Source organism: Dicentrarchus labrax, unplaced genomic scaffold, assembly GCF_905237075.1.
Source record: "Dicentrarchus labrax unplaced genomic scaffold, dlabrax2021, whole genome shotgun sequence".
NCBI lineage: Eukaryota > Metazoa > Chordata > Actinopteri > Moronidae > Dicentrarchus > Dicentrarchus labrax.
The window spans coordinates 12,366,092-12,490,384 of NW_026136708.1; the positions used below are offsets into that span (position 1 = coordinate 12,366,092).

Below are 124,293 nucleotides of genomic sequence, written 5' to 3' on the forward strand. Positions count from 1 at the left end.
TTATCTCTTTAATGTCCACTCTCTAATAAACCAACAGAAATATGGATGGGAATTGAGAAGCGGTTCCAAAATGTCCAATCTGTTGGATTGGTATCATATGCCTCCAGGCTTATCAATTCCTTTTATCGATCCAGGTATGTTTTTCTGACAGTCTGCATTGCGTGGCTTCAATTCACAAAGAAACTCAAACTATAACCGAACCCTTCTCTTCCTGGGCTGGGTTACTACAAATCACATCAAGATGCACAACTTACACACTGTTTGTTGCGTATCTTCTTAACATAAAGAAGATATATAGTATTCAAGTACAAAGCTTATACTTGAAACAGGTTCACATACCACCACACACCATCAACAGGTGACTGGACAACCAATAAATGCAGAATTAGGGAAAAATAATTCACAGCCCCTGCAACTGTGTCTATTTTACCATCATTAAAACACAACAGCTTTGCTAAACAAGGCTATGGTATTTAACATAACCTCATAACACAGAAAGTAGTTAAATACACACAGACAGCCAGAGACACAGTTCACCAAAAGCAGCAAGCAAAGGGGACAGACATATAGAAGTAGGTAGAAAGCAGGTGGATTTATCAGACTCACATTATTTGATGCTGAAGCCCATCCTTTCAGTGGAGATGAGGTGGTGAATATCCATGTCTTATAGTCCCATTTCACTTGTTTGCTGTGATTGTTTGTTGATAGAAATCCTCATCTGCTCTCTCTCCATCCATCACTGCCAGCTAACGTTGGCTGACAAGTATCTGATGTTGTTAGGAATAGCAACAATAGAAAACAAGCTTGATTTAAATTGAACTAACTTAGCTAGCTTTTTAATGTTTGTTATGAGTCCAGATTATAATTTAGTTACGAGTTTCTAATCCAGTAGTAGAGTATTTATAGTATAAAGTATGGTAATTTACTTTGAGATTTACCGCCGGCCGCTGGGGGCGCTGGAAAGACAATAAAATAAGAATTGCTTGCTATGAGACAAAAGTAATATATGTTTTGCACAAAATGACAGTGGTAGGTATTTTAGTGAGTAAGTCATGGTTTTATTTGGTTACTGAAAAGGGGGGGCTGCTGCATTTTTGGGGGTCGACAAGGGGGTCTTGTTGCCATAGCAGCCAATGAACCACCACACATGTATTTTAGGTTAAGAGTTGTAAAATCACCCTAAATATTGAGTGCTATAACGAAAGTGGAGGTTTTGTCTGTCACAAGTTTTATAATGTTTTCTTAGAGCAGCTTGTGTGCTCATTCTGTGTCAGGCTGCCATTATGAACTATTATTGGGGGAGGGTGACGACGCCCCATCACTTGGAGCCGGGGTGCCACTTCCCACTTCTCTCCCGGGTCCTTGCGAGTAAAGAGTCTTTTTGGAGGAAGAAGCACAATGACGGGCAGCATCGAGGGACTTGAGAGGTTTGACAGTCCGGGGAAAGGGCGAGGTCTCCGTGTTACCAGACCCTTTAAAGTTGGAGAGCTGCTGTTTTCCAGCCAGGCATACTCTTATGTGCTGTCAGTAAAGGAGAGAGGCTACTACTGTGAGTTCTGCTTCACCAGGTAAATGACTGGTTATCTCTATCTAAGCGTTAGTGATACAGTTCATAAAGAGTCTCCTCTGAGCACCTCTGCCTGTATCAGATGCTGTACAACCTTTGTGATGATACCTCACATCCTATGGCTGCAAGACCCCATTGCATATGATTGATTTCTTATTAGATCTGAGTAAGTTTAATATGCAAACTCCATTAATTGCGGATTAATTGGTGATTAGTCTTAATATGCATTGATCACCATACAGTACCACTTAGGTGACCTGGGAATCAGATGGATCTGTATGTCTTTGCTCTGCTGGTGATGCCAGACTACCAAAGGCTCTTTGTCACTCCAAAATCTATTTTGGTTATGTGGCTCAGCTTTCTGAATGGTGGTTCATGCTTTCCCACATGTCCTCTCTGGCCCCTATATGGATGCTGAACATGAGAAATTTGTTACCTGAATAGCATCATGATTAGCCTACATAATGCAGTGTCTTTCAGCTCTTTAGTGGTGATTATTGAGGGGGTTATATATTACAAATAATATCTCTGATGATGTATTTTGCAGAAACATACCATTTTTTTATCATTGGTTTATGAAGGGATCATGGCAGTTGTAAATCTAAGTGCATATAGTGAGATTATTTCAAAATGACACATGTAATAGTTTAGTTATAAATCACACTGTCTAACATTTCCTTTTTCTCCAGCTAGGCAGTCATGCAGCTCTTGGCTGTATTGGCATGCCTGAATGTAATGATAACAGTCAGTTAAATTCTAATCTAATATCAATGTGTAATCATTTTCTTTGCCATGTAGTCTACAGGTTGGTATGGATGCAACTGGTTGCACTGCATACATACAGCTTTAAGAGTTCTGTGATTTAAAACATCACCACTTGCAGCAGCAGCAGGTTATATATTTGTTCAGCTTAACATTAAGAAATTATTTTTTGTCCAAATGTCTTTATTTGGGAAGGTTCTGTGAGGTTCATTATGGATGATTTACACTGAAACTACCATAATTTGTCCTCTTTGACTCCTTAAATGATGCTGAGAGATTACGTAAAAAGTTGCAGAACTCTAGATATGTGCACAGTTTGGGTTCTGTGCAGACATTTTTATGTTATGTCCAATGCTGATCCTCAATTATCAGATCAGCTATCATCAGTTGTAAGCCACTGTAAGCCAACCTTAAATGTAACCTTAGTCTCGGATAAATAGAAAACAAATTTCTCAAAATTCAAATTGAAACTGCATTTCTAAAGTGTAGATGAAGCCTCAAGCTTAGAAGACTTTTGCAGATACCGTTATAGACATCGTTCTACCATAGAGGATCAGAGATGTTTAATACAGCTCACTTTGATGGGTCAGTGTGTGTAGAGTTGAGTGCAGACTGTATGACTCAGGTTGGACTACCAACAGTGGACTTTTGGACTGCTTTACTGTTTCAGTGCAGTAGAGGGACAGCTGGCCATCATAAGGTCAACTCTATTAATATCACAGAATGTTTTAAAGCCCTTCATTGCTATCAGTTACGACGGGCCACCAGCAACTGCTGCTTCTTGTCTCAGAGCAATGGAGCAGGGTGTTTAAATGCACTTACACGCTCAAGAAGCTAAATACTCACATACAGCTAGATATAGAGATACAACAAGATAATCCACTATCCACTGAGCTCTGGTGTCTGAGTGTTGTGTGTCTGGGGAAAGAAGATTATACAAGGATGTGTGAGGATCTTTCAGTAACTATGCTGCTTGCTATAACCTAATAGACCCTGTTCCTGTCATTTATAGGAAAGAAGGCTTGGCAAGATGTGGGAAGTGCAAGAAAGCCCTCTACTGCAATGCAAAATGCCAGGTAGGAAGCAGTTGTCGGAGGGATAGAATGACTCTGTAATGTAATGATTCCTGTGTAAGTGGTTAATGGACAACGATGTGGTGTAAGATAATGGGTCCTATCATGTAGTTCACAGTACCACACTATTACTGTGTATTTCCTTAACAACAGCTATTGTATGTTGGAACAGAAGCAGATCCACCTGAGGAATGATTGTATCTGCAGGTGGACCTTCCTGACACTTTTCTCAGGAGTATATTTCAAATTATATTTCAACAAGCAACTACTGGATGGATTAACATGAAATGATGTACACATTACATGTGCACAGTGGTAAATATTTGTCCCAGGGGCCCCCGGATTGCTCACCTGGTAGAGCTGATCTCCCACATACTAAGGCTGAGTTGGCTGCAGCGGCCATAGGTTTGACTCCAACCTGCTGTGTTTCACCCCCTCTCTCTCGCTCCCCCCCTTTCCTGTCACTCTTCAGCTGTGACTGTCAATTAAAGGCAATAAAAGCCTGAAAAATGTTTAGGGCTCTAACTTAAGGGCCTCCCTCCAACCCGGGGATGGAAGATAATTGATTATGGAGGATAAAAAATACATTTTGGGGTGTTTGTGGGATGGAAGGTAGACTTAGCCTTGAGCAAAATCCAACTGCAATTAAACCATAACATTACTCTCTGACAAAGTTGTCAGTGAAGAATTGTGAGAGAAAAGAAAACCGTGCCTAATGAAAGAAGTATAACTATTGACAATGGTCTTTTATTTATGCCACACAGCACTTTTAAAGATTTTAAATAATTTTATTGTAGAAAAACAGCCATTTTATAACTGGGCGGCCAGCAGTTTAGAAGTTAGAGCGCTGATGTCCATAAGAGTTCATGATGGTACAGCTCTAAAGGAAATGACTGAAGTCTTATCACTCATTTCTTTAGTAATAGAAAATACAATTGTACTCTCAAGTACAGCTGAGGCTGTGTAACAATGAGCTGAGATGACCCACAGTAGTCACTGTAGAGAGGATAAACACTGTGTTTCTGGTGACTGCATGTCCTGTCCTCTTATGCCAACCTCAAGACCAAAGTTAACATTTTTCCCCACTAGTAACAGTGTTTTTAATAACGCCATTTTTCAGCATAACACGACAATGGGTGCAGTGGTATATTCTGATATATATTGTATATATAGTGTCACTTTAAGGGTTGTTATTTCAATTAAAGTCACGTGTAAAAGGGAAGTTTCATCTAAGCCTTCCTAACCCCACTCAAAAAACATACAGCTGAAGACTGCAAATCCCCCACTGGCTGGTGTCTGTTAATGTAGATCAGAATATAGATGCCATGTATACCAGCATATTATGAGGTATATAAAGCGATGTGAGTGGTAAACTTGCACTAATGTGATTATAATGAACTAAATCAGAGTGGGACCAAGCAAAAAATGAATGTGTCAGTTTGCATATGGAGAGGTAAATGGGTGAGGGTAGCGTTAGCTTAACACAGTGTGGAGTCACATTCCACCATGCTGCTTAATGCTTCAGCTGGCAGTGTAGTTCAGGGGCCATATATGACAACTGTTAGGCCCTTTGTTGTGGTGGGACCTAAACTGTAAATAGTTAAATAGGCCTTAAACTACAGGGTTGCAATTTTGCATGCTATCATAAGATTTATATGTGTTTGTGTGTAGAAAGGGGACTGGGCCATGCACAAGCTGGAGTGCTCTGCAATGACTGCATTCGGAGAGAACTGGTACCCGTCAGAGATATCCCGCCTGGTGGCCCGGATCCTCGCCAAGAAGGTTGGAGAGTTAATAAAAGACACAGTGTCCTTCTGGAGTGCTATCTGGCATGTACTCTGGTTAATTGAGGTCATTTTTGTGCCTGTTTTCTACAGAAAACACAGAAAGGAAGATGTGTATCTGAGAAGATCTTACTCATAGAAGAGATGCAATCACGTGAGTAATTGCTCCTTTAACACACAAGCATAAAAGCACACATGAATTTTGTTTGTGTTTGCACTCTGTTTGCTCTTTAGGGACAACCGCTGGAAAGCGATTGTGCAGATTTAGTGTAAAGTGTCTGTACTTCAGTACTAAGTGTCCCTAGATATCCCGCTTAAAAAAGCACAACCCATTCAGATTAGACTGAGAGAAACCTCCATGGCCACATCTATATATATCCTATAGATGTTGGTCGAATGGCATTAGACAACATAACAAGTGTAACAGCTTGAATGGGAAGCAGGAGCACTTCAGACTAACACACACAGTGCATGAGTGTCTGTAAGTCAAATGGTGTCTGATCAAGTTAATCGTATAAAGGTAATTCATAGTTGAGATTTAGTTCAAAATCACTTAAAAGTATCGTAACTAAAATTTTGTAGCATTAAAAAGTGGGGCATAAAAAACAGACTGTTTATGATGCTGCGGAGAGCTGGATGTGGTAAAAATGACTCCAGAAGGAGCTGCGTGAAGTCTGATAAATTGCCTCAAGTGATGTCATTTGAGTAAAGCTTAAGGTTGGAAAACTGATATGACTTTAAAAATACAAAAAAAACTTGGATGTGGAGTTAGAAAGAAGTAAGCTTACCTGACCTCGGTCCATCTCTGTTTGAGGTTAGCAGCTTCATGCTATATTAGCCACGTTGGCCACTACTAGCACACACCCAAATCTCTGACTGAACTCTCACTGGTCGACTTGCATTCTGGGTAATGTAGGTAGCAGGTTTTGATAAGGAAGAAGAAAGGGTGGATTTAAAAAAAGATATCTCTGGGTCTGCTGTATCAACTTTAACTGTCCATCGAGAGTCTGACAATGTCAGACAGAACACTTACTTTACACATACTTACTCTTTTTTTGGGCAATGTATACTATTAGTCATCATGGCTCTTCTTATTTTCTTCAGTAATAGAAAATAATTTTTTGGGGCATTTTGCTTATTGACTGGAGAGTAGAGAGGGAGAGGAAAGAGAGTGAGGTTGTTATGCAGCAAATGTTCTTGGGCCAACTCAAACCCGGATAAGGACTCAAGCCCAGTTCTACCCGGTGAACTTCCGGGCACTTGTAATAGACCTGAAATTTTCTGTGCACAGATTTCTGCTCAAATATTTTCATGAGCTTCAGCATCATCAGCTTTCCTTTGAAATGCTGAGTCAGTGTCTGATGTGTGAGCATGAATTGACTCTAGTGTTACTGGTCAGGGACAAGATGCAGACACAAACACAAACACACAGTTTGGCAGCTTGTATATGGATGACGTGGTGATAATGCGTTCCTGCCTTGGCATAGTGAGAGTGACGGAAGGAGAGCTGTTTATCTCCATCTATTTACAGTTGTTAAAGATTAACAGACTGGACCTGATGAAAACAAACCTGCAAAGATCATCAACTGAACGCAATCTACCTGTCTATATGTCTGTTGTTTTGGACTGAATGTTCAATGATCACTTCAAAATCAGATTTGAAACAGGTTCACGGTGTAATTACAAGTCAGTGTTATTTGAACATCCAGTTGCAATGTCCAAACATACAATGTAAAGATATTGAGGGTGAGAAATAGTAAATTATACACAGATTTAAAGACCAACTGTGCGCGTTTTGCTTAAAGGATGCTTAAAATAGCAGCAAGACATTGCAAGTTACTAGACTGGTCACTTGCTTTGTGCGGATAATATTTCCTACAAATGACCATAGTGTTTCATCTGGGAAAAGAGGGTACGTCCACATTAGGATGGTATGTTCTACTCTGTCGCTATCTTAATTTTAGCCTGGCACACACTAAGCAGTGTTCACCTAGTTTTATATTAGGACATCGGAGTCTGAAATAGATACTGGCCTAAAGAGTAGGCATGCTACCCTTGGTAAATAGTAAATACAAGTTGGAAAAAATATACATTTGATCAATCAAATCAGAATGTCTTCCCCTCTTCCTGGAACAGATGTGGAGGACGTAGACAATGAGAAAAGAGAGATGAATGAGGCAGATGTTGCCGGACTCCATCGTTATTTCTCCAAACATTTGGAGTTACCCGGCCACAAAGACCTGCTCACACTCTTCTCCCAGGTACCACACACACACACACACACACACACACACACACACACACAAATAATGGCAATATGTATATTCTTACTATCTTTTTTGCCACATCCTTGTCAAGTAAGCATAGATTCTGTAATGCTAACAATTTGCTTGTTGGTGATTTCCATGTCAACCGCTGGAGTTTAAGAGGAAAGAAGACATAGTGATTTACATATAATTTGATTGAGTGTTTGAATTGTTTTCTTTTTCTCCTGTGTTTCCTTTATTCAACAGGTTGCCTGTAATGGTTTCACTATAGAGGATGATGAACTGTCCCACATAGGTACTGCAGTCTACCCAGAGTAAGAAGGAGTACTCACATGCATTCATACAAGCACATTTTCCTTCTGTACACATGTAGGTACAGTATATGAGTACATTCTCTCCTCCTTACACAGCTCCTTCTGAGGTGCTCAGTGTCATAGGGACAATACAATTACACATTACATTTTTTTGTTTTACTTTGTTACATGTAAAAGATATGCCAAAATGGGCCAGATTGTCAATTCCTAGCAAGACAACTGTTCTTCTCCAGTTGGTCATTTGGTGGTAAAATCCTCTCCCTGCTGTGGCAGAGGCTGTTCAGTGTTGAAACTGCCTGCGTGAAGGTGAATTTGCCCTCTCAGCTCCTTTTTGAGCTATTTCCAGCCTGCTACTCCTGTAATAGCAAGGTCGCGGACATATTTCAGGGACACTCAAGACCTAAGACGAGTGCAGTTGTAGCGTAGTCCTAATACCACTTAAAATAGGTGCTTATGTCACTGTTATGTCATTACTATGAGCAATAAGAAGTTGGCACTTTTCTCACTGCTCCTACATCACCTATTGTAAGAAAGTACAGAGCAGGATTTGTATTCTTATCTTTCTTTCCCTCTCTGTCTATCTCTCCGCAGTGTGGCATTGATAAACCACAGCTGTCTTCCCAGTGTCATAGTCACATATGACGGGACGTCGGCTGATGTTCGGGCAGTGAAGGACATGAAGCCTGGAGATGAAGTGAGGAAGGGCAACAGCTGCCATTAGAGGGGATTGGGTCTTGTTCAGTTTTTTTCCTCAAGTGTGTGTGTGTGTGTGTGTGTGTGTGTGTGTGTGTGTGTGTGTGTGTGTGTGTGTGTGTTTGGTGTGTGGAGAAGGGAGCTGTACTTATTACAAAAATGCAGAGTGTGTGAAACATTTATCCGTGAGCTTGATATGGTGGATCAGCTTGCACCAAATTCAAAGTTTTACTATTAAACTAGTAAAGAACAGTTAATTAAATCAGAGTAATATATAGCAATTGATCAGCTCTAAATTATCTGTAAGCCAAGTATTGTTTTTTGATTGTGTTATCTGCCACCTTGAGCTTAAAGGAATAGTTCAACATTTTGGCAATACACTTATTTGCTTTCTTGCCAAGTGTTAGATGACAGGATAGACACCACTCTCTTGTCTGTCCATAAAAATATGTAGCTACAGCCGAGAGATGATTAAGAGCCAAGTTAACTGTTGCCCCGTTTCCAGTCTTTGTGCTAAGCTAAGCTAAAAGGCTGCCAGAGGTAGCTTCGTATTTACCATACATACTAACTATTCCTTTCAAAACTTGAAACAAACTTGACAGGTTCTGGTTCTGGTCTCAGCAGAGGTGGAGAATATGGATGAGACAGTAGCTCAAAAATGGAAAAGCCTTGGAGACTTGACATTAGGATTGTGAGACTGAAAGGCACTGCTCATGCCAAAGCCTTCACATGTCTTTGGCATGAGCAGAGTGCGTTATCACCTGTGTGTGTGTGTGTGTGTGTGTGTGTGTGTGTGTGTGTGTGTGTGTGTGTGTGTGTGTGTTTTCGGGGCCAGCAGCTGATTCAAGAAGCTGGTGGAGTTATTTTCAGACTGACCTTGTAACCTGCAGTTTAGGAGCTATCTCGTATTAAATACAAGACAAGAGGATTAAAAACAAGAGGGAAAAAGGATGGAGAGAGTGCATTATTTAGCATTTGCTGTGTGTTATTTTAATCTCTAGGTGCTCATCAGCTACATAGACGTCCTCTATCCAACAGACGACCGCAACAACAGGCTGAGAGAGTCCTATTACTTTACTTGTGAGTGCAAGGAATGTAAAAGCAAGTCCAAGGTAAGACACCACAATTAGTGCTGACAAAAAAGAGGCTAAATGAAGTGATTTTGTGAGCCCTAACTCATTAACACTGTATATCCCTCAAGTAATAAAACTGCCATTCTAAATCATTAGTAAAATTTTAAAAAACTGCATGTGATATATTGATATGTTGGTTGTGTGCTGTCTTCACCTCCAGGACAAGGCAAAGTTGAAAGTACGTAAGCGCAGTGACCCCATCGAGCCAGAGGTCATTAACAACATGGTGCGCTACGCTAAGAAAACCATCAGAGAGTTCCGGGCCCTGAAATACACAAAAAATATCCTTTAATGTCACTAAATAACACAAGCTGTTGTGTTGCACAAAAGTTATGATTCTTGATTCTGAGAGAACAGAACTAACTTATTCATTGCAGATGTCATTCTTTAGTGAAGTGGTTTCCCAGATACTAAAACATCTGATTATATGATCATATGGTGTATGTATGGTGTTTCAGTCACTTGTGCTGTTGCAGCCTTGACTCTGTAGCACCCCCTAGTGAGTTGCTGGAGATGTGTGAACAGAGCCTGGAGGAGATGGGCGCTGTCTTCGATGACTCCAATGTCTACATGCTCCACATGATGTACCAGGCCATGGGGGTTTGTCTCTACATGCAAGACACAGTTGGAGCCATCAGATATGGCGAGAACATCATCAAACCTTACAGGTGCTAAGAAAAACAATACAACTGTTTACACACATTCTAACTAAGAAGGTCAGAAATTACAGATTGTAGCAGCTCAAACGCGTAGGCTTTTAATTTATTTCTAATTGATTTTATTGGTTTCTAAAATGGGTAATTCTTTCATTTCAAATTAATTTTTGATTAAATCATCTTATATAAATTAGTAGAGGTATGAATTACGAATCAATGCAATTTCATTGCATTATGGGACTAAAAGTCTTGAAATCTCTGCCTCTGTTGGTTCAATTGTACTTCTTTTTAATCTGTGTCTTGCAAGTAAGATATTCTATTACTCTTCACTCCCCTGGCTGGGAAATATGTGTCAATTTGAAAAGTTATGAATGTGATTAAAAATATCAAAAGGTTTAATTAAAATCACTTGTTTCACCGTCTACTTTCTTTATGATTACGGTGAGCAGTACAGGAAGATTAGGGGCCTTCTTGTCATAAATCACATTTTATCTTCATGTCTAGAAAGCAGTAATTTACCTGTTTTAATCAGTATGTGTGATCTATTTCCAATGCAGCAAACTGTATCCAGCCTACTCTTTGAACGTGTCCTCCATGTACCTGAAGTTGGGCAGACTGTACATGGGGCTAGAGAAGCATTCAGCGGGCATCAGCGCTCTCAAGAAGGTAATATGACCCGCTGAGATTTTCTACGCTCATACAAAACAACAAAAAGTCATTAGTCCTTAAATTTCAGTATAACACCAACATGTTTTTTCCAGTACCTCACTTAGAAGAATAAAAAGATGTTTTTTGACAAAACCTATGTTGTAATGTTTAAACGGAAGGCTTTCTCTCAGATTTAAAATTTTGTCTAAACTCAATTTAGGTTCAATCTACACAGACCAAGAACTCATGTACGTACTTGCATGCTGTAAAATGTTGTAAGATGATATTTGTTTGTGTGTTTTCACAGGCAATGGCCATAATGGAGGTGGCTCATGGGAAGGATCACTTCTACTTGACAGAGCTGCGCAAAGAGATACTAAAAAAATGAAGAAAAATGAAAGCAATGATGTAACACGGCTGACTGCATACACTCCTTTGGCTAGGAGACCTACAGAACTGAAGGCACTTTCTACTCTTTTTGGCACTGAAGCAAAGATAGAGCGCATTCATGTTTTTATGGAAAAAAAATTTTTTTTTTTCAAGATTCAACTTTTTAAATCAGTGTTTTGTATGCAAGAACCTTTTACTGTAGTTTGTTAAATGGAGGATAATTTAGCAAGCAGGCATTTAATGTTCATTTCTGACATTGTGAAAGCTGCTTTTTACTCATGTTGACCATAATGAGTTTGAGAATTCCTAATTCGTAATGAGTTTGTGTTTGTTTTGGATTTTGACTGACATGTCAGCTGGACCCTGTCATCCATCAGAGTGGAGTTGTTTACATATGTGTGTAGGGGGTCAATGCAACAAAATGCCTGTCAGCCTATCAGGACAGCTACCTCACCACAGGAGGCCTGTTAAAGCTGCAGAATGTGCCCCAGTCAGGATGGTGGGCTGGGCTACAGCGCTGTGTTTGCATTAACACCTTGTGTGAGTATTCTGCATTAATTGTGACTAATGTCTCCTTGACACTGTCTTACCAACAAAAAGAGAATGATTTAAAAATTCAGAAATAAATGAATTTGTGGCCACAGTCTTAAAGAAAATAAGGCTTTATTGCATAATAAGCAAGTACGACAGCTTCATACATGTCTGGGGAAAGAAAAACAAAAGACTTGATGTACTGAAAACGCATATACAAAACATATGTACACATACTTTGAAAGGTATTTGGAAGTTTTGCCAAAAAAAATGAAGGGGAAAAATTAAATATAAACAAACAGTGGAATGCCGTGTGAGAAAATACTGTCACAAAGAGAACAGAAGTGCAACAAAACACTTATATGTCAAGAGAGCATAAAGCTTATACTTACTTAAGAATATATACATTGAAATATAAAAACGCATGCATAGTTTATTATGTTGCGGTATTTTTAGGGTACCAAGTCAAAAAGAGAAACTATATAAAACATTTGTAGAAAATTTTTCTCACATGCCCATTATGTACAAAGTTACTTTGGACATGGCTGGCTTTGCATTACGATTCATAAAAATAAAAAAGTTTATTTAATGTAAAGTGTAAAAGGAAATTCTTCAGAATGTAATTTTATAAACAGGATCAAGGAACGTGGGAACGTAGTGTTCTGTTGGGTTTGGATCAGATTATTACAAACGATCCTTCAAAAATAAACCTCAGCATTCTCCTACTGCCAAATCCTTACATAAAGAGTAAGGTAAACCTATTTGAAATGTTTAAGTTGTTCTTATAACAAAACAAAAACTATTAAATACTGAGTTAAAGATTTCATCTTTGGGGGTAAAAAAAAAAATTAATTTAGTTTATTAAACCCATACAGAACCCTAAAACAAGGCTAGGGATGTCTACCAGGCGGCTTCTCCTAGTTTCATGTTTCAATAAGGCACAATGTTACAGTATATACATTATTTACTGTATAAGGACACAGTTCTCTATTGACTGCATATGCAAACAATAAACCTTAATTTATAAACCATCTCCAAGGAATTAGACAAACACCTTTTAGGCTTTTGAAATGTTTTTAGGTAAGAAATGTGATGAGACACATTTGATCGCAAGAAGCTGTGATTCAAGAAACCGTGAAAATGTAGTGTGTGTGTGTGTGTGTGTGTGTGTGTGTGTGTGTGTGTGTGTGTGTGTGTGTGTGTGTGTGTGTGTGTGTGTTGCATGTGAAGGAGGGATCTCAATGTATCAAATGAGGAAACTCCAGGAGGAAAATGGGCGCAATCATTTTCACACTGACAAGGAAAGATTTTTGTAAAACATAGCAAAAAAGAAAAAAAAATTGACAGAGGAAGGAACGACATGTCAATGCTCCTCCGTTCAATGCAAAGGTGACCACAATCTTGATAGAAATAAATAAAAACATTTGTTACAATGTTGAAGTAAATATTTGCTGTATTAATCAATACTCTGTTAAAAATAAAAGAAACATTTTAGAACTGTGATTCAAAGAATACTTTTGTTTGGCAAACTCTTTCAGAGTACAGGAAATAGTAATAATACTGCTGCCACCTACTGTTCATGCAGCATAGTGCCGTTTTTAATAATGGCTGAATAGTAAATGAGAAATTTACAGCCGCATTTGAGCAAATGGAACACAATTTGTGTTATCTGCCATCCCTGACTATAACCTGCCTAACTAAGAACAACCCCATTGTAACACAGTCCTTGAAAATATGGTCCACTATTAGGAAAAAAAAACTATAGATGTCTCTCTGCTTGCCCCTGTTTGTCCCAGTCACCTCTTCTCCCCGTCCACCATGGATGACTATTTCAGGTTTTAGGAAATGGAATGGCATGAAGACCCTTTTTATAGATAAACTGCAAAATAAATGTAATTTATCACAATCCCACTTTTTCAGATTGCTGCAGGTTGGTAATTATATTAAAGCCAACACACCTTCCTTTCCTGGTTTGCCCAATGAGTCACCTATGGAATCTCTGTTTTCCTTTGAGCCCTTAAAACACTTTTATTTTATCTTTTATTTGGGGAGAGGATTTAGGGGATGCCTGTGACAGTGGAGCAGTAGAGAAACGCCCTGGAAGAGGTGCATATGGCCTCAATCTGTGTCCGGCATGGCCTCATTCAATTCAAGGTGCAGCACTGGCTCAAGTTAAACTCACTAAAAGGTTCCCAGATGTAGATTCTACCTGTGACAGATGCAGACTCTCATCTGCCTCTCTAGCACACTCATTCTCACAGTGTCTTAATTGGTCAACTTACTGGAGTGAAATCTTCAAAACGCTGTAAGATATTTTCAAAATGGTAATTCAGTCAGATGTTATCATTGATATTTTTGCCACAGCAGGAGAGACCAATAAGAACCTTTCTGGAACCAAACTTTGTTAGCATGTATATTGGTCCTTCTCCACTGGAAGAAGCCACAGAGTTGGACTTAGTGGCTGAGGAAGGTGATGCAGCATCTTAAACTTAAAAAAACTGAGACTTTTTTGTATTGTTGTATGGCTGTATGTTCCAAAAAAAAAAGCCAATACCAATCTGTTTGAAAAGGAAAAACAAGCTGCTTATTCACCTGACCTGCATTGAGAAAACACACAAACATACAGTCTCCATACAGACGGACCAGGTCCAAGAATAACATATGAATACACAGATTAGGAGAATTGGTTGTCAGTTTCTATACAGGCCTACACAAATCCCATCCTCCCTTGAGGTGAGTTTGTATGACAATGCCATATAGAAAACATGAATCTCTATCTGCTCCCAACCAGCTATCAGTTATACTGTATCAGTTGTACTGTCCTCGTGCTAATCTGAAGTACCGTTGTCGTTATCTGGTGCCATTCTGCCACGCCGTGTAAGGTCAAAGGTCAGTATCCCGGGCTCAGATGAGGCGGGAGTTCTTGAGGAACTGGATGAGGACTTGGTAGACAAATTTGTACTGGGAGATGGTCTGCACCATCAGCATCCTCTGCTGCCTCAGCCCTGACAACATGGTGGGAACCTCCACTTGCTGAAGGGGGTGGGGAGAAGAATCAAATGAAGAGAAAAATGAGAGCAAATCCTTTAGGGGTGTAAACTGTAAAATGAATTGTGTTGAGCTACATTACTACCTGCCTGCTCTCCTGTCACATGTATTTACATTCTCTCACAAAGAAGGATTCACTGAGTAAAATAATGTAAGGACAATACCTGGATTTACCTGGTCTGCCTACTTGGATGAGAAATGTACATAAAGTGTTTTGCAAATTTGTCTTATCTTTCAAACAACCCCATGTTGCTGCATGTTTTAACTCACACAGCCTGCCTTACAAAATAAAAGACCTAAATCTATGTTTTTCATCCAAACAATTAAGCTGTGTATTAATCCATGTGGTACTTGTGATACAAATATCCTGTCACAGAAAAGCTAAAAATGACAAAAAAAAGAAATTAGAACTCAATCTGACCCTTAAATTTGCAACCCTCATTGTACCCCACTGTGCACCCACCTCATTGTGCTCCAGGCAGCTGATCATGAGCTCAGTGAGGATGACCACTCCGGTGCGACCCACCCCGGCGCTACAGTGCACCACCACAGGTGGATTGAGGCTCTTTGAGGTGTCCAGCATGGAGTTAGTGTGTCTCCTCACAGACTGGATCTCCTCTAGATAGGCTGCGGGAGAGTAGAAGGAGACAAAGGTCAGATGTGGGCATTATGTCTGCCAGTTTGTTGAATGTGGTTAACTGCTTTTGTTGCATAATAACATATTTCACAGTCATGCTTATTGGCTTTCTTGCCAGGAGTTATATTAATACTTTTCTCATATCGGCTGGATAAATATGAAGCTAGATCCAGGAGGCGCTTAGCTTAGCTTAAAGACTGGAAGTAAGTAGGTAGTCTAAACTAACTGCCTGCTGACTCTAGCTTCATATTTACCACATAGACATAAGAGTGATATCAATATTCTTGTCTGACTCACTAAGAAAGTGAATAAGCATAATTCACAAAGTGTCAAATTATTCCTTTAATTAGACATTAAATAATGAAGGTACAGTAAATTTCATATCTTTAAATGTATAATGATGATAACGACGACACAATCCCACTCACCAAGGAAACCCTGGACATATTCGGGACAGCCCTGCTCAGGCCAGTCAGTGTACTGCAGGTGCCAGACCGTCCTCTCCTGGCCAGACAGCAGGTGTTTGACCTTTAACCCCGTGGTGGCGTAGCAGCCTGAGTCGGTGCGGAATTTGGTGGTCACCTTGAACTTGCCGTGAGTGGCTGAGTTGTGTTTGGAGCCCAGTTTGGGCCAGTAGCGGTGGCTCTTGGACCTGCCACCCTCCTAATTAGAAGATGAGGATGGATGGGTGATTTTAAGGAAGAAAAAAAGAAAAGATTGGGATGAGGGAAAGTAGATGTACACCATGAGCTCTGACGCCTATACATGAATATAAACACACAGCAACACACACACACACACACACACACTCTTGCTTTCATCCTATTTCTCCCACACAGACAGACGCCAGCTGTCGGGCGCTGAAAAATAGCCACATCTGCGTGTGCCGTGTGTGTGCATATGTGTGTGTGTGGGTACCTCCTCTGCAGTAACCATGGCAATGACGTTGACCCCTTGCTCCCAAACCATCTGCCAGAAGTCGGCACAGGTGTTGGCTAGCGGGCCCTGGGTGGCGATGTAGTGCCACTCCTCCCCTCTGATCATCACCTGGGAAAACGCACACACACACACACACATAAAGAATCAATTAGCGCATATTGAGATTATAGTGACTGTAGCGCAAGAATCAGCCTACACATTTGTAAACAAAGCTGCTTACTGACTAAATCAAGGAAAAATTCACACGTAAGCCAGAAATGAATTAATTTAGACTTTAAAATATATGTGAATAACTAATTCACACACATTGACAATCTCATTGATTATTCTCATCCACCACTGGAGGGCAGTGTAAATATAATTTTCATCCACAGGCTTTTCCCTCATTTATAAAACTATCAACCCCTCTTCTTTAAGCGTTCTTCTGCTTTACCTCATTAAAAATCAAGGCATCACACAGCACTGAAAAACTTTAACACACTCTAGCTACATAGACTTCAGAGTGCCACTACATAATGAGCATGTCCCAGCTAATTCCTCAGGCCACCTCGTGACTGTAAACACAGTATTAGGAGATGGATGTGGAATAAACAAGGCCTTTTGTTCTGTGGCAGCTACCTTAAATGACGGGGGGGAAGTAAGAGGGTTACACCGTGATAGGCAGCGATTCAGTGCTGCTTTGCTGATCGCACTCGCACACCAGACTGCAATTAGGCATACACACAAAATGCAAACTCATGCATATACACAAGCTGTGCACATACACTGTTTGCAACTGAGCATGAATACAGGGGCTGCTGTGAGAGCAGCTCAGGTTGACTTAAGAGGGTTTGGAGTTTGGACCGCATTCTTTGGGAATTCCACAAGCTCTGTGAGCTTAAAGGCCCAAACAGACTTCAACAGCTGCCTTTCATCCTATCCTCCGAGCCATTCGCTGCTTAAGAATGACCACAACAAAGACTAGCAGAGAGCTGAATGTATCAAGTTTATGCCCTTTGTTTTAAATTATTTTGTATGATGTGGGTGATGCAAAGCACTTGCTGTAACTGTGATTAAGAGCCATAAACATAAGCTTGAATCTCATAAAACACTACAAAACTTGACTGTTTTACCAGTCAATATGATTCTTTTTCTCTTTATAAGTTCACACTGAAAACTGACAGATGATTAAGTGTGACTTAGAAATGACACAGGAAACATCTATTGTTATATGATTGTATACATTTATATGTGTGCTTCCATCTATCTGTTTTTATGAGCATTTTAAATTTCCGCATAAAAACAAACATGCGGGGAAATGCTAAAAAAAAAATCGGAAAAAAAAAACAACAACTTTGAAATATTGCAAAAGCTTGCAAGATGGCCGAGATGGAAAAAGTTGTTGTATCGATAAAATCCAAATGCTTCCACAAAGCATCAGATCTATGTGGAGCGATGAAGAATTTCCATCATGTTTTTCTACATTGTTTTTCCAACGTTTGAGCTTTGACTTCTGTTTTAATTACGTCATCCTGTAGCTTCCTCTTCTTCTGCAATGGTTTAATGGCAGCAAACTAGAGAATGAGCGCCTCCAGCTGTTTGTCTCAATGAACAAACTACTTACATTTGCAGAACAGTAGGAGATGGAAATGTACATTCACTTGGATTTGCTTTTGACAATTTGCTGGAAATTCAGTTAACATTTGCGCTACATTTAGATGGAAACCTGGCTTATATATAACGAATACTGTCGCTGTCCATTGAAGTACAATCAATTACATGAAAGTCTGCCTCACAGATAGGTGGGTGCTATAATCATCCTTAAAGTTTCTTTTTCCACTTTTACCCTTGACCCCTCGAACGCACCTTGATATGCGAGGCATTGATGTAGCCCGTGTTGTTCTCCTTGTTTGGTACAAGCTCGACCCGATTCTCTTCGTACGGAACTACGTCACGGAAACGGTTGCGCTCTGTGTTTTCCGGTAGAGTTGCTGTTGTAAGAACACAGTCTGCCCTCTTCTTGGGAACCTGCTCATACTCAGTGAAGACCCGCTCCTCTTCCAGCTTCAACTCCAAGGTCTTACACTGGAGAGAAAGAAAGAGAAAAGAGGGGGTGTTAGTCATTGAATTGCAAGGAACAGATCATTCAGAGTTTTCTCTTTCAGTCCCGAGGGGCTTTTATTCGTTTACATTCCACCATACCTAAGAGACTATTCAGACCAGGGGATCCAGAAATCTCATTATAATATACGTCCACATTGCTAAACTCTCGTCATCACTCACAGCTGAATACTGACTATCAAAGAACTCAAAGTATGCATAATGAATCAACACAGCTGTAAAAGAGCAGAATATGCAGTGGTGGTATTCATCCTGGTTGGGGTTCGCGTTTATTAGGCCAGTTAAGTTGGAGAGAGCAGCGTCTCTGTCTCTCTCTCTCTCTCTCTCTCTTTCTGTCTATCACTCTTTCTGTGTGACTTGCTAGCTCTCTCGGGTCACATTCTTAACATACCAATGGGGCTGGAGGCGATAAGCACCACCATGCCACGCGTTCCACAGCCCACTTAGGGCTTGCCCCCGTTAGCTTAGCAACAGTCGGGACAAAGGCTGGGTTTCACACCTTCACACTAAAAAGGGAGCCAACACACAGTTTTTGTGAAATGAAATGCATTAAATATCAAATATTTATCAAAATAAAGATCAGAGGCTGTCTTTGAGTTTTACAGCAACAATCCTTCCTTTGTTACTGCCAACGGGTGAGGTGCCTGTAAATTAGACATTAATCCTCCAATCATTAAAGTAAAGTCAAATTTTGCCTTGGAGGTTTTTTTAATTCTCCAACTGAATGAAAACTCTCTTTGAGCAATTGCAAGTAAAAAAAAGAAGAAGCTGTACAATAGTTGCTTTGTATCTACTGTACCATATTACAAATAGGAATTGACATTAATAAACCTACCATTTTCACATTATAATACATCCCAAAAGATTTGGGCAGAGTAAGATCTAAAACAATGGAGCAGAAACAAAAAACCCTGAAATTATATCAACCATAACACCATCACTTATCCATGACACACACTGTCTGACTGAAAAACAGATAGCTCTTTACAAAATACTTCCTGATACAGTTTTCTTAATCTTATGCTCTATAAAGTAGGAGAAAACATTTTACCCGTTCATCAGTAGCAGCCTTGGCGCCTTCTTCCGCAGGACTCTCGGAGACAGGCATTCGGGCCACGTAGAGGCCATTTAGGGCGGCCATCATCAGCGGCCTCTTCATAGAGTCCACAGACATCTTTTGTCTTTCCAGCGTCTTCAAGAGAGAGGAAAATCCCGGTGTCATGGTTACAGGTACCGGCAGCATTGCAAGACTGACTGACCTGCGCTGGCCTCTAAACAGTGAGCGCGCACATGTGCATGTGTAGAAGTGGGTGGGGAGAATTTGACGTGTGTGTGCATGTGTGCGTCCTGTTTGTAGGGCAAACCTGGCCATACCAATCCCCTTGTATTCGGTCCAAAGGTGTGGACTACCAAGCCCCGTATACAAAGCCTATTAAGAGCAGACTGCAGCTTCTTATCCATCTCACTTCATCCTCAACTTATTTTTGACGCTTTCATTCTGGTTCTGTCCGTCCTCACATATTTATCATTCTTTCAGTCCTTTGTTTAGTCCCACCTACCTATTTGGCCTCCTTTTCCTCACAGGACACACACTCCCTGTGTCACCCTGTCTTTTTTCCTCTCCACCATGCTAGCCAAACTCTGACCCACATTGCACGGTCCCTCCTTCCTCCGCGGATTACCTCTCCTAATCTCCGATGCTATTAAACCTCCAAGACAGCTCCACCCTTCACCTCTCCACCTACTTCATTCTTTGTGGGACAGTCACAACAACAGACTGGGGGTCACAGGTATGAGATAAACCAGCTGGTATAAATTAGGGATAACAGTTTTGAGATGGAAGTAACACTAACACTTTGAATCAAATCACACTATAAACAGCCGGCCACACCAGGTCACTCTTGAACAGAAAGGTTTATCGCAACTAAGTGAGGCGATTATATGATATAACTTATACCTGGACTCTGGTGCTGTGTCAAATGTTTGTGCCCTAACAGAGCGCCGACCTACACAAAAACACCAAACCCAAAGAATAATCTGAGGGATTTATGAGGGCTTTAGCTGCCTGGGGGGACTCAGAGCCTAGTGCTACCCTCTCAGGTTCTGAACCCTGGATTACTGTTAATCAGGGGCTATGAAACTAGCTAGCAAACAACAGACTGAAATATTTGAAATTGTACCAGTATGGTGGGGTGTGTTTTGTACAGTACAAGATGATGTGTCGCTTTGAAGCTTCACTGGAATGAAACTTTGAACTTATGTGTCATAATTATTGTTTGCATGCATAGAAATTTTTTGACTTTGAATGACTTTGTTATTTTAATCCTATACTCTGTTTTTAGGGTGACTTTGTAACATTTGTCTAGGGAGTACAGATGAAAAATAGCCTCTTGGCTAACTCTGACACATTTACAGCAATGTTTTATTAATGTGCACAGTCTGTTGAATAAATCATAGTAATTATTAATGAAATAAAGAAACAATCAAGCCTGTTAATGATGCTATGTTTATCATGATAAATATAATGAAGGCTTATACATTGTAATAATTTCATATTATATTAGGGATGCAACTAACAGTTATTCTCATGGATTTTATCAACCATCCTGTTGGTTATTTTACTTAAAGCACCAAAAAAGAATTCTCATTTCTTTGTGGATTCTTGTGGCCCTTAAATAGTATTAAAAAGTACACAATCTAAAATACAGAAATGGTTAATCAAGTTACCATTTCAGATCTAATAAATTGCATGTATTATTAACAATATGTTGGCACTAGAATAAAATAAACTATACAATAAACTAAATGACTGTCTTACCCTCTGAGCGATTTCCCGCTCCACTATGCTGTCTTCTAAGGAAAACATCTCTGACACCGGCCTCTCTTTGACTGGCTCCTTCCTCACCCTCTCCTTCACACTGGTAAGGTCCGGTTCTGAAATGGATGGACCTAAAACCGCTCCATTAACCCCACCCTGGTCCCCTCTGGTCAGTGTCCCACCACCACCACCACTACCACCACCTCCAGGCCCGCCAACACAGGGGCTCTGCCCAATTTTGAGTGCTCGGCCCTGGGGTTGGTTTGGGTCCATTTGTCCATGGTTGCTCTGGGGTCCTTGATTATGGTTGTGGTGGTGAGTGTGGTTGTGATTGTGGGTGTGGGTGCGGATTTGAACATTGCTAGGAGGCCTAGGAGGACCAGGGTACTCTGGAGGGGGTTTGTTGGGCAGCTTAGCTAGAGCAGCCTGGAGTTGAGCACTGATGCTGATGTCCTCATTGAGACCTGGGATTTGAACATCCAGCTCAGGCCTCTCATCTTCCTCTTCCTCCTCTTCTTCACTCTCACTGCTGTGTATGAGCATGGTAGCATTGGAGAGAGTCTTTTGATGCTGGTAGGCCACCGGCCCAGGTGGAGCTGCAGATGCCTCAGGTGCTTTCTGGGCAGGTATCTGCATGGGCAACTCCTGCGGCTGCTGAGGTGGAGGTTGAGGCTGCGGCTGGGGTTGTGGTTGAGGGGTTTGGGGCTGAGGCTGAGGAATGGACTGAGGCTGAGGGGGCATCACGTGTTCTCTGAGAGTATTCCTCCGGTGAAGGGGAGCGTTCATGCCCTTCATCACAATGCCCTCCATCCCTCCTCCTCCGCCTCCTCTCATGCTGCTGATCACCTCCATGCTGTGTCTTTTGCCCAGGGTGGAGCGGTGCTTAGCAGCTGCAGTTAACGGTTCGCTAACCTCCTGCAGGGACTGGTGCACAACAGCTGAGCTGTCCGGCTGGAAGGTCTTGACCGACAGCTGCACCATGCGAGTAACCAGCTCTGGACTGCTGCCCCCGATGCAGCGGTGGCGGTGGCTGGCCAGGTCCGGGGTGCTGGTGGCCGGGCGGAAGGAGCTGGAAGGGTAAGGTGGAGGAGGGCGAGACATGTGGTTTCTCAGCATGTTAGCTGTAGCTGCATAGCTTCCCGCATTAGTCCCCTGTTGTTTGGTATTCGCCAGCTCAGGTGTGCTGACAGTATGAGAGATGGAGCTTCCTACACCTCCACCTCCAACCCCGCCACTGCCTCCACCTCCATTAACGCAGGGTGAATGACAGGGGCCCTGGCTGCTGGCCGGTCCTCCCTGATGAGGACCATGAGACACTGGCTTACTGTAGCTGATCTGCAAGATGAACATTCACAGAAAAAAAGGGTGAGATATAGAAAGGAGCAAGAAGAAAAAATCCTAACAAAGAGCATCCACCTCTACCTGTGGTGTATATGTTCCCGGGCTAGGCCCCAGGCCATGATAAGGGCCCCTCTCCCTCATCTCTGGCTGGCTGTACACCAGAGCCTCAGGCTGGCGGTAAGCACACGAATTACTGATGTTCAGACTGCGCAGCGATTGGCTGTGGAGGTCATGGTGAGCAGGGAGCATGCGCCGCTTCTGCCGCATGACAGCATCGTACTCAGGCGTGGGCCGGTAGGACGGAGCAATGATGGCGCTGTGGCGGTGGCTGGGGATGTAGTCAGTGCGCATGAGCTCACTGCCGGGGATGCTGAGGTTGGAGGACATGGGCGAGGGCGGGACGAAAGTCTGGGAATGATTGAGGGAGCTCAGGCTGGGGCTGCTGTACATGCTTCCATTGGGCACGGTACCGTTTCGGAAGGGAAAGTCCACCTGGCACCGGTCCAGACTGGTCTCTGACTTGTAGTAGGGGTCATCATGGAAGATACTGTCTAAAGATCAATGGAGGAAGAAAGGAAGAAAGGTAGTTGTGACAGAGGTTTGTATAGTGTATTTTTATACACCTCGACCAAGAGTTAAAACAGTTGGTAGAGTGGTATGCTTCAGTTTTCCATAAAATAAACCAGGTACAAAAAATACAGAACATGATGAGTACACAAGAACACAGTGTTAACATAGTGAAGAGTGCTCAAGATGACGAAACAAACAGAAAATCTAAAGAAAAGCACATAATAAATGAATGAAGGAGGGACCAAATTTTCCTGAAATGATCAAATTTGTCCTATAGAGAAAAGGGGTAGCTGATAAGTAATTTAACCAATGCTGTACTGACAGTGATTCTAGTTTTTTGGTTAAATTCTTTAAATTGTTGATGAGCAGTACCCTCAAGTTGTTTCTGATGTGGCTCATTGTTTGGGTCTGGTTACACTGCAGTATCAACCACCGTGGAAAAAAAAATATGAAAATGTCCTCCCAGTAGTAATAGTACCAACTACAACAACTTTAGATTTGGAATATTGTCTTCCCACCATAATGAAGGTGGTATGCATGCTATTCCTCTCTTTTTCGACTTACAGTGCATTCTCTCATGTGAAACTATCTCAAGCCCACAAGCATGCAGACATACATAATCTCCATCCACATAAACAGAGTGTGATGCCTGAGGTCACACTACAGAATGATCTCACACCCACACATAGTAGCACACCCAGAATGTTTTTCCACTCGCTCCAGTTTTTACTGTCGAGCCGACATGAGTGAAGCTCGTAGGATTATAAGGCGGACTGAGTGTGTGAACAAGTCAATGAAAGACGGAGGCACAAATGAGGTCACTGCTCTGCACCCCAAACGTTGGGATCTAATTGGCTGGGAGATTGTTAAAATATAAATGGGCTGTGAGTCACACGCCTTATGGGAAAGACACAATTAGCTTCATTCAAACACTGTGGTCAAAGCATTGTACTGGAGGGGCTGAAACTTTGTCTACATGTTTGTGTGTGTGTGTGTGTGTGTGTGTGTGTTTTTACCTTGAGAGCTCTGTGTGTCCTGATAATGCTCTCCATACTGGGAATGCATTGACTGGAAGTTACAGGACTGGGGCCGCGGCTGAATGAAGAAACACATTTAATGCAACACAGTTAGGAAGATGCAATTAAGTGCTAAACTCCATAAAGTTGTGCATATTATCATTAACTGCATACATTGAACCAACCTCTACATGCCGCATTGCAATCTTTCGATAGGTTTAATCATCTTTGCATTACAAAGAACTTAGATCTAACCTAAGCCCGTGGAGTAGTCAAGCGGCAATGCCTGCGGTTCTCCAGACAGACATCTGAGCACTCTGGACTGACTGAACAGCTATTGTGCCACATTTAGCCTAGCTATTGTCTGGCCAGCAGGGAGGGAGACGCACAAATCACTGCCTTCATTGTCGCACCGGAAATCAGACCAAGCAACACCCTTGCAAACTTTCCAACAACACCCACCACACCACCAACGCATGTTAAAACCAAGGCTCCATGGCACAATTAAGAGCTTCCCTGAGTAGGAGAGCAGGGTCAAATCTCTAACCACAGCCATTTCTGTCTTCCCTACCAAATTCTCCCTCTCCCTCTATAAAGGCCAGAGGCAATAATAAACAGGACTGTGTCAAACCACTGGGCAATAAGAACCATATCCAACAAATGCTTCTGATGGTACCAGAGATAGGCGGGGGGTCCAGGTGGGTCTCCTCCTGATTGGTGCAGGTGAGTGAGTGGGCCTAAAGAGAAGCAAACACATTAGCTGACAGCATAGAAGATGACTCATAAACAAGCTGAGCGATGATTAACAAACTCAAAGTACTGTGAACTCATTTTCACCAGTTCAAGAATAAAGTTATACAATTTGTTTTGGTATTACATTTTTTACATAACTTTCCAAAGTGTGGTGAACTCTATTAGAAAAGTGAAATGACATTTACAACTGGATATGTGTTAAGTAAGTGGATATGTGTTTTAATGGCCTTCAGCTGGCCTCTCTAGTGGCCTCGAGACTCACTCTGCACAGATCTTGTTTTGTTTGTAGAATTTGTGTCTGGCCGTGAAAAGACGAGCGATGTACTTGGCCATTTCCATATCCTCCTGCAGAAACAAACATAGAGAGAAAAACATTGATATTTTAAATTACCACAGCAGAAGTATTTATAGAAAATCAATTTGCCCCTGTATTTGTGTCTGAGCAGGGATATCTGAGAATGTGTGTTTTCTTTTGTTTACCTTCCCACAAGAAACCTTGTAAAAAAAAAAAACATAAAGTGTGTGTGTGTGTGCTGAGACCACCTGCAGACACAACACTCACCATGTGAAAAATGATGGTGTCGTCTCTGCTTGTTATCTCCACTGTGATGGCTGACTTGTTGTGTGCTATGGTGCCAATGTCCTTCCATCTGTCACAGAAACACAAACACAAACACACACACACACAAAATGAACAGGAGAATGGAATTTTCCCACACGTAAATCAAAATATTTTCTTGCATATTGCAGTAATTGTTTTTGTATTGAGGTCAAAATTCATACAGGCTATTAAAAAAATAGATAACGACGGTGGGAGACTTACTTGTGGAGCATGATGGATCTGCCATTTCTGTGTTTGACAAACACCCCAATGAAGGACACCCCGATGAAAATATCATTGGTGTAGTTGTCCTGTGGAAGAAGTTTTAATATCATAAGTAAAACCTTATTTTAATCAAGGGAAACTGGCTACTCTGTAGAGATGTGTGTGTCCAGGTAGCAGGATGTAATTTATCTACCTTAGCAGGAAAGCTCTCCTGGCCAAAACCGTCCAGTTTCTCCACCTCCTTGATGTACAGCAGCTCTGCTTCAGCAGCCTGCATCCGACTAGAAAGTACAGAAAGATGCAGTGCCAGCTATGTAAGGTAAGGTATCTCTGTAAAAGTATCTCCGATTCTTTTTCTCTCTCGTTTTTCCACATGTGCACACAGTATAATACAAAGCTGACCGTACCAGTGACTCTTGTGTTCCTCAGCGACTTTCTGGGTCCATTCCTCCAGCACCTCGTCTCCATTAGGCCAGTTCTGAGAGAGATAGGAGGAGAAGGAGAATCAAGCAACAAGTAATGGGAGGATTAATGACAGATGACAGATAGCAAGTTGAAGAAGAAGTGAGAAGGAGAACACACTATTAAAAAACCCTTTCTCCAACACCCTGTCAAACAGTTAGAAGGTGTAAATCTGGTATCCACTAGATCTTTATCTCAGCCCACACTGTCACTCAAATCCTTGCTTATTCTTTCTCTGTTTTCCTACTGTCAATCAGGTATGGAGAAGGAGGAGGTACACAAGAATGTGTGCCCTCAGGCAAGACACAGTGACGCATACACACACACAGACATACATACATACATACACACACATGTTTGAACAGTGAAGGTTTGAGGACTCACCACTGGAAAGAGAACGTACTCCCTGAGGAAGTCCTGAGACATGAACTGAGTGAAGTCTCCAAAGTCAGCTAGAAAATACAAATACACATATATTTATTTTATTAATGTTTTAGGTAAAAAAAAAAAAAAAACAATGTTAATGTAACATTTGCAAATCACATTGCCTACAATGTGATGTTTTATTGGTGTTAAGATTTTAGAGACTGAAAACTGTGACAACATTCACACTCCAGATGGTATGAACATTATCATTATTTTAAAAACGTTGTTGTTTTTGTTGACATTCATTTGAAAAGGCACACAGTTCCATAAGATAAGGTAAAATCTAATTAATTTCTAAGGAAATTTTGTGAGCAACATTTGTGTCCAAAGATGCTAACATGAGAAGAAAACATGCAAAGATAATTACAATATTTCCAATTAACACCAAGGTAAAGAAATATATTTTAGTTCTAAATCTCCCCTTTATTCCACCAGTAAATAATTAAATAAAACATATTTAGCTTGTTCTAAGTGATCTACTTTGATATCAAGACTGTGGTTGTTGACTATTAAATTGCTAAGTAGCTAAAACTTTGTTTTTTTTATATAGCTTAAAGCTTATTTTCCACGTTTCTGGAGTGTTATATAAAATTTCTAGGGAAGAAATTTGCACAGATCCCGTATTAGGGAGGCAAAATTTACAGTACTATATTTCAACTTTGGCTAATAGTCTTTGTTTCTCAGAAACCAGAGTAACAAGTAGCTTAACCAGCTAAATAATGAATTACTCCCTGATTTGTTCTATTCTCGTTCCTTGTAACTACAAACAGAAACTGTTGTGTGTGTGTAGTTACAACAAATAAATGTCTACAACACCTGCACACCATCTCCATAACATGCTCAGGCCTCCAGATAGGGCCTCTGAGTGCATCCTAAGTGCTGTTTTGCTGTCTGTCAGACGAAAGGATGTAGTGCAGGATCCTCGTCCCCCGACAGATAAGGGTCTTCCTCATGCTACTAAGGCTAACCTTGGAACTAGCGATAAGCTAACTGTCTGTTTACATTCCCCCTGAGACACAGACAGCACCCAGGAACAAGACCAAGGAGATGGAGTGAGGTTATGTGTGTGTGTGTGTGTGTGTGTGTGTGTGTGTGTGTGTGTGCGTGTGCGTGTGCGTGTGTGTGTGTGTGTGTGTGTGTGTTAAGACTGATACCATAGGAACTCAAGTGGACTGGGCTCTCCCCCAGTGGTATGCAGCCATATTAGGTAGTGAAGTCAAGATGACCTGAGAAAGTGTGAGTTTGTGCTCACTCTTTCTCTCTTGTGCTGCCTGTCTCCCTCTAATAGATTATTCACATGGGATGTTTGTTCAGGCGCGTGTGTGTGTGTGTGTGTGTGTGTGTGTGTGTGTGTGTGTGTGTGTGAGTGTGAATGTGAGTGTGTGTGTGTGTGTGTGTGTCTTACCTTGTACTGCTAGGCCAGCTAGTCTGATCCCCTGCTCTACCGTGCAGTGGAGACGTCCATCCAACACCTCCTTCTTCACCTGCAGGTAATACTGATACCTATGAAGACAGATGGAAGGATGGGAAAAGAGAAATAAAGTGTTAATCAGGTTAGATGCTGTAGAGTTTTATATTAATGTGACATTGGTCAGTCAGTCGATAAGTCCACCGCTTTGGTTCATTATCGGATGGATTGTGATTAAATCAGGCGTTCATGGTTCCCAGAGGATGAAGTCTAATGATTCCCTGACTTTTCCTCTTGTAGGGACTATTGTAGGGATTACTATGAAATATGAAATATGAAATCCATGCCCCCCTTAGGATGAATTGAGGTCTAAGTTGTAATTTGTCCAATACTTAGTTTTTTGCCCAAATACCTGAAAAACCTAATGGCACTCCCATTAGTTAAGTGCAACTCATCAATGATTACATGCTAACGGAGTAAGCTAAAATGTTGAACATGGTAAACATTTTACTTATTACACTCTACGCTGATGTTAGCATTTATCTGCAGCACTGTGCCTCTATACAGCCTCACAGAGCTGCTAGAATGGTTGCAGACCCTTAAGTCTGGGTTCAGACTGCATACCACCCGCCTTTCTACCAGCTAAACTGAAAAAACTGACTAAGTGGGTGGTGGCATATTAGTTTTCAAAAACTCACCAGAATTGGGTTGGTGGTTAACTAACCACACTGTCTCTGAACGCCACTTATATGAAATCAAGTTGGAAAACATGATGGGTTTCATTTCAACACGTGTATCCAAAGAAAGTAAGAAGAGCTGAGCTCACGGCGTCGAACATTAACAACTGAAGGATTGCAAACATCCACTGAGACACCACAGAGAGACGTATTCTTCTGCTTCTGGTTTGTGCAACAGAAAGTATGCGTCAAGACAGTATTGGCAACAGCATTAGCGGTTAAAACAATGTCAGAGAAACCTGTTGCAGAATCCAAGTGAGGAATGAGTGAATCACCTCTATTTGAAATACGTGTGACTCATTTCTGAGAGGAATGCCAAATGTATACCAGCAAGGGCCTAACAATATGAATTTACAAGTCTGTACGTTTTCGCTAATAAGGACTGAGTTTAATCTTAAATGGGACGAACACAAGCAGGACAAAAGAGAATTATAATTGCTTTGCGAATGTAAGGCAAACTGGCTACTCTGTGCACTGTGGTTTTGGGCAGTGGTGGTTTTGCCAAGTGTAAGCTGATATGATGACACTGTTTGTTGAGCCCACTTGCAGCCTTCACATAACGTGGTAAAAGTCCCAAAACCAAGAGGCCGAAAAATACACTGAGCTCCTTAAGTTTGAGCGCCTTTTGTCCTCTTTTAGCTGTGGTCCAACTGGATGTTTGACTTTTAAAGAATGGAGCGGCCACACAGGAGGAAAGAGAGAACTGTCAGGGTGACCGGCCTCGGCTGCATAAAAACTCGCACAACGTTTCCTGTTTGTTGCCATGGTGACAGCAGGCCCAGTCTTTCCAATGTGGGCTGTGAGACACCTTTTCTGGACGCACACACACGCTCACACTCACAGTCAGAGAGAGCTTTGAGTGGAAGCTTACATCAGGCAGTCCATGCCAGAGTACACAAACGTCTATGTGGAAACCACTGAGCTATACATGCTTACTCATTCACTCAGTCTTCCTCTGAAACACCGACAGTTTGATTCCCCAATTCCTGAATTTCCTTTCCTCCTCGTTCATTCATCACTATCTCCCTGTACTGTTAATTTACCCTCGCAGCTCCTCTACCTCCTCACATCGCTCATGTTCATATTCTTCTTCACATTCTCTCCCTGTCTCACTCACTTCTTCTTCTACTTGTTCTTTTCTTTTTTGAGCTCCACTCAGCATACTGCCGGGCCTATAATCTGACCCCGCCCTCCTCCCTCACCCTGTCATTACACTCGTTGGCCAAGCTGCCATTCCGTTCCCGTGGCAACCCTTTAATTAGCCAACCCCAACTGCCGCGGCTGTATCGAGGGGGGGGAGGAGCTTGATGCGGTCTAGAGGGGAGGAGCCTCACAGGACACAGAACCCTTCAAATGATTGTGGACTTTGTTTTTACAAACTCTCCATGTTTTCCCAGCGCTCTCTGTATGGGGTCTGGGGAAATGTTGAGGTTGACAGTGGTTGGTTCTCATTCTGAGGTTCAATGGTAACATGATGGTGTTTATACATATGCGAGGCCAGCGGTGGAGAGGCGGACGGTAAACTGTTAAAATAACTATGAACAAGTGAAAGCGTGACAGTAAAAGGCAGTAAAGGGAAGTCTTAGAGTGCTCCTCATGAGAAAACCACAAAACATCTTATAGAACAGTGGCTTTACCAGTATATATTTCATTTAAAACAAACTATTGTCTACTTGTGAACAGTACAAAAGCTACATGTGTCTACAGGCTGCAACCAGTTCAACCAAAGGGTGACTATTCCTTCTCAGTTTGTTTTATTTGAATACTTTTCAGATGCCAACAGAGATAAAAATGACCCAGTAATTCACAAGAAAAAAGGGCAAGCTTTTTGTCTGATAAGATAAACCCAATGAACACAGTTATCTGCATATCACAACTGAGCACTTAATTCTATTAAATTGACATTTATGAGGGAATATAAAGCACACCATATAGCAAGACTTTTCTGCAAGCTGTGGGATGTTGGAGTCCTGTTACTAATAAGAAATCTGGTTTACTGGCAAGATAAATTATCAAAGTTACCTTAAGAACTATGAATTAAACAATTATTTTATCGAAGGATTTCCTTTTTCATATTGTGTCACCTCCGATATGATTACAGTATAGCCACTTAAATATACAGAGCTGTTGGGTAAATGGGTATTCTTTAGGTAGATAGGAGATTATAATGTTGGCAAAAATGGTCCAGTCCTAACAATAACCCTGCATCAATACACATTTAAGTCTGAAGTTGAACGTAAAGCTGCACAAGCCTCGAGTAATGCATGAGGCTTAAGACAACATTGACAGAGTCTGGGAAATGTTTATGTTTGAAATGATCCTAACCACATATAGTCCACATGCTGGATATTGAAGGATTCAACTACAGAAAGATACACATCCTCAAATATTGAGAGAAACCACTCACTCTAAGTTCATGTCTCAGTATTTCGAAAATAAAGACATTCCTGTCCTCAAATATGTTTGTGCTTTGCAGACAATGATAATAAGATAACAGGGTTTACTGTCTTGTTAAATTAAGTTATCTAATAACAAGCCTTTGTAAATCATTATTGAAAACTACATTTAAAAAGTACATATATTTTAAGAAACAGTGTCCCTATTCCTCTGCTTGATCTACCAAACTTAATGTCAACCTTTTTTATGGGACTATTTCTTAAGCAGGAAGTAGTTCTGCCGCCACAGTGAGCTCTGTGGATTGTCCTGAGTAATGGAAACACTGTCTCTGGAAAGACATATTGCTTTTTCCGTCCTGTGAGTACCACAAATCAAATTCCATTTACCTTTATTGTATTGGAAGGGGAGCAGAAATCTCTAACACATCTTTTAAAAAAACTAAAATATCAGCATGGCTATTTACCATTGGAGGTAGATGAGAAAACTTGTGTTGTATGTAACAGAAAATAAAATAATAGAAAGAAAAATACATCAAATATATACACTATGTGAAAACAGTAAATAAAAACATACTTACTATTTGTTTCACATCTTCTAGTCTAGCCACATAGACTATTACTTATATGCTTACACATACATGTCTCCAAAAACGTCATTATGGTGGCACACACCTGGCACATATGCCAGCTTGACATCACTATGCTGTAATAACAGGTGAATATACATACAGAGACATGAGGCAGAGCTTTCCTCACTAAGGGTTACTTGTGACTTCCACCATGGCAGAGTGCTCTGCTGGCACTCCAGGCAGCCACACAGGCACAAAGAGCCCTTTATATGCCCACGCATGTTCAAGCCCCGCTCAAGACACGCTGCCAGATGTCCAAGCAGCCTGGACAACAAGCCTGCGAGCATATGTGCATGCATGCATGAATGTGTGTATGTGTGTACATATGCTTCACCCCCTCCTCCCCCCACCCACCCCCCACCACCTCTGCAGTGGTATGACCCTGACCACCCCCTCAACCCTGGATGGGTCCAGACAGCTTGTGTGGGAGGCAGGAGGATTTCACTTTGAAATGTGTTGAATCAGCAAGGGGCACAACAGAGTACAGCTGTGTGTGTCTGTGTGTGTGTGTGTGTGTGTGTGTGTGTGTGTGTGTGTGTGTGTGTGTGTGTAGTGATAACTAGCTGAACAAAGCTAGGATTTCAAGGCTGTTGGTGCTGTTAGCCTTGGGGGCTGCTGAGGCCAGCTGGCCTCGCTCTGGTCAACAGCTCTCTGTTTAGGGTTCCTCACTTTCTCTCTCTGGGCCACTTTGCCCCTCCTTCATATCAGTGAGACAGAAGGAAACAGAAGGCTTCAACCACACATACACCTTCTGCAAGATGTGTGTGGTAAAATGGGATAAATACAAGTATTTTCAGATAGGAAAAAATAAAGAGATCTAGGTACGTGTAAGTGAGTAATATATAGGAGGTAGTATGGGATTAGAAAGAGAAGCACTTCAGGGGTTGAACACAGTGCAGCCGACTCTGAATCAGAATCAGGTTTATTGCCAAGTAGGTTTTCACATACAAGGAATTTGTTTTTGTTTTGGTATTTGGTATACTGGTGCATAACAATAAACATAGAACAAGAAAAAATATAAATTAAGGTTAAAACAAGTACTGCAAGTCAAGAAGCATAAATAAAAACCTTGACAATAACATACAAGAAAATATTATAAAGACAATAATAGATCATATGCACAATATGACTGTTACTTTAAATGGAAGCTGTACAGTTTGTGCAGGAATGTGCAGAACAGGATGGTACACACACACACACACACACACACACACACACACACACACACACACAAAGAGCAGTCATTCTGTCTCTAAACAAATAAAACAAGGTAGTGCCCCACACCAATACCCTCCAAGCTATTTGTTTACAACCAGTAATGCGATTAAAGCATTACTCTGATTTATATGTTTATAAAAAAGGACCATGCTGGCTAAAAAAGGCACCTTAAAGATTTTGTTACAAGGTTAAGGGTCGTCCTTTAGTGTTCAGTTGTTTTTTTATTAGCTTCACTGCTGTAGAGCAAGATGTTTTCACACTCGGTAACTTCCAACACAGAAAGTTTGTACTTTAGAGAACACGAGAAGAAACAGAGTGAGACATCTCGTCAGCGAAGATATTTTTGACATGCAACATCAGGCAACTGGATTGAGGTGTGTGTTGCAAAACATGGTAAAAACCTAAAGTTTATTAGATTAACGTGTTTGTAGATTTTATATTATATATCTATACGTCTATATGTCTGTTTGTGTGTAAATATCTTATAGCAATGACTGCAACTATGAGCATAACTGCATTACAACATAACAGAGAACAGTGTTTACATGGGCTCCAACTTTCTTACATTAATGCCTTAATTGCTTCATAATTGGAGTGTTGGTTTGAATATGTAGCCTGTACACACACACACACACACACACACACACACACACACACACATACTTTAGCCCCCTGCTCTGGGTAATGATCACAGCTGCATGGAGGGAGGAAGAGAGGGAAGGAGAAACAGATGAATGGATGGATAGGAAGAGGGGAGCTCTAGTATCAGGTTGCACATGAGTCAAACACTGAACTTCAAAGACCTGACCACATTATAAAACTCATATTACATTCTCAGTAAATCTCATTTACTCAGACAAGACAGTCAACACTGTCTTTCCGGTTTCTGGCAACTAGTTAGGGTGAATTTCTTTATAAAACCTTGTAATGTGTTATTCTTTTCTTACAATCTAATTCCTGTCCCCAGAAAAAAAACATTTTAAACCAGTGACCTACATCCCAGCTGTCAACAAATTTAACTACCTATATTTTAAGGTCACAAAGTAGGATGTAACATTTTTATTTTAAAAGTAACTTTCCTCTAAAAAGGTTTCGTGAAACAATAAATCATAGAACCAATGTCCCAAAAACCAAATCCACTTACTCCTACTCTGTTTTTACACACAAACACAAACATACGTTTCTATGCGGACACATAAATATGAATAAGTTCCAGCAAAAACACATGCAGCCAGTAAGCTAAAACCACATAAATAACAAGGTACAAACCCAAAGCCAAGACTTGCTGCCAAACTTTTACTTTCTCTGTCCCCACTTGTCTTCCTCTTTGCCTCTGTCATTCTTTCTCTTTCGCTGAAATCCTGCCCGTCCCCCTTCATCAGACCAGGTGTGTAGAAAAAAAACTTAACCTAAACAAATCAACCATAACTCAATAAATTATCTACATTTTAAAAAAAGATGGCTGACAGTTGTAACTGTTATCATTCTCACACTGATTGATGGAGTCCTCATCCTCAAAGGTAAGTACAGAGACTTACAAGAGCAAAACATGCTTTTAAAGATTTGGTAAACCTGTGATTAGGCCTGGGTAATAAAACATTTATTTTGAACATCAGAAAAGTTGTGAAGATTGTTTTCAACTTGATGTAAAGGAAAAAAAGGGACAGGGCTTTTAGAAAAGCTTGCCTCGGGGAGCGTATATGTTCTTACAATGTGCTGTATTGTGACTAACTCTTCTGACAGGGCTGCAGCTGGCTTCTGAGAGGATTCTTTGGGGAGTGTGCGAGGGGTGTGAGGTGAGAGAGTGTGTGCATGTATGTGTGTGTGTGTGTGTGTGTGTGTGTGTGTGTGTGTTTTGTAAACCAGACATCCCCCCCCACCCCCCTTTACCCCCAGCACTTCTGCTGGGAGGAATGTGTGGTCCGCCTCCTACGCTGGACCACTGTGCCAACATTCCTGACTGAACAGAAAAGGAGAAAGAGGGAGCGAAAAAAAGGAGGACGGAGGGACCAAGAGAAAGAGATTGAAATGTGGGACTAGGGTGATGTGGAGATCTGCTTTTGATAAAAAGAGTAGGGGTGACACTATGTACAGGGATTGTTAGAGAAAGCGAGGGGGCTTGAGAAAAAGAGGAGACCATTGTTCCCTAAATTGCCCCTAAGGCCCCATCATAACCCCTTCAACCCCATAACCCCCATACACACACACACACACCCTAAAAGCCCGCAGGGGTTTCCTGGAATGCCATCCTTTACCAGGAGCAGATCCTGGCTTCTGAATAATGAACCCGCAGACACACACACACACACAGTCTAGTTTCTCGCTGTGTCACACACACGGTGAGTGAATCAGGTTGATCGCTGATACTTGATGAGTAAATTTTTTTCAATGTCTTGCGCTGCCTCGCAAAAAATCCCCAATTCAACAGAATAAATAGTTCACACACACAAATACACACACACCTCTTAAAACTAACTCTAGCGTCAAAACGTCAAGCTGTGACCTGCCATCGACCTTTCCCACATCCAGCGAAGCAGGAGCCGCAAATTCACCAGCTCAGTGCGAGGCAGACCTGCAGGGTGGGTGAGTGTGAGAAGGAATCTGAGATGGCAGACTGTCCACTACACACTGACCCCTGGATGCCCTTTTCACAGCTAGCATGCTCATTCACACTCTATCACAAACACACACACACACACACACACACACACACACACACACACACACAGGGATGGGAATCAAGAACCAGATTCAGTTGAAAACTGGTTCCAAATTGTTCGATCCATCGGAATGGTACGCCTCCAAGCTTATCGGTTCTGTTTATTGATGCAGGCATGTTTTTCTGACAGTTGTGTGTTTGCAAAACAATGACATCAAAGCCATGCATCTATGCTGCTGGAAACTTGCAACAAGGAGCGTGGCTTCATTTCACAAAGAAAGAGCACAACAGTGCTCCTTGTAATGTCTGTAAAGTGATGACTTTAAGTAAACACCAGCAATATCAAACATCTTTCTGTGCAACGTGGGCTTTAGTTTCAGGAGTGCCATGTATTTGACATTCTACGCAAGCCAAACAGCACGTCTATTACCAATAAATATTCGCTTAGCAGATTTTTACACTGACTAAGAAAACCTAAATGAAAATGAATGCTGTACAAATATTCTGTCATCTGTTTCTACATTGTGTTCAGACTTAATGACATAATAACAGTTGTACTGATGCTAAAAACCTGTGCAGGCAAACTGTTTCTCCTCACAAATTTTAAAGTTTAAGTTGTGTTCTCAACCCCACTATACCTCTTTCCTCAATGTTAACATGGACATGATATTTGACTCTGTTTACGGTCCATGTATGTTTTGGTCATTGGATTTTCCTTTCAGAAACGGGTATTAAAAAACAGAAAACGAGTGGTTATTTCATTTTCGTTTTAAAATACAAAAATTAAAATTGAAATACAAGGCGTTTTTCTTTTTCATGGTCAAAAGGGGATGAGCGAAATTAAAAAAAATATTCGATTTTCATTTTCTATTTCATATAACAAAAAATAAAATCACTAGAAAACAGAAACGGAAAAAAGGCCTGTTGTTTCATATTCTGAGACCGGATGTTGTCATTTACAGGACGGTGCTGTGTAGAAGAAACAGTAGGCTAGTAGACTGCGGTCAATCCAGCCGTGAGTCCGATCTCCGAGGTCAAATCAGCCGCACTTAAATTTCGAGAGTACGAGTATTCTCAGCATTATGGTAAATGCGGAGAAACAGCGTATTTACTTCCGGTTTTCAAAATAAAGGTATTTAGAACAGTAAGCTATAATTCGAACCTAACATTACATTTAAAATAAAATATGTTACATTAAAGTGTTTCATGTGCCCCTGATGAATAAAAAAACACTTTATATCAAGTATCTTTACTGCACCAGTGTGGAGAAATGCCAAAATAAAAGTCTCATATTTATGCCTCCAGAGATTGCATTTTGACCATATTTGAGGTACTGTAAAAACACATTGCTCAGTGTTTCCTGGCTACTGATAGTATATTTGACTTTTACACATATGAGACTACAAACATACTTAATATCAAGCATTTTTATTGTACCAATTTGGAGAAATTCAACAATAGAAGTCCATATTTGTACCTCCAAGTGGTATTTTCATATATTTGAGCTACTGTAAAAACACTTTGCTCAATAATTCCTGGCTATGGATGGTATATTTGACTTCTACACATCTAAGACTACAAGTATACTTAATATCAAGCATTTTTACTGTACCAATTTGGAGAAATTGAAGAATAAAAGTCCCATATTTATACTTCCAGATTCCATATTTTCTTATATTTTTGAGCTACTGTAAAAACATATTGCTCAATATTTCCTGGCTATGGGTGAAGCATTTTCATTATACTTCAATAATGCTGCAGTAATCATGACAAAATTTCACACAAATGTTTAATAACATCTTGATAATATAAACACTAAACACTAAACACAAAATCCTACACAATTCTAATTTGTTTACTTTTCACACAAAATGCAATGCCAGTCCACATTCTTCTTATTTTGCAGCTCTGCTGTGTCCATTTGTAGCTAAAAGGGAAAAATAATTAGTTTTAACTTCAAAACACCATTGTACCTACTGTCTCTTCCTCACATATTATTTTTTATATTATTCAGTGTGACAGCTGTTGCAGGTGGTTCCACATACAGTTTACATTTTTACAATAGCTCAAATATAAGAAAATATGGAATCTGGAAGTATAAATATGGGACTTTTATTCTTCAATTTCTCCACATTGGTACAGTAAAAATGCTTGATATTAAGTATACTTGTAGTCTTAGATGTGTAGAAGTCAAATATATCATCCATAGCCAGGAATTATTGAGCAAAGTGTTTTTACAGTAGCTTAAATATATGAAAATACCACATGGAGGTACAAATATGGACTTTTATTGTTGAATTTCTCCAAATTGGTACAATAAAAATGCTTGATATTAAGTATGTTTGTAGTCTCATATGTGTAAAAGTCAAATATACCATCGGTAGCCAGGAAACACTGAACAATATGTTTTTACAGTACCTCAAATATGGTCAAATATGCAATCTCTGGAGGCATAAATATGAGGCTTTTATTTTGGCATTTCTCCACACTGGTGCAGTAAAGATACTTGATATAAAGTGTTTTTTTATTCATCAGGGGCACACAACACTTTAATGTAACATATTTTAATTATAGCTTACGTCTCTAAATACCTTTATTTTGAAAACCGGAAGTAAATACGGCGTTTCTCCGCATTTACCATAATGCTGAGAATACTTGTACACTCTAAATTTAAGTGCGGCTGATTTGACCACGGAGATCGGACTCACGGCTGGATTGACCGCAGTGTACTGCTCTACTGTTTCTTCTACGCAGCACCGTCCTGTAAATGACAACATCCGGTCTCAGAATATGAAAAAACAGGCCTTTTTTCTGTTTCTGTTTTCTAGTGATTTTATTTTTTGTTATATGAAATAGAAAATGAAAATCGAATCATTTTTTTAATTTCGCTCATCCCTTTTTGAACATGAAAAAGAAAAACGCCTTGTATTTCAATTTTAATTTTTGTATTTTAAAACGAAAATCAAATAACCACTCGTTTTCTGTTTTTTAATACCCGTTTCTGAAAGGAAAATCCAATGACCAAAACATACACGGACCGTTTACGGAGCCAAAGGGAAATGTTTCCCTCAGTGGACACTAAAGGCCAATTCTGTTCCATTTCTGCTCTACTATTTTTAAAAGTACAGGAAATATGAAAAAAGGCATGACTGTAGTGGAGTTACCAAACTCTTCCCTTTATATTTGGGACATAGTGGCCGTGGCTACGTGTAACATGTAAGGGTGCATTTACACTATTCCTCATAGAGTCATAGTAGCTGGTTCCTTTGTACACATTTTCTAATGTTAAGCATTAACAGAGGAGCACACATGACACTGACTTTTTTTGATATACAGTAAGTCACATGGAATAAAATTAGAAGGCACCGGTGGAAAAGGTTGTTGTAGTTGTAACTGAATATAAAGTAACAGCATGAAGCACACTGGGTAAGTGAGTGTTGGACATACTGTAAGTGGAGCTTGGAGACTCTTTACCTGGTGGCTTCTTGTTCCAGCCGGGAAACATTGGGCACGTAGAACATGACTCCAAAGAAGAGCAGAGGCTCATTGCCAAACTTGTCCAGCTGCTTCTTGAGGGGTTTCTCCAGCTCCACCCAACGATGGGCCGGGGCCTGGGTCTTTCCTTGGAACCACAGCCCGAAGTAATGGGTCTGCAACCAGGGGAAAAGAGGGAAGGAGGGTCAGTGTGGCGCACAAGGTGAAGGGATGGAGATGAAGGGAAAAGAAACAGGACAAGAAAGAACATAAAGGAGAAAGTGGAGGTGTTATGAGCAAAGAATAGATCAGTTGTGTAAGCTAGAGGGAGCGAGATAAAGAGGCAGAGGAAATGACCTGGAGAGACAAGGGAGAGATGGAGGAAATGGCAGTAAATGGAAGAGACAAAGTATTGGGATGGGAAATAGGGGTTTGTAAGGATGGAGAGAAATTACTTTAGGAGGGAAATTGGAAATGAGTTGAGAAATACATTGGGGACAACTGAGCAGGGCAGAGAGGAGATTAATAAGCAGCTGAAATACAAACACATATTTCTCCTTCAAATCTGATCAAACCTTTGACGTCAGCAGCGTAACTCTATTAAACATAAATATTAGACCAGACTCATTGCCAGTAAGATTGCCCTGAGAGAGAAGAAACAGGCAATGATCCTATCTCACCAAATCAAAATGAAAACTAAGTCTCTTGCCCATTATTTTATCTAGAGATTCATATGCCATTTGAAAATAATGCAAGCTTCAGCTGTATAAACAAAAACAGCATGCTGAAATAACAGCACAAGCCATTTCAAGTGATATTATCGACCCATTTATGTTTGCCTTAACAGTTGCTAACATGCTGTATTGATTACAACACTAAACGACAAACGAAGGAGTGATTAAACAGATTAGCTCAAATGTGCTTTAACAAGTTTAGACTGCAAGAATCAGTATTTACCTCAACACTGATTAAGAATACTGATTTGGTTTCTTGACATTCAATGTTTCTGACATTGTAAGACGTAAGCCTGTTTATGTGTATCTGTGGCAGGTATCCACATGCTGTGATTTGCAACATGAGACAATTTCCTGTCGCGTTTCACTAATCAAACTAACCACCATACTCGCAACCACTGCGTGAGCATGCGAGCACCCTGCAAGACTTGTAAATTCCTCCGGATTTTGGGAGAAACAGTCATGTTTCATTGGCTTGGTGTGTGTAGAGTGTGTGTGTCATCACAAACAGGTAGCACACCTGTTCTGTTCCAGTGGTTCGACTCTACTGTAATGAAAGTTGTAAAGCTGCGAGCACACTCCTTCCTCACATACAAACAATGAGGTGTACTCAAGGCCTCGGGTAATAAAGATGAAAACAACAAATTCAGATGGACACACATATACACAGAGAGACCTGAGATAGCGTGCATGGGAGCAGACGGCGGCTGAAGCTGAGGGCGTCACACCGCCTTATTTATAACATCACTGACACCTGGCAAATACCACAACACTCTGTGAGTACGCAGAGTACACCACCCCTCTCTCTCTCACTTTGTCAGTAGCTCCAGCGGGCGCAGACACACATTTGAACACACGTATTCATCAAACTCAATCAGTCGTCAACTAAACAGACACATTCTTTCTCTGACCTGTGAACAAACTGGCCTGTCACACACAAAACAACTCCACATTGCAAACAATAGACCCCATGCAAAGCCGCATACATGGAGTTGGTAACGAGAAAGATAGTCAGAGGGAAGTGGATGTATTCTGCCTCCCAGTATGATTTTACTATGTCTACTCTGTGTGAGTACAAAGCAAGTTGCTGGTTAAGCCTTGATGCAGGGAAACGTAAACAAAATCAGGGGAAGAGAAGAAAAGGGACGAGAGAGGAGGCATGTACAGGAGGGGGGAAGTGGGGCAGGGCGATGAGCAGTATCTCTTTCTTCTGCAGTGAAAGGAGGACAGAGGTAACCATGCTTCATTAGAGGCAGACAAGGACCCTGCAGGAGAGAGACAGCAGAGGGCAGGGAGACACACACAGGGTGCGCGGAGGGACGCATGGCGATCACACACACACACAGTCCATCCATAAATGTGTGAAAGTGTCAGAGTCAATGTTTTACTTGTTTTTTCTGTGTATGATTGAAATGGATGATTACCAAGAGGTGGGTGATATGACAATAAACACTGTGAGACAATATGAATATTGTCTATTGTCAGAGATTTTGCCATGTAACAATACTGTGGTAGTGCTTGCTTTAATACATGGATTAGGGCATTATGGACAATGTTGTACATCAAAAAGCATAACTGTTTATGGCAACTTTGATTTTTACCCAGGTTTTTGCAACAATGTGATGACGAACTTTGATTTGTCAGGTGTTTCTTTTGCTAGATTAGCCAAAAACTGACATACCCATCTGTTTTTACACATTCCTCAATAGAGAGAAAAAATCCAGAAAACTGTATTAGAGTATTGATACACTGTGATATAAATGTATATATACAGTGATTATTTTCCAAAAAACCAACCCCTACTAGTACCAATAATATCTATGTGTTGGAGCTGACAATTGCTCATATAGACCTTCAATAAATGTAAAAATAGATTATATTCATATTCTCAATATAACAAGAACTGTGTCCATCAGAATTTGTTTTCTGGTACAGTGAAAACCTCTGAAACAGCACTTTGACACTAAAACTTTGATACATGAATCTGCAAGGTTAGAATTTCCCTATCTTGCTTGTATGTGTTCAAATAATTAATTGATACATAAATAAAGATAAAAAAAGAAGAAATTAACATTTACAATATGCTGACATATGAGTCCAACATGAGCATGTGCTTGGGTCACAAAGACTTCTCCTCACCTCCCGTAGCTCCAGCCTTTGGGCCACCGCCTCCAGACATTCCTGTCCCGTACTCTCCACTGACAGAGTGCATTCAATCACATTGCTGTCCAGCAGGCGAATCCGTGTCACAAAGTAGTTCTTGCTCAGGACATTGTAGCGCCGTGTGCGCCGTAGCTTCAGCCGGAAGGGCATGGCTGGCTGGAGGTCACGGCTGAGTCAAAGGTCAAAAGTCAGTTGGGAGCAAGCAAGCGGAGAGAGGGGTGGGCGGGCTCTATGACCTGGCCGCTGCCCTCCTCACTCTCGCACGACGCCAGCCACACCACCGGGTGGAGAGATGCACCCTGGCAAGGTGCTGGCCCATTCCCAAAGTTGTCCGGAGAGGAGGACGACGACGATGAGGAGGAGCAGGACGAACGGGTGCTGTAGGGAGAGATGAAAAAGAGGATTAGTGAATAACAAGAAACTCTTGAAAAATAAGAGAGTTTTGTGCCTTCTTTTTAAACTTTTGAGCCCATCGGAATGCAAAAACTACATGGTGTAAACATTCTTACTATAAAACCCTCCCACTACATATTTCCCTATATTATCATCCTGCCTACCTCCCCATAAACAAGCTGAAACAAAAAACAGACGAGGCTAGCAGAATCACCAGCGATAGCAGCAGCAGCAGCGGTGTTGGGGTTACAATGTTAGCAGAGACTGCAGCAGACGGCTTTATCCTATAGTTATGGCAGCTGCACTCTCTCTAGCCCCATGAGGCCCAGAGTCGGGCAAAGCTGGGAGACAGAGGCAGAGATGTAAGGCTATGGATGAATGGACATCAAACAGCCGAGCGCAGACATCCATCTGAACCCGGCAGCTGGCTTTGAGGAACTAATGGAGCTTCTAAGTCTCATATCTGCCTGTGTGGGAGGCCTTTTCCTTTCCTTTTTATCTCCCTTCTCCCCTCTCTCTCCGCCCCGACTGCAGCACAGTGCCAGACATTGTAGCGTACAGTGTAGACGTGTGTAAGATCACACACATGCCGTTTTGGCACATATGCTTCCACTGACACACCGTTTTATCAGCTACTGCCACAGAACAGAAAATGTGAATTCATGTTGTCAACAAGAAATTGGTAAAAGTGTCAAGTACTGCAACATAAGTGCAACATTATGAGAAAGACAAGCAAACACACAAAAACACACACACACGAGACACACAAACTGTGGTTTACGGTTGAGACAGGTCTTTGGGGAACACTTTGAACACATCTTTGGGTTAGTCATTAGTTATTAGCTTTCATGTCTGTGATGAGGAAAGAGCTTTGAAGTAGAAACACAAATATAGTTACTTTTTTTTCACGCCTGTAATATGAATTGTATGCAACTAACCTGGGTGACGAAATTTCCCCCAGGTTAAAACCCAGCTTTAATTTGGGTGATTTAGTTGACAAGCTATTTATTTTACTGAATATCTCCCTGTTGTCCACAGAAATTAATTAAAATAGCTAAAAGCAGTGTCATTTCAAGGGTGGTGGCCACTTTGTAGCCTTGTTAGACAGGAACTAGACTACAAAACCAAAAAAAAAAGGGCTCCACACCTCCTAAGCAGGGAAAGAACAGCCTCTCCTCCATACAAAGACACTGACAAAACTAGCAACCCATTACATAAACTTCAGAAAAGTGCGGGAAAACGGAGAGACAAACCAGGAAAATGCATTAAAATGAAAAGAATGGATGTAAGTAGGAGAAAAAACACACAAACAGAAGAATAAAAAGACCACAATACGGCACAACAAAGCGCCAGTTAAAAAGGGGGAGGCAGGAGGAGGTGGAGTAAAGATGGACTGGATGTGTTGCTTCTTGTCCTGGACTCTGGCAATGTGCTGTTGATAGTCAGCTTGGACCTCAGCCCAGATTCCTCTCTACCCTGACTGGAAAAACAGAGCACACCTGACACAAGTATGCACCACAAGGAAGGAAAGTGTGTGTCCATGTGTGTATGTGACAAGGCTGAGTGAGTGGGAGAAGGACACAAGGGGGGAAGGCAGTCTTGAATGAGAGAGGGTGAGAAGCTACAAACTGCTTACTTATAGCTGTGTTGTTTGATACAAATTAAATCACACTTGGTTCATGCTTGTCTTTTGTAACCAGCCGTGCCCCTTTGGGAGCTGTAACGCATTCCTTACTCCCAAATCCATGTGAGTCAGCTCATTATAGTGTGGCATCATCTTATTGATGTGTTTTTTGTTAGGTTCATGTGTCATGCTAACACACACACACAGAGCAAGAAAGCCACAGCAAGTGAATAATTGGGCTACAATGGGTCCGTAATTTAGCTTTGCTTTGGGATATGCGGCCACTGTGACCCCAGTCGTCTCCCCATCCAAACCAGAGCCCCTCAGACCCTCCCCCTCCTCTGACTCGGGCTAAGGGGAAGTGACGTCACAGGTTGACGGTAAAACCGCCCCAAAATGCCTCAAGAAATGTTCCCAAGCACACAGGCCTTACGAGATCACTGTCAACAAGTATACAGGCACAGATAAACACACAAAGCACAAATAAAGACACATACTTTCACTGTGTAGTGTACAAACATAGACATGCATGAACAAGGAACACCACAAACACACACGCAGGATCACACACACACACACACACACACAAGGTTCTTCAGAGGTTAGCCAAGGTACCAGACAGCAGTTAGTGCAACTCTAAACTAGTAATCAGTGGCATGGTTGGGAGTGTGTGGTTGAGTAAAGCCAGACAGACAGACAGACAATAGCTTGGGACGGAACCCACTCCTCGACACAAAAAACGCTGCTTCAACGCCGCTACAGCGCTGCAGCAACATTCTCTCCAGACCGTCGTGTTTATTTCCAGCGTGCAAAAACAGCGTATACGTTTATGAATTTGCACATTGTAATTTTGTGGCATGGAGAAAACGAGAGGGAAAACTGAGGGAAGAGGGTTGTTTTTCTGTTTCAGGGCAGCAAGCTTTGGCTAAATATATATGAAACCATTCCCATCTTTTGTTGTGTTTTTTTTCCTTTATCCCTCTAGACTGGTGTGGTGAGGGGCAAAAAGGTGAAAAAAAATATTTTTTCTGTGTGTTTAAAACCACATTACCGCAAGTATATCCTTTCTTAAGCACTGTTTGCAGATGCATTTTTTATGAATCAATAAAGATAAAAGATCTTTAGAGTGCAGGCGCCACCGAGTTGATTCATGAAAGGTCAACAAAGGCTACGTTCACACTACAAGCTTTAGCGCTCAATTCTGATTTATTGCTCAGATTTGATTTTTGTTAAATGTGGCCCATGTCAGATTCCAGTGTGAATGTAACCTTTAAAGACAAAATCCCAAGATAAGTCTGAACTCACAGACCTGTATACTTTATACTACTTAACTGAATACAACAGCACATTAATAAAGGTGTGTGTGCTCCCTATTGTAGTTGCAGCAGATTTTTATCAAGCATTTATGTGCTTGTGCATCACAAAGTGTCAACGTGACAAATTTAAACAAAGATGGTTAACTGATTATTCCCAGTATGTTGTAAAGATTCCCAGCAAACCCCTCCTCCAAACAGCGATTGTCCAATCATAGCTTAGCAAGTGTAGACATGGAAGGTCTGTCAAACTTCAGATTTCTGCACGTCGAAGCGGTGTGCATACCTTTGTAGTAAGACCATTATAGCGTTTCAAAAGTTTGTGTGGTCGTCTTATCTTGTGTCTAATGCATACATAGTTCTGCATACTGCATGGTTTAGGAAAATAAATCCCCCCCCCAAAAAAAAAACAAAACAAAACAAACTGGATAATTACGTGTCCCTCAGTTCTCACCATCCTAGAAAAGCCACACCAGTGTTACTCTGGTTTGACCTGTTGCTTCAGCCAAACTTTTTCTTCAGAGCCTTTTCTAATTCTGTTTCTTTCCTAGCTCAGGGGTTCCCAGGCTTTTTCATGTGAAGGAGCCCACACAGTAGATCAACATCAGACCCCGGACCCCCAATTTGAGAGGATTTTGTTTTAAGGAATCCCTGCTTAAGTAAATTTTTATATTTAGGTTTAAAGATAAAATTCTTTATTGTCAATCTCAGCTAACCCTATTTCTTCCCTTGTTGATCTAACTTCCAAAAAATGTGACACAAGTTTAAATGTACTATTCTTCCTTTTGCTGGGGACCCACTCACAGACCCCTGTTGGTCCCCGGACCCCAGTTTAAAAAAACGATCCAGCTAATCACAGTTGATAGAATCCACCAGCGACGGTTATTTCAACCAGAAAAATCAACGTACAACGGCTGGAAATGCTTTTCTACCTCTCTTTTAAATTAAAGACCCCATTGTTTGAAACATTACAAAGAACTTCAAGTGGTATCTCTTCCCCCGTTATAATTGTAAACAGCACTGCGTAGTGTGCAGGAAGGGAAAGTTTGACAGGTGTAGCAACAGTAAAGAACAGGGGAGGGGTATACCAAACAGTCAATTAACAGATGACAAAAGAAGGAGATATATATATATATATATAAAACAATATTGACACAGGTTTCCCCCTCATGGACGTGATATTTTTACTGCCGGACACCTCTCAGGTGTGGATTCAGCACACACAGGCCACCTAAGAATTACAACCAAACCAAAATAAGCTGTGACAAAAACCAATCAGCCTGGAAGTATCACACAGCTAAACCACAACCAGACTGTTACTCATCTGCACACCAAACACCACAGGCAATCACAATAAACACCTAAAATGTTTAACTTAATTACTTTTACATTATTTACACAAAGACAAGTCATAAAAAGAATTCCCGCTATTCCCAGGCATCTGTGCAGCGACAGAGCTGCTGGTGCTGCGTGTGATCCATCGCTCTCTCTCTCTCTCTCTCTCTCTCTCTCTCTCTCTCTCTCTCTCAGGGCAGACCCGTCTGTCGCTTTGCTCCATTCACATCCACACAATAGCGGGAACAAAACAGCACTTTGTCGCCTACTGCTAAGACCATTAGACGCAGGCCGCCAAGAGCTGAGGACACAAGTGTAGCGTGTGTAACTCAATCAATCTGATCTCTGTTGCTTGTCTCTGTCTGAAATACCAACATCACCCCCCTACAACCCTCCTGTTACACATGAGCGCTGTAGCAAAACAAACGGGTTAAGTGCTTCACAGCTCGTAACTGCTCTTCCTCCAGCAGACTCTTTTTACAGTTTGGTCTTCAAACAAGCAATATTCCCAAATAGTGCTATGCTTTCTCTGGATACTCCTGCTGTATGTGGAATAATCTCTCAACTATTTTCTACAATCACAGAAGGCTAAAAGAAAAAATAATGACATCTGAGAGGCTGGAAGCAGGACATTTTTGACATTAAAAAATAACTTTTGAGGATTAATCGGGTATAAAAATCGTTGGCAACAATTCAAGGTGATCTTCAACTTGCTTTATTTGTCCGGCCAACAGTCAAAAACTTAAATAAAATTTCATTTGCAATGGTGAAAGCATAAAGTCAAATTTGTTGCTGGTTATTTTCTGTCAGTTGCCAGACAGTTTAATAATTTAAGATGTGAAAATGACATTGTTAAATTGCTCTTCATGTACAAATAACAGTCAAAATCTCAAAAATGTTATATTACAATTACATAAATCAGAGAAAAACAGCAAATTCTCACACTTAAGAAGCAGAGAATGACTTAAAGATAAAGCCATCCAATCAAAATACTTCTAGTTGATCAGTCTATTAACTGACTAATAGTGTCAAATCAGAGAGTTATTTTTATGTGAGTGCGTGATGAAAAAAGCACATACAAGGACACGCATACACACACTACACAGCCATTGTTCTCCCAGCATGCCTAAGGGACAGCAGGACACACCACCAGGGCCCTCTTTGTTATCTGACCCATGTGTGTTTCTGTCTGACACAGAGGATTGTGAATGTGTGTGTGTGTGTGTGTGTGTGTGTGTGTGTGTGTGTGTGTGTGTGTGTGTGTGTGTGTACGTGTGCGCGCGCGCATTTTCATACTTAAAAAAACACATTTACGTTTCCTCACCTTAAAGGAACCTAAATATATATTCATATATTCCACATTATATCCTTATTTACTATATACTGTATGCTTGCTTACACACAGTCCTGTGCACACACACACACACACACACACACACACACAAACATACTGTCCATCACACACAAACATTAGCAGCTGCAAACAGATGGTGGAGCCAGGCGGCCAGACAGTGTTTCTAACAAGCGCATCTGCTTTTTCACTTTCCAGCTCTCTCTCTTTCTCTCTTCCTCTCTCTCTCTCAATCTCTGACACAAAGAAACACTTGCACACACACACGCATGTATGTACACATTCTCTCTACTATATGAGAGCACAGCGACGGTGACAAACACATAGAGCAGAGTGTTCGCACAGAAGTGACATCCAGACAGTGAGAGTCTTGTCTGTAGATTTACACAGTCACACACACACCCTCTCTTTCCTTCCCTCTCTTCCCCTCCATGTCTATCGCACGCGCGCGCACACACACACACACACACACACACACACACACACAAACATTTCTGCATAAATAAAGGGTTTCAACTGGGGGTGGAAATCATGAGAGCATCATAAATTTAAAAATTGTATGTATAACTCAGGCAGATTCCCTCATCCTTTTATAGCATACAGGTTCTGCTCAGGAAAGATAGGATGTTCTTTCAGCAGCTGAGTTTAAGAACATTTCATGTTTCTGTGAATAACTCCTGCTATCAGCGAGCACAACATCATGCTATTTGAAAATGCATGCATTTACGATTGCTCTGAAAAGATCAACGATATCTTCCACTAGCAGACGATAATTTAGCCTGATTCAAGGCTTTGTGTGCTGCAAATCCACTGTTCCAATAAGAGATATCTGTCCACATTTGATTATCTGTGTTTAAGTTCAGATTGAGCTCATGCATCCATATATTTTGCAACAGCAGCTAAATGCACTTTCTTACAAATGCTAATTTGTCAACTTCTGCTGCTTTGTACTTGCTGTTTGTACTAAGTTATGACTGTAGACATAAGTAGGGGACATGATAGTGAGCAAGGACAACTCTTACCACGGACAAAATCACCACAAATCTCCAAAATCTAAAAAAAGATGCTTCTTTTAATTAGAAAAAAAAATACATTTGCTTTTTTTAGCTGTAGACTATGAATTTTGGAGGACTGTCGCATTATATGTGATTATAGCAAACTCTGCTTGTGCTCCATAATATGATAAATCATGATTTTGCAGCTCCACATTGTTGACAGTGAATGTCTGATATCACACATACACCTAAATATCATAAAACCAAAGGAACTGCAGTAAGGAAGAGAAATATGTGTTCATGGGCAGCAACACTTGGCCCCAGTTGACAGTACTAGGTAGGGAATGCCCAGTGTTTCAGGCTGGCATAGCAATCTAAACACTGTCACTAGAACATGAAGAGGGGGGAGGATCAAAGAGGGATGCAAGTGAACACTGGCCAGAGACCGGTTTTCCAAACCAAAGATGACATAGTGCTGCCGACTCATCCTGTGGCAATGAAATCTGGGGATTGATGGCATGGAGCCAGGGAGAGTTTGGAGATATGATTGAGAGAAAGAGTGTGTGTATACATGCGTAGGTGTCTGAGTGTGTGTGTCTTCTAAAGGCACATGAAGCGTTGGAGATTCCCAGCACCCGAATGAGGAAAGTAAAGGTTTATGGTAAATGGCGCCATGGAGAACCGGGCACAAAGGAAAGAAGAGTTGTTTCTCAGGCTCTTATCATGTTGATACAGTTGTTCAGGAGAATAAGGAGGAGGGAGGCTGAGGGGAGGATGGAGGGAAGGAGTGAGTAAACACAGGCAGTGAGGCTGATAGCATTGACTCTCCACCTCAACAACAGAGACATGGGACCATCAGCCATCAGCCACCGTCTGTTCCAGCCAAACAACGTTGCTGTTCACATTTTCCATGCCCACCCCCTCCTCCTGGAAACCACCTCACACTCATACACCACACACACACACAAACACACGCACACACACTTAATCACCAGAAAGCCACTGAGTGTTTTCTCACAGCAGAACCCTAAGGCAGGGGACCTCAATAACAGTGAGTTTACAGGCCTATGAAAGCAGCAACACTTTGGGTTTGCTACTGCTTACATCCGGCTGCATCTAACACATAATGGCTGCAAGGAAAGGAAAAACACACACATTTTAAACTTCAGATCAAATGGAAAATGTCTCCGCTTGATGCTCTATTGGAAGTGGGCTAAATCGCATACACACTTCCTCACAAAATGCACCAAACAATATGTGTGTTACACCTGTACAGTTGGACCGCATCTTGGAAAAAAGTCAACTGTTTCTAAACTTTTGGGCTGATCAGCAGAAGGCTTGTTGTGCGAGGAAAGGGGACGGGGACGGGGGGCAGCAGTGATTGACAACTCACCTGTAGCACCTGGAAGGTGCCTAAAGGTGAGTGTGGGAGAGTTGGGCAGGTCCCAGCACGCTCTCTGCTCTGTTGTTGTCTGCTGGGCTGCCAGAGAGCACAGCACTTACACAACTCAGACTGACAAAAGCATCTCTGCAGGTCTGCATGCACGCACGCGCACACACACACACACACACACACACACACACACAACTTTCAGCTCACAATCACATACATTCACATTTTATTGGTATTTCTAGACTTTTTTATAAACTTTTATTTTTATTGCTTCTTCTTCTTATTATTATTATTTCATTAAGGATTATGACACAAATAAAACTAACATGACAATTAAAACGAATAATTGCATTTAGCAGCTAAGGACTATTTTCATTAGCAATTAATCTGTTGATTATTTTACAATTAATCCTATTAAGTCTATACAATCATTTGGTCATAATATGGTCAAACATGCCCATTACAATTTCCTAAAGCCCAAAAGTATTTAATAAATTAATCGTTTTAACACTAAATAACATGAACATCCACATGTTAAAGGGACAGAATTAAAGTTTGGGATGTTATAAAATCTGATAAATCTATAATCTTTATCATTAGGGCTGCATGATATGGTAAAAAGAAATCATATTGCAATTATTTTGACAGATACTGATGAGATATGATCCACGATTAAAGGGAATGATAATTTTTGCCTCACAGTTCAAATTAAAATCATGATGATGTGACATTTGTTTTGGTCTGTAACACACAAACATGTTTTCTTATTTCTGGAGAACAAGATTTGTAGGCTGGGAATCTCTGCAGCAGCACAGTACATCATTATAATGCTGTCATACGTTTTACTTCGATCAAAAAATTGGTTCTCCTGTCATTTGGACATTGCACTCAGCCACATTGTGATTTCAATAATAGTTCAATTAATTGTGCAGCCATATTTACTTTATATACCAACAATCTGATATTATCTCATCACAAACTCATTCAATTTGAAGAAAGGGAAAGAGGTCATAGCCTTCTCCCCCGTTATCATTTTGCCACTGCAGCGCTGCAGAACAACAAGAGAACCACAAGCTGCATTTGAAGGAATTCTGTCCATTTCTTTGCCTTCAGTTAAACAGCTACTACTACAACAACAACTTTTGCTCCATCTCTCTCGTCCTGTGCTACAGCATGAGCACTTGACCAAAATTACAGGTATGTTTGCCCCACATAGCAATTAAATGGCCTTTAGACTCAAATGACCACTGGCTACACAAACAATAGCCACTTTTCCTTTTACATGCAGGCTCACATTATGCAGTAAACACCTATTATAATCGTACCGTGCTGACCTTAAACAAAACATGACTTTGGGACATTTCAGCAGCACCTAGAAACTTTCCTTTTGTTTTCAAATACGACGGTGGGATACAGAGGGGGCAAGAAATGGCACTGCCTTAATGGAAGTAAAACACATATATTAGATATCTGACCACTTGTGTCTAAAGTCTGACCATATGGTGATGAGAAGCATGGATGAAGGCTACAGCGGAACCTACTACCCTGACTTTTGGTCCTTTAAATTCTCCACCAGTGTTTTAAAAGTGCTGTGTACTCCCAAGCCACTTGCTCTGGCACCATATAATTTACACAGCATGCCTTTGAGCTTATAAAGACAGCCAGATGTGTATGTGTGCGTACGGCCCACGCCTCCTGCAGCTATGCTATATTTGCCTTTACAGAACTCTCCCCTTTTTTTTTACAGTAATGGTGGTAGTCCAAAGTGCGTGTCCAAACACATCTTTTACATTCTCTCACACAAACGTGTGCACACAGTGGGTGAGAGCACAACAAACAGCCCAACAACAAAGTGATAATGTCATCATCATTAAAGAGAAGGGATGTGAACACACACACCCATGCTCATGTATAAGTGTAATAACATGTGCAGCTCTCACATGGTGTCTGTCTCTGCCTGGATGACTCTATGAATTGTCCACTAAAGTCACAACAAGCGTCTGTTAATGCGAGTTGTTTTACTGGGTAGAAATTGCATTTTCTAGGTGTAATAACAGAGCAGAACTGAGATAATCCAGGTGCTGTAAACTCTGCCTGGCATGTGCCAATTTGCCTCCTAGAAAGATGTCCAAACTTGATCCTAAGGGGGGTGTGGGGGTCCTGCAGAAAGGCTCCATAAAGTCCCTGTAGCCAAGTGTTTTAGTAAGTTCACTGTTATCTCATTAACTCTGGAGATTGTTGTCTGATTTGAGATGCCACCACTGGTTTCCACTTATCTACAAGTTGTTGACGACGTCACACCCAACAGCACATCTTATCAAGCGGGGAGGAGGAGGAGGATTTGGGACTCTGTATTTTAATGCATGTTTATCTGGTGGAGGACGGGGGGGGAGAGGGTGAACATATTTGGGATCCCCTTTCTGCCCTACGTGGCCAACCATTTGGCCTACATTTTAACACTGCTGATTCAGACTTTTAAAAAGGCGTTTTCTTTAACTTCCAGAGCGTCTAGACGTTTTGGGAACAATACACAGCATAACAAAACTCTCCTGGTGATGTTTTTTCTTGCAGGAAAACTCACCCTTGATCCTGCGCTACATGCCGTTTTCTGCGCCCCGCTGGAGAAACTCCTCTTTACTCGACGGCGCTGAACCTCACAGCAAATTGATAATCCTCGTTTGTTTGTTTTTTCCTGTTTGTTTGTTTTTTCTAAACTTTTAAATAAGTTTAAGTCCCCATGTGGAAAACAAAATCTCGAGAGGCTCTTGAGTCATATGAGCGCAACTTTCAGAGCAAAAAAAGTCGCAGAGGCAAGTCGCAAAACTCAGTCCTGTAGCTGCTTCAACTCCCAAGTTTTTCTTTTTTTTTGTTTGTTTTTAGAGTTTTTTCACGGACAACAAAAAGCATCAAAAACATTCACAAAAAAAGATCTCCAACTTGACCGCGGACAACAACGACGTGGTCTTCTTCTCTCGCAGGGACTCTCGGTATGTTTATAGTAGTGGTCCCTCTACTCCAATGGAGAAGTGTAGGACAGAGGGAGAGGAGCAAATGCTGCATTCAAAAGCTGCAAAAACTATTGGAATCACGAGTTTTATGATGAACTTCCCAATGAGCAAGTGTAAAGCAGTGGTTCGGGGGCCTTATAAAGGGTCGCAGGAGAAATCAAAAGGGTCACGAGAGGATTAAAAGGATAGTATAGCAAAAAGAATTCGGACTTTTTTGCAATCTTTGCATTGTTCTTGTGAATTACTGCATCATTTTAACTCTTCAGTTATTGAACTTAAACAAGGGGGGAATGGGAAATCATGTGAGAAGAGATTGCAAGAAGTCACAGTTTTGTTTTAGGAGCCAAAAAGGTCAAAACCACTGGTGTCAAGATTGTCCGAGGAAAATTAGATTTGATATGTTTTGACAGCTGATTGTGAAAGTCACGATTACACAACTATTTCCTTAAAGGACCAGCGTGTTGAATTCAGTGGCATCTAGAGGGGAAGCTGCAGATTGCAACCATTCGAATATAGCTCAGCCTTCCAAGTGTGTGAAACTACAGTGGCCCCTGGGAACCTGCGAAAAATATGAATCCCTATGGAGAGCCAGTGTTTGGTTTGTTCATTCAGGGCTACTGTAGAAACATGGCGGTTCAACATGGTGGACTCTGTAGAAGATGACCCACTCCCTCTGTAGATAAAACCTAATTTTAAGGTACCGACAACGCGATTCTTATTTTCAGGTGATTATACACAAATGAAAACATAAGCTATGTATAAATATTATATTTCATTTCTGACAATAGATCATCATAAATGTTAGACACTGGACCTTTAAAGTAATATAACATGTTGGGAAATATATATCAATTGCTTTTCTTCTGAGATGTACATGAGAAGATTGATATTGCCTTTGCATCTGTATGGTAAATAAATTAAGTCACAGCTGGTTCTGCTCATAACCCCTTTGTAATTGTTACATTTTGGGTTTTTTTTATGGATTACCTGAAGAAGATATAAGGTTTTAATTAGTGAGCATCACAGGGGCTGGTGAGTGGATTTGGACAGAGGAAGGTTAGCTGTTTGCCCTTCTTGCCAGGCTTTGTGCTAAGCTGTAATTTCATATTTAGTAGGCTATAAGAGAGTGGTATCGATGTTCTCATTTAAGTCTCAGGGAGAAAGTGTGTTTAAAATGTATAACAATTTATTTCATAGGCTACATTTTCCCCCACTGTTACAATAATAAACATCAGCATAGAATAACTTTAATACTGATTAGTGTTTTTAAAAAGCAAGTAAAATATGTGGCCTTGTTGACTGAAATCCTTTAAAAGTGTGAAAAGTCCTACATACGGTAGAGCTGAGATGTCCCAGCCGTGGTGGGGACCCTGAAGGCAGCAGTGGGTCCAGATGCCTCGGGAGGCCCGGCCCCTCTGTTCTGACATCAGACCTGAGGAATCTCAGGAATGCCGGGCTCCTGTGAGAAGTCCTCCTCGTTTAATGGTTTTCCAGGGGCCACAGAGGTGACTAAACGTCGAACAAAGGAGGTCCCCTCACATATTGATGTCCCCCCCTTTTTGCCTTTTGGCCGGGGATGAGTTAGAGCCTCAGTGGGGCAATTTATTTGCATAAGCTACATTTTTACAACATGTAGGCTTTAGCCCTTGTATAGGCGAATTTGGACTTAAACAATAGTATGTTTTTATATATGAGCTCATATCTGAGCTTATCCTAAGTAAGAGGTTTTATCAATTCATGTATTCATCTTGTTTTAATTGCTTAACATAAAAAGTGCTGTAGACTTCTATGTTAACTTACTGTGAAAGACATAAGAAGGATAGTATGTGCTAGTATATCTGATTATAAAATTAAAAACTATATGAATCAAAAATGTGCAGAGGGGCGATGTAGCCAGGACTTACAAGTTTTTTTCCCCCTATAGTTCAACCCTAGGGGACACCATATAATGACATTCTCTGATTTATATTTTAAAATATATTTGTTAGATTTTCTGTACATATTATCTCTCTACACAATGATTTTTTTAAAGCCCACTCCACATTGCAGGGAACTTCAATATGTTAAGTTCAACAAATATTTTTTAAAAACCCATCATGTGTAAGTACAATGTGAACCTCTCCTCTCATGTTAGCCTTCATCCCAGTAGAAGTAGTATTGTTTATCATTAACGTTTTGTATTTTTAGGTATATATACACTGTGATCATTTGTTCCCATATTTTTATGTGTCATTCCGCTACCTTAAACCACCTTAAACAAGTCCCATTTTATCTGATTTAATATGCTGCCTCTGCTGCAATATACTGCCACCCACTTGCTGTTATTAGCCCTTGTGAGCAGTCCATAGTGATCTCATTATACCTTTTCAAAGAAAACTCTACTAACACCTCAGCAAATGATTAATGGCTGTATCCTACAAGGATGTCACTGGAACATTTAATGGTGACACAGGAGAGAAGAAATATTAAGTTAACCATCCAGAGCCGTACAAGTTTATTAAACAGCCATTAAAATTATCTCTTGTTTGGGTGAGAGTGGGGTCCTATTGCACTGGATTATAGTGATCTTCTGAAAATTACACATACCGGTAGTCAAAGATAGACATAATTGCTGTGTATGAATTTATTTGTAATTTATTGTGGATTTAATGACCGGTGTAAATGGTCAACTGAATTCTCAGCAGAATAAAGACAATCTTATTTGTGACCAAAGTGCAGCCTCTTGTGGCTAAAACTTACAGCAGCAGCAATAATTATTCTAAAGTGTTTACAAAGCAAACACTTAAAAACCTTTATATTAGTTATATGTCTTATACCCCCTACAGTAATTATAGTGTTAAAGACATTATCTAAGCCTTACAGTGGTTCCCAAGCGTTTTCATTAAAGGATCCCTTTTCTATCATTGAGTAAACTGACGATCCCTGACTGACATATTTTATGGATAATTCATATTATATTCAATGAATAACAGCATAACAGTACAGAACAGCTGATAAACTGTACAATTAACCCAAATAGTGAATGTAATACTGCAGGAAGTTTGTGTGAAACCAACAATTTGGATGAATTTTGAGCAGATTTTCTTCCTGTGAATATTGCATCAGACACGATTTTGCCTGATATTTTTAGAAACTGTTTATACAACGCTCTGTCTGTATTATGTATTTTTTTTAAACAATCATAAATACTTGTAGCCTTCTTTTTTGACAAAGTTTGTTATCTTTGACGCTTGGCCATTGTTCTCCATTAGTCAGGACGAGGCTGTTTAGCAGAGAGAACATAGCTTGTATTCAGATCTTCACCGTGCACCTGTGAGATTTGAGTGTATACAGTGTGTAGAGTATGTTACAGTAATAACACCCAATGATCAAAACATTAAAAATAACATAACCAACTGTTAATTGTTTTAAAAACTTTTCTTACACCTACAAAATCAAGAATGCCTCACAACCCCCAGTGAAGCTTTGGCGACCCCTATAGTGGGGGTCCCGACTCCAAGGTTGGGAACCAGGGATTTAAGCAAGTATTTACTCTGATTTATTCACTTTTCAGGCAGATGGTCTCAGAGCCAAATGTTTGTTCATCTTTATATTTAAACGCAGACTTTGGAACAGTCCTGCCTAAATCAAATGATTTCTAAAATGGAAACACACATTGCATTGATTTGGCATCACCCTCAACCAGGCAGCAATATTTGTCACATTACCTTGTAATCTCATATGCCTTATGATGACATGGGATTCTTCTTCTTGAAAGAATTTAATAGCAATAATTATAATTAATCACTAAGATGGTAAACACACAAATGTTCAGTCTAATGTGTATTTTGCTAACAGACTGGCAGATGAAGGGGGCAGTCAGTAAAAGAAATAGCAGTTGGTGGTGTAACTAACCTGCTGAAGCATTTATGTTCTAATTCCCTGCTTAATGATATATTTGTCGTTATTTGCATATAAGGCTCAATGCCATATAGGTAAGTAGAGGACATTTCCAGTTGTGCATCTATAGTGCAGATGAAGAAAAAATGTGAGACATTAGTGACTTTTAACAATCACAAATGACATTAATCACAAAGATACCAGTTTATACGCGGCCAGAGGCCTCAGTCTCACTAGATTGCTGTGCGCCCTTTATGCTATTCAGGAAGGGTTTCAATTGTTTGCCCTTTGTCCAGTTAGAAAACTCTGATTAAACTGTGTTTCTGTCCAAATCCTAAAATCTCCAGGAGAAAAGCTCTGGAAAATTCAGGCATTAAGTTGTTAAGAGGCATTCTGCTATATTAATAATTAAAGGAGAATTAGTGAGCCAGGTTAGGTGGACACAACAAACATTATATAAATGGATGATACATAAGAGTAAGAGTATCTAAGAGTTTTAATATGCTTTTAAAAGAAAGGTGCAGCACAGTGTGTCTCTATGAGAAACGTGTTTTTGATTATCTATTTTGGAAAAAGGTCGAGGACTGTGCTTCCTGAGAAATCCTGTGGGAGATGCTGTGGGAGTGTAAAACACTGGCATTGTTGTTCTGACACCTTCAGTACTTTTACACCCAGTGTGAATTATGTTTTGCTTCACTGACATTAAGGTGGGTTTCAGACACCCAAAAGGGTACAAGTGGCGTTATGTGTCTATTTCTGGTGGGCAAGAGGAAGGATCTTGTAATAAAGAGACAATAGTTACAATAGAAATGGTCCCATAAAGAATGATTAAAATGTTTGGATCTCTGGCAGCAGCAGCAAGAGCATTAAAACAACACATCCGACTGGAAGTTGTCTTTAGGGCAGAAGATCCATCTGTCTACCTCATCTCGTCTTTTTCATGGTTTTATTTGCTTGCTTGTTTAGATCATTGTTATTGCCAAAGTTATTGTGCACTTATTTTTGCAATGTCAGTTACTGCACACTATGGGAAGTGTTTGATTTGTATCTGGTTTCTCTAGGTTTTGGGGATTTTTTTCTAATGACATTTTCTGAGTAACGGTCTTCACCACTGGTCTTAAGTTGGACAGCTAGATAAATTAGGTTTCCCTGCTTTGTATTTTCAACACGAGACATTTTTTTTAATTTTTTTATAAAAACCTGTATAAATACACCTGATATGACTAGGATTAAGACAAAGGAGTCCAAACCACAGACAAAGTTTTCCAGATAGATCTCAGGCACTACAGATTAAAATGCCAGTACAGACTGTTCTATTTTAAGAAACTATATCCAAAAAACCTGTAAATTAAAACATGACAAAGAAGACAAGTTGAAGGAAGCCTTTAAAATATGGTATAATAAATTATGCTGCCTCAACACACTGGTACAGTTCCCATTAACAACTGATGTAATGGACACAGTTTCTTACATTCACTGCATTTATCTTTTTACATAAATTTAAGTTAGATGTGGAACTTCTGGAAGGAGTGAGGGGGCTTGTTGTTTGCGTGGCGGTCCAAGGGAACAGGGAGTTAATGCCTCCATCCTTGAGCATTCATTAACATCCGCAACATGAAACCTTTGGCATCTGACTTGGAAAGCGCTTAAATGTGTAATATAAAATAAAGATATACAGGAAATGTCTTTATTTTTGTACAATTGGGTCAAATTTGTCAAACTTTGTTAACAAAACAAGCGTGAGGAGGCACGACTGTGAGTCAGATGTCTTCACTAAGTGTTATTGCGTTTGTATTGTAATGCCTATTCATAAATCAGTAACCTTATATAACCTTATATAACACCTTATTTGGATAGTCCGCCTACACATAGTTTGAGTTTACTTTTGGTTCAGGAATGTTCATGAATTGCAGATAATCTGTTAAACATCTACAGACGAAGCGAAACAGTTACTCTGTAAACTATCTGTAGGTGGATTAACCAAATAAATTGTTACCCTCAAATCTCGCCCCTGACAAATACCCCCCATATCATAATGGGATCAAAAGCTAAAACTAATACTGAAGCTAATACAAGCGGACCTAAAACTAAACATTTTTCAACAAGAAAAATTAAATTGAAACAAGAAAACACTGTGGAAACTAACTGAAACTAAACTGAATTGCCGCAGAATTAATTCCTTGGTGTATATGTGTATCTATGTATTTATTCATATAAATAACTGGCTTATTTTAATTATTATCATTATACAACCCTGTGCTCTATAATCATAAATACATTTCCTTGATTCCTTGAAACAGAAACAAAAATAAACATTCAGATACTGATCATGATTGACGTTATCTGACCTAAATTCACATAAACTGACAAGACCTCTCAGAGCTGCACTCTCCCTGATGGATCAATACACCTTACAGTCTCCAGTATGTTCAACTAATAGCTGTGTGTCTCACTCAAACACTTGGTGACTTCACTGATTAGCATCTCTTCACCGACTTCAGCTGTTTTGAGTGTTTTGTTTGAACTGAAGATCCGGCTCTCAATGGCATCAGCCCCAATTATGTTGATTGTTTGAACATTTGATTACTAAGGTGTTTCTTCCATCATTACTGTGCATAATCTTGTGGTCCTTTTTTTAAGAGGGCCCCTACATCAAGACTTTATTATAGGCCCATTTTTGGCACCTGGGCCACCTCACAGATTAGTCCAGCCATGGCTGCAGCAGAGTAAAGGATGCAAAGATATATTATATACTAATAAGCTAGTAATAAACATTGTGTAACACATAATCAAGTTACATCAAAAAATTAAAGACTCTCAAATGTCACTCCATTACATTACATAAAATGCTATGAAGACAACACGTCAATCACCATCTTTAAAGGACCAGTGTGAAGGATTCAGTGGCATATAGCACTATGGTGGCTGCAAAACTTGCAAAAAACGCAAAAATCTATCTATAGCCAGTGTTTGGTTTGTCCTTTCTGGGCTAATGTAGAAACATTTAACATGTCGGACTCGTAGAAGAGGACCCGCTCCCTCTGTAGATAAGGGCTCATTCTAAGTTAACAAAAACACAACAATTCTTATTTTGATTTGATTATACACTAATAAAACCTGAATATCATATTCCATTTCTGCCGATAGATCCTCCAAAATGTTACACACTGGATCTTTAAAGAAAAAAAGGGAAGAAGAATTAGAATTAGTTTCAAAGCACTTCACAATCAAGAAAGCGAAAAAGGATTAGTGAATGTCTGTAAAGTAAAACTGTAATAACACAGGTATACTGTAAAGATTGTAATCTTCCTGCTACACTGAAAATGTGTGGTACTTTTTTACTAGATAGATACAAGTTTTAAAAACTAAAATATTAATTCATACATCTACAACCTGTAAAGTGTTAGCTTGGTGTGTGTGTGTGATGACGTTCATCAGTTTGAGGCATCCTCATGTCTGGTTTAAAGCCAGAGCAGCTCTCCCTTGAACATCATGCGTTGGGATTTGGTGGTGTGAAAAAAATTCATCCTTTGTCGAACCTGCGGTGAGTTCTGATATAAGCCGGCATGTGTCCTAAAATATATCGAGAGGCAGATTCTGTCTACTAGCTAAGGCCATGGCCACAGTAAGTGAATACTTTTGAGCACACATCCCTCTCTTTGATTTGTTCTTTCATCCGTGGTAAGCCAGTGTTTCCCACCCACAAACACTCTAAAACGCTCCTCCAAGTTGACAACTTTAAAAACACCTGCCTCACACTAGAGTAGTTGGAGGAAATGGAGCTTTTGAAATGATCTGACATTTTGCAACCTTTTGCAGCGCGTAAATATGACTTCTCACTTCTTTTCGCTTGAATCTCTTCTTTGAACCTCAGCTTCTTCCTCCTACGAGGCAAGGGAGGAATCTTGGCATCACACATTTGCCAAATGGGACATTCCTCCTCACTCGGGCAATATTTTGAAGTGACGTCAGCCTATTCATGACGCATAGTTGCATAACCTGACACTGAGCTTGTAATGGATTGCTCAGGATAATGAGAAAAGCTGCAAATACTTCACATAAAGTCTGTAATTGGTTTGTAAAAGGTTACAGGTACAGTAAGTCTATCCATTTCAAACTTGGGTGGCCTATTATAGGACTAACAGCCTATATAGTTGATGTAATATCCTATTCTGCAGCTTTGGGGGGAAATAATTGGACTGACTCTCTCTCTCTCTCTCTCTCTCTCTCTCTCTCTCTCTCTCTCTCTCTCTCTCTCTCTCTGTCTCTCTCTCTCTCTCTCTCTCTCTGACTGAGCTGAGATGCACTTGGAAATGAACAGAGGACATCACAAATAGAAGATCCTAGCTGGCTAATGACTAAACAGTAAAAGGTGGTGTTGTATTTTTATGATTGGTTGTTATATAAATCACAATCATCAAATAAATGGAACAAAACTGAAATTTATATATTTAAATGTAATAAAGGCAACATCTGAATTGGACTTTTTCAAGTTTATCCGCATCAGGATGAACATGGCTGTTATGTATCTATGTATCTATTTTATTCTCTTCAGACGGTTTGACAAAACAATATTGTGGCAGTGATGCACTGATGGTCATTTTGCAGCCCCTTCATGTCAGCCACAGTGACCAGTGTCTTCACTTCTTCTTCACTTGGGACTCTTGAGGTCCTGTTTTTAACAAAACGTTGAATATGCAATATGTTATGGGTTCAAGAGGTCCAGCTTGTTGCCAGGCAATTGTTTTAAATGTTGAATGCCTTTGTGTCTTTTGTTTGTCAAGCTTGGAAAATTCATAGAAACTCCCATGACAGATTCCAAAAATTGTCAGAATACATGATAACTTGCAAGGTCCTCGAAGCTATGAAAATATTTTTTTCTTACGAAGTTGTAAATAACCCATCAGTGTATTCTATATGGACATAAACATAACCCCACTTAAAGGAACCAAAGACTTGACAGGATGATCTACGCTACTGTGTGGCCCAATCCCAGAGACCACCAGCCTTTACCATAATAATTACCCATTATTGTTTGAAGGAAAAATCTAAGAATATTCAATATTTTTCTTAACCTTGAGGCTAGAATCCATCTTAGTTTTGAATACTGGGGTGGCTGCTAGATCAGACACAAACTAACCTCCCATAGACATTAAAGTAGTTAGTATTTCTTCACTGAAAGAAGAGCAAAGAATGGCTTTCGAAGAAGATGTTTTTCTACCTTCTCCTGACTGACTTCGGTAAGAGTTTGAATACATTATGCTTTATGGTTCGTTGATCTGATTGGCGGAAGTTCACTTGTGATAGACGGAGATGGTTAATCCAATCATGAAGAGTAGGCTATTTTTTGAAAGTGGCTGCCCCTTTTCCAAACAGTTTCCAACAACAACTTCCCAGATGGTTCTGTGTACATTGCTAACAAATCTCATGAAAAGAATACAACCTGTGTAGCCAAAATCTGATAAAGCTTATTCCTCCATGCCATAGATCTCAATTGTTACCTGGGGCAGAGGAAATTCTAAGAAAGCGTAAGCACTCGATTTCTGTGGCTTCTCACCTCCCTGCCCACAAGAAATGAGTAATTCCATCAAGCAAAGTCGATGGCATTGCAGATTAGCAGAAAGAGTACAAAAAGGAAGCAAAATATCCACAAGGGAACCCTCCAACCCTTTACAATTTCAATAAGACAGCAGCCTCAAGAGAGTCTTCGGAATGCACAAGTCTTTAAGAGCAGACACCTGGATTGGGCCTGGAAGCGTCCTTATTTCCTCCAAGACATTTAAAGAATTGCAACAGTCACAGTGATGGTAGATATCAATCAGTGTGTCTGTGGTACGTGCTACAATAAATACTAGGAACATGAGGATTCACAAACAATCCCACAGGATTTATAATAGGAGAGACCCTCATGTGGCGACCTCAAGGATGATGTACTAATTTCTTCTGGAGCTTTCAGTCGGTCTTCTTCAGCCAGTTTGCTGTAGATGTTCAAACTCTCCATTGTTGTGGACACCTCCAGGACTTCTCCAAAGGTTGATAATTCACTCATTTTAGACTGTGTGATGTGGTTGAAAGCTTTACTTCAAGGGAGTAAAGGGACCTTGAGTTTTAATTGCCAAATGCTCCCATGGTCAATAATGACTTGGCAGCCTCAACAAAAGTATTCATATTAAAGTGGAGTGTCTTCCCTTCAGGGCATGTTCTGTCACTTTTTGTTAATTAACAGACAGAAACAGCAAAAAAAAAAGGAGAAAAGAATAAAACCTAGACAGTGGTGCTGAACAACATGCTAACAAGCAAATAAAAAAAGAGGAATGCTTGTGATGTGGTGTGTTTGTGTTCATGTGTGTTCTGGTTTAGTCTCGTAATATCTAATAAAACCTGATATGTCATAATAAAGAAGAACCTTTCATGTTGGATCGAGCTTTTAAGAAACAATCTGGGAAGACTATTGAGGGCAGAGCCCCATCTGAAACATAAACAGCATTTGTTACATTTTTGGGAACTCCCTTCACCACAGCTAAATCCAAAGTTGGGTGGACACGGCCTCAGTCAGGTAAACAATACGGGTCTGGTCTAAGAATTACAGTATGATTATATAATAATTGCTTACAATGTGCTATTTTTATTACACTATTAAAGTAACATTATATGAGATCTGGTATTTGTTGCTGTTTAGAACTTTGGACTTTGCACAAATAGTGAATTTCTCACTTTTTTCTAAAGTTTAACAAATCAATGATTTATCAATTACAGACTAAATAATCAGCAGATTAATCCAGAATGAAATGAATTATTAGTTGCAGCACTTTATATAAAATAGTTACAAATGAGCTCAGCCAACCACAACAATAAAATCCTGCTTTTATATTAATGCACAAGTAACAACATTCTAATTATATAATATATAATAGTATAAAAGTCACAGCTGACACTTATCTGCAGCACTGTTTTTACAACATTTTCCTGATTTTACTTTTACTTGTCTGTATGTCAACATTCTATAAAAACATGAAGTATGTAGGTTTCTGGCCCAGTTGATCACAGTGTGTCTTCATTGGGACCTGACAACAGCTGCAGGTGAAACTGTTCACATGACAATATGCTGAGCTGGTTTTCATCTCAGAGCTCATTCAGTCAAACCACATGTGCTGTTCTCACTTGGTGCTCTGAGGTTTTTTTTTACCAAACACTGGTCATGTGAGTGTCAGTCAAACGGCCTAGGCCCTAGGGGGGTTACTTCTAAATCATCATGGTGCTAAATGTTCTCAGGCGTGAAATAGATTCCAGACCTCCCATTGACCTCAAACTATTAGGAACCTTATTTTGTGTGTAAATATCAAAGGGCGTTGATATGGTTTAAATTTTGTCAGTATTCTGAACCAATATGTATGTAACCCTTGTGGTTTGTTGACCTCCATAGTGGTTGGGGTCCCACAGAACCCAGTGCACTGTGTATATGCCAGTAGTGGAAAAAAGTGGCAACTCTTCCCTTTGCCTGTATACAAAGTACCATCAACACCAATCACAGGTATAGAGCATAATGAAAATCCATTGTTTTAACCAGGTTGTACAGACACCGAACATAGATAAGGTAAAGTAGTAAAAAAAAAAATGCATACACTTAAACTAAATTTTTGGGGTTAAATGTTTGTTTAGTTGCTGCCTCCACCTCCAGCAGTGCATAGCTTAGCTTCCTGTCTGCTTCTCCAAACTAATATACTGACTATTAACAAGTACCTCATGAAACCTTCTCCAAAAAATCCGAACTATCCCTTGAAGATAGTCTCAATATCTGCCTTGTTTGAACACTAACGTTTACTGTTCAGTGCAGCAAAGAAGCCATATGTCTTCTCCATCTGCAGATGCAAAGGTGAGTTCTGAAATGAAGTCTCTTCACATACTCTCTAAAAACCTCTGCAGGTTGATCAGATGATAATACTTGTATACATAGCAGTTGGTTAAATGGCAGAGTCATTATTAGGCAGTGATTCACACCCTGCACAGCCTTGTCTGGGGGTTGCATTATTATTATTATGCAGTGGAAGCAACATCAACAGGGAGGTGAATTACACTCTTAAGTGCTGTTGGAATGCATCATCTCCATTTGTTTTTAACCTTTATTTATCCATCGAAGAGGTGGCTTAACAAGCATGTTCTTTTTGTTTTAGCATTTAGATCCTGTAATGACTCAAATTCACAAGCAGGAGCCGACCAGAACAAACACCACCTGCAGAGGAGGGCCACATGGAGGTTAAGTGGCTTAAATCTACAGAGGGAGAAGAGAGAATGACTCCCACTTCAGAATGTCCACTTTTGGGTCTTAAATCTTTTTTCTCATTATCATTGTAACCATCTTTAACCTGCTAACATCATGTTCTACAATATGTATATATTTTCTTGTGATTTTTGTGATTAAAAAGGATTGCGTAAAGCGTTATCTGCTTCTCCTACTGCTCACAATATTATTTGTAAACCCAAAGATCTTACAGCAGCACCTTTTGCACCATTTCCACTTAAAATGCGTGTAGAAGATATTCAGAAAATCTAGATATCATAACTGCAAGATGCTGCAGGTAAAAATGTCCGTATAGAGGTGAAATATGTGGCATCAACACTGTGAATACAAAACGTTTAAACCTATCTAGACATTTCATGTTATTCATGTGCAGAAAACAATAAAATGATAGAGAAAATTTTTTTTAATGGATAACAGTAAGATACCTTAAAAGTTAAATAATCTGCCCATTAAAGGAACATGACGATTTGCTGAATCTAAAGACTATCGTGAAGTGTAAGTCAACAGGTTATCTGTTAAAAAGCAATTTTTTATTTTTATAGGAAGGGTGGAGGAACAGGGCCATTAAAAACTATGTGATGGGTAATTAGAGGTTTTCACTTATGCATGCTTGTGTAACATGAGATTCCCTGAAGATAAAGGGTTGACAGTTTTCCATAAAGAAAAACTCCTAAAACACTTAAAGGTGTATTTAAAGTTTGATATATTGTTGTAGGTAAACATTAATTCATGATTCATTCTTTACATTTGACACAAAAACAGTGTCTCCACCTTTCTTTTTCATCAGTTTAATTACTTATTATGTTATTGATTATCAAATAAAGAAACAACATTTTAACACAAATGTTACTTTTTAATTAAATGTTCTCTTTGTCCTGACCCTTTTTGGAAAACTGCCTTTATTCTCACAACAAAACATTCAGTAAGGTCAGACTAAAGTGCACGAAAGCCTGGAAAACAGTTTTTTTCTGTTGAGCATATAGAATTCAACCTCATTGTGTCCTCTTCCCAGAAGATAAACAGCTTGAACTGATACGTAACGGAGGGAATGATGAGAACAGATGTGTTTTTTCATAACTTCCCCCAACCTAATAACTGTTTAAGATTTTAGTGTCTGTTTCTTATTGAAGACCTGCGCTCTTAGATAAAATGTCTATAGACAAAGGAATTGGATTATTTGCCTTAATTTGTGACCTTTAGACACTGTGGCATCCTGACATCAGTGAGCCAGACGTTTGCTTTCTTCCTCGAGCTTATGGTCGTTTCAAAATAACCACATTTTAGACACAGTGGTATCTTGTGATTCACTTTTCCTTTTTTCTATTATAGGGGTTGACCCGAGAAGGGAACACATTTGATGGCAAAGAAACACTTTTCAGATCAAATAAAATGGATTTTGGGCAACTTTATGAACAACAATGCCTTCTATTATCTTTAAAGCAATAGTTATTTCATAGTTGTTGTTTTTTTATGTGTTTAGAAAACCTTCCAGTATTGCTTGTTGTTTTTTTATATGACATCACTGTTAAAGCTTCCTTCTATTTTAATATATGTAATAATACCATTTGGAGTAATAATCTTTATTGTCCAAAAGGGAACGTTTCCACAAGCCTGCACATGCTTGTGTCTTAAATAAAAAACATTAACACACACAATATTTAATTTAGGGCTGCTATATGTGGCAGAAGGGACACAACTTTGTTCAATTAAATTACAATAATATAATATTGCACAATGTTTAAGTTGTAGCATTCATTGAACAGAGCCAGTTTACTTAAAATGAATCACAGTATAGTATGTAATACTATAGTATGTAATATAGCTTGATTCGTTTACATGGTAACTGTGCTACTTTGCACGAGTTTACAGGTTTGCAGGAAGCACCTGTTGCTATTTCAAGATTTTATTGGCAAATACTTATCCTGATAAAATGGCATACACCTACCATATCAGCATTTACTGACAAAATTCTTTCAAGTCTTACTACTTATTCAGTTACTTTGTCCTCTTGAAGACATGGTAAAGACTTGAATGCTTGAATGAACAAATGTATTGAAGTCAGACAGAATAGGTACACATGAACAAAAAAGATGCATTTATCAGTGTCTTTTACAGCAGCCACATGTAGCCCCCTCTTGTCCTCCATCAAACTTACGATATTATGTCAGGTTTGTCCTTGTATATTATTCCTTGAAAAAATCTATACGCCCAAACAGAAAGCTGTGTATATGGAAGGCCTATTGGCATTTAACAGGTGAAAGGAAAGTGATTTTCTTTTCAATCTTTTCCTTTTATAAAGCACTGTGTGTGTTTGTGTGTATCTTCTCCATTCAAGGTGTAGTCATGACGTCCAGCCAGTGAGTCAGGTCTTCCTAATGAAGTTTCCACACAGGGACACATGCACCCCTTGTAAACCAGAACCGCAGAAAAACGATCCAATCAGTCAAATTGATTAACGCGCTTCACTCCTGCTCGCCAGCCTTTTTTAAAGGATGCTGCTCTCAACGATTTGGATTGACCTTTGAGGGATTTAAGAGTTGGGATTAACAGGAGTCCACTAATGAACTGCAATTGCTGTAATCGGTGTAAGATAATGTAAACGTTTAAGAATCCTACCTGAAAGCACTGAAACATCCAAATAATCCTAACCCATTAAGATACTTGAAAGCTTGTAAGATTGCAACCAGTGAAAGAAGCAAGAGGAGGAAGAGGAGGGCAGCAATTTAACAACTAGTTCACTAATGCTTCACCTGTTGTCTGGTGACGTGAGCTGCACCATTGATTAAAAAGTGTGTGGGTGGCCTATACCAACCATACACACAAATACACACTCCTCCCCATCCAGAGAGGAGCAGGAGACCCCTTACCTCAATCACACCCTGAGGCCTTGAGACTCCGAGCTCCATACCTCATGCGTCTATAAAAAGCATTCCTCCTCTAAGGAAGCCACAGCAGACCCTCTCCTACTGAGTGTTTCATCACAGAGCAGAGAGAAAGCAGAAGAGGAGGAGAGGGATCACAGTTAAGAGTCGCCACTCTGGGAGATCTGTGGACAAACGGAGGGAGACAAACAAGAAGAGAGAAAAAGAAAGCTTTTGGAAAAGGTAAATGATTTTCTCTGAACTTGCTTTGTGGATTCTTGTCGTTTTGGCATGGAATTAAAATTGTGTATGACTGTTGTTAGCCTCTTGTTCTTCTGAATGAATGAGCATGAGTGATTAACTTCACTCACTTATTGATTTATCAAGGATTTTCTGATATGCAACTGTATTTGCTTTGTACATTATCATTGAAGTGGATTTAAATCTCAGTTACACCTCAGATTTTTTAAGAATTGCATAGTTGTCTCAAGTGATATTTGAATGGCTTTTCATTAAGATATACCTCTCCAAACACTAATCTAACTTACAGACCTTTTAAATAACTTTAAATCAACACATATGATTTCAATCTATTTTGATTGCAGCTCTCTGGCTTCTTTTATCCGAATATGTCTGTGGAGAGCAGAGCTCAGCTGAGTGAGTCATACTGTAGGAAGAGTGTAGATGAGTCTCTGCCAGAGTTACAAAGACAATGGCCCACCAAGGAGTCACTCCTTAGAATAATAGAGAAGGGAGGGAGAAACAACAAAATGCAATTTCCCAACAAATGAAAGAAAATGAACTCATCCCCTGTTAGAAATGTAATGCAGCAAGATGAAAAATGTGGGGAAAAAGGGTGATGAGATTTTCCAAAATGTTAATATCTGTGAAAAATCCGATCATCAACAGGATGTCACATTTAAGTATCGGTGAAGATTAATTGGTCAGTCATAAAAGTTTTGTTTCCTTTTTCCGTTTAGTTAAACCCCCGTAGAGATTACATTTCTAAGTAAATTATGTGATATGGAAAGAGGTAGGAAAAGAGAGGAAGAAGGGATAATAAACAGCAACGAAGAGATACAGGGAGCAGTTTGCCTGGTGGTGATGCGTCATAAGGGATGTTATTTAGTGCTATCATCTATGAAAAGAACTTTTCAAGAAAGAAATTTTCCTCATCACTTAAGAATGAATTTATTGTTCCTGAAATGTGTGGGACCTCTATGAATGTAGCTTCCTATGTTTCCTTGCATTCATCCACGTATGTGCATTGATCACTGTCCTTGAACTGGCACAAAGACAATGTTTGCTGCACATTTATCCGACTTGAGGTAATTCCACCTGATTGACCTTCAAACTATTTGTGGCAGATCGCTCTCTATTAATTTTAAATATACCCTTGGGACTGAGCCTATTCACTGAAGCAATGATTTACTAAACTACCAACTTTGTTGTTGTTCGCCCTTACAGCTATAAAGCAACTGTTGCATTCCTTTCTCCTTTTTTGTTCCAACAGGTTTACTACATTATCTCTGAGCCACTTGGAAAATGTATATTAACACAGCTTAGGGATTGTATGGGAATGACTGCTGAGGGGGGGGAAGAAACTTAAGTTTGACATTTTATAAAGCGAGACCTTCCCCAGGGCAAAAATATTTGCTTTAGACCCTTTGTTGAAAGAAACTGCAACATTCTTCATCCCAATATCTCAACTGAACCCTAATTTCAGGTTTAATATGTGAAGTAAGTGTGTGTGTGTGTGTGTGTGTGTGTGTGTGTGTGTGTGTGTGTGTGTGTGTGTGTGTGTGTGTATGTATCTTCCTCTTTTAAGATGTAGTCAGGACATCTAACCAGTGAGTCAGGTCTTCCTATAAAGTTTCCACGCATGGTACAAGGTAAAAGAAGTCAATCAATTATTGCTGTTGTTCCATCATGCCATTGTCAGCTGTAATCTGATTTCATGCTGCATACAGGGCAAGCAACAGCTCACAGTCGATTGTTTGTCTTCTTTCATTACAACAACCTGACAATGACTGTTTTGTAGACACATGTTCGATGACTAACTGCAGTCAGCGTAAAGTCCAGTGTCACATTCTGTTTCTTATGGCTGCTTCCCCATAAAAGTCAACCCATGCATGTTTTACAAATAGAATGCTTTTAATGTGAAGCATCAACAAAATGCTCACTTTGTACGAGCATTAATTCAATAGTCTGATATAGCTGTAAGAAAACACTGACGCCATCACAGATCAGATAACATTAGGCTGGATTACACGCTTGCCTTGTTTTATTGTGAATCCCTCGTGAATCCAATGGAGGGATGGCAGACTCCGCCACTATCAATGAAAACTACAAGGTAATTACAGACGTAAATACAGTGAAAAAAAACTTGTAGCTTAGATTCTAACTTTTACTCTACATGATACGATTAACTTTACTGTAATTTTGTTGTCTACGAATTGGCCTTCTCCTTAGAGAGAGGATTTCTCAGTCCCTACCAACTATTAAGATCCACATCGACTGTTTTTCAAAACTGACGTTACTGCTTATAAGTGCAGAATAAATAAAATACAGAGACATGATTGTTGTCCTCTACATATAAATATGCCCTTATAGTGTTTGCTTGTTTGTTTTTTTTATAACTATTAAATAGTTTTTTCCATGTTTTAATAATAAACCTCCCAAGATAAAGATCAGATCAAATCCGAATCTGGTAGACCTGACCTGCTTTCCCAAAACAGAAAAAAATACACGATCCTCCGCCCTTTTTCTCACCCACAATCCCCTTAATGTTTTCATACAGTTTCTTCGTATTGAATCGTTAATCCTGCCAAGCCTACCAAGATAAAGATCAGATCAAATATGAACCCGGAGTAAGAAAAATAAAGACCCTGAACTTCTTTCCCAAAACAATCAGATTACCATCCCTTCAGCGAAAAAAGAAAACTACACATTCCTCCCCTTTTTCTGAACCCCTACCCTCATAATATTTCGATGCAGTCTCCTACAGTGTTAAAAGGAAGGAAGAGCCTACAATGTCAGATTTCTCAGCATTTTCATTAGCAACCCACTTTTTAAATAACATTCATGTGCTGCTGCTGATAAATAAGACCATCTGTTACAATACGTATGATGTTGGCTGGAAGGGGAATGTTGAGTAATGGTATTTGAGCTCAGTTAGTATTCAACCATGACACACACAGCTACAAATCCACCAATTATCTCAAAGAATGTGTTAAAAACCAGTCAGGTTATATAAGGAAGGTATGAATGTATTATGCAAGTGCAATGATCAAGAGACACCTACTGTACTTCTTTACAAAAGTGGCAGTTTCTTCCTATTGAGGCATAATCAAGTAAATATTTCAGCCTGTCGGGACTGTTATTAAAGCCTTTTCTGTGTTTCGATTAAAAGTTCCCTTGCGGTGGGTTTACTTTCTCTTCAGCTCACTTGTGTTTCTGTCCTCCACACTATAGGCTGAAGATGGTGTGTCTATGCTGGTTGTTAGTGGTGGTGATGGCGTATGTGTGCGTCCCCGGGTTTGGGTCAGTGTGCTGGGACAGCTCCATCTGCAATGACCTGAGCAACAAGGACAGGATACTGGTAGATCAAACTCTCTTCTCTATCCTCTACATTGTTGCCTGTTTCTTCTCTGTTACTGCCTTCACTTGGGAAGTGATGGCAACTCACAGGGTAATTAAAGGCGGTTTAAAGGATCCAGACCAGGGGTGTAACAGTTGTGTAACAAGTTGTTGTGTTTTTGTTACCTTAGAATGAGATGTTTTTATCTACAGGGGGAGTGGGTTCTCTTCCACAAAGTCCACCATGTAGAGCCACCATGTTTCTACAGAGGCCCAGATTAGGCAAACCAAACACTGGCTGTAGATAGGACCTTTTGTGTTGTTTCACAAGTTTTGCTGCCACTGTCATTTCTAGAATGCTGAGCTATATTGAAATAGTTGAAATCTGCAACTTCACCGCTGTGATGCCACTAAATCCAACGCAATGGTCCTTTAAAAAGGACACAGACTAAAAGACTTCACTTTGGAAACAGCAATTGACAATAATCTTTCCTCAAGGTCTATTTAGTAGCTCTGTCTTTCCATAGTCCAAGTCCTTATCAAATCAATAGTGCAAGCTGAGGAACAGAAACTCAAAGAGAATAGGGCCCAGATGCTGACAACAAAGGCAGATCTGGTGCTGTACAGTAATTTATAACACAAAGTGAGGTACAAAGGCTTGCAGGAATGAGGAAGACAGTCCAACAGGAAAACAAAACCAAAAGGGGTTGGCAAGAAAGCCGTAGTCCAAAACACAAAGCAGAATGTCCAAAAACCAGGGTAGCAAGTCCAAAGAACAGCAGGAAACACACAGACACTGGGACGCTTGACATAAAGACGAAAACTAAAGACACCGGAGAGTGAAGAATAACTAGACAGGTGAAACGAATCAGGGTATGGCAGATGATCAAAGGGGGCAGAAAAACAAAGACAGGAAATGAAATTAGTATTTCAAAATAAAAAAGGAAATAACTAAACTCAAAATCATAACAACTCCACAACCGCAGTAACTCAGGTAATTAAAATGTTTATAATCCCATGACAACAGAGCAAACTATGAATACACAGGCAGATCTTGTGATATGATAAAAAGTTACAGAACAACTATGGACCTTGAGGGGAGATTATTTCACAACAAACAGGATTTATTGTGCAGATTTACAAATGAGGAGCAGTTACAGCTGAAACAGTCAACAACAGAATAACAAATATTTTGATAATTGATTCCTCGTTTAAGGATTCATATATGTACATTTGAGTGTTATTGGCATGATTTAGGATTAGAAACTTTGGCATAGTTTAAGCTGATGAGAACAATGAATCAGTATCAAAGCAATACAATTTTGCAATGTCTCTGTGATTCCTTTCACACAGGACTGTATTCACCTCTGCATGTCTGCGGCCCAGACTGAATTCCCACATCTCAGCGCACTGGCCCTGAAAGCTAATGATGACGATGACCTCTTACTCGGCATCATCATGGCCACCCTGGTCTCTGAAAACAAGATATCAGAGTCAGACCTGAAGGCTCACAGCGACCAGCGACGCTCCTATTCAATGGAGCATTTCCGCTGGGGCAAACCGTCTGGCCGTAAACGCCGGCCTGTAAAGGTTTTTGCCTCTTCTCTGGATGGAGGGGGATCTTCTGAGGGCATTTCCCCCCCTCAGGCTCGCAGGCAGCTGAGCAGCAATGAGGATGAAGTGAAGGGAGATGGTCATCAAAACCTGGGATTGCTGAGGGCGAGGGTCAGCTCTAAGTCACATGTCCAGTTGAGCCCACAGGAGAGAAAAGATGGGACCTATCGGATGAGTCATTTCAGATGGGGCAGCCCGACTGTCTCTAAACGTAATGGCAACTACATGAAGACGTGGGAGGAGAAACCTCAGAGGCAGCTGGCCAAGCTCTTCAGGAACATTATATTCAAGGATGTGCAGAGGATAATGGGCTGAATGGAGGATGGAGAAGAAGGGGGAGGGCCTGGTAGTTGAACGAGTCTAATAGCCATTGCATGTTAGTACCCACAGGTCTTAATTTTAAATGACAGAAACTTGTCACTATCATTAGCATGTTGTTGAATGTATATTCTGGGCCAAAGGTTTGTCTCATTAAAACCTTGACTAATAAGAAAAAAGGCAGTTTTATGTTGAATAAAATCAATGATGCACCCACAGACTGCCTTGACCTTCTTGGTCTAACTTGAAAGCTTCCTTAGAGGTATTTTTTTTTTCTTGTGGGTAATGTTTTGTACAGGAAGTAAACAAGAGGTGGGTGTGAAAGAAAGTATTTAAAAATCTATTCCGTTTATTTACAGAGTGGTATCTTTTTGTAAACTAATATGATATTAAAGATAATTCTGCTTGTGGCAAACAACGATAACAGACTGATTTCATTTGACAACATGAAGTCACCGGCCACCTGATGAAGGCCATGAGATGCAGCTGAAAGCTCTGGAAACAATTTCCATTAAGTGCACCGTGTGCTAAGAAGTGACTAAAGAATAAAAAGGAAAAAACATACAATCCAAAAAATATAGAGAATTTTACTGGTGACAGATAAGGCTGATGACTTATGGCTTAAATACAGAGGGTCAAACATTTGATAAATAGTTAGATTTTAAGTCAAGCGGTTGCATTTGTTGGTTTCATTAACATTGCCAATTAGCATTGTGATACAGTAGATTTATCAAATAAACATATGAGCCTCCTGTGAGCAAAAACAACGGCGTAACTGAGATTGTGGTCAGGAACTAAAACTATAAACAGGGATATGTTGGACAAGACCTCCCAAAAGAAACTTGCTTTGAGCTAAATGTTAATGTCAGCATGCTCACAATTACAGTGCAAGCATGTTGATGTTAGGCAGGTATAATGTTTACTATGTCCACCATGTGTTCAGTGTTATTATGCTAATATTGGCTAAATAGCACTAGTCACAAAGTACAGCTGAGGATGATGGGAATGTCTTTAGTTTTGGACAAACAAGAATTGGACAAATTACATTTTTGACCTGATGATGGAAGTTGTTAAAAGTATCCTCTGAAGAACATGGAAGTCTGTACCAAGATTTATGACAATCCACGCTGAAGTTTTGAGATATTTCAGTCAAAAATAGTGACAAGAGGGAGTTTCGGATTGCAACTAACTCAACACAGCTGGAGTCAGTATTTGACGACCTGGGGATGAGAACAGGCTGAGAAGTGTGTAGGAGAAACAAAAGAAATTGTGGTTCAACATGGCAGACTCCACAGAAGGCAATCTGACGGCCTCTGCAGATAAAAACAGCTCATTCTAAGGCAATGACTACCAAAACAGTTATATACATATATTATACACTAATGAGAACATACCTGAATATTATGTTCCATTTCTGACAACAGAGCCTCCTAAATGTTACACACTGGACCTTTTAACATGTCCATTGTTTTTGGATAGGTTGAAAGCTGTAACAACAGGAGACAAGACATTGCTGAAACACACATGTTGAATCTAATAAACCACCCAGTCAGATGACGGACATGGCAAAGCTAAATACACAATGCAAGCAGCGATGCAAGTAGTGTAACAGAAGCAAAATCCATTACAGGCAGAAGGAAACTACGAGCATGAGAAAACTTCATCTGTTGGCAGTAAAGTCACTTGAGCCTACAATTCTCAGCCTGCTTCCTGTATGTTCTTTATCACTACCATAAATAACCAAGTAAAAAAACAGAAACAGAAGAAACAGAAACAAATCAGACCTTCTGTGGTTACAGACAAATTTATTTGACAACACAGCAACATCACTAGCATGCAAAGTCAGGTATGACACTCATAAGGCATTTTCTCCATGTAAAAGCTGCCTTTGTCACTAGGTAATCCAGTTTTTAAAGTGCAAAGTTCACAGAATGAATAGATTTGACCTACAGCACTACGTTGTAAACAGATCTATTAACCAGACATGTAATGACAAAAGTAAGATTGGATTACCGTCAGTTAATTTTACATTACACTATGCAATGACAACAAGCACACCTGTAGATTTACAGGTCTTCACTGCAAATTTGCAAGATGCTGAAAAGACAGTTTTACAAGGTGTCACTGGAAGGTTTAGACAGCTGCACATTGCTCTCATAGCTTGCTCTTCACAAACGCGGTGGAAAGAGTCACTGGACAAAGACTGTAAACTGTGTTTGAAGAGTTTGGTCTTGGGTAATGACGATAAAAGACTCACATCTGCATGAATGTTCATATGGACACATGAACGAGTACACTCACTCACTCACACTCACCTGCACTGACCAAAAGGGTGGACAGACAATCAGATACACTGGCATGTGTGGACAGAAATATACATACAGAGGACACTACATTATAAAAACTAATAAAATAAACAACCAACCGGACTGTAACACGTGACAATCAGGGACAAACCAGACTTCGTCGTTTATATTAAACAGGATGGCTGCAACACGTTTCACGCCCAATGCGGTTAATTCACAGAAGCGCAGGAACGGGAGGTGTGGTCTCTTAACAACATCATCAAACATCACGAAACTGACCCATCACAGCACCACCACAACATAAAGCACAATCTAAAACACACAAAAGGATGAACTACCAACGGTTGGGCCGTGTTAGCCAGGCTAGTGCCAAATTATTGCCATTATACTTCGTTTTCATACCTGTGTGTGCACTCATGCACACAAAAAATGGCTTTTAGACTTATTTAAATGTTGCTGAATGAGACGAATGCACAGCTTGGCAAAAAAAAAAAGTGCAGACTCATTCCAGAAAGACGGAGGATGTAATGATAACGATACAGGTCAGAACTGTGGTGCTGAAACCTGTCTCCAAATCTGTGGCTGGAAATTAAGTTGTACCCATTTACTTCCAAGATTCTATCAGATGAGCTCTAATACTTTAGCAGGACGCATTCAGACTTCACTAGTGTGATCTACTGGCCTTGAGATGATAAAGATTTCAACTGCGGGCTGTTCAGACCCTTGTCAATACACTTCAATTGATTTCATGTGTTGCTCGTTACTGATTTGACAAGATTTTAACAAAAGTATCGTAATACTAAGTAGCTTCCTCCCTTATCTATGGAGACAATCAGTGCAGTGGCAGTCTAAAATTAGAGTTAATATACAGTATATATACACACACACACACACACACACACACACACACACACACAAAAAACATCCCTACTCTGTACATCAGCTTAAAGATTTATATATTTCTCTATATGTACACATTTATATGGAAAGGAGAAAAAAATAAAAGATCCTTAATTATCTTCTAGTGTTTGATCTGGTAAACATCACGGTAAAGATCTTTGACTGTGGCGCAGTGTGTGTTTTTGTGCACGTCTTGACTTGAGTCACCTGTAAGGCACACTCACTTTGGGAGGACAGCACACAGATGGACAGTTATCTTTCATTTAAACCACGGCTTAAAAACGAAGAATTAATTAGAATTCTGTCATCAAAGAAAAAAAGCACTTTTGGCTATTACTAAAAAGGAATAACAAAAAAAAGGACAAGACATTCAATTGTAATATGGGAAATGGCAAGAATTAAATTTGTATATATCCATCCATATTTCAGTCAAACATACGCAAAGATACACTGTCAAGTAAAATCTAATACACATACACTCTTTCCTGGCCATAAAATCAACGAATAATAAAACAAATAAAAGCATACAAGGACAAGATGAATATAATGGTCAATCTAATTTCGTGATAAAGGGCAGTATGGCAGACTTTTAGGGGAAAATGGGTCAAAAGAATTGCAGTGCTATTAAAAATGTCCAGTTACAGGGCATGCAACGAGTCAATTCATTCTAAAGCCAATAAAATAACTTTCAGTCTCTCACTTCCTCACAGTTCTTGGCCATTTCTAATTTGAAAATCCAGCCAGTGGAGTTTCTACAGACATCTAATGTTAGAAGAACTGAGGGGGAATAAGTTAAATAAAATTTTGTTTTACTGCTGCATTTATTGACATTAGCCAGCTTGTTTTGGCTGCGATCACAGGGCAAAAAGAATTGTCATTTCAGAAAGCTAAGTTAATAAACAAGTGGCTTGTTCTTTAAGTTGGCGTCAAACAGCTGTAGTTTTCTCCTCATCCATGGTTGTTTGATGCCATGATCAAGATGCTTTTACAGTGAGGATCCGTCAAATGTTAAATAGTTCTGTAACTTCACTGTGGACTTTCTGTTCTAGTACACACAAAGGTCAGGAAACTTCATCTCATAGATGGGGACAGATCGACTCTGGCTTTGGCCGTAACCTGATGAGATGGTTCCAGATGGGCTGGGCGGGGGTCTGAATGGGAAGAGGGAACAGTCAGCAGTCATCATCATCGTAAGTCGTCATCATTTAGTGTCAGTGCCATCAGTGCCACCATATTAATCAAACCGTTTCATCGGAAATATCCCAAAGCACCGTCTCTTACCTGATTGTAATCTCAAAGATCTGATTGAGTTTGCTCTGCAGTAGGGTGGCCTGGAAGGGACAAACATTATATAAGCAAACAGTACAAAGCTAAACAGAAGCAAAAGTGTGAAAAATATGGATAAAAGGAAAATGTTTTTGTTATACCCTGGCACCGCAGTGGGCAGCTATCTCCTCGAAGGGGGCCTTCTGAAACTTCTCCACCACTTGTCTCCTTCGCTCCCTCTCCTGCTCCTCCATACCCACACTGTCCACTAGAGGGAGACACAAACGGTGTACATTTCAATAAAGCATTATGATGTAGTATATTGCATAGTATATAATGATAGAATATTTTAAAACCACAAAAGTCGAGTGGACATACCGATGGCATTTTTCAGGGTTTCAAATGTGATCTCCTCCGCTGGTGTCCTCTGCAGAACAGAACAAAGTAGAAAGTGTTATGATGCAGTAATGAGGTAATATAATGTGAGAGGTGAACAGTTTCACTAAACTTCCCTAATGAGGGTGTATTTGAGTTCTATACTAGGAAATTGTTGTAAATGCTTTTTGTCTTTACCTCCTCTTTCTCTGGACTGTTTCTGGACTCCACCTCCACCTGCAGTGAGATGGTCTCCCCAATACTCTTTCTCTTGGACAGACGGTCCTCATCTGGAAAAGAGGGAGGAGATTGGTTTTTATTTCTTCGTTTTAAAAAGAAATCTCTTGACAAATTATGTAAAAATGTGTCAAACTGCAAATTTAGATCCATTTATTAAAAAAGGAAAAATGGAGTAAAACCAAGTAGAATAACAGGGATACTTGGATAGTCTGATAAATTCATATCAAAGTGAACTGGCACCCAGAAGGTTGCCAAAGTTAGAGAAGGACTGTCCTCAACTTAATGATCCTGGCTCAAGCCCCAGAGCTGCTCTGATGAAGTGTCCTTCAACCAAACACTAAATCCCCACTAGCTCCAGGGGAGTAGTTCAGCTCTGCATTTCCATACAGGAATCAATAAAGCACCCAGACAAACTTGTAACACATTGGCAAGTCAACAAACATTATCATTATTTATCATTATTTACTTGGAGGGAGGAGCACATTACTCAGTGTAAGAATTCCTCAGTTTTTCCACAGTTGACTTTTGACCTCAATGTGACATTACAACACAAGAGACGTATTGTCTGAGCTTACCAGTGTATTGGGGGATGTAAGGCGTAGCCAGTCTCTCTGTGTTATAACCACTACCCCCAAGGACTTCAGTGATCTTCGACTGGAGGAACAAAACATCCCCTTCCACCTTCTCCAGTGAAGAAGGCAGCCTGGGAAGAAAGTGATTTTTTTTTTTTAAAAATAAGAAATATTTGTTCCCATTGTTGCAAATTTAAATATCAAAGTTAATGTTGGTTTGGTTTGTGAGAAATGAGAATTGAATATGGCTGGTACATACTTGGGATTATCAATGAAGACATCCTCAGGCAAAAGGTAGGGACTTTCTTTCTGTCTCACTTCAATTACCTGAAGGGCAGAGGAAAAAAAAAAGAGGTGGTTTATTAAAAAAAAGAGGTTCTTGGCATTCGCACACACTCACACACAAATATATATACACCAAGAGACCCAGACCTCGTGTATGTGCTGGCAGAAGGCTGGGACGGTGGTGAGCTGGCAGATGAGATTGAGGTAGGCGGCGGCGAGGGCATGAACAGCACAGCGGTTAAAAACAGGCATAGCCTCGTCGGTGGACAGAGCCAGGTCCTGCATGGGAAAACAAAAACACGTCAGCAAGGATCCCTGGACTTTAAAACACTGTGTCTGACGAGCTCAATCACATAAATTCACCATAACTTCTAAAATACTTTCTTAAAATGTTTTCTCCAAACAGCTTTTATGAATCTTTGATTGTGCCCACATCTTAATCTTGTGTTAACAAAACAAATAAACAAGTAAATATAACACATTATGTGCATCTGTACCTGCAAGGCGAGTGCCAGTCGAATTAGGTCCACCACCACCTCTTCGTTGGCCAGCTCCACGCTGAGAAGACCCAGCAGAGCAAAGAGGGTCTCGTAGTGCTGCCGACCGCTGCTCTCTTCCTTACAGCCCAAATAGATGTGTCGGTACAGCTGCTGGCCGTGCTGTTAGTTGGATGCACAAGAAGAATGACGAGTCAGAGGAAAGACAGACAGAGGGTGCTTTAGAGTTTAATTAATCTAGATTTTCTGCAGTTTCATCATGAGTGTAAATATTTAGATATTCAGGGTTCAGAAACCTAACCTTTTTCATGAACAAGTTGTCTTGCCTGGAACACTTGTCAACTTTGAGCTTCAGCACAGAGATGTCTGAAATGATGCTACATAGAAAGAAGGCACAATCATTACCACAAACTAAAGCAAAGCTAAGCTCCAACACACTACAAATTAGTGTACAGAATATACACGCAAAGCTGCAGACACAAACATACCTTATGTTGGAGAACTTGGGTGTGTTGTCGTGCCTGTCGATGAGACTGAGGAGGATTTGGAGCACCAGCAGCCGAACCTCTGGATCCTCCGTTAGAGAGAAGGACAGCAGCGGCTCAATGAACGAGCTGGGCAGTGCTGTCAGCATGTTGGTGGTCTGGAAACCTGCTGTCACCTGAGAGATTGATGGTCAAAAGCCTTTTATGGTTCACAATGTTCCAAAACATGAAGACAATTACTGACCACAGTGGGGTTGTGGTTTTTGGCTCTTATAGTATGCAAGTTGCAAATATTTTTTTAAACACAGAAATACATTTCTGGAGTTTGTGGATAACGCCTAATGAGGCCACTGACTGAGCAGCAATTCTGATGTTTGACTTTGTTTACATGTATGAGGATAATTTTAAATGTACAGAAATTACATGTTGAGTGACAGGGATAGGGTTCTGGTTTAGACTGACGCAAGCATTTGCTCAGGTCTACCTTCTGTTAGTCCTACACTCACAACCAGGACGGACGGGTGCTTTCATAAGCACATATCTATGGTCACCTGAATATTTATGCATCACCAGAAAAGTAGCCTTGATGCGCAAACATTCCTTAGATCATGGGGAGATAAATGTGACGCCATGCAGAGAAATGAAAAGATGAAAGAATATCAAGAGGATGAAAGACAAATATTGCCCAAAAACTCACGTGGTTTGTAAAAAAAATATTTTCTCAGGGCTGTATGCTGAAATAAAGTTTGATGGACTACAGATAAGTGGCGATTTACCCTAAATGATTGGACGTAATTTACATCTTGTCTACAGTTATAGCACTGGGATTGACACAGCTAGTAGCGCTAATATATACGCATCATACAGACATAAATTAATAATAATGAGGCTGAAAACATACCTGGACCAAGGACTTAAGTAACATGATCTGGATCATCCTGGTACCCTCAGGCCTGGAGATTAAAGCAAATTAAGATACAATTTAAAACCCTTTAATTTATCAACATTCAGGTCTACATAGACATGTTTACAAAGTACTGCTGATTGAAGGATAGAATAAGGTAAGACAGAGGATTACATAAAACATACAGCATTCAGTTCTGACTGACGGGTGTGCATGTATTGTATATGTGTGTCCTGAGCATATACTGTGGGGGAACAAAATGTTTTTGTGAGTGTGATTTGTACGCAACTTACCCAGAGCCTGTGGAGGGCAGAGCTGGGTGAACTCCAGGGACAGGAATCTTGCCCATGATGAAAAGCATGACCTCTGACCTCTGGTAAGTTGGTAGAGTGTTGGCAAATGAACCTGAGAGAGACAAAGAGATGAGCATCAGATGGATGAGAGGAGGTTTTAGAAAAAAATAAGACAAGAGAGAGAGAATAATACTAGACTCTGTACAAAATATAGTATAAATACAAACACAAGTGAGATAAACATAAGCACAACAGACAAACTAATCTAGTCAAGGAGGCTGCCTTGCAAAGCCTCCCACAGCCACACACACACACACACACACACACACACACACACACACACACACACACACACACACACACACACCCGATGGTCCTGATGACAGCCTCCTGCAGCTGCCTCTCCTCATGAGCTTTGATGATCTTGGTGCCAATGTTGGTGCTGCCGTCATAGGAGCCAGTCAGCTCATAGTCCACACTCAGACGGAGTTGCCGCAGCAGGGTGTTAAACACCTCCAAAACTGTGGGACCTGCATAAACAATAAGTAATAATAATAGTTTACATCGGATATATTATGTTTCTGATCCCACTTACAATATGCCAGCCGGTACCTTGGTGTGTTTACGTGTGTCTGTATTGTGTCAGTCCTCTCACCTACAGAGCCGCTGGCTGCAATGGCGGCTGCCTCCAGCAAAACCTCCACTATCCCAGCTCGCACTGTGGCTGAATTCTTGCTGTTAGCATCCAGGTGACCGAGAAGCTGCTGGATTACTAAGTGAGAGTGCTGGGACTACGAAAAAAGGAGAGATGGAATTAATTAACTAATTAAACCAGATTTAAAAAATGAAGAAAAACTTCAAAAAAGAAAGAGAGATATACAGGAGGTAGAAAACTAGTAAACTGAGTGAGTCACTCAAGAAGGTAGCACACTAAAACCTTTGAAGATTAAACACGTCACTCACTTGCAGTTCATTCAGATCAAAAGTGAATCACAGCTCTGAAAAGGGGAAGGGTTGACACCCAAAAGGAATATTCAAACATCTCTAATTTTCTAAGCTATTTTTGGCTCTAAATCAGTGACCATGAATACTGGAGCATGTTTCTACTTTATGCCCCGAAATCATGTAATAACCACCTAGGAATATTAAAACATGGTACTGTGCAAATCACACAAAATGTTTTATTTGTACTGGATTTGAGGTCAACAGAGTGAAAGAGAGAGAAAAAGGGGGGTGAGGAAGAGGTCTTTGTGGATATGTAGGCACTGTATCACTCACCTGAATGGAGTACATGATGATTTTGAAGCAACGCACTGCAAAGGTCTTCCCCTCCCATAGAGAGTGGTTATCTAAGTGCCTGGGGGAACAGACAGGAGGAAAGGGATGGTGAGGATACAGAAGATGTAATTATATAGTGCCAGCAGTGATGGAGAGCAGCAGGGGATAGAGAGCAGTTTTATAGTTCCTCAAAAAGCCCAGACATCAAGACTCCATTTGTAGTTTTTACATTTAAGAATCATGTGTACACTAAATGTAGTAGCACAGGAGTAACTTATGTTTACAGTCCACAATGAGAAATGAAAGAAGTTAGAGACACACAAGCATTTAACTTATTGCTGAATGTAGTCAGTAGAATGCTGATACAAGATACAAAAAGTGCAACAAAATGACAAAAACAACCCCGGTCAACAATAACAATCAGGATCACAAGATCCATCAAACCAGGTCATGATTACTACAGAACCGTTGGTCGAACTGCAGAATCTGTATGTATATAGAGACCGAGACGTGGGGATAGAGTGATATAGATACAGACAGTGATGGATGGACAGGAGCTGGTCTCACACAGCACATGACAACTCAGACGAATTGAAGGGAAAATTGAGAGAAAAATTGATAGATTAAGAGTGTTCAAAAGAAATATGAATTTAATACATAAATACTGATACATAACAGACTAGAGTTGCACTCTAGCTGGATTCTGGAGTAAAGAAATATCAATAAAAGAAATATCAATAAAAAGGCATTGCAGGCTTACAAGTCCCTACATTTACTCCATCCCCTATATGCATTTTTGAACTTTGTATTTTTTGTATCCATGTTGATATCCATATCAAATTTAAAATCTGGCTGTCAGAAAAACTGTATAATTATAAAAACGTATTATTGAAAGCAAGTGATACACATTTAAATACTGGTTGACATATTTTAATCAACATTATTCCTCAGCAGATCTCTGAACTCATTTATCTTTTAACGTTTATTGAAAAATGTATCTCATGGTCAGCCTGCTATTCCACCATAACAACATCAGTAGAATATAAAGCAGGAAGAATTACAAACACTGGCTGAGATGAAGGGAATTAAACCAAGACGGGCAAAGAATAGGTGGATACGATAAACAAGAAATTTGAAGTCAAATCAGTCTGAAAAGAATTAGGCGTCAATGTCTAAGGCTCAGAGAGATACAGGCAGACAAACACATGCAGGGAAAGGGAACGGCTGAGACAGATAAAAAACAGTAGAGTTGAATTGATTCAAATAAGAGAGAGATGGAGGAAGTGTAAGATGGATAGAGAAACTGACAACAAAAAAGAAAATACCTCATCACAGAGGACCAAGCTCAGAGACATAAAAGATGACCTTAGAAGAAGGATAAAGCTACAAAGAAGCAGCAAAATCTGCAATGTCATGTCAGAAAATAACTATCCCCAACTGTGACAGAATTACAACCTCGAAAGGCAGACCTCAACATAAATGCAGTAATATACAATTTAAATGTTGAGTCTGCAAATCATGCACTCATATCTAGTCCAAAGCAACTATGTAACCTTGCATTGACCTTGTCGTGCCCCCTCCGGCCAATCAGTGGACAGACAGAAATGCTGCAACATAGCACTAGGATGCATGCTCCCTTCAGGTTAAGTCAATACACAAACAACAAATAACAAAAAGAGGATAGATCTCGTGTAAACAGGAGTTTCCAGTGTCTCACTTACATCAGCACGGGCGTGACGGCGTTCTTGATGTTGCCATAGGCAGCTCGTCCCAGGAGCTCCCTGAAGCAGCGCTCCGTCAGATCCACCGGGCTTTCCTTCTCCTTCTCCGATGCCTGCAGCGGAGAGGGGGAGCGGCTGGTACAGAGCGATGCAGGTGAGAAAACAGAAAAGTAGAGGGAGAGAGGAGAGGAAAGAACAGGGAGAAGGCAAGGAGAGGGAGGGAAGGGAAGGCGAGTTGGGAGGGGGAGAGAGCAAGAGAGAGAACAGACAGAAGTGCAGAGTTTGAAATCAATTTCTTTCAAAAACACTAAGGTTTCTACTAAGGCTCAATTTTTTTTACACAAAAACACTCTTTCGACTGCTGTGTCACTGCAGCCTTCGCTCCTGAGGCGACTTTCCCCTCCGCAGTTTGTCTGCAGTGAAAATGAAGTGACTGGGAGTGTTTTGGCCATGTGTGTACACATTTGTGTATTGCACATCTGTTATCACCATGGGGGATACGTCTGTGTCTAAGTTTGTATGTATGTGCAGGTGTATGTGTGTGTGGGTACTCAACACCGGCCGGTCCAGCCTTTCTTTGTTCTCATGCATAGTTAAAACCACCACCATAACTCTGTCTTGGTCATGAATAGCCTTGGGTGGTCCACCAATGATGACATTATTTATTAAACAACCTAACTCTTTCATCTTGCCTGCTGCTGCTGTGGAGGAAATGTGACTTCCTGCCCTCAGTAGCTCCTCTAACTCCACTCAAATCCAAAAAAAGGGCACAAATTTGAGTGGAAAACAGCAAAGCCAAGAAAAATACAGCAGTTTAGCCTTAAGGTCACAAACTTAAATGCAGCTTCTTTTTTTGTGTGCTGCAAATGTGGAAAACTCAGGTGGGTAATAAGCTCCTGCTGTTGAAAGATTTAGCATTTGCTCAGCCACCCTCATTGACCCCTGTCCAATTGAAAAGTGCATCTTAAAACACTCACAGGAAACTTCATTCTGAGGTCACCCTATTACCCTCTCAATGCACAGTTTTGCCTAATCATTTGGAAATGTGCAAGGAAATTTGGCATTAAGAGAAATCAGCATCACCATTATCTCAACGCCTTTATGGCTACCACAATCTAACCTCATATCTGCTTTCAACAGACAATTCACAGAGGACTGATTTTGAGTCTGTGTAGTGTGTACAGGGCATGTTTAACCAGCGGATCATTCTTGTTAAAATTTTCTGCTGAGGCAATACCTGGAGGAAAATTGCTTGGGGAACATACAGCCTTCTGCAGGCACCTTCAAACCACATTAAAACAAATCAATTATGCTGGGAGTTATAACGGAGCCCAGAGAACTATTTTAGTATCTCTAGAAATACACTTTCTACAGAAATGAGTCTCAACTGTCAGAAGGCTTTGCTGTGCCTGAAGTTGATCTTTAAATGAACCTGTACATGTGCATGGGGATTAATGTAGGGAAAAATGCACCATCTGTGAGTTTAATTAGACTCTGTACTGACTGCTGTCAATTTTACGGCTGGTAATGACTGGCTAAACTCAAATGTGGGGAGGAATGGAGGACGCACAACAGGAGCAGGCCTCATAACACACACAGGAGCAAAGGGGAGCCGAGAGGGAAATGTGTCTCTCTGCTGGGAGTGTTTCTGTCTGTCTCTTTCTCTCCATCTGTCTCTCTTTCAATAACCTCCCCATTCCCATCACTATACTTTCTATTATCTACCCTCCACCCTATCTTCCAATGTTCTTCTCTCTGCCCTCCCCCTTTGCTGTCGGCATTGACGTCAAAGTGAATTTCAGCATATGGAATTATGCCAAGAGGGGGAGGCTCCAGACTCTGCATCGCTCTCTCACTCACTGCCAACCCCTAGCTTTTTTAATGCTTGTGATGCTTTTATTCCCTACCCATTGCACTATTTGAGTTCATGCTCTTCCTTTCACTCCTTCAATTCCTTTCTTTTGTCCTTGGATGCTGCAGGTGGGGCAAACAGATGCCCACAAGGGGAGCAGAGCTGTCAGTGGGTTCACTCAGTGATGACAATGATGATGAATGACATGGGTGATGGCTGACTAGACTGCCAGGACAAATATGGCCTAACGTAAGACAAACAGCACCAGTTGGCTACAACACAATGGCTCCGGACTATGTGGCCGATGCATTTTGGGTCATCAACCTTCTCACCCACAAGTTGGCACAGCCTGGCCTATTGTGTGAGATGACAAGATAACACCAGCGCCATATTGCCTTAAATTGCAGTCAGAATGTAACTTTGTAAGTCACATGTTCTTCAACAAAACTACAAGAAAACATACTAGTACTACTAAAAAAAATGCCAATATAATACAGTACCTAATATTTATAACAGGCTACTGTGGCATCTGTAGATACAAAAGGCTCATTCCAAGATAATAAAAAACACATAACAGTTCTTATTTTCAGGTGGTTATACACTAACGAAACCATACCTATAAATATTATATTCCATTTCTGCCAATAGATCCTCCTACATGTTACACACTGGACCTTTAAATACTGCAATGCAACATGTCTGATGAACAGCAACATACAAAACCCAGTCTGTTAACATTTTGCTTGTGAGCACTCACCTCTCTGTGCGCTCTCCACTCTGCAAGTTGAAAAGCAGAGAGGGGACAATCTTGTCCATATGCTGGGGGTCCCAGATATTGGCCTGAAGCTCATCATTCACAGTCTTCCTCACCACACCCTGCAGGCCCTTGATACCTGCCATGCGGATCCTGCAGGTAACAGTCACAGACATCAGCTATCATTTAATCGGTAATTAAATCTATAAATGGTTAACTATATTTAGAAAATAATATTTTTGTCTCGTCTGCAATGCTAAATGTAACTGTTCAAAGAAGTCATGTCTACGTCTATTTTCAGCAGATGACAAATCTGACAACAAGATCACTTTTAAAGGATTTCACTGTTCAAGGAGGTATTAAAAAGTGTCCAGGGGCAGCAGTAGTCCAAAAAAAGACTTCTTGAAGTAGTCTAAAAACAGCAGTTACTGAATAATTCTGCCTCTAGCGCAATCAAGCATCTGTCCACTCACTTAGTGCGGATGTCAGGGTCCTCGTAGCTAGAGTGGCACATTTCGCTGAAGCGTGACACAAAGAAGTCGTAGCTGCGGTGGTACGATGGTGTATCTTCTTCTATGTTGGCAAATTTCACAAACTGAGAAGGAAAGAAGATGTGGGGGGGAGTGATTCAGTTGGAATCTCTACAGCTCTAGATATTTACAGTAATAAGTCTGCTTCACAAAAGCCCAAGTTTATTAAGAGTTTATTTCAATTTGATTAAACACTCTTTTTAATGAAATAACTGTTAATCCCCATGGTGAATATCTCCTAAATTAAAGTCAAACCACAGCACCATAACATCTCATTAAGAGTGAAAAGCACAGGGCAGTGGGGGGCTCTCCCACTGGGCCAGAAAATGTCACCATTTAAACACGCTGACATTTAGCTTCACAAGACTCTCCAATTAATATATAATGAACTGGTTTTCTTTAGAATCAAGATAGAAAGGATAGTACCTGAAGCAATCATTACATAATGAACATTCAGTGAAGCAGATGGTAATCCAAGCACATAAATTTCCCATTCAAACATACAGGCTGGACAAAAAGAAGAGTTTACGTAGAAAATGAACATCTAAAAAGAAGCCCCTTGTGAATCTATTTCCTGTTTACAAAATTAGTGTTTGGAGTGGTTTGGAAATGAAATGAAGTACCCTTGAGCAAATGAAATGAAGTGAACCCATATCTGCTCCTGCTATCAAGGGGCTATCAACTCTGTGTCTGCTGAAACAAACTCTATCTGATTGAAAGCTTTAAGATTAGGTTTGAAAACCAGTTTATAAACATTTTTGTTGCAACCAAAGGCTACACCAGGAGAAACTAACCCCTGCTGTAAATTTCTACCACAGAGCCATCCATCTAAGTAACGACAAGTTGACAGAAACACTAAGTCAGGCACTTACGTGTTGGCTAACGTTAGAAGGGGCTCTGCAGCACAAAGTTTTAGGTCCGTGAAACAGAGTGCAAGAAAACCTGGTCGGACTTGAGTCCTGTGGTGATCAACACTCTAATCCGCTCCCTTCACCTCTTTCTGACACTGGCCTGCTTCAGATGAGCCATACAGTCACGTTCACATGAAGAAGGAAAGATGCTATGTGATAGTTTCACGGAAAAATAAACTATATGAATAGCTCTGTGTGTGAGGAAACTCAGGGTTCGGTCTACCCAGACTGTATGAATACACTGGACAATTAATGAGAAAATAATCCCAATCAATATTTTCAACAATAGGCACTCTGAATTAACATTTTTAAATGAGCACATTTTGCAGAATTCCTCTACTACTGATTCTTATAAATCTCTGTAATGTACAATTAATTACACAGCACTAGCGCGCGTGTGTGTTAGTGGATCATCGTATAGCCTTGCATTTGTCCTCAATACACACCCGTGAGTGTGTGCAGAGGAGATTGATAGCATGAAGATTATGAGTGAGAGGCTAGCTTGTCTCGTCAATCTGTGTAGATGACTGCAGAGCTTTGCTAGTGTGGTCCGCAGCTAATCTGATTTCCTTTATGTGTCCTCTGCTGACCTGGGTGACAGCACTGGTAGCTGCACCCCACACCAGAAGACACTCATCACTCATACTCCCTCTGCCCACCACTCTCTTGCTGAGCTCGGATCTACCACAAACACTAACGCAGTATAAGCTTAACGTCTTTTACTTTGTGCCATCATATCAGGAAAGTAAATGCGTCCTGTCAACTTCTGATTAGATAATACCTCTAAATCCACTCAAATGGGCAGAATCTGATGCGACAGAAAAGCTTAGAAACTAAGGCACATTAGACACACATTAGTGACCAACAGTTTGAGGAGTATTTATCTAAATTTATAACACTAAAACAAACTGTCTCAGTATGTTTCTTACATTTACAGCACATTTTGGCCTCTGTAATAAACAGTTAATCCTTTGAAAAACTTGAATTAAATCATATAGACATCAAGATAAACAAAGTTGGATAAAGCATTTACTCTCTTCCTGAATGCATCGACTATGAGACTAAAAGACACATTTTAATGTTTACCACTCAGCATACTTCTTCCACAAAGCCAAATAGTCCTAGCTAGACAAAATACATATTATTATGAAGGAGTAATGAAACCAATAGGTTTTATATTGTGCAGGGTTTTCTTTGTGTAGTTGTTTAATAGCTGCAAAACTATAAAACATCTGACTCTTTAAACTAGTAATATAATCCTGGAAACTCACAGAGTTGGTTCCTAGGATCTGCAGGCTGGGTTTGTCTGACTCTAGCAGCTTGCGCACCATCTTGAGAAAACTCTCCACAAACAGGTTGATGCTCTGACAGTGGCAGGCCATCAGCAGCTGGTCCAGGGCTTCCATGGCTATGCACACATACCTGAAGAGGATGGGAAAGAGACACAGAAACATCTGAATTACACATAGGAAAATGTGTCTGGATATTATACATATATACATGCATATATTCTAACTGCACACAGCAACAGAAATCAAATGATAAGAGATAAGCTCTGCCAGACAAACTCTGGAGACTTGCACATTGAGAGACTGAAGATTTCAGGTGGACCCTGCCAAGAGTAAATGTAATCTGTACAGGCTGTTTGCATTGGTGAGAATCATCACAGTGCGTCCTAGTCATGAGTCATTAAAGACAACAACTTCTGTGGTGTATAAAGTAAGCACAGATTGTACAGAAACATCACCATCAATGACTCTACATAAGCTATGTTGCTTTTGTTACAAATCAGACCAACCGGACTCCCCGTCTATGTGACTACAAATTCTTTCTGGGATTTTAAAGTCTTAGCTTAAATTGTGCTGAATTCAAATCAGTTAAGTTGTGTGGCAAAGAAGGAAATAATACACAAAATGTGCAAACAGGGCAGAGACAGCTCAAATGTTATTCAAGATTATTTTGAATGGCAATTGACTGGTGAGGCTCACCCATATCTGTGTCGGGCCACATCCCTCGACAGTCTCTCAGACAGGTAGGCTCCGATACGGTCGAGCTTCTCTGGAGCTGACAGGGCGTAGAATGTCAGCTTCTCCATGTTGGCCTTCACGAGCCCATCCTAGGAGGGTGACAGGGCAAGATAGAAAGAGAGAGAGAAAACACAATAGAGAAAATAAATTTTAGGATCACATGGTTTAAGAGATGTACATGAGGTTGGTATGTATAATAATGATATAGTGGGTGTACTGTAACATGAGCTTCTCCTCAAAACCCAGTTTTTAAGAGTATAACTAGATCACTAAGTTTCACTTTCTACTTTCCCCCTTGACCTACTTCAGCCTGGTCAGGGGAGGAAAGAGCTAAAAACATCTAACAGTCCCCCGAGGTCTTCATTCAGACATGATCCAAAACATGCAGTCCCAAAGCGAACAAAAAGTCATGTAAACACCGTTTACTTTCTGCAAATGGTAAGGCTTAATAAGATAAGACTAACATGATGGAGAGAGAGAATTTGTCGGAGTTATACACTCCTGACCCTGGATATAGCTATGCAAAGCAAAGTGACTCTAAAAATACTAACTGTGATGGGCAGAATATCATTCATCATTTACAAAGAAACCCAGCAAACCCAGAGTTTTTTTCCATTTGTGAAATGTTGGAGACAAACTAGGGGTGTAACACTATGTGTTCATCTCGAGCCTTGAGACGTTCGGTTTGGTATGTGACTGTCAAAATAGCCAATTTATGTCTACTACCCATACGCACAGAACAGAAATTCTGCCATAGCAAGCTAGCCAGCTAAACCATGTTAGTCAAGCTCAATAGGCAGTGATTAGTGTAAAACTGTATTTAAACATTGTTCAACTAAAGTGGGGCATGTCTGTGGAAACATTTCAAACATGTCATTTACGACTGTATCACCCGAATGTGACGAATAAAAGGAACGAAACAGAAAGACTGGAAGCCGAACTGCAGATCGTGCCAAAGTAATAACTAATGCTATTTTTCTGAGTGTTAATCACTGCGGATATGGAAGAAGAGGAAGAAGATGATTCATTTTATTAATCCCCAATGGGGAAATTCTTTTTTCACTCAATGATTTACACACATAGGCTGAAATACAATCACGCACACAGGGCTTATAGACATTTAAATGCGGAGAGATGGTGGAGTGATGGGCTGCCACATAGCGGAGGCCCAGGAGCAGTAAGGGGTTTGGTGCTTTGCTTGTCCACACTCCATACTGTGCTGAACTTGAACCGGCGACCCTTCGGTTCCAAAGCCAAGTCCCCACAGACTGAGCAACTGCTGCCCATATGCGACTATACTTGGTCATAAAAAAAAGGGGGGGGGTTTAGGCATATGGTGCTTGAGCCGTGCTACAATGTGCTTTCAGTTGTGCATTTTAATCAGGAAGCATGCTGCAGTTATCAACAAGTCAGAGTATTACATTGGCGCATTACAGACATTTGTGTTTTTAAATTTGTTGTTCATTTTTGTTGAGAATTTGAGTTTATTACCTGTTACAGTAAGAAACAGAAGCAATTAGCTACTGTTAAATATTTACATTTTTCAAAATAAAGTTTTTCCTGCTATACTGAAAATGTACCAAACCGTGTTCCTGAAACTACTGTTATTAAATACTGTTTAAAAAATGTTTTTAAAATAGAATAAATAATAAAATAAATGTTTTGTGGTTGATGGTGACTTATCAGAGAAGCTTAACAATTTCAGCTTTATCATAGTACTCATAGAATGTGTATAATAGATCATAGTTCTAGTCTACAATATGAATATTAGTCTGCTCTATGTCCATGGCATAAATATGCAGATATTTTGAGCAGGAAACATTTTCCCATTCCTTCCACCCTTAAAGGAAAATGAGAGTTTACTAATGGCCTTAACTAATGACTTCTAGTTGGGGGCAGCTCTACTTTTCTTGCAAGGACAAGTCAAAATGTCTGCTGTAGATAAAAGGGCCTGTTCCTCTCATCAGAGGGTTCAGCACAGGACGATAGCTCTTCCCCTGTCTGCTTCTCTAAAACATCCTGTGGCTGCAATCCATTATCGATCACAGAGCCAGAATATTGCAGCTGGCAATAAAACAACACCCTCCATTTGAAAAGATGATTTTTGGCTTTTGATCATTAGAGTCAATCATTTTGTAGTTCTGTAGACACACAGCGCAAGCTTCTGTAGAGTGTTAACAGAGCAAATCAAGGAAGGTCTGACAGACTCTTTGTAGTCTCTTCCCCTACTGAGAAATGCCAATTTAAACTAATAATGTACACACCACTGTGGGGACATTTTGTTTCATTTGTTATATATATATATATATATATATATATATTTAAGCACCTTACCACAGAAAAAACAGAAGTACAGTAAATGCCCATTTCACAAACATTTTGACACAGTTTGACACAATTCTGAGTGAACGTTATCAAAAGTCTTTTTCATTATTCCCAAGCTGCTGGGATACAGTTAGTTAAAATCACAGCAGCTTGGAGCCAAACTTAGAACATTTTGATAGCACAATGAGCAGGTGTGCATGCACGCGCACACACAAAACAGGGAAAAGAGGTCTGCATGTACTAGTATGTCCCGTGTATTGCAGTTTTGGCCACAGATCTGACAGGTTTAAGTGGGTTACTGCAGTAACACAGAGGCACTTATGAAAGTTTCCTCTGCAACAAATAAGCTCCTTCTTCTCCACCCAAATTAATTCTCTTTATGAGTCATCTGTATCAGATCCCAGTTAATCTGAGAAAACGGTAGCAAAGATGGGGTCTGTGGTTTGATACCAACAGCTTTGAAAAAGATAATTAGGTATGGAGGCGGTACAGAGTTTTCTTATCACATCTACCTCACTTTTCCTAAAGCTAAGACAGCATCATAACATGGTGTTTATATTTACCTGCCAAGAGACTGCAGATAGAAAGCTTCCAGCTAAATCTGGTACAGTGCATTATTTCTCATAATTTCTTCTCACATTTGTTGTGCACTGATATTGTATAAATTATATTTGATAACATAGTAAACTAAGCTAATCTTTACAAAGACGTGTTGCCTTGTTCAAATACCAACTGCCTTACCAATAACTGATCAAATGCATTAGAAAGATCTGCACAATTTCTATACACATCATGCAGAATATGTGTATTATACATCATCCAGTGTATCAGTAAATCAGCAAGTTATTTATTCCATGTTTTGAACAATGGGACTTGTGTGATTTTATACTGTGTTGAAATAAACTAAATGTTCAGTCTGCTTTCTGGTTGTTCTGACACATTCAGATTCATTACCCCTTTTTCTGTTAACATTTAACAGGCTGCTGTTATTTATTATTTATATTTAAATAATTAAATTAGTCGTCAAGGAAAATCTTTAGTCGGGGACAGCCCTATGAGAAACATACTTGTTTGGCTTAGAAAAAGCATTACTGTGCTAAAGAAACAGAAAGTGTCAGTTGAGATTCTCACCTCTGGGTCTTCTGGGAAGATGTTGTCTACCAGTCTCTTGTACCGAGGCCTGAGCGCCCCGCAACAACCACAAACCCCTGAGGAAGATAAAAGATGAGGAGGGAGAAGAAAAAGAAAGAGAGAGATGGTCAATTATACTTGTGCAGTATGAATGACAGAAATGCAATAAAGGCAAAAAAAAGACGAGTAAAGGTCTTTTTTTTCCTCAACCCTTCTTTGTTGTAGCACTATTTGTCTGTTCCGTGTAAATGAAAGAAGACGGTGCCTAAGCAATGAAATATGTCTCAAATCAGCCACCTGTTATAAAGGTAATATTAAAAACACTATAGACTGTAGGTAGGGTTAAAATCGCTGTATAGTGAATAGGAGTTTTGGTGTGATTACTCATTCAATAAACACAGATACTAGTAAGTCAGTAACTTGTGATTATAATTCTAAGGCAGCAACTAATAATGGCTACACATTAACAACATAAAGTGATGAAAGGTAAGTCACAGAAAGTAAATATGTCAGCAAGGAAAATACAGCTGCAGCTAATAAAATAATAATGGGTAAGCTAAAGAGCAAGTATTGACTGGCTGTAACTAGTGTTATTGTAGGGTCTTATTAAAGTGGTACATTGAATACAAACGTATTAACACATGGTTAATTTTATTACTGTAGGAGCAGTTGTCTAGCCTGCTCTGACAGTGTAAAAATGATTAGCTTAATCTAGAGAAGCAGGATATTTCCTAGGAAGCTCTTAATAATGAAAAGACAGCAAAGCTTCGTCAATAGCTTTCATTGTATCGGGGGAAAACATAGCAAGCATCCACAAAACTCAAAAGACCCTACAAGAATACCCAAAATCATTAATGTCAGCTCTGGCCTGATGCCATCATTCAAACTACTGAGTACAAGATTAAAAAACATGTTCATTTTTATGGAGCTTCTGGTAAACAGAAGCTTGGCTGAGTGAAGGTAATTCTGTGGAAAGACATTAGAGCCAGCCACACACACACACACACACACACACACACACACACACACACACACACACACACACACACACACACACACACACACACACACACACACACACACACACACACACACACACACACACACACACACACACTTCACGATAGCCTTAAAGAGAAAAGTGCAACACACTGAGCAGTGATTTTTCTGACTTTGCATGGAGGAGAAAGCAGGCTAGGCAGCGAAGAGAGAGCTGGTTTCTGATTGGTTGAAAGAATTCAGCAGTGGTGAGTCATAAAGGGACCCTGGGAGACTGAAGAAATGAGGAGGGGAAAGGGATAACCTCAAAAAAAAAGTTAACCATTCATACCTCTCTGTATAATGGTTACATTAAACAAGGACACACAAAAAAAGTAGGTCATTATGTTGTCAGCAATGCAGTCAAGTTTAACGAAGGAAGGATTTGATAGCCTGACCCTTCAACACACGTCAGACAATAAAAAAAACAATCCGCAAAAGGAACAGCTTTTCTTCTTTCCTTCCTTTCTCCCTCCTAATATCGTTTCCCTTCCTGCTATTCTCCCAAATGAAAAATGTTTTATTATTCATTCATGTTGGGTTGCTATTCCACAGATTGAAGCCTTTTTTGCTGATGTGGCAGTAAAACCCCATTCTGAGAGTACACTTACCAGACATTAACAAGATTACCAGCTGCACAGTGTGCCACCCCATACCACACAGTGGACTGTATCCAACATAGAGTAGATTCTCCCTCAGCTCATGACACCAAGGCAACACATTTCATCTTTTTAATGCACCACCACAGATGTATACGATCTCTCAACACAGCCAGGGACAAGCCTGGTGCCTTGTGATGAACAATGTTCACACTATGAGACACCGAGCCTCCTACAGGGACTAGATTTCCCAAACTATCGCAACACATCCTGAAAAAAGAAAACCACAAAATTCATTTTCTCAATATAAAATGGATCAACTGAAATAATGAAGGCAATCAGCTGCCACATGCCTGACTCACAAATGCAAATGAAAATGGATGAGCTGAGCTGGCTTACACCACTTTGCAAGACATACAACAACTGTGCAAAACTGCTGATTTCCCAGAGACATACAGGCATTGAAACCAACATTAACTGAAATTGACATCCTTATATTCCCAACTTTTCTAATCTTTAATGAGGAATACAATAACTGGAGTGAAAAGAACATGTTCTATGTTATAAGTAATTATGGCAATGTAGCCTTAAAACAGTATTGGTTAGCCCTATGGGCACTGAATGCATCCTTTACATCTAAACAATGAGGCTATGAAGGCAATAAATGGTAAATAAGCTCTTATATCTTAAGTGCTTTAAAATGAGCCTCTCATTCACCCATTCACACGCTAATGGCAGCAAGCTACCAAACTGGTCTTACCATCAGGAGCCATTGGAGGTTCAGTGTCTTGTCGAAGGACAATTCGACATGTGGACAAGAAGAGCTGAGTAACAACTAACCCTATGATTAGTGTATGACTCCACCTCCTAAGCCACAGCTGCCCTAATAATGGCTTCTGGTATGTTATCAGTGCACCTGTGAGGAGGGGAGTCAGGATAGGACGTCCCTGAAAAGCCGTTTAATAGACAAGAAGGCATCTTTAGTGTCTTAACCACTCGAAAGCTTGTCTGTTTCAAGGCCTCTATCTGCTCTTTAAAAGTTCTGCTGAAGTCCGCAGCAGGAGCTCTGCTGGAGCTCAGGCTTATCTCTGAGAGCTGTGTGTCTATTCATAGTTCTGCCCCTCTCTCCTCCATCACTTCAAACACTAATGAGGCCTCTGCACCCCTCCCTCCCTTCCTACCTCCCTCTGTCCCTTCCTCCTGCACCCACCCAACCTCCCTCTACCACCTTCTCTCATCCTTGCTATATTGGCCCGGGCCCTGAGTGTAGGAGTCACCAATGAATTAATGAAAATGCAGCGGGTCCCAAGTGTAGGGAGGAAAGGGTGGAGGACAAAGAGACGACAGAGACACAGACAGCAAAAGAGGGAAAAAAAAGAGACAGAGATGGAAGTGTGATGGGGGAGGTGGACTGTGATGCACTGAATGAGTCACAGATTAGTGCTACTTATTGCATCTTCTCTGTCCAGCACAAATCTGTCCCGTCCTCTCTGTCAGCAGTAGAGGGTAGAGTGTTTTAGGGAGGAATAGAGAGATAAACATGTTTGTTTTGTTTGTTTTTTGTTTGTTTTTTTACAGGAAAAACTTTAGTAGTGAGTCCACAATAATTCTTAACAGCTCAGTGGGCGTCGCAATTTATGACATATTCCATACTCCCACGGTGCACTGCAGGCATCTGCATTTTCTTTTATAATTGATGATTAAAAAATTATATTCATAGGTAATGTTGTTAGTGTGACCTTAAAGTTGCTGCCATTTTTTTTTAATTCTAGTTGGTAGGCCACTAACATGCAGTGTTCATAAATTTGGACTATACATTTGAGCTGTTTTTTGAGTCAAACTCTTAAAACTGAGCTAATTCATCTTAAAGCTGAAAAGTAGTTTCTGTATTTTCAGAAGCTTGATAAAAAGTTGATGTGTTAAGGTAGGTTGAAGTGGCGTGTAACACATACTGAACACTAAAACAATATAACTTTTTTTTAATAAACTGATTAATTGTTAAAAACATAGTGACAAATGCCCACTGCTTCCAATGTGCTTAGGACTTTAAAATGGGCTGCAATACTGTTTCTGTTCTATTGGAAATTACTCCAGTTGCCTCACTGCCATGCCAAGACAATACTGCATAGTTGTGCTGAGTTTGTGCAAAAAACAAACAGTTGTTTAGTGTTTCTGGTGTTGGTAGGGTGGAAAAAGCTAAGAGAGAGCAACAAGGTGGGTGGACAAGAATTTGGATGACAGCGGTGAATAGCACACATAGGGGGTCTCACGACATCCACCCACTCTGCATGGCAAACTGACAACACATTTAGGGGCTGGACACCAAGCTCCTCCGCACCTCCGTACACACTCGCTTATAAACCCACACACAAACATGCTCACACACACTGAGGAGCACTGAGTGGAAGAACAATAAATTACTGGTTGCTGGTAGACAGAATAAAACAATAAAAGGGAAGGCGGACATCTCTGCAGCCTGGTGCACCAGAGTTGGAGAACTTTAGCCCGTGTGATGTCTCTTACAGATGCTTCGCTTCACAGACAATACAGGAGGAAGTTACGTGGTGTGCATACGTACAAATGTGAGGGGTCTCCATCCCTCAAATCACAACGGTAAGGAGCCAGCCAATCACAATGCTATTTTTATCCCTGTAACAATGGGCTGGTACATTAACAGATTACACTTTCCATTTCCCCCAGGATGTCAGCTTAACGTTTCCACTTCGGGGTGAAAGGGTGAGAGAGATAGAGAGACGGGAGAAAAAAACTGCGTGCTGAAGTGAGAACAATAGTGACAAACAAAAAAGAAAAATGCACAGGTCTTAAAAGGCATGTTTGTGAGTGAGGTTTAAAAAAAATCCTCTACACACTTATGCGAACACGGTCAAGTGTTAATAGGAGTACCGCTCTGTGGGCTTCTCATATCAGCAATAACAATAGCACAACACAAACCAAAAAGTTCTGCATTAACATCTGATACAAAAGGAGTTTATCTGAAGGAATTCGAAAGTCAAAGCACACATGCGCACGCACAAGGTAGTGTGTGACAAGTAGCCCAGCGCATCTTGCAGTGTCATATCTGCACCTGCTGTCCCAAAGCTGCTTGGTTGTACCCAAAGTCACGTGGTTGACAAGAGAGAGTAAATATAGTCCTGACACCCTGCAAGGAGAATATTAAACACACTTCGGATCTGTGTGCACATTTGTGCGGCTGGAAGAAAGACCGAACCGTCAATACACATTAGACATTAGACCTCACCTTCATCTGGGGTCATGCAAAGCAATGGTTTTAGAGGCCACGCTCCAAAGCATATACAAACACACGGAAGCAAACAGTTTATACTCTGTAGCCACCTACATGCAGTATATACATATACCTGTGCAAAATACAAGACACTTCTCATGATGGTTACAAAGCATGTTGCCCTTCAGGGGTGTTATTACATAAGGGGGGGGGGACACACAGACCAAGTCCTGCTATTTTTACATCAGCAAACAAAGAAGGACAAAACATCTTTAAACAGTGGATTCACACAAGGAAATGCAAGCACACAGAAGAGTCTACAAACATGCAGAGAAACACGACAAGAGGCGAGGAGAGTATAAGCACATAATGAATAATAAGCAAGGCTGATTCAACAGCCAGCCAATATGTACATAAGCTGTCGCTCAATGACCTGAAGAGAGGAGGTGAGTATGGTAGAGAGGAAGTTGGCAAAGAGTAAGACGTTTTTGTCACTAAGGCATGCAAAGAATGACAGCTATTCAAACACATCACATATATGACCAAAACATGAATTTACCCCTCCTCTCTCTGTCACGATGAGGCTATAGACACGCACACACACTGCAGAAGCATATGTGCAGTGTATACATTTTTTCAGCCATCAATTCATGTGCACCAAGTCAGATTCAAAGCACACATTCGATCCAGTGTGGGTGGCAGCGAACATGGCTGGTATAATGCGACCAACATACTGATGAACAGGCCCAGCTGCCTTCAAATCCTTGTGACACAAGGCCAATCCGACACACTATGAATCACAGTCAAACAGGCACGGAAACTAGGCTATGAGGGACTCAAGCCCAGAGCAGCATTTCCATACAGTAGCTCACTGGTGCGCTGCAAAGTAAAGCCAGACTGAGCCTGATCTTCCAGTGTTGATAATTCATTAGCCTACAAACCAAAGACTTTTCCCATCAAAAGTCTGCAAACTCAAAGCAAAGCTGGCTACATTTTTAATTAGCGCTAATCAATGAACCATATATCAACATGTCCCAGTAACACCAGAGCTACAGTAAACGATAACACCAAGAGCATTTCCTCATGATTGGAAAGTATCCAAAACTTTAACAGCACATATGTTACTAACGTGTTCCTAAGGAAGCATTAATTTATCATGTGCTACCTAAAATATTAAAGAATCATGAAAACCAGGACAACAAGAAAAAACATCTGTACAGGAAGCTAAGAAGCTATAAAACAGCTCAATCATCAAACAGATAACAACAACGGTTAGCTGAATATGCTGCGAAGAGCACAACGCTAACACATCAAATATAAGACAAGGAAACAATTTGAGTAAAAAGTGTAACACAAAATAAGTGTCTATTACCAAAAATGAACATCTTCAAAGCAGAGTCTCTCTGTAATTTAAAAGAGCTGTATCCTCATAAGAGTCCAAGTTCCCTTAATGCGCTTTTAGGGGACATTACACTCGAATGACAGCTGCAGTCTAGGACAAGAAAGCTAAGAGGAAACGTGTTTGTAGAATGTAGGAAAACTGGCTGAACGCTGGGTGCTTCACATAACACACATGCTTTAGACAGCCTAGAACACAGACAAACACACAATGGAAGAGTGACTGTTATTCTTACCGTACATCGATCGTGATGTTGGGGTCTCTCACTACAGACGCTTATGTTTCCTTAATGCAGCTTCGGTCGCTCATACAGACACACTGACGTGCCAAGAGGCACTGAAAACACACAAACACACACACACACACACACACACACACACACACACTCTCTCTGGGATAAATGCCTGCACGTGTGCTTGGAGCTAAAATGCGCACCGTGATTGGTGCAGAGCCTGGCTCGATGCAATGAATTACACACACTCTCCCCGCTGTGCAGACACACACACACACACACAGGCATATACACACGCGCACAAAAGGGGGCTGAAAGGCAACGTCAGAGAGAAGCGTGCCGTGATGACCTTGGATTTTCCCGTTTGTCTTCTGCAACGGCGCTTCTTCTCAAGGGGGTTGTGCAGATTTCACATGCAGGCGCATATACAAACACACCCACCTCACTTACAGTCATTTCTCTCTTCAGCAGAGAAAGACACAGAGGAAGGGGGGGAGTGAGAGAGAATAAGAGAGAAATGTACACTAGAGGGACAGAAAGGGAGAAGACCTCCCACCCACGCAATCTCCTTTTCTCCCTCTCTCCACCCCCTCCCAGCATCACTCTTTCCCTCCTCTCCGTCATTAATCTTCCCATGCCTCCTGATTTACTTCTTTCAGTTTTTCTTTCTATGCTTATGCATCTTTCTTACACATTTCCTTCAATTTTCTAGCCTTACGCCAAAATGTCTTTTCCTCTTTCTTCATTTTGTCAGGAGCCGAAAAAAATGTTTCACTCAAACACCCACAATGGATGCCTGATGGAAACCTCAAATATACCAGCCACTTATTTTATATTCTGTTACTTTTATATATAACCATGTTTACTGTGACATTTTTAAGATGCCAGTGTTTCATTTTTTCAAAACCATAGCACATAAATAAAATACTTTTCAGCAGCTGCCCCTCTCAGATGGCAGAGCTTCTCACCTACACATGAACGCACCACATGAGAAAAACCTTTCAAATCAATTCATGCTTTTAACTACATTACCACACAGCCATAACTGTGACAAACATAAAACCAGATATGATGTTTACATGATTGGCTCTAATGTACAAGCTTTCAGTGACAGCATAAACCAGATGATGCTACAGTGTCCTTGTAAAAGCATAAACGAGTGCTTATGCCTACTCAACCTTTTTGGTTCACATTTTTTCCATTAATCCAAAAGTCTGTTTATAGATAAAATTGCATGAATTTTCAAGACTGATTATCAACATTTAAAAGGACACATGTAAAACACAACCAGCTTATACGTTGTGTGATAGCTAAGCTTGGTTTTGCAATTACCAAAAGTGCTCAGCTGTCATTGATTGAACAAAGAGAGTGGGCTACATCAGGACCGGTTCAATAAATTAAAGATAGTGGTGAATTGTTTGGTATTTCAATTGGGCAACTAATACAACAGATTCAGACATAGCTGTTCAGCTTTGGGCTGCAAAACATTTTTTTTTTTACTTGTAAACAACAGGGGTCTTGTCGAGCTCACTTTGCTTGAATAATCATCATAGTAATTTGCAATCAAGCTTTGTTTTTCTCATTCTCACATGTGAGAAGTTCTGATTGCTAGCACGATCAGCGATATTTCCTGTGGAGCTATATGGATCTCATTCGTGTGGAAGAACAAACATTGCTTTTATCCAATGGAGAGCATTTACTAATGTAAGATTTTTATGAATCAGTCAACATTAACATAAAAATTAATTAATTAATTAATTAAAAAAAGCTCCAGATGGATGAAATTTCTCTTTAATCAACACTGTTCCACAGCAACCTACCAAGTACCAATTACACCAATGTTCCTTTTAATGTTGGCCTACTGAAGTGCTCAAGGACCCTCTACAAACTACAAACGAATCAATTTTACAGGACAGGAGGCAGCTCCATTATTTCCATTTGCAACATTTTTGTCAGGCATCATGGAATCACATGGAAGAAAGCACTTTCAGTGAAATAAATCTCTGTTCATGCCACTTAGACAACGAGAGAAGGAGCCAGAGAGAGAACAGAGGAGATGGTGTTGTCACTTACCCTTGCCAACGCGATGGTCCAGAAGGGTACGACAGTCCAGTGCCAGCCTCTGAGAGGTCGGGACATCAGGCGCAGGCAAGGGCATGGCAGGCAAACAAACACACAACAGCCCACAAATGCACGAACTCAAACACACACTACTCCTTTCACAGACACTGAAAACCTCTAAACCAAAGCCCAAACCTTTGAAAAGTAAGCCAACCAATACACACCGAGTTTCAACTGCCTTAAATTCCACAATTCCTCAAAAGTTAAGCTAAAATGCAAATATTTACTCAATCACACACATAATCCACTGTTCAGTTTGGCTGCAATAGACACCAAACACATGCGTACGGCAAACATACACTTTTCCTCAGTCAAGCCTGAACAGAAAAGCCAACTCCAACTTCTGTGTAAAGTTTCACACTTGAGCAAACTCACACATCAACTACGGGTCCCTGGTGCACACCAACTCGCATGTCCCTGTCTTGAGGCTTCTTAGTAATTTATGTTAGTACATAGACAGATTGACCGCATTAACGAAGAGATTAGCGATTAGTCCTGCAATAGCAGCTCTGCTTTCTGTGTGTGCCTCACTCATTAATAAACATCTCACTGACACAATGGACCTCACTATCCACCCGAAGTCTCTCTCTCTCTAGGGCGAGAGAGACCGGGAGACACAGGGTGGAGAGAGGCAGGGAGAGAGGGGCACTGTGGGACGGCCATTCAGTCAGTGGGCTTGGGGTTCAAGGAATGTGGCCGTCAGCAGATGCCAACTCATGTAAAATGTCTGGTGAGTGATTTCTTTGCAGATTCACGCGTACAATACTGCAAGAAAAGACACAAACACACACAGCTACCTGGAACACTGATGCAAGGTTTCTCTCACAGTACATTTTCACAATGAGCAGTGGGGAACTGAGGATTTGGAGTAAGCAGCTTATACAACTCGTTTTAATGTCCTCAGTTTTGCCCTCCATTCAACTTTTTTGAGGGGTGGTAACCAGGCTTAGAACAGGTGTATAACAGTATGCCCACCTGTCATGTTGGATGCTTGTCACAAGGCGGCGTTGTACTTCCAGGTTCACAGTGGAGGGGAGATGGGTGGCACTTCAGCCCCGAACCGAGTCTTCACCGGCGCGCTGAAAATCAGGAAAACCGCTGGATTGTCTTTGGCCTGTGGAAGTTAGTATGCCCAAATTAGCCGATGCGCTAACTATTGTTGATAAATGAACCTGTCTGAACCTGAAGTGAGAAGGTCTACCTGACCAGCGACAAGCAAACTGTGTCACGTTAATGTAACATCTTATTGACGCGTCCAAATTATGACAGTTAGCATTAGTTCAATTAATTTAACGCTGGTGTTAGCAATACTAGCTGTCACGGGTTTTCAATCTAACTTTATCTCCTCGTGATAGCCGAGCTAAGTGTTTTCGGTGTTTTTCCTCTGATTTCGATCAGGTTTAGACATAAATTACGGTTATAAAATCCACTCATAATACCCAAACTAGCATCCGTCTATGCTAGCAGCTAACCATGCTAACGTCAGCTAACTTGCTTTCCGAGAAGCACCCCCCCCTCCTCCCTCTCTCTCCCTCTCTCCCTCCCTCAGCCTCCCTTGTTGGCTGAGCATATCTGAACAACGATAACTGCTGTGAACGCCCATTACTCACCATAAAGCGAACAACATTAAAATCCTTAAAATGTGTGGCATACGGACAGTTAACGTCAACCGTCTTCACTGAAGTTGAGCTGTGCCGGGACTCCATACATTTCTGACCGACCACCGTTGTTGTTCCTCGGGCTACCAGCTGTTACTGGCTCGCTGTAATTATGTGACAGCCCACCACTGGACACTTATCCGAGTAATGTTTGAACACATGCCCGAGCCCCAACACTGTCCCTATATTTTACTAGATAAAATATTGGAAAAAATAAGCGTAATTTCATACAATTATTTGGCCAGAATATTTAACCAAATAAATGGTTTAATATTAGAGCAATATGAGTGTATGTGTGGTGATAATGTATTTTTATATATTGTGGGTATTAGGTAGTGTTACTGTTACAGTGAATATTATTATTGAGGTGTCAAATAAGCAACAGCCTTGGTTGTAAAAGTCAACAAAACATTAGTTGGTATTTGTAAATTTGTGTAATATACATTCAGTTTATATTTATATGAAAAAGCACTGTCAGTGTTTTGATGTCATACAAACCATATGAAATTACTGTGTGCAGGGATATTTCCATTTCACCTGTAGCTCCACTTTTGACCTTTTGGGTCAAGGACACAATTCTTTCTCATTAATCAGTGAATGCTGATTCTAACCCATTTAGAGTCTGCAATTCCCTTTTCCCTTTAATATAATCCCTAATCATATACCATAATTTATGCAGAACTGTAACCATCCAGCCCTGTGAATGTCTGCCCACATCTCTGATTTGTTCAGCAAAGCAAGAATGAATAAAAATGAATGGTCTGTGATACAAAAAGGTAATTCAGTCTGACCATCAGACTATAATAGAACGTATATAAAGATGTATAATCAGTGTAGGCTGCTGTATGGCTGCTGTATCTGTGGATGGGACATGCTCGATTGCAACAAGTCTACTTTCTACCAGTTGGTGACAGCAGTGAGTCAGGAGAAACCCATAGGAGATTGTTATAAACAAAACAGTCTGCAATCTCCAAGATTATTAACATGCCTAAAGACAGTTTCATTGCAATAAAAGCACCTAAATGTGGGCAGGTATTTTTGTAGGAAAATGTATCGTACTTGGTGCACATGACATGTCACATTGTCTGCCACATTTTTTGAAGACTAAACTTCTCAGTGGACCACTTAGCACGCTAAGGCCTTTAATTCCCAGGGTCTTTTAACCTCACTAAGCCCTGAGTCTTTCATGTGACAGTATTTTTGTCCATGGTCATGTCCATGCTGGGGCATCTCTTTATCTGTTCAGCCCCCATTAGGTGGTTGGTGTGTTAGCTTTTTAAAAAGGGGATAACACCACCTTAGTTATGCTGAGTTAATAGGCTAAAGTTCAAAAGAAAGGGGGGTCTGGGAGGCTGTCATTTCTAGATATATTGCTAGTAGTTATTATATTGTATTGTATGGATGGATTACCAAACTGTACATATTATAATAATAATAAATGCTTTATTTTTGGATAGGGACAGTGCACATTAATGAACGATATTTAAACATCTCTGTAAACATGCCGGATTATAGCAAAGCTCCTAATTTGCATCCCTAGTCCCTAATAAATAAATGGGAAAAATACAAATAGAAGAGACAACACACACAGGACAATACATGGGTGAAGGGGTCCAAAGCAAGTGACTCTGTGATATGATTGTTATTTTAAAAAAATGTGTCAGACAGGCTAAGGACTCCTCTTGAAACACTCAAGAAATAGCCTTTACAATCACTTTTTAAGATGTCATACACCTTGAAAGGGAGAATTTACTCCTACAAGGTAATAAGGAGCTTTTTGGCCTAGTGCTCCTTACTATCATAATGCCATATGGGCTCTCTGTCTTTGGGGAAGGGGATTGCTCTGTAGGAGGAGTCTTTGACGTGTTTGCACACAGGAGACTATTGTCTTGTAATCCGTTTGTTTTTTTAATACAACATATTGAAAATTCGGTGTGATCAATAGGAGAAGGTTTAGGACAGTCTCTGCTTTGACCCTAACTGACCTGTACCCGTCACTTTCAAGAGCTCTGTGTGACTGCCAGCAGAAGCTAGCATGCATTCACCATCCAAGGGCAGTCTTACACACCATCAGACACAAATAGATCTCTGTGTGCGCAGCAAGGGGAATGTTTGGCAAGCATGTATGGCCACAAGGTTGGTTCTGTTGCTGGGTTGGCTTGAGTGCTTATGAGAATCAGCTGATTAGTGGACAGCCAAAGCGGTTAGCCTTAATACTAATTAGCTTCTGGGGTTTTGCCCTTAGCAGACTAATTCATCCTAACCCCTCCATCAGGTGAACTCAAATTGACAGGAACTCCAAATAGAGTCACTAAATGAAATTACAGGCTGTATGTGAACAGTTGAGAGACAATCACTGGCATTAAGTTGAATTGCTCATAATGAACAAAAGGGCTGCATCAGAATGATCTTAAACAATTTACTCATTCCCTCTTGTTGTGTCTAGTAACAGTGACCTGTCATTGAACATTTTCAAAGGTGCTTTATTGAATGCTTGCCAAGTGTCAGAGGGCTGTGCTGATGTGGTAGCAGTTATAGTAGAGCTAATTGCCTCAGACCTGGCGGCTATTTTTAGATGTAAAGTAATCAGCGAGAAAGGTCTGAGATACGCGGTTACAGGAGGACAGATGGGAATTCATTAGATCAGCCTTAGGGGCCTTGTGCGTTGCCTGGACACAATTAGAAAAGCAAGTCTCCAAAACTTTAACCAGCTTACAACCACAGGGACCACAGGCCTGGTGATGCTATCAGCCCAGTGAGTGCTCAACATTAATACTGAGGTCTGTTTGTCTGCTTTAATACACCTGTTGTTCTTGCTGATACAATACAATTAATACAATTCTCAATATCTTGATTTCGTGATTATGTCAAGACAACAAAAGTATACTATTAACAGGTAAATCCTTATCATAACAGGTGAATCTGAGTAGCTTAATACAAATCATTTGTTGAAGGATAACTTATAAAAACATAATGAAGATGCACCAGCGTGCCAGCAAATTTCAAGACAATTGAATGACAAATGATGTGAAGAATGTGTGCTTTGGTTATAGATTAGTCCTGGTCTTGCGTAACAGAGAACATAAGAACAACCATAAGACAAAAAATACTGAGCAGCAGAGTATGACGCTGTTTTCAGTCTTTAATGAAACAAAATAGAGAAAATAATTCAATCAATCATCTAGTGTGCACAGCCTCGACAAATTTTGTTCTGGAAGACGAATATAAAAATAAGTTTTGATTCTCTTGAGTTTCTGTGTTTTACAGAGAAATAACAGGCAGAAAGCTTGTGTGCCTCTAGAGACACATAAAGAGTCTGACAATCCACTGAGTCCACTGAGAAGCAGCCACAGAGAGAGATGAAGTTGTGTGCAAACTTAAAGAGTCTTCATCAGATATAGTGGGGTTTTTTAATATCCCAAAGCTCATGCAGTTGCTTACAATACAATAAAACATACAAAAATGCTTCTATTTTTCAGCATGAGTAATAGCCAGCAAGTCATGCCTTCATAGAAACACCTGAATTTAAATGCCGAATAAAGGCTGTTTCATTAGTGTCCATTTGCTGTTGAATCACCTCAGGGTGCTGTTACCAAGTGGGAGATGATTCATCTTATTTGCTTTCACAGTCTGCCTGGTTTTGTAGGCTTTTAGGTGATGTTTTTGACCTTATGCCTGTAATTGTACATTTGCATACTGACATAACCAGCAGGCAGCAACTCTGCTTTCAGTTTCTGTGATGACGTCAGAATCCAGAGTAGAGTAAAGGGAAATGAAAAAGAGAGTGTATAAAAAAAGCATACTATTTAATTTAAGTGTCAGCCCTGCTTTTGAACATTTTGGATGCCTTGGCCAAAGGTTGAGAGCATTGCATCTTGGCGTTGTCTTGGTGCCTGTGAGCTTTGCAGGCCAGTGAGAGTGGCTGCTGACTAAGTAATCCTCTTTGTGCACCTCACTCCTGTAGCTCTGCTTTGTGGCAGTTGTTGACTTCATTTCAAAACAGTCCAGGTGGTGACCTTACAACCCAGCCAGAACAACTCCACACATCTTGACTGGACCTTTTTATCCCCCTCTCTTCATCAGGTTGAGACTCTTCATCACAGTGGGGACTACTTCAAGTTTCATTTTCCCTTTCATGGATTATGCCTTAATTTTCAGATCTGCACTTGCCTCCTGTGAGATGGAAAAAGTGGATTATGACGGGCTGAGAGCAGATATATGGCAACTGCTGGACATGAGGAGCGGATACACAATATGTAAAAGAATACAGGTACGTTTTGGAACTGTTTTTACAAAGCAATAGCCTTCATCAGGATAACCTTGATGTTGAATCACCTAAGGGTGCTGTTACATAACCCCTGATGAAAGGTTACAGTAAAATTGTTCTTTATACTACCAGTGTTACTGGAGTTTTGACCTCTTCAGGCTTTCGCTCTTCTCTATGGATCTAGTAGGTAAAGTTTTCTCCTTAAATAAGTGCAGATTGTATCATACAAGTAGCCTTAATTCAAATGTGATAAAAACATTTTTGTTATTTTGATATTGTTTACTCTTGAGTGTTATAATTGTCATTTGGACAACAGAATAAGAAGTAATCCCTTCACAGCGGAGAACAACAAGTCAGGAAGTCGATAAAATAAAATGCTGCCATATTATAGCATTTTCTTACAGGGTGAATATTTGTAGCTGTCATAACACAGCCTTAATTAAAAATGTGACTCTCCTTATATGATGTGTTTTATTATATCCAGTCTGTGCAGTGTGGATACATGGAGAGAATCAGACTGGTGATTGTGGACTGTGAGTGCGTGGGAGAGCAGCAGCTAGAGCCAGAAGGACCTGGAGGAGTTAAACTCTGGGCATTAACCAGCTCAGGTCTAAATCTGGCTACCAGATAATTTGCTGGAAAGCTGCCTGTCTTCTGGCACACACTGTGTCAACATGTGGAGCCTGGTTCTATCCAACATGCTGAATGTGTGCAGCAGAACCAGACCTGTTCACATAAATCTTGATGCATTTATTTGGACTTATGCCCTGTGAGGCCCAAGTGGTAGATCATATCAGGAGCCACAAAAGCTATAAAATTAATTGCTGTATATTTACACACAAATAATAATAATTCAGTATTCAAAATAAGTCCACACAACAGATAGCATCAGTATGGAAGATGTAGAGATGATGCAGTGGTAAATGAGGAGGATAAACTACTATTTCAAACCAGTAATCATCAAAAAGGAAACAAATATGTTTCATAGCTTTTCAAGGAAGTTGTACATTTTTTCTGTATATAATAAAAATAAATCCTGACTAAATCTAATTGGGCCTTCTTTACACTGAGGATGGTCCATGTATCCATGTTTAGATAAAACCAGAAATTATGATATTTAGCTCAATTTGTCGCATGTTCTTTGCCTTTGTCTGTTACAAAATTAGTAAAAGTACAGTACTGGGCACACAGGCTGAAAGGAACAATCCAGGTATTTAATATTGCACTTCCATGAAGCTGGGAGACTCACAGGAGACAAAAAAATGTATGATCCAAAGACTTTCTGTTATAAATTTGTAGTCTCCAAGCCCAATCTGAGATAACTCTGTGACATAATCAAGGTTATTTTCTTGACACAGCTCCTCCAGAGCCATGGAGGACATCATAAAGCTATTTTCACAGGCTTAGTAGTACGACCCAGTGCTAGTTTATGGATACAATTGGTGGAGTGTCCCTTTAAGAATGAATGTTCATTATGTTGATAGAGTGAGAAAAGCACATTGTGACCCGGAGCAAGTCTGACTCATCACTAACCAACATGTTTTCCCTTTTTTTCCACCTCCATCAATTTCTCCAGGCTGCTGCCTTCTCCTGATTTAAGACAAACAGATGAGGTCAGCTAAGGTCATCACCATGGTGACCTTTGCTGATACAACACAGGTCTCCCCTGTGGAGCTGCGAGAACCAACCTGCCTGACCGCAAGCCTGTCCCCTGGACTGCGGCGGAAAAAGAGGCTGTGGCAGAATGCTGTAAAACACATCATTATCCAGCAGGAGCTCAGCGCCCAGGTGATTGATTATCCCACAGTCATCAGTAGATGTAGGTTATTGTTTTGCACATATTCCCTTACAGCATTATGCGGACTGTGTGTACTGGAACAGACATGACGTCTGCATTGACAGCATTAACGTGAATTATTGGGCCACTGCAGTAATGAAAGATTCAATCAATTTAACTGTAGAATTACTTTAAACGGCCAGTGCATCCAAATGACCCTTTCACTTATGTTGTAAAATGGTAAATAGTTTTACAGTATTTGCCCAATATTTTGCAATATGTCACCACTCCAACGAAAAAAGTTTGCCAGGTTATAAAAATGATCCTGCCAAAACTTTATTGTTTTCATTTGTTTTACAGATGGAAAAAAAACATTGGTAACACTTTCACTATGAAGGCCATGTCTATAATGCATTATAAGCACATTCATAAGACATGAATGCAAGAGGAAAGTGAGAAAAATATTCTTGTATCTGCCCTGTGATCTGCATACACTCCAAAATTCAACTGGTTCTTTCTTGGCCAATGCTAAACCTTTCCTTCAAGTTTCATTAAAATCTGGAGTAGCAGAGGGAGGAGGACAGAGGACCTTGACCTTGTCTGCACCCTCTGAGTGCCCTTCTAGTTAAAATGTGAAGTGTGTTTTGGAAAATAACGATGGCCATGATGATCATTGTGAATTACTTTTGTCTTACTCATACTCACAGCAAGTTAACACTGCTCATAGGTCCTCCATAAGTTTGTTATAGTATTATACAATTGCTAATAACCAGCTCACAAAGTCATGCTATAGTGTATTATTGATGTTTATAGACATTATTCTATTCCAGAAACGTATTCCATTTCAGAAATGTTTAATCTGTTGGAGCAGTTCTCTCTGTGTCTTTATACCTGGCTAACATTATGGTAGTTATAATGTACTGTTTAACCCAGGCCTCAGATTTGTCTTTCAAACACTGTTGTCACTTTGCCTTTGAGGTATAAAGCATTATGAATGTGAACTTATAATTAATTATTATATCCATTATTGCTATTATTGTTATTACGACTTGTTATAAGTTGTCATGCATGATTATAAACATTCATAAAGAGTTTTATAAAGCCTCGTCTGCTCATAGGTCAATGTCCAAAACACAATTCAATAATGATTTTCTAAAAACTGTACACTGTAGATAAATAGACAACTCCTTTCTAAGTGGCCACAATAAGTTTGCTTTTCACCATAAATCAATTTCTGTCCCATTTCAGCCTACTGGTCTCTTGTTAAAGTGGCCAACATGAAACGTGCATGTTGTTACAATAAATTAATCAGATTTTCTGTTGTGTTTGACAGATGGGTGTAGAGCCAGCACGTAAAATATTTGTGACGGATACCTACATGGACGAGATCAACAGACAAATCCGCAACAAGTCCTTACGCGGGGTCACAAAACGCCGCTCCTCCACGTTCAGGGTGCACCCTTCCCAGGCCCGTGGTTCCACCTGCACACAGAACAGTGTCAGTGGTTCTTTTAATGATTACGCCAGTGATGCTGACTTCTTTGTGCACTGGGGCCACACAATTCGTGGAGTCTACATACCCACCCTGAGGCACACGTTCAAGTCTCGTGACCTGGAGAAACTCTACCAGCAACACTACTCCCACCAAAGACGCAACTCTCTAGCCATCACCAATGTAATCGATGCTGTGGCCAAGCTACACGTATTGGTTCTGTACCTGGCTCTGGCCCCTGAGGCAGTCACAGACACTCTGCGTGGCTGCCTGACAGGCATTTTCATGATGTTAGCTATTGTACTGTGTGTCACAGTGTTAACCTGCAAAGACTCCGTGTCCCCACGGTGGCTTCACTACGCTGGCCTAGCCAGCTGGCTGTCGCAGACCACACAGGTGCTGGGAGGACTGGTGTATGGACTGGAAAAAGACCCATCGTGGTATGTTTTGTTCTCATTGTTTGCCACATACACGCTGCTGCCGTTACCTCTTCTGTGGGCCATGTGCGCTGGCTCCCTCACCTCAGTACTGCACCTACTGGTGGAGATAGTGCGCTACTACAATGATGCAATGCTCTTGAGAAAGGTGAGAAAATCACTGATTAAACTGTTTTTTGAAAACATTGTCCCCAGAAAAATATTACAAAGTGTTATGTCGGAAATGTTTATTAATTCATCATTATAAAATCAAAGACATCCCTTTACTTTAATGTCAAAGTAAATGCTATACTACAAAGCTTTTAGCTTTTAGATAAGATTCCCCCTGAGCTAAGTTTTCTGGATTGTCTCATATGTATTTATATCTTGCCCAGTTTTATGTTCCACATCCTAATAAACTAGAGGTCAGGCTTAATAAAACACAAACTGATAATGTAATGTCCACTGTGATGTAGAAATGTTAGCCATTCAATGGAGTTTGTTGCCCTACTCTGTGTGCTCCAGCATACTTTGGACTATTTCTCTGAAGTTTCCCCTGATTCAGCATTGCCCTACTCTGAGAGCACCAGACAGGCCTTTTTCCTTATGACTCAGCTGAAGCGTGTTTAACCTCCTTCTTTAATGTAATGTTTGTCTAAGCATTTCCCAATTCTCAAATCTTGTGTAAGTGTAAAATGTTTCTACACCAGAATATTATGCAGAACAAGCCATGTTTTATCCCTGTGTTGCAGTTTTTATAACTGATACTAAAGTTACTCTACGCCTATATTGTATATCCATTAATGGCAACAGTTTTATTTTTATTGTCACAGTTATTACTCCCATCTACAGCCCTAGATATTGTCTTCAAGCCTACTAAACCAAACACAATTTCTCTCTGACATCCCTCAAGTTAATTCCAAGAAGAAAACTCCATTTACTATTGATTAATCCTCTTCTTTTCCAACATGTATTCAGGTTTCTTTGTTAAAATTAATTGTTTAATGCTAAATCTCTCTTGGGTTCAGGTTTTTGCCAAAGGCCTGCTGTACCTGGGTATGAACACAGCTGGCTTGTTCATCCACTACCTGACAGACCACGCCCAGAGACAGGTTTTCCTGGAGACACGGCGCTGCATTGAGGGTCGCCTCAGACTAGAGCAAGAGAACCAGAGACAGGTACCGCGACTGCTGACAGAGACACTGTATTATTCTGACAACTATTGTCTGTTATCACTTTTCTCCAAACCTAGAGAGTCTTTACCAATATTTATCATTTAAATCATTAAAAAGGTGTAAATTCTCTCCTGACCCCTGTGTAAACCACCCACTGTCATATAGAGTTTATTGTTTTGCCACACAGGAGCGATTGGTCCTGTCGATCCTGCCTCGCTTTGTTTCTTTGGAGATGATTGCTGACATGAGCGCTTTGGAAGATGAACTCAGTCCTCACGAGTTTCACAAGATCTATATTCACCAGTACAAAGACGTCAGGTACACACACATAATGTTAATACGTTAGTATTTACCAGGCCTTAGGAAATAAGTTCCTCATGGATGGCTCTTATTTTAATGTTAGTAATTCTACTGGACTTGGTTTTGCATTTGTTCACAGAAACCAAACAGTTAGAAGGAATTTCTATTTTAAATACAAATCTCTATGTTGATAGTGTACCACTTCTATTCCAACTCCCTCTCCTCTTTGCAGCATCCTTTTTGCAGACATCAAAGGCTTCACTCTGTTGTCGATGAACCTGTCGGCACAGGATCTGGTCCGAACCCTCAATGAGCTCTTTGGACGCTTTGACCGACTTGCAGATGTGAGACTTTAAGCTCCTTTTTTGTTTTGAGATAATTTATACTTGACACAACTTCTATTCCATCAATAATTTATTTTTTTCTTTTCTCCTTCTCATCGCAGGAACACCACTGCCTGCGGATAAAGATACTGGGAGACTGTTATTACTGTGTGTCAGGGGTCCCTGAGCCACAGCGTGCCCATGCCCGTCATTGTGTCGAGATGGGCCTGGCTATGATCAACACCATACGGTCAGTCTTACCTTGCTTCTTGAGTTCAATTATCAATTTAATTCCACTATTTTGGAGGAGAGGGCAATACGAGAATTATGTAAAAAATTAAACATATACAACTTTTGGTCACTTTACTGCTCTTCAACACCAGCTCCGTGCGGAAGCAGCTGAACTTTGACATGGACATGAGGATCGGGATCCACTCTGGCTCTGTCCTGTGTGGGGTACTGGGCCTGCAGAAATGGCAGTTTGATGTCTGGTCCTGGGACGTGGGCATTGCCAACATGCTGGAGGCCGGGGGCATACCAGGGTGAGTGGTCTCTGCTGGTACCAGCGACAAGCCAAGTTGATGTACAACATTTGATCTCTGCCTAGATTACCACATACATTTATGTGAAGCCCAGTAGATTCTGCTTTTATTCCTCTATCTCACTTTTTCCATTTTTTGTCATGTTCTGACTTAAAGAATCTATACATTTTCAAAAATATTATACTTAGGATAAGCCGTTGTTATTTCATATAATAAAACTGAAACTGAAAATTGCCTTCTTGCTTTTAACTGGGATCCAAATCACTTTTTGTTCAGAAATATTGAAACAGAAAAGTCTGTAAATAATTAGAGAGAGAGATAATTTTCTCTGCTTCTGTTTGCTCTCATCCAGACGCATCCATATCTCAAGGACGACTCGGGACTGTCTAGAGGGCACCTACAAGACAGAAGATGGTCATGGCCGTGACAGGAGCGAGTTTTTGCTCAAACACAACATCGAGACTTTCCTCATCTGCCCTCAGGAGGAGAGGAACCAAGTTGATCTTATCGTGCCCACCAAAATCCAGAAAACGAATCGAACTTGGAACCCAGAGATACCCCTTGGGAACGTCATTGACATGAACAGTGTAGGTGCAGCAGGATGACTATTGTTAGGCAGTAAAACGTTTCACTTGTAATATATATATATAACATATCTTAAGTTCTTCAACCATATGAGACAAAGACACAATCATGTATTTTAATTTTTCTTTGCAGATACTGGCCTCCTTCACCAACGGCTCGCTGCCCAACATATGGCAGTCCACCTCCAAGGAGATTAACAAACGCATCCAACATGCCATTGAGGTTCAGAGCAGTGATCGTATGCACAGGGAGCACATCACTCCACTGACCCTGGTGTTCAAAGACACGCACATAGAAGACAAGGTAAGCAAGTGTAAACATTGGTTCCAAGGGTGTTTGTTTGCAGGAAATTAGATATTGCCGCAGAGTAAATGATACTGACTGTGATTTTGGTTTGACCTCTTTTGGTTGGTCCAGTTTTCCCAGATGAGAGATGAAATGTTTAACTCCAACCTGGTCTGCTCCTTCATCCTGCTCCTCTTTCTCATGGCTGCTCAGGCCCTTATTCCTGCCCCCAGGTAGGAAGACACCTACAAAGCTCACATTGTTAGAACTTGTTAATTACATTTTTATGGGTTTATCAGATTTGAATTGTTCATTTATTTTCTTTTATTTAAAGCTAGACATTTGGGGCGCCCTAGAGTCCTTGCTGCAGCGACCATGGGTTCAAATCCGACCCATTCTTTATTAAAACAAATTTGTAGAGATTCTGAGCGATATCAAATTGTGCTTTTTCTAAATGAAAGCATATGTTGGTTTAACCTGACTATACATTTTCTGCTCAGGTTGTCTGATTTTAAAGTCACTATGTGTAGGATTTAATTTTTTTACTTTGGTGCCATCTGGAGGTAGTAACGAGAATGAAATGTGATTTCAAGTTCATCCAACACCCTCGTAAATTCACACTTTTTCCAGTGCACATGTCACACAACATTTTCACTACTTTACTCGCTTCCTTCCTCTGCCTCTTATCCTCCTCCCATGTTCTTCCTCTGCAGGCTGCTCCCAGCCATCCTCCAGTTTTCCATCTTCCTGCTAGCCTACATGCTGCTGCTGCTGTTGGCCTTGGCTGAAGAGTTCAAGTGCACTCCTGCAGCACTGCAGTACTTCTGCTGCTGGATCCATGAAAACAACAGTGCCCGTAACCTCCTCACCCTCACCGCCATCGTCATCAACTTTGGCTTGGTCTCTACTGACATGGTGAGAGTCTAAAGAACACAGCGCCTGATTTATATGCACCGAAATATTGATTTAAAAAAGTTTATTCTGCCACATAAAATTGGACCCTGCATATAACATTTATTACGTTTGGTAAATCCAGTCTTATCATATCTTCTTCTGTTATTTGCATGATCCCCCTTAAATGTATATGAGTAAAGAAGAGAGGTGTGCACCCTGCTGACAGTTAAAGTGTGCCTCAGATGATGACCTAATTACACTTCCAGATATTGATTAGCAGTTGAAGCCAAAGCCACAATATGTAAAAACCAACAGAGACTAAATGTGTATCTGTTATCTCGTGACTCAGTCTTTTGTTAGTTGTCAAAGGTTTTATGTAATTTGTATATTTTGTGTCCAGTTATGGTGCATTCTCACAGACACAGGAGAGACTGATGTAGTGGACAAAACCAACACAGCCTCACGTCCACTCACCGTCTGCACTTACCCCGAGGTACGGACAGCAGCAGTTTAAACATACACGCAAGCAATATCTGTCATCACAAGCGTTTGGTTTCATATTAAATACATTAAATCACATTTTCTTGACTAAAACGTACCTCAGTCATTCTTTTTTACCATTTTTATAACTTTAAGAAAGTGATGAAAATACATTCTTCTTCAGTGTCTCTAACCTCTTCTTCACTCTATCTCCTCAGGCGTTTGTATTGAGTGGTGTGATCGCCATGGTGACTTGTGCTGTCTTCCTGCGTCTAAACTCTCTGCTGAAGCTGGCGGTGTTGCTACTTGCGATGGCCGTCTACTCCTACCTCATCCACCTGACCTTCCTCTCACTCACACGCCATGATATGCTGCACAGGTCAGTGCCAGCTCACGCTGTGGCCACACATTCAGTTTTTTAGGTGTTTTTTTTTCTACATTAAGATTAATGTTTCTAATTATTTTACTTATTGTTTGTAAGACTCTTGTTGTCCCTCTCTTCACTAACATATGCACAGGTCTCACTATGTCAGGAGAAAAGGAATTTGCATCCTTCTCATGGCCATGTTTATTGTTGCTGTCTTCTACAATGGACGACAGGTACTGTTAAACTCACTGTTTTAACCATGCTGCTGTTTAGCTTTATTTGCCCTAAATCTGTTGACTGCCAAACTGAGTAGATGGGTAAAGGCGTGTGTCTCACACAGGCAGGTGACCTCTGATAGTTGTATCTATCCTTTACTTTCCAGTGGGAGGCCACTGCCAGGCTAGACTTCCTGTGGCGTCTGCAGGCCCAGCAGGAAGTGGAAGACATGAGGGAACTGCGGGAACACAATGAGTGTCTATTGCACAACATCCTGCCTGTGCATGTGGCGCGACATTTTCTAGACCGGAGCAAGAACGATGAGGTGCAGAAAACATCGCCTCACCTGTGTCTGTGCCAGCCTCTAACAACAGGGGAGCACAAAAATATAGTGACAATAATATAAGTGGATTTATAATGTATGTTTACTGGACTTTTTAAGTGTTATTTATAGGGTTCCTTCACATGTTTATCCAGATTATTGTGATTTATTTAAACTATTAAACAACAGTTGACCTCTTACCTAAATATAAATATAAATATCATACTGAATAAATCAGTCTATATACCAGTTAAACAAAAAGGTGTTTTTAAGAATACCCAGTCAAGATGAAAGTGTATGACACCATGTTTCATTTCAGGAGCTTTACTCCCAGTCCTATGATGAAGTCGGTGTCATGTTTGCCTCCATCGCTGGCTTCAATGAGTATTTTGAGCAGAAAGAGATCAAACATGAAGGAGTGGACTGCCTCCGACTTCTAAATGAGATCATTGCTGGCTTTGATGAGGTGCGTATGGGACTGAAAATGTGTGAGTATTGTAAATAAAAACAGTAAAGTTTAAAGGACCAGTGTGTAGGATTTAGTGGCATCTAGATATATAAAAATATCCTCCTAAATGTTACACGCTGGACCTTTAACATGCATTATAATTCATCTTTCTGTAAGTATACCTTTATCTGTGTATCTTTCTGTGGTATTCTCCCTATCTGAGAAATATTTTTTTCACGTGCCCGTTTAGCTGCTAAAAATACAGAGACGGTGAAGTTTAATCCAGGACATGCTGTTGAGAGAGGGATTGTTCCCCGTTGCATAACTCAGCTGCTATAAGAGATTGACGTGTAACCTCACCTCTTTAACTCTAACTGTTTTCTTTCTAACAAGTTGTTGGAGGAGTCGTACTTCCAGTATGTGGAGAAGATAAAGACCATCGGGAGCTGCTACATGGCCGCCTCTGGCTTAGCTCCAGACAGACAGGTGGGAGATCCTCTTGCACAACATTCTGCTGGGGTTCTTTTTTTGTTGTTGTTTTGACTACTATTATACTATTTGCCCCTCCATCATTCCTTCTCTTCTCTCTCTCCCTCTGTATCTAACCATCCATCTGTCTCTGTCTCTCTCTCTCTCTCTTTCAGGCATCTATGGATGAATGGAATCACCTGAGCGAGCTGGTTTTGTTTGCGCTGGCGATGCAAGAGACCTTGAAAGAGATGAACAGGCATTCTGCCAAAAACTTTCAGCTACGTGTGGGTACGTGGCTAAGTGGCTGACCTCCTACACACACACACACACACACACACACACACACACACACACACACACACACACACACACTCACATAAACAATAGATGGTTGATATAAACCTTCTGGGATTTCTTGTGTCGAAGACGTAGACTTAATACAAATTATTTATCTAAAGTGAATTACTTGTTTCTGATGCACTTTAAACAGGTATCGCCCATGGGCCAGTGGTTGCGGGGGTGATTGGTGCCACCAAGCCGCAGTATGACATCTGGGGGTCAACAGTCAACCTGGCCAGCCGAATGGACAGCACAGGTGTGAGCGGGCACATCCAGGTACCTGAGGCCACGCGCAGGATCCTGGTAGAATGGGGTTTTGTCTTGGAGCTACGTGGAGAAATCTTTGTCAAGGGGGTGAGTGGCGAAGGATGGAGACTGGTTTTGTTCGTCCTGTTGCTCGTGGTGGTTACACAATGTGTTTAATTTACTCTCATCGCCCTTAAACATATATACAGTGAAATGGAGAACTGTTGAGTGCACACAGCACCTTCCAAAATACTGATGTTACTGGATAGGCACAAAGTTCAGTCAGCTTTGGTAAGATACGGTGAAGTTAACTTATGTGAAAGTAAAGGCATGTGCAGAGATGACATTAAGGATGCTTTAGTGAAACTTGGCACAGCCGAGTCTTGACATTCTTGAGCATTGAAGTACACTAAACATAAAAATCATTATTTTTAAAAACACAAGCTTTTTATTGCATCCTTATGTTGTCAGTTGTCTAACGGTGGTGTTAAATGTAACCCCTTTGCATGTCAACATAAGGTACTTGAATTCAGTAAAAGTACAAAAATAGCTTAGCATCAAAATATGTATATATAATAGTGTCAGTGACAAAGTATCAAAAGTAGATTACTCATTATACAGAATGGCCCATTGCAGAATCATATATATGTATTATTGGATTATAATTATTGATACATTAATGTGTTTATCACTTGGCAATGCTGAAGCTGGTAAATTTGGAGCTAATGTTAGTTAAGGTCATATATATATATTTATATATATATATATGAACCTGTAAAAATACATCATCATTTATTAGTTGATTTTATTTTGTATTATTAATCTGCCAAGTAACTTTTAACTTACTATGATTTTTGTCCAAATACATGCTGTAAAAAAGACTGTTACCTTAACACATGTACTGCAAAGCTGCAGTTGACTTCAACCTGAGATCAGTCCGAATAGCCGGAAATGCTTGTGTCAGGGATCAGGATTGGACAGCTTTAAACAGCAAATCAGCTCAAGTGTAGAAAGAAACTCAATGGGGGCATCTACTGGTGAATAGAAGCAACATACAGAGTTGCATTACTGTTCAAATGTGGGGAAATTAATGCATGAAATGTGCAGATATTGATGCATTGTAACCATATTTGTGAAGAGATCTTGATGATAATTGAGAAAAGGATTACCACACTTTGTGATCTCTGCTGTCACTGTAGGTGAGCGAGCGTCAGGGGAAAGTTCGCACCTATTTCATCAGCACCATGCGCAGCAAGAGAGCCAACACTGGAACAGAAGGCCGCCTTGGGGGGCGGACAGGAGGACGCATGACGCTAGCGGGAGTGGTGTTTGGTCTCGTCCAGGCCAGGAACAAGGAAAAGATAAGAGAAACCAATGGGGGGTTCGGTCTGACTCCCTGCACCCTTCAGTGCTGAGGGGACTTTTAAGGTCAGGAGACAGCAGGAGGAGGAGAAGGACATAATCCAGCCATATTGTTTGTACTGGTTTTGCTGTTTCATACTTTACTATGAAAAAAATTGCCACACAAACAGAGAAGAGGGTAAAGCTAATCCAAATCCTACCAGAGCTTTTATTCCTGTTTCCATCATGACTGTGTCCTCCTTGGCTTTCCTGTCAACCAAAATAAATCTTAAAGGTTTTGGGCTGTATTGTGCTTAACTGACATATAAGGAAACTCATCTATGGGCAGACTTTCTGTTTTTTATTGCCATATCTACACATTATAAGAACTGTTTGCAGTACAGACATTAACCAGGGCCAACATGTCTTTTGTCTTTTTTTGGCTGGGATAATACTCCAGACCTCTAAGCCAAAACACAGAATACCTCAAACAACCAGCTCAACCTCTCATAGACTACCAATGGCCTATATAATACTGACTAGTGTTTTTTTTTTTTTCGAAATACTGTATTTTGCTCGATCAACATAATTCACCAAGCAGAGGTTCCATTATTTATTAATCCATTTCAGCTCAGGTTCATATTTTCCATTAATAGTTTAAACCTGTATTAGCTCCCACTGAAGTTGTATGTCTAAGCTTTCATTTCACCGTCACTGTTGGTGGATTTTTGAGATTTTTGAAACATCTGAATGTGACCAATCACGCCGTAGCTAGTACAGTTTTGCTCTCACTGCCCATTGTAGCCGTGAAACTCAACACAGTGTGAGTGTTTATCTGTTGAACCAACTTTTATGCCAAAACCAATGTCACTCCTCTCCTTGTATACTCAAAGCAAAGGACACAGAAGGTTGTTTTTATGTGCAATAATGATGTAATAACGTAATTATATTGTAGACCTGATGCATGTTGTCACTGTGACATAAAAAAAACCTTTGTCTTTTCAAATTATTATGTGTTATTATGTTTTTTTATATTTCAGCTGAAGGATGACTTCAAGCTCCTCTATGGGATAGCTTAGTTATTTAAAACGTTATAAATGTTAATCAAAAGTCTTCACCCATGTAAGTTGTACACCTCAGATTTATATGTTTAAAAGCATTCTATAAATGTAATGTGTAGTGTAACAGCATAATGGTAACATTGTGTAATTTAACTTTATGTAGGTAGGTTATTTTCTTTCATAATTTTTACAAAAACATTAAATGGTCTACATTTTCTGCTGATAAAACCAGTACTGACAACAAACCTGAGTGGTGTTATTTCCTTTTAATTGTGCACATGATTTATTCTGATGCATTCACTGGGTTTCCAACAAGGACCATTTCCTTCAGCAGACAGGACTCGATACTGATTATAGATTTTATTCCGTTTTTACCATAAACCGACGAGTCTCTTATCTGGAATACAAATCTAAAACAGGTCTAGTTCTTAAAAAACTAAAATACTTCCAATAGTGCTCCTAGTGCTTCCAACTTTCCTTCTTTTCAGTATCTGATCGACTTCTCTGAACTCTGTTAGTTCTGCCTGCAACTCGCGCGGGTGTTCTGCAGCCGACTCCTTGATCGTCTATCGGACAGATGGATCACTCCGTAGTTGGAAAAATGGGTTCAGCTTGTACAATTGGCCTCTAATAGCCCTGAGACAACAGTAAGAAGAATATATATAAAGATACGATGATATTCAGATAGGACATTTAAATATGACTGAAGCAAAGTTTGAGCTGCCACAAGTAGCAGGAATCAATATTTTCAGAAATACTGAGGTCAAAAATTGTCCAAAAGCCATCCCACTCCTATAAGAAGTATTGGACTACAACATTATTTCGTTATTTATTAACTGCTCAGTTATATTTTCTGTAGATTATGTCTCTCTAAATGCTGTTTATGTGTCTTAAAAACAACATATATAAGGGGAGAAAAACAGAATTAATTTAATATATTTTGATTTAAGATGATTTATTGTCTAAAAGCAATAAAATCAAAAGATCTACTGCATTTTGTTTATGTAGCTCAGCAGTCTATACTGTAACTATTTTAAATCTTTCAGGGAAAAGTCAAAAGTCAAAAATGTCATGTCAGCCTGTGAAGTTGAGTCACAAATCATAATAAGAAAACCTGTGGGTCAGTTGCAAGTCTTTAAGGTCTCTGAATGATCATAGAAATTATTTCCAAGCTGTATTACTGTTTATGCTTTTGACAGCCGAAAACCCTCTCAATGCATGGACCCCAAAATTAAATACTCAAGGTGTGTGTTTATGCAATGAATGCCTATTTCAGTCTTTTTGCTGTATTCTTAATTGTTTAAGGATTTTTTCCAGTGCCAAAATTTGAGAGTTAATATATTTGTCCTTTTGCGCCTCATGTCAAGTCTTTAGAGTCTCAAGTTTTAATTATAGAGTCCACATTTCTGTGACTCAAGTCCAAGTTTCAAGTCTACAGCTTGAGTAGTTAATGAATGAGGAGAGTGTGTTCAGGGTACCAATCTATATATTGGTCTAACACTGGCTGTGGATTGGGCCTTTTGTGTTTTCATTGTTTTGTGGCCCCCATAATTTCCCTTTCACTATATCCTGGTGGTAGTACATGAGATAGATAATCTGTGACTAAGTCATGTTTCTCTGGCTCGTCCTAGCGCTCCCTGTGGTATTTGCAAGAATCCACCATGCGTGAACAAAAGCAACCAGTCAGAGCCGGGAAAGATAGTTGCTGAGGCTCATTCACAGGTTGTCAGAAACAGATGTTTTGGGACCCTGGGAATAAGACTCAACAGTCAATCTTTGCCAAGCCTCTAACCCTGAGGGGATTCTTGCAAATGTCATTAGGAGCACTAGAAGAAGCCAGAGGAACCTGAGTTTTCACAGATTATTTGT

At 40.3% G+C, this 124,293-nt stretch overlaps 5 protein-coding genes across 10 annotated transcripts; 3 read left to right on the plus strand and 2 right to left on the minus strand.

The window, feature by feature from the left end:
* Positions 1-1,338: 1,338 nt before the first annotated feature.
* On the plus strand, positions 1,339-11,930 carry smyd2b (SET and MYND domain containing 2b). Its single transcript, XM_051408656.1, has 12 exons — positions 1,339-1,568; positions 3,342-3,405; positions 5,074-5,184; positions 5,280-5,340; positions 7,323-7,447; positions 7,700-7,767; positions 8,359-8,461; positions 9,462-9,572; positions 9,754-9,874; positions 10,087-10,261; positions 10,807-10,915; positions 11,205-11,930. Exons 1-12 carry the CDS (start codon positions 1,399-1,401, stop codon positions 11,283-11,285), a joined length of 1,299 nt encoding a protein of 432 aa, XP_051264616.1. The 5' UTR covers positions 1,339-1,398; the 3' UTR covers positions 11,286-11,930.
* Positions 11,931-11,933: 3 nt separating this feature from the next.
* Positions 11,934-53,617, minus strand: LOC127368149 (tyrosine-protein phosphatase non-receptor type 14). 2 transcript variants are annotated; one of them, XM_051408655.1, is made up of 21 exons: positions 53,158-53,617; positions 50,577-50,663; positions 42,149-42,550; positions 39,276-39,451; positions 28,160-28,257; positions 26,713-26,780; positions 26,274-26,344; positions 26,060-26,147; positions 25,864-25,952; positions 25,603-25,690; positions 25,303-25,385; positions 24,964-25,024; positions 24,288-24,366; positions 22,783-23,252; positions 21,361-22,695; positions 19,594-19,734; positions 18,288-18,506; positions 16,422-16,550; positions 15,932-16,166; positions 15,330-15,493; positions 11,934-14,851 (listed from the first exon to the last, which is right to left on the minus strand). In XM_051408655.1, the coding sequence occupies exons 3-21, from the start codon at positions 42,320-42,322 to the stop codon at positions 14,723-14,725; spliced, it is 3,897 nt and encodes a 1,298-aa protein (XP_051264615.1). In that variant the 5' UTR covers positions 42,323-42,550; positions 50,577-50,663; positions 53,158-53,617; the 3' UTR covers positions 11,934-14,722. The 2 variants fall into 2 exon arrangements, with proteins under 2 accessions (XP_051264615.1, XP_051264614.1); XM_051408654.1 differs by lacking the exon at positions 50,577-50,663.
* Positions 53,618-68,618: 15,001 nt separating this feature from the next.
* On the plus strand, positions 68,619-74,558 carry LOC127367974 (pro-opiomelanocortin-like). Of its 2 annotated transcripts, none has more exons than XM_051408300.1 (3): positions 68,619-68,866; positions 72,098-72,224; positions 73,556-74,558. In XM_051408300.1, the coding sequence occupies exons 2-3, from the start codon at positions 72,105-72,107 to the stop codon at positions 74,129-74,131; spliced, it is 696 nt and encodes a 231-aa protein (XP_051264260.1). In that variant the 5' UTR covers positions 68,619-68,866; positions 72,098-72,104; the 3' UTR covers positions 74,132-74,558. The 2 variants fall into 2 exon arrangements, with proteins under 2 accessions (XP_051264260.1, XP_051264261.1); XM_051408301.1 differs by lacking the exon at positions 68,619-68,866 and adding an exon at positions 70,457-70,515.
* Positions 74,559-75,919: 1,361 nt separating this feature from the next.
* LOC127367972 (protein EFR3 homolog B) lies at positions 75,920-105,194 on the minus strand. Of its 3 annotated transcripts, XM_051408298.1 has the most exons (24): positions 105,030-105,194; positions 104,395-104,533; positions 94,787-94,863; positions 91,292-91,419; positions 90,575-90,725; positions 88,336-88,457; positions 87,866-88,015; positions 85,257-85,391; positions 83,536-83,614; positions 82,913-83,048; positions 82,625-82,787; positions 82,258-82,368; positions 81,962-82,013; positions 81,064-81,236; positions 80,877-80,952; positions 80,576-80,737; positions 80,226-80,357; positions 80,053-80,120; positions 79,797-79,924; positions 79,180-79,271; positions 78,985-79,033; positions 78,768-78,874; positions 78,622-78,671; positions 75,920-78,491 (listed from the first exon to the last, which is right to left on the minus strand). In XM_051408298.1, the coding sequence occupies exons 2-24, from the start codon at positions 104,399-104,401 to the stop codon at positions 78,386-78,388; spliced, it is 2,454 nt and encodes an 817-aa protein (XP_051264258.1). In that variant the 5' UTR covers positions 104,402-104,533; positions 105,030-105,194; the 3' UTR covers positions 75,920-78,385. The 3 variants fall into 3 exon arrangements, with proteins under 3 accessions (XP_051264258.1, XP_051264256.1, XP_051264257.1); XM_051408296.1 differs by lacking the exons at positions 104,395-104,533; positions 105,030-105,194 and adding an exon at positions 103,372-103,877; XM_051408297.1 differs by lacking the exons at positions 104,395-104,533; positions 105,030-105,194 and adding an exon at positions 101,040-101,145.
* A 3,708-nt stretch (positions 105,195-108,902) lies between these two features.
* On the plus strand, positions 108,903-122,669 carry si:dkey-206f10.1 (adenylate cyclase type 8). 2 transcript variants are annotated; one of them, XM_051408293.1, is made up of 22 exons: positions 108,903-109,347; positions 109,477-109,531; positions 110,921-111,132; positions 112,455-113,198; positions 114,058-114,207; positions 114,392-114,522; positions 114,737-114,848; positions 114,950-115,077; positions 115,211-115,369; positions 115,722-115,956; positions 116,087-116,257; positions 116,372-116,472; positions 116,953-117,154; positions 117,534-117,626; positions 117,832-117,992; positions 118,132-118,213; positions 118,363-118,521; positions 118,838-118,984; positions 119,360-119,452; positions 119,611-119,725; positions 119,928-120,130; positions 121,222-122,669. In XM_051408293.1, the coding sequence occupies exons 3-22, from the start codon at positions 110,953-110,955 to the stop codon at positions 121,435-121,437; spliced, it is 3,582 nt and encodes a 1,193-aa protein (XP_051264253.1). In that variant the 5' UTR covers positions 108,903-109,347; positions 109,477-109,531; positions 110,921-110,952; the 3' UTR covers positions 121,438-122,669. The 2 variants fall into 2 exon arrangements, with proteins under 2 accessions (XP_051264253.1, XP_051264254.1); XM_051408294.1 differs by having other exon boundaries at positions 109,477-109,527.
* Positions 122,670-124,293: the final 1,624 nt, after the last annotated feature.

Excerpts from the sequence above, each read along its gene's own strand:
- smyd2b (XM_051408656.1), top strand. The coding sequence starts at position 1,399 with ATGACGGGCAGCATCGAGGGACTTGAGAGGTTTGACAGTCCGGGGAAA. Across the intron at positions 9,875-10,086 it reads GGCCCTGAAATACACAAAAA|CCCCTAGTGAGTTGCTGGAG; the intron begins ATATCCTTTAAT and ends ACTCTGTAGCAC. Across the intron at positions 10,262-10,806 it reads AACATCATCAAACCTTACAG|CAAACTGTATCCAGCCTACT; the intron begins GTGCTAAGAAAA and ends TTTCCAATGCAG.
- LOC127368149 (XM_051408654.1), bottom strand. The coding sequence starts at position 42,322 with ATGCCCTTCCGGCTGAAGCTACGGCGCACACGGCGCTACAATGTCCTG. Across the intron at positions 26,148-26,273 it reads GAGGAACACAAGAGTCACTG|TCGGATGCAGGCTGCTGAAG; the intron begins GTACGGTCAGCT and ends TGTACTTTCTAG. Across the intron at positions 16,551-18,287 it reads TCAATGCCTCGCATATCAAG|GTGATGATCAGAGGGGAGGA; the intron begins GTGCGTTCGAGG and ends GCGTTTTCCCAG.
- LOC127367974 (XM_051408300.1), top strand. The coding sequence starts at position 72,105 with ATGGTGTGTCTATGCTGGTTGTTAGTGGTGGTGATGGCGTATGTGTGC. Across the intron at positions 72,225-73,555 it reads GCAACAAGGACAGGATACTG|GACTGTATTCACCTCTGCAT; the intron begins GTAGATCAAACT and ends CCTTTCACACAG.
- LOC127367972 (XM_051408296.1), bottom strand. The coding sequence starts at position 103,456 with ATGCCCTTGCCTGCGCCTGATGTCCCGACCTCTCAGAGGCTGGCACTG. Across the intron at positions 80,358-80,575 it reads GACTGGCACTCGCCTTGCAG|GACCTGGCTCTGTCCACCGA; the intron begins GTACAGATGCAC and ends TTTCCCATGCAG. Across the intron at positions 79,034-79,179 it reads ACAGTCCAGAGAAAGAGGAG|AGGACACCAGCGGAGGAGAT; the intron begins GTAAAGACAAAA and ends TCTGTTCTGCAG.
- si:dkey-206f10.1 (XM_051408293.1), top strand. The coding sequence starts at position 110,953 with ATGAGGTCAGCTAAGGTCATCACCATGGTGACCTTTGCTGATACAACA. Across the intron at positions 115,078-115,210 it reads GCTATGATCAACACCATACG|CTCCGTGCGGAAGCAGCTGA; the intron begins GTCAGTCTTACC and ends CTTCAACACCAG. Across the intron at positions 115,370-115,721 it reads GAGGCCGGGGGCATACCAGG|ACGCATCCATATCTCAAGGA; the intron begins GTGAGTGGTCTC and ends GCTCTCATCCAG.